Source organism: Oculina patagonica, chromosome 2 (genome assembly GCF_052425735.1).
Source record: "Oculina patagonica isolate OP01 chromosome 2, crgOcupat, whole genome shotgun sequence".
Classification (NCBI taxonomy): Eukaryota; Metazoa; Cnidaria; class Anthozoa; order Scleractinia; family Oculinidae; genus Oculina; species Oculina patagonica.
In genome coordinates, this window is record NC_135759.1 from 33,925,366 (window position 1) to 34,068,161 (window position 142,796).

Here is a 142,796-nt window from a genome sequence, read left to right on the forward strand (position 1 = left end):
TTGTAGTTTGCTTCTTAAGTCAATCAAAATTGTGCAAGCATAAAACATACTTTCACAGCATTTCAGTGGTATGAAGTTCCAAACCATAATTTTAGAGTCAATTTCTTCAAAATAGATTGGCCCTGCAACTATTAATTTTAGTGTCAGAAGTGGGGTGAAAATTCACTTTCCAAAACAAATGCTATGTGCACAATGTTGTAAAAAATAATCACACACATCTGATTTTAATGATGTTTTTATTGTATATAATTTAATGCAGTGCATATTAGAATAAAATTTATCAGTTTAAACCCATGATCATCCATTCAAACTGCTTACAAGATACTAATAATAACAAACCATTATGGACAGGCTAAGAAAGACCAAAATTAATAAACTCTAGATAGAGTCTGCTGTTCCTCCCTATCATATACCGGTAATCGTGGACATTTTGCTTGGTCTCAGAGACCCAAACATTAAAAAAATCTATGGTATACCGGGTACCTGTACACATCTAATACAGAAAAGTATTGCAGATTGTCCTTTTGGCATCCATAATAATAATAAACTTAAAATTTATGTACATAATTACAAAAATAAAACTTAAGTTCCTAAATTTACAGGCTGATTGCTTTTTGTGCAATTTTGTTCAAAACAGGTTCTTTTTTTGAGATAGATCGACCTTCATAAGTTATGGTACATGTTTCAGCAAAACTGAAGGTAGTGACCCCCCCCCCCCCTCTTGAAAGTTGGGATCCTCCTAACAAAGGGAGGGCAAAGGCTGCTAAATCTGAAACTTACAAGAATTGTCACTTTCAGAACTTTACGGTAACATTATAACAGCTGCCACTCCACTATTTCATCTATTGATCTGAATCCTCACTGCTACTGTAATCTCCTAACATTCCCAGTGAGCCAAGTGCACTTGTTCCAGCTTTGCTGTCGTGATCCACTGTACCAGGCTGAGTGTCTTTTTGTGAATCTTTTAAAGTGTCTTTCTGCACAGCTATGACAGTTTCAGTTTTAGCAACTGCTTTTCCAGCAGCTTTTTGTCCATTAGTTTTGTCCTTGTTCACTTTTACTAATGACGCCAGTTGAGATTTATTCTTCAGCTTTCCAATACTGACATTATCAGATGTCTTTTGTTTCTTTTGAGCTGGTTGGGGTGTGTCAGAAGTATCCTTAAAGAAAATTACAAAATTACAGATTTGACTGACAACTTGCTTCCATCTCATGTTTATTAGTGGTGTATTCACTCAGAGTGATACAAGATCTAACAGTACTAGTGTTCTTGACATTATGGGTTTTTCTTTCTAAATCTCTTACTAGGGCTTAGCCTGTGAGTGTGGGCAAATTTTGCCTTTTGTTTCATGCCACTGAAGAATATGAATGGCAACGGAATTTTGAAACAACAGCTAGAAATTCAATCAGCATTCTCAGGCTAACTACAGTGCAGGGCTAAGATTCATTTAAAAATAATAAGGAACTAAAAGTGTGTGTTCCATCAGGATAATACGGTTCAGGATCAATGATCTAAGATCATTAATTTTGGATCTTGGTTCATCAAAAGAACACGTACCAATGAATCCTTGTCCAAAGTGGATTCATCGGTTCCTTTAATGTACCATGATCCGAGGGATCTTAGATCATTGATCCTGATATGAATCCTCCTATGAATGAAAGTAATTTAAGGAAATAACCACCTTATGTTCTGATGTACATGTATAAGATAAGATAAGAACTAATAGTAATCTCCCCATAGGGCTTTCAGAAACAGTTATTTACTATTTACAATAAAAAATAAATCTACTAACACTAATATTTACAAATAAAATGAAAACTAAATAAAATAATGATAAAAGTTTAAAAGAAGATGATCCCTAAGCTGATTTAAAAGAGTACAGAGAGTTAGCGTTTTGATTTCATATCAAGGCTGCCATAGGTTTACGGCTCTGTATATAAATGTCCTTTGGCCTGCTGCGGTCCGAACAGTGGAATTTGTAGCTCTGGTGTGGCGGGTCGCCTGAACAGACCTTTTACAAAACTTGTTGCTTAAATAAATATCCCCAAACCAATCCTTTAACTCCTTTACTGAACTTTGAAATACCAATAAAATATGACTTGTGCCACACATCCATACAGGAAAAAGTTGTTACCTCTGCCAAGATGTCTGTGGCTTTTCTTCTTGTTGGTTTTCTTCCTTCTGGCAGTTCACTTTTTTCTTTTGATTTGTTTTCTTCTTCAATTTCATCTTCATCACTGTCATCACTTAATCTTTTCTGTATCTTCTGGGCCCCAAATATAGACCTAGAATTTATTTATTAAAATGTAATCTTAACATTAACAACAGAAAAAAATACTCATTTAAAGAAACTGATATGAAGTCACATGACTGTACCGTCTGTTCCAATTCTTTGGATCAAAGCAGTCATAAGACTCTGTCATGTAGAATATATAAACTGACCAAGTATTGCATCTCCTCATGGATGTCAGGGCATGAAAAAATTTAAATTCCAGCTTGCCCTTTAGATAAGTGGCTCATGCTTGTCTTAGTTTATATTGTGCAGATGACTTGCCTGGGCTCTTGTTCATCAGGCCAGTGAGGAAGAAAAATACCCGGGGGGGGGGGGGGCACTCTCCTATATGGCTATCCAGGGACATGCCGCTGGATAGGGTATGGTTTTTGACCCCTCCGGAATTTTAAGCTCCTTTGTCCTAAACAGGGCCCGAACCTGTCCTAGACAGGGTATGACTGCAAGACTGTTGTCAAGTATTAACATTGTTTTCACTTTTGCTTCAATAAAAAGCATTCCCAGTATTTTATTTGGTGGGATCGGTGTTCGCATTGTAATGCCTCGAGCATCGAATACAGGACGCAACACAACAAAGCATAAATGACGGTCAATGTTGTCCTTTGTCCTAAATAGGGTCTAAAAATAGGGCGTGTTGTCCTACACAGGGTAGGTATTTTAAGTTTTTATTGTCCTAAACAGGATCAGGGTTTCAAACCCCCCAGCGGCACCATTATACCTACACGTAGGTCAAGTACCCCCCCCCCCCCCAGGGAAAAATACTTGTCCGGCAGGAAAATCTTTCTCTCCCGGACAATACGATGGCACTTTTTTAGAGCCCTGAGAACCTTTTTATAGAAAAGCACTGTAAGAGTAACTTATCTTGTCCAAGAACTGACATCACATGACCCCAAAAAGAAGGGTCAATTATACTCAGATGACATTCTGGTGGATTGAGCCAATATTAAGCATCGCTCTGTGTGCATATTCTTGAAAATCTGGCGGTCTATGGTCAAGAAACTTATGGCAGCCACTGTCTTAAGGAGAAAATAAAAGAAATCTGCGGTCTGGGAAGAAAAAAATATGGCGGTCTGCGGACTGAACAACACCTATAATAGACCCTCAGATAGGTTCAAATCCAGATCTTTTGACCTAGAGTCTAATGCACTAAGCACTTACTGTACTAGCTGCTCATCCTCCTCCTCTTCTTTAGCTCTCATTTCTTCTGTTGCCTTTGCATTTAACTCCAGTAAGGTGTCATAATCAACTAAATAAAACAACAACAAAAATAACTTAAATTTCTTAAAACGTGAAAACAAAACTTTAAAGCCTTAACTTGTGGCAGATAGCACAAACCTTGGTCTTGATAATTCTAACTCTTTTGCTCAACCTCATCTGATTAACAATTAAACTATGAGCCTGAGTTTTTTATGATCAAAATAATGAGGTGCAGCCAAGTTGACTGTCCCTCTAGAAAACAAGGATGAGTAGTCTAATTGTTTAAGAAGAAACTCTAAAGGATTGTAGTCCGAAAACTACAAATTATATTATTTTATGTAGTTAAAAGCTCAAAAAATCAAGAAAAACTAATCCTTTGAAGAGTAGTACACACGTGATCGTGTTTTATTGGCGAATAGAAAACAGTGGAAGAGCCAATCAGATTCGCGGATTTTCAGTAGAACACGGCTGAGTTTCCACTAATGATTTTAAATTATCAATTTTGTATTAGTCTTGGTCATTACGTGTACATACCATAAAGTACTTACCATTAGCTTGCCTAGTGTTCAAATCTCTCAACTCTCCTAATTTTTCTAAAATGTCCATCTCCTGTTTGGATTCTTTTGTCCTCCTCTCAAGAGCCTAAAAGAAATGCATGAAATATAATGTAGGTCTCTGACATTAATAGAAATTGTCAAACAATAGAAATTCTTAAAACTAGTTGGTGGCTTTCCTTCACCCTCCAGCTGACATTTCTGAGGAACCTGGAGTAAGATTAGTCTAAAACTGATGAAAATCAAGATCTGATTACGCAAGTTACCATCTCATGATTTGAACTCAGAATATGACTTATTTGCCACAAAAAGGAGAACACACATTGACACTGATAAAAAACAACAACAAAAACTTACAGAAACTAAACAGGAACAAGAACTCAGGCCCAGGTTTGAATCCAAAATGTACAGTAGATGACTGACTGTTCACTGTTTGTCAGCCAACACATTTTAGCCATCAACCAACAGTCGGCTGACAGACAACTGACAGTCATTGATGTGTCGGTGTATACGGTAAAACTTACCTTTATATATGTTTTTTTCTCAGTTATTGCTAAAAAACTGCACCCAAGATGTGTAATTAATTTTGGAAAACTGTCGGTGGCATGTCAGCAGGCTGTCGGTAACCTGTTGTGACTCTGTTGGTTGAAAGTTTACCGACAGGCAATGGAGGGGAGCTGTTAGAACCGACCATTGAAAGGTCATGTGGGTCATTTACTTCAAGTATAATTAAATAATAAGGAATCACAGGCTAATTTTAGCAGCATGTATCATACTTTCATGGGATTGTTTTCCTCTTCCTCTGCCTCTTCCTTTTGTTTTCTGTCCTCCTCATCTTCCATGAGTTTCTGTGCCTGAAAGTTCCGTGTTGCTCCATTCTCACAAACATAATCTGTGTTCTCAGGATCTGTCTACAATTGAGTTAGAAAAAAAATTTCACCTTCCAACTTAAAATCATAACATTTCACCCTTATGATGTCAATACTAAAGTTATTACAGAAAAGCGAGTTTAATATCAGCCAGGATTTAAAGAAACTTAAAGATGTGATGTTTTGGACATGCTGTCAGACACAATTGACTGGAGAAGTTAGTTATGCAAGAAATAGTCAAGGGAAGAGAAGGAAAAGACAGCTATCAACAGCTTGAACAAAGGATCTTAAGCCCCATTTACACGGCAGAAAATTTGTGGCACGGCTCGAATAAAACGACTTTTCCTCGCCCATGCCGAACCAACATTTTACCCGTGCTCGGACCTAGTCGCGAGGTAGTCCGAGCACGGATAAAATTGGTACGCGTTCCTGAAAATCTAACCCGGCTCGAATAAAATGTGTAGTGTAAACGATTAGCTGTGCTGAACCAACTCTTTTCTAATGAAATTTTGTTTAATAAATTTGCAAAAAATTCCACTCGATCGACATGGCAGAGTGTTAGACATGTATTTAAAAAAAAAAAACAGTTGCCAAGAAATTCTCATTAACATTTATTGAAGAACTAGCGTGACTTTCAGCAGTGTTCTTTGGTCTCTTTCCCCTGAGTTTGTGATCGTTAGTGTCCAGAGTTGAAAGCTGAAATTCTGCCTTGGAAGAACATGATGTAAGGAGTTGATTTAAATATGCGAGGAGAATAAAATAATAGTACAAACCATCACTGCTGCCATTTGAACAATAATCACATACCTTCACCCTTTTCTAGTCTTCTGGGAACAAGGCGAAAAGATGCCGACTCGTATGTGACGTTTAAATGAAATAGTGGCATGCGCACTAAGGCAGAATCGCGTACGCTGGCCAAGGTTTTGAGCCTTTTACCCGTACCAAAACAATATTTAACGCAGTTTAGCACGGTAGAAAAAAGTACGTGTAAACAGGGTATCGGTGCTATTTTTTTTGGTACGGGTACCAATTTTATCCGAGTTGTGTCAAACTTTTTCTGCCGTGTAAATGGGGCTTTAGAGGGTGGAAGAAGCTGGAATGATCTAACGTCTGCAACAACTTCAAACATAAGCGGTGGACTAAAAGGGATGACTGATTTTAATGGGTGATTCCAGAAAACATCCATATCCTACCCATGCACTCAATTGTTCTCGATCGTAATATCTTCCAAGTGTACACACATAAATCACGCAATATTCTTATTTTAATGTTCTGTACCAATTTGGGCCAATGTAAAGTTAATGTAGGTTGTATCTGTTGAAAAAGGGTAAGGAGAAAAATCTTTTTTACATTTTCTTCCATGAATTTCCTGAGTCATAATGTCTCCCTCTGTTACAGAAATCGAGTCATTTGTGGAATGAGCGAATTTGATTTAAAAGAAGGCAAATTAGGCGTATTTGCAAACCCTTCTGGGAATTTTGAAGGGGTTGAAAAAAACCCAGAAAATCCAAACGACAGGGGGGGTTACGATTTTGGAATGCTGAGGGCATGGGGGCATAATGCATTTTGGAATTTCTGAAGGCAAGGAGGGTTAATATGGTGATGCCACCTGTGGTAGGTTATGGATATTTTCTGGAATCACCTAATAGTCCAGGCTGAAACTGAACGAAACTTTATTTATCCTCGGTATTATGAGCCGTGTTAGGGCTCTAGCAAGTATATGCTAATGAAACTGAGCATTTCACAGTATACAACACAAGCGCAAAGATAGACCACAACATCAGGAACTCCGTGCCCTACTCTTTCGATAAGTGTGTGGGTTCTTAACGTCCCCTGTTGATTATAACACTGAAGATGCAGGAGACGGGGCCTACAGTTTATCGTCCACGAGAAGACAGAATATCTAACCATGCAGATGTCATTGCAAAGGCAGCATTTCCCTCATTATTTTAAGAGCCTGAGTGTTGGTCCGGCGGGACTTCAACCCGAGACCTCCCGCACGGCAGTCCGGCGCTCTACCAACTGAGCTAACCGGTCGGCGGTCAAATATGCTCAAATATTGAAATTCAAACAGGACAACAAGGCTTCCTGCCTAACCCATGTAGTTGGTTTTTTTCTTTGTATCAAGTCTCTTGTGTGGATAAACAGACAAAGAAATATTAAAATATTTGTATTCTTAGCCAGAAAACCTCAGAGTCTATTTAGAAATTTTATGTATCAAATGTGGGCTACTGTGGCAGCGTTATTAGTGTCAGTGATACATGCCATCTAACCACATGTTGAGAATAGAAGGATCACTAAACAGATAAAAAGAAATGTCTCATGCTGAATCAGCTTTTTTAACTTTATTGCAACAAGCAAATGGCTTAGGTCTACCACTAAAGTTTATAGAAAGCAAACGTTTGACACAGTGCTTGCCTTTGGCCATGGCAGATAGATTGTTACCTTGAATGTTATCTCTGATATACATCTTGGGCATCTGATGTAGAACCGGAATCTCAAAAGTCCCAGGTAAGTTTCTCCCTGTACTGTTTCCTGTAACAAAGAAATGTCTACAGTTTACCTACAGTGACCAATACCGTATTTACTCGAATAAGCGCCGCAGGGACAAAAAGGTAATAATCGCCGCCCCGAAAAGCGCCGCAGTCCCAATGCAGCGCGACGAGGAATTTCTCACTAAAAACAGCACAGGCACTCTTAAACAAACTTGGGCATATTTTCCACAAAAGCGATGTTTTGCAGTTCAAGTGATTATTTTACCATTCGCCCATTAGTTTTCTATCCAACATCACACGAGTGAAATGTTGGGCCGCAAATGCCAGGACAGCAGTGCCACCGCAGAGACGACTGACGATCAAGACGTACTGTAAAAATATACTCTTTGTGGCGTCAAATAAAAGCACCGCCCCGAGCGCCGCCGAGGCGCCAAAGCGCCGCGGCGCTATTCGAGTAAATATGGTACATGCTTTTGCTGCACCTTTTAATGGCATGCAAACCCTGAAATTAAAAACCTTTAAGTTAGCAATTATTTTTTTTGCTGCTGTCAATAATAATTGGTGACAGTCAATGAACCTTAAAAAAAAGAAACAAGATAAATAAAATCTACCAATCACAAGCCACTGATGTGACCTTTGAATTCATAAAATACCTGAACTTCTGTTCCCTGAGAGGTCGCCAAGATAACAGGCCATTTCCGAGTTACCTTTTGCCTCAATTTCAAAACAAGTCTAGGTGCGAGACCATTCAAATGAAAATGAGTTTGATTTGCATGAAAATGGACCTGTAGGTGAAACTCATTTCGCACGCAGACTCGTTCTGAAACTGAAGCAAAGAGTAACTTGGAAATGGCAGCCTATTGATGGGCAAAGAAAATGCAATCGTTGATGGAGCCGAGTTTGCATGCTACTGAGCAGTGCAGCAATAGATACTTCAACAAAATCACAACAGTTCTTTTTACTGAGGAGCACTTTTAAATAAATTGTGAAAAAAAAAACGCCATTTAATTATTATGGAATTTTGTTATTACCTATTTCATTATTTTTCTCTGCCTGGAATTGGTTTTCCAGATAGCACTGTAAGTAATAATCTTGTTACATGTACATGTATGATGACACGTGAGACTTTAAAAAAAAAAAACTTTTTAAATTGATCATTATACTACCTCGTTTAAAAAACCCCTGAGTGAAGTGTTTTGTCACTCACCTTTCTGGCATTAAATTTCTTCCCCTTGTAAATGTACTCTCCACAGGTTGTACACCTAAACAAATACAATATTCCAAATTTTTATGCAAATACAATTATATGTAATTTCATAACAACTTAGCCTCCAGCGCAAATGTTCTTTGGGCTCGTTAGGCAAGGAAAGATTGTGTGGTGAGCCCACTGAACGTCTGTATAGAAGGATAATAAGAGCTCTGATAGTAGTTTTATACTGTACTCAACTAGCACAGGGTAAAGACAATTTAAAACCCTCAAGAAAAGAAAAATGCATGTCACCAATTTTATTTTATTATTAGATGCCTTTATTTTTTAAAATGAACCACCGTAGCCTTCATTTCTCAAATGAATCACTGTTTATACCAAAGAAGCAATAATTGATACAGTGATCACTACTGTCAGCTAGAAACTGATTGAGACCAGTACATGATCCAAATAAAATTCTTGCATAATTATAGTTAATACTCTTGGCCTGTATTCTCACTTGTCTGTCAAGTAGAAATGCTTCTGATTGGTCAACTTTCAGACACCTACCTCATGTTAAAAGGAGCCATAAGTCGAACCACATATTGACGATCCCTGGAGAGTCCAAGCTTAGGGATTTTAGACGCATCAAAATCTGGTGGGTAGTATTTCTGTAGGATAAAAAGGGAAGAGCTATCAACTATCCTTCTGTTATATCACCACAAATAAAAATTAGTTATCAGTTACAGTTGAATCCTGATAACTCGAACCCTCAATAACTCGAACCTCCCGCTAACTCAAACCTTTTTTTAATTCCCCATAAGGTTGTTTTCTTACCAATTTTACCCTCGATAACTCGAACTCCGGATAATTCGAACCTTTTTTGATTTCCCTTGAAGATTTGAGCTATCGGGATTCAACTGTGTGTTTATAATTCTAATAGAATTATTATATTTAGCATATTTGATAAATCACGAGAAAAAATTAACCAATCTAAGTTGATACAGTCACTGTTAGGGTAGATCTGTTCTATTTTGTGGTACTCAATGAAAACAAATGTGCAAACGCTTTGTACCATACGGGTCATAGGGAGTTACACGTTTCAACCCTTATGGGATTCTGGCGTTTATAGTACCGCTCAGAAATAAGCGTCCATCGTATACGCACCATACGCACATACGCAGATGCATATACGCACATACGCAGACGCATATACGCACATACGCATACGCGCGATGAAGGCGGCCATACGCAGTTCGATTCATTGCTCTTGGATTGTGTGTAGTGGAGAAAACAAATGAAATATCTGCAAATATAAAACAGCGTTGGTCGATGGTATATGGTGCGCCGTGAACATATCATGTTTGTCGGCGATGCGTGGTGAGACTTTTGTGAATTGATGTTGTTGAACCACACGGCAAAAGCGAAAAAATACATCTCCGGTCATTTGCGTATGGGCGACACGGAAAAGTATAGGTAGAACGATCTAGAGTTATGTCGGAACATATTTTGTACTTTTCAGAACATCGCACGCGCGGGAGATTGTGAATATGTGAAGCGACACGGCAGAAGCGAAAAAAATCTCCGGTTTTGGATATGGGCGACAAGGGAAAGTAAGTAGAAACATAGAGTATGTCAACTCCAGGGACGTCAGAGATAGCTCATCAATTTTTTTTCATAACACTAAAGAAGACTGTGGCCAGGCCACGTCACCACAGACGACCCACTAATGAGGGATGACTACATAAGAAATTTTTTATACTTATGACAATTTTATTTAAATTTTCCCTCCACCATGAGGGGATCCGGACGTTACACTCCAGTGCAGGAACAGCCAGCCATTGCTTCTTTTTGTAGCCACATCATCTTTAAAAAGCTTTGTTTTAACTTTTAAAGTATGTTCTGAGAAAAATCATTCACCACTTTTTTTTTTTAAAGTTTTGGTGGAGGAGACTATCCTGCCCACCGGTCTACTCTGATAAGAGTTGAGCATAAAAGTTTGTTCAAAAGTTTTTTTTCCTCTGGGTTTTTATTTTACATATTATGTATATATGGAATGTTAATTTGTTATTGCTGAATGTCTTCATACTACAAGTCAGCATTTTGATTTTGTACCATAGAAAAATAAAAAAAAAAAAAATTCTTAAATAACAAAGTAGAAAAAGAATCTTTAAAAAGGGAAAAATAAAGACTGCCGAATATGCAGTACACAAGTACCAGAGGAGGATTGTTCCGAAATACCATAAGTACATTAGTTTTTTTACTTCAGACATTTCAGGCAAGGTTACTTTTAACAACCCTTTTTTTTCTCAGTATTAGTACTCCGTATTTCTCCTAATAGTGTATTTCCCTTTTGTTCCCTCTTATAGAAACAACAAAGGGCATTATACCTGAATGTCAGGTTATTCATTTTGGCAATGTGGTTTACGTCCGTGATATATGCACCACCCTAATTTTTACTTGATCAACTCATAATGATCTATATCAAAGTACTTTAGATTCATACCAGGATTCTGCAAGTATTGATTAGTGTACGTACCCCCAGGGGTGAGAATCATCAATGGTTTTTTCATAATACATCACGGGCGGAAACGAACGGTGAGATTGTGAAGAAGCAGAGAAGGAAAAAATGTTCTATTACATTGTAGTGCAAACGGTGTAAATATAAAGCTTATAGCTGTATATAATATTAATGGTATTCACTTTATCTTCAAATCTGACAGAAGAAAGCTGATGAAGAACAAACATGAGATATTATGTTTTGTTTATCAACTCAAAGTAAAGCACAAAAGACAATTGGATGGAGTTTTTTCAAAGGAAACACAGTACAATAAAAGCAAATAGGGGATGTAAAATGAGACGAGGACTACAATTAAGCTTAATCGAGCTGATAAAATTTTAAGTGACACATTTTTTGGAAGTATAACCCCCATGTTAGTGATCTCCTTCTAATCTATCATCTATATTTTAGTCTATGTTTGTAGTATAAGAAAGAAAGGACAAGAAATCCAAATCGTACTTACATTTAGCACCTTTCGTTCCGACATCTTGGTTTTTGCACAAGAGAAGTGGCTACTAAGCCGTCCCACAATGCAGTGCGGCAGGAACTCTGATCGCAAAAATTCGAGAACATGTTTAGAGGAGTAGGTTGGAGAATAATTTATGAGCTCTGTTGTTTTGACAGCTGGGAAATCAGCTAGTTATGTAGAGGGGATCAGGATTGTTGTCCGCATGCTGAGCTACCGAGACCTACTGCTCAAGATATTGTGATCAGTTGAAATTCGAGTTTATAACGAGAGTCGAAGTTGGCGCGCCACTAATAATTCCGATGATTTCTGCTGATTTGTAATCGAAAATCTCCTTTGTGGCTATTTTGAATATCGTCTGGTCATCTTGTGTTCTCTGCATAAAGCTGGCCCTCAAGTCTTCCACTCTACTGCATGCAAATACTGGAAAGATGTAAATGTTCAGTTTGCTGGACGTCTGGCGATGATGAATTTGTTATTCTGACCTGGGGTTCAACGAGTCATTGAAGTTCCTTCGAGAGCGGTGGTCTAAAAAAGTAATTTATACTTTGCCAAGGACAGTAGAATCGTCACGTTTGCTGTTTGTACGGTTTGTCAGCGTGGAAGATTCGTTTCGGACTTTGGACGACGACAAAATGAGCGGTAGGTATCATTGTAGCTATCAATGTGTGTGGGTCGCTCATTTTACAGCTGGATGCTTTGCAATATTCTAGCGAGCGTGGCAGGCCTACAACACGGACTAATTATTGAAAATTTGACAACATAGTTAAAGCTTCTAATCAACGGGGCGTAAGAGCAGTACTTTAAATAGTGGTAACATAATATTTTATTGAAATTTTTAAATGTTTTGCGCTATTAAACGACTTTCTGACTTCGTGCTCGTCCATTTCACGTGATGCGTGATGAATGCTTAAAGGATTTGCTTAAATTGTTGATTATTTCGACATTCGCACTTCCTTGCGGTTTTTGCATCAAATTTCCTAAAACCACGCGATGATTTTCGTTCTTACGGAAGTAAAAAATTAACGTCGGCTCTTTTGTTAGGTTCCAAAATGTGTGCTTCTGTATATTAAAAGACCCTGCATCGACGCAAACAAATGGGGGGAGAATTTTAATTCACAGGCTGACTTGCATGTAGTCATTAATAAATGTACGTTATATATGGTGATCACGTTTAAACTGCTGTTTAAATAAAAATTTTAGCTCCAGCTAAGGTAAGTAGAAGAAAGTAATTCAAATGAAGGTCGCTAGTTTGGCAAATTGGATAATTCGTGCTTTGGTAGCGTCTTGAAATGCGAAAAGATTCGATAGATATTTTCTATCAAACGCTATCTGCTTTGTCTGGTTCGATGCGCTATAAACCACTGAACCGTGTCATCGGGATGATGAACGCTTTTTACTGAAAAAAATTTTAAGCGGATTTAGTTGTCGTCTGCGCTATTTCCTTGTAGCTCTGCCTTCATAATTGTGCCAAACGGCCTTCCAAACCGATCGAATTCCTGTTTGTTCTAGAATAAACTCATCGCGCTTTCCACCGATTATCTTGGAGACATGAACGATATTATTTCTACAGAAACTTAGGTGAAAACAGTTACTTGCGGAAGTTATGTATTTATTATTATTTCTCACTTTATCTGTGATTCGCAATCTGCCTTTTTGTTTTCGACATTTCCTCCTTGAGGCCTAGCTCATATTTCGTCAGTGATGCAGTTTCCAGTTTTTGCTGAGTTTGTTATTTGTTCCCTGTCTTAGGTTTGGGGCATTCATGATGCGGTAATGTTTTCATAATGGCCGAGTATAATATTTACGGAGTTTTTGAGGATGGAGACATCATCAAGTATGGCTACATGATGATTAAAAGACCGCCAACTTCTACAAAAGTTAGGATAAAGGTAATATAAATTGCAGTAGATATATGGTTATCCTTTGTCTTTTTCATTAGACAGGCAAAAAAAAAATATTCTCATTTATTTTCACATTCAATATTAAATGCTTATAATCATTATAGTGCTTCACTCTACCAAGTTGTGTTACAGCACTGTGACATTATATCATAGAGTTATATGTTATTGTTATTGTTAAAACGCTAGTCTATTTCAACTGCTCAGAAGATAATTCTTTCTTCTACGATATAATTTTGTGTTTCGAACTAAGATTCTCATTCCAGGCATCGTAGACAGCTAGTCTGAGATCGACAAAACGAATGTCTTACTGATCGTTAATTACATCCTCCATGAGGGAGGCATTTGAGATTCAAACATAACCAAAAAATAGCACCCTTCAGTTCATGTGAAACCTTAAATATCTCTCTTGCAAAAGATGAAATGAGCAAGAGAGAAGCTCTCTGTGAGCAGTTGGCTTCTCCCGCACTGAATGCAAGGCTGTCTTGTCTGTAGCATAGCGATCGGCATAGGAGAAACCAGCTTCTTGTAGGCTAGATAGGTATGTAAGAGATGTCTCTTTTACCAGACTATGGGTCAAGTGGATAAAAAAAAAAAAATAGTAGACTGATGTCTGGCTACTGTTAACAAACAATTTAGTCCAGCCTCATAACTTGCACGCAGAGTGCCATGAACTATACTGTTATGGGCTGTTTTATTCAAACAAAACAACTCCGTAATATTAATGAAGAATATTGCAGCAGTGTTATGCTATAAAACATATTTTGCATCTTGGGGCGATATATGATTGTTATTGTTTTTAAAAAATGTAATTCCAAAAATTTATCAAGTTACTCCTGTAAAGCATTGCAGGAGAAGATATTTAGGTTTACCTTTGAATGACGATATTTTTTTTTGTAGTTTTGTCAACTCAAAATGGACATTTCAGGAAAAAAATGAAGCAAAAAAATAAAATAATATAAAATAAAATTGGAGGACATTTATTTAGCCAGGTTGTCATGAATGCCACTTTTTGGAGAATTTTTTTGGTTTTTGAATTGCTGGCTTGAATCAGCCCTACAGAAAGATTTGCATTAAATGTCTGTAGCCTTGTAGCCTAACACCCCACCAATAGGTGTGAAGAAGATGAGTGAGTGAGGAATATCTGGCAAAACTTAAAGATGCTTTCTTAATACCAAAAAGTTGTGCCACCTAAGTTTTTAAACAGGATCTTTAGTTATTCATCTCACTCTAAACCATCAGTAACATCAAAGTGTGAACATGTGGGATGTAATTGAGAAAATACAGTAATTCCAACAGCTGTAAAAACCTTTTTATGTGAAGTGAATAATAGCAGAATTTAGCTTTTGCAATTGGTTTAATTATGTATTCAGTTTCCAAAACTTTTACAGTCGAAGCTCCCATAAGCAGACACCTTCAGGACGCGAAAAAGTTATGGGTGGTTTTTTGGAAAAACTGTGTCTAAGGTTTTGTGTATTGCCAAAGGTTGAAGACAGAAGGCTGTTCTCAAGACCAAGGGCGTTACCTGGGCTGAGAAATTTTATTTTCTGAGTACATCCAGCTTGAGCACACTTCTTCATTTCTTCAACTATAACCATATTTGAACAAAGAAAACATTGGCATACAGGCAATTTATTGCCAGTGGAGGGCAGTGAACCATTTTCCCAAAAAATTCTGAAAGTTGCCCAAATTTTTTCGAACAGTCGAAAAGAAATGAGGGTCATACGATGCACTAACATAGGCCTACATATGAAGTAAAAGTATTCTTACTTACAATTATCATATGAGCTCATGAAACACACTAAAAGAAATAGCTGTCTCTGCCATTTTAGTGGCCGAAGATATCAATGATACGATCCATGTCAACCATGTCATTGTTGACTAGAGAGTTGGCATGCATATGCCCTTTCAGTGTTAATAAGTGCAAAGTTACTGACACGTTGTGCCCCATCAGTTGCTGCGGAAGTTTGTTTTCAATCTGCGCAATGCACTGAATGATCCTTCCACAGAACACAATGTAGCAGGTATCAGTGCAAGGATATGTATCACATTAAAAAACTCTGGAAACATCAAATAATTACCGAAGATCATTCTCATGCATTGTCTCCAGCATTTCTGAAACAGTCATGTAGCCTAATCTGTGCACACGACGAAAACTTTGCATACATTTTTGCTCGGCTTCCAGAATCTCGCCGTCGATTTTGTAAAATTTAGCAACGTGGGAGAAGCCTTCTTTATCAGGTGTTTCACTGTGACAGATATTTGCAGTTCAGTGCCAAACAATGAAAAAATAACAAAAATATGTATATCAACATATGATCCCCTTCACAATTAAACAGAAATTCATCATGTGCTAGGCAACTACTGTCTGATTTCTGGTTAAATTAGAAAATATTTATTTCTTTGAAAAAAAACAAACTTGAGTTGCCTAAAAAGGGGGGGGGGGGCTGTAGCCCCCTGCAGCCCCCCTGCCCTATACACCTGTGAAAGAAAATAACATTATCTTTGGGCCCGGGGGTGTACTGAGGATTTCAAGTGATGGGGATGATCAAATGGGGACAAAAATCAAGACCCAAAAAAGTCTCTAGGGCTTCCAACATCGCCCCAAAAAAAGGCACTTCCACGAATCTTCATATGGTTTTTAACACCCCAAAACATCCCTTAGATCAGAAAATACTTGCCAAATTGCCAAATCCCGGAATCGAAAATTTCAAACCCCCAAAAATCCTTCAATCATCCTCATCACTTGAAATCCCAAGTAATACCCCCATCCCCCCCCCCCCCATCCCCCATGGCTCTTTTGGCACAGGTCTATATTCAACCTCAACTACTGATTTGAACACCTCTAAGTAAGTTATATGTTGAAAAAATTTTAAGACATGATGTATGCTTATTTTTTTCCCACAGGCATGGCAATCTAAATTTTTTGTTTTGCGTGACAAGACACAGAATTTAACTCAAAGACTGGAGTACTATAAGGATGAAACTGCATTTGCATTTCAAAAGCCAGTGGAATATTCCTTCCACCTAGATAGCATTGTCTACATTGGTGAAACTCAGAGCTCAAAAGCTCACTGCTACCCGATAATGGTTGTGTGCAACAAGCAGGGAGCCATCACTGTGGGCTGCGATACTGAAAAAGCCATGAAAGACTGGTTAGCAGCAATAAACAGAGTTGCCGTCAAAGTAGGAGGGACTAGCACCCCTGACATATGGGCACATATCAGTAGTGATAATAGTCCTGGGTCAACTCCTGAGCTATTTAGGCGCGTCACCTCTGACTTGCCAAATGCACGGTCTAGGTCATGTCATAACTTGGGGGATATGTCGCCAAACAAACCCAGAACAGCAACATCACCAGGTTTGTATGATTTTATTTTTATTTTTTTTAAAAAACTAACATTCATGTTACAGGGCTTGAAATAACTAACCGGCAGAGGCTGATCACATTATCTGGTCAAACGTATCTTTGCTCAGACACAACCCATATTTTTGTAGCGGTAGATACGCTGATTTGGGGTCATGACTTGATGAAATCATGGAAATTTGCAACTAACCACTACTCTGGTTACCGGTAGTTTTATATTCTTTCGCTCCTGGAGGGAAAAGGTTTCCCTAAAAGCACAAATGATCGGACAAGAAGTCTGGAGATCCAAGCTTTTTTTTGTTCATTAGGCATTTTTGTTTTTGGGGCCCTTTTTCAAATTTTGGTGGTTTTCTTTTTTAAATTTTTTCCCTTTTTTAAATATTCCCCCAAAATTTTTTCCTCTCTCCCACCCCACCCTCTTTATCTACTCCCTAATTTTTTTTTTTTCGGGAAAAAAAAAAAAAAAAAAATACCAACATTTTTAGATCACACTTCTCAGGGAATGAATAACAACAATCATAAAAATAGTCTCTTCCAAAAAATTGTGCCTAGTTGCTGACCCAAGTGCACAAACACAAAATAATAATAATAATAATAATAATAAAATAATAATAATAATATTTAAAATTTGTATGGCACAAATTAACATATAAATATGATCAAATGCGCCTCACAAAAAAAATTATTATTTTTAATACTACCAGTAAGAATATATTGAGTGATTTTAAAACTAGCTATAATTTTACCATAATGTACATATGACTAAAAAATAGATGAAAAAGCTTTAAAAATATAATTAATAGATAATAGAAATGATCCTATTCATACACTTTCCTAAATAAAAATGTCTTCAGTTTTGATTTAAAATGCATAAAATTGTCCTCATGTCTTGTTTCTCTTGGCAAATGGCTAAAATCTATACCCAATTTCTGAACAAAGGCTTAAAAACCGCACCCTTTGGTGCTGCAGGCACCTATGTATCTTATGTAAGGAAGTATCCCCCCCCCCCCCCACCAGTAATTGATAAATTTGGTAAATGTAGAAGACATGTATGTAAAATCTCCGGGGGGGGGGGGGTACTACCATATAAGGGCTATACGGGTATGTGCCGCTCAACAGGGTATGCTTTTTGCCTATCTGACTCTGGAACAGGGTATAAAAATCACCCTTTTAACTCTGGAACAGGGTCAATTTTTTTTCCCAGAATCCTGATTAAACACGATTGAGTTTAGCTATGAAACTCCGCTCCTTTTATCGCTTTATCTCTAAGCCACAGACGAAGTCAAGTGAGCGCATCCTGATATACGCTTGTGTTTTTATATCTATCTAGATATATTTCCATTGTGGATATTGTCTGGAACAGGGTACCAATTTTGCAATGTTTGTCTGGAACAGGGTCGCAAATTCAGTTTTTTTTTCTCTGAAACAGGTCCAGAGTCTCAGAGACTCAGGGGCACACCACCATAGTAAATTTTAGGGAATACCCCCTCCCCCCGGGGTACAAACACTCTGGCATATGTGTTGCCTGAACAATTCCTGCCAAAAGCCTTTGAGTGGGCAACATGATTGCAAAATTTATGACGTCATAGGGTATCTGCACTGTTGGCCGTGAGTGTTCACTGATGACCGGCGTTTTTCTCTAAGCCTTTGTTGTGCTATATAACAAATCACTTAATTAATGACTGGTCTCATGGGAAACATTTTGAGATTCTCAGGAAACAAATTTAACTGTTTCCATCAGGACCAGTCAATATTGTTGTAGTCAATCCAGTCACAAAAATGTGACTTCATTTTTAGCGGCACATCGCTGTTTTCTAGGAAGTACGAAGTACCCCCTCCCCCAGGAAATGCTTTTCCAGACTTTTGTCCAGGGAAACATACAAAGTTTACCTATCGTGTAAAATTGTTTGATTGACAGGTTATTTTGTCACCACAAGGCTGACTCCGCATTCAGAGAAGAACAATATCAGGGGTGACTACATCTTGTGTGTTACTGAGGAGGAGGTGTCCCTTCAGTCTGCTGTGGACAGGAGCCAGACCGTGGTCACATGGTCTGTGGGTCATTTGCGGGGATTCAAAAGTGAGCCCGCAGTCAGTGCAGGAGTGAAAGACATGCAGCTTCTCACACTCAAAGTTGGCAGGTGAAAAGTTAATTTGTAACTAAAAGAATAGTCCAGTGTTTAATTACTCCGAAACACTATTGCTTGAAACACTCTTCTTTAGAAAAATATTAAACTAATCGCCAAAAGATAAGCTTGGGGATCGAAGGTGCCTTTGCTATTTTAAGCAAAGGAGGCAGGTATCCATGGCAACTCTAAGAGCAGCAACCACTAGGCACTGTCACACTGGTGACTTACCAACCCAAACACTAAACCAAGACCAAAAAGGGGGAGGGAGGAGTGGGAGTCAGCAGAAAAAACAGATGAGAAACATGATTGGAGCAAATTAAAAAAACCCACACACAGCTGCACAACCTGCAAGACCCCTTATCAACCTCAATGCAGGTGGCTTCCTGCGTTGATGCTGGAAGAGGATGCTTCACCCGCCAACCCTTACCCTTTCATGAACAATTTTCGACAGAAAAGGTTACCCTTTTGTATATCTTACATAACAAAATGGTACCCCGTACACATACCTAAAGAAAGGATACTGCATCTCTTTTCTTAATTTTGCACTTGAATAACTCCTACTCGGGACAGGGCCACGGAGTGAGATACTTTAAAAGGCCCTTTGAAAAACCTAAATGACTGTTTCCCCCACCCTTTTATATACCTACAGCAGAGCTGCAAATGACAGTCGGTCATCAGACATTGGCCGACCAAAATTTGCTAATGTCCGAGGAAATCCCAAGTGTGGTCGGACATAATTTGCGGACAATTTTTCTTATCGTAAATCATTTTACGGCAACGATGAATAAAAATCTGACCGACCACAATTTTGTTTTGTCCGTCCAAGATGGTTTCTTAGTAGGACATACCGGTATGTCCTTTTAAGTGAAATTTTTTTTTTGCAGCCCTGTACAGCCAAAAAAAGATACCCCTTCCGTGCGGAGCCTCCCCGTAAACTCCAGTGTAGAAGTACTTCCCCCCAGGGGTTCTGGATGAAGAAGGGTTCGAGCACCAGCTAGGGTTGTGTAACAACAAGAAATAGTGTCACAGCCGATTTGGACACCTGGGAATTTGGATTCTCCGGTCCACTTCCACTATCCGATATGGACCAGAGGATTAAAATTCGCTAGGGTACCAACGACCTGTAACATGGGGGCAACCCAAAAAAGTTCTGAGTGTGACTTCCTGAACAAGCATTGGACTAGCATCGTGATGTGATAAAGAAAACTTAGACATTAACCACCCTCTTTTTTATCTCTATACAGACGCAGTGCCACTGGAGAAGGGATATTCCAGTTCTTCACCAAACATGGCGACACTATCGCCGATGAAATCCGACGGCATTCGCAGCACGCCTTCAAGTCAGCGGCGGAGAAGCGCGACGCCTTCCGTAGGAAATCTACGAATAGCAGCGAGACGATGTCTCCGCCTGGCGCTCATCCGACCCGAAAGCTTCCGAGGACTATGACGGCACCACCAGAAAGGATCGCTAGTGCGCTGCAAAAAGGCAATTCGATGGACAACGCTAGGAGCGTTTCACGCCAACGCGCAAAGACTAATCCTTTACCTTTCCTTGCCCAAAGTATACAGGAGAACGGTTCTGCCACACAAGACGTTAGAGCTGTTATTATTGACAGCGAAAAGGATGCTTCCGTGTCCAGTGATGAATCGAGACCCCGATCCCTTACAGAAACTTCAATTGAAAAGGGCGGGGATGATGACGTGTTTTTGACGCGGCAACCGTATACCGAGATCGACGGAAGTGACGACATCACAGAGGAATCAGAAGTAGACGCGTACATCGATCTGCTCTCCGACGAGACCGCAGAGCCTATTCACATTTCTGACCCAGTTCCCTCCCGTAAAATTTCCAGCGATTCTTTTACAAGCACGTGCTCATTTGGCAGCGAAGAGGGGGGCATGCGCTCTAATAGCTCTCTTCCCAGGAACTTTCCAGGCGCGCAGTTGATTCCCGAAGAAAATGAGATGGACTCTGAAGGTTACATAAAATGCGAAGCGCTGCAAACAGGCCCAGCGGAAAATAGCCTCGATGGAAACGGAAATGTTGTAGATTATTTTGCGTCCGAAAAAGGGGCCGAAAATCAGGTGTGCCAAATCTCCGGCAGCCAAAGTGTATCGAGCTGCTCTGTGGACACAACTACAGCGAAGAACGGTAGCCTGGACATTTCGCATGCCGGCGCGAGGATTAATCGAAAGATGCGCGAGAGCCTATTTTCTCAAATTAAGGAGCCTAACTGTGGTAATTTCCCGCCCAAACCCAAGTTGGAAAAGGAACAAGCGCTTAAGTCGGAAAATGTTTTCCCGCCAAAACCTAGCACGGAAGACGACGCGCCGCGGAACGAAGTAGATTCGCGGCAGAATTTGTTAGATAAGCTCAGAGCTGGAGATCCCGAAGCCTCCAAAACAATGTTTGAGAAAATTATCGCTCAGATGGAAAAACCGCAACAGCATGATGTGAACGAACTCTTTCCAGCCGTGCGACCTAAACGTAACAGTATTGGAGGAGTTACTCCGGATACTTTTCGAGAGGTCCAGCAAAGGGCAACGACCTTATCTGGTGGTAAAGGAAGTCATTTTACTATCAAGAAACACTCAGTGATCGAAAAGAGCAAATCTACTTGTGAAGGTTTCGGCCCCCGCGCACTTAGCCCAGGTCCACCGCCTTTGCCGGTTCGTCCTGATCCTGCTGATGTAACTCGAAGGCGATCATCGTCCTCGTCTATTGGTGATCTCTCTGAAGAGATTCTGAGGCGACCTGAATTGGCGGCGGCTCATCGGTCAACTTTCTTCGCTAAGGGCATGCGCAGCATAGATCCACATACGCTACTGTTCCCACATAAGACCAACATCGACACAAGTCACTTGACAGGAGAGGCTGCGATACAGGCTCGGCTTTTAGAGAAGACGGAAATTAGGGACGAACAGGCTCAGTGCAGCACCAATCAAAGGCGAAATAGCGCAGTAGATGAAGTCGGATCGTGTCCGATAACCGACGGAGGAACTGCCGACGAGTCAGCGTTTGACGCAAGCGAGAAAGGCTCTTGTAAAACGACCGAGAGTGTGGAAGACGATGGACAGAACGAAGTAGCCAGGCGTAAAGATTCAAAGGCTAGTAAGTTTGTGAAGAAAGTATGGAAGCTAGCACCCAAACCGAGGCGAGGGAGCAACGAGTCACGAGAGGTTTGCGAAGAGTTTTCGGAAAAGCCTCGGAGAGACTCGCTTTCTCCCGGTGATGCTATGGATATTCAAGGAAGATTCTCAGGAAGCGAACCAAGTACTCCAGAAACGTCTCCTCAGATGAGCAGAAAAGCTTCCAAATCGTCACCAAAATCATCGCGTAAGACATCCAGAGAAGAAAAATTGAAAAAGGACAAAGAATCACCCGAAATCACGCAAAAGTTGTCCTCCGCTTCTAAAATGCTGCGTAAGGTGACCAAAGGTAGTGATGCAAAAAAGGATGAATCTGCAATAAAGAAGACTTCCAAAGAGGAAAAGAAAGATGCCTTTACATCTGATAACACAGCAAAACATTTACCTTCATCAAACAAGGAAAAACACAAGAAGTGGGTGCCACATGAAAAGACACAAAAGGACTTAAAGGATAAAAAATCGAAATCAAACCACGAAAGAGACGAGTTGTTTGACGCATCTTGCCAAATCGATGGCCAATCGGAGCTTGCCTCCGACATGATTGACAGCCAATGCGCACTACCCAACGAGGACAACATCCCGGCGCCAGCCCTACCCCCACGGAAGAAATTTGACCCACCTCCACTGCCACCCAGACAAGCGAAATCGCCAACTTCGTTCACCTCGAGTGCGCCGCCGAGTCATCCTAGTACACCTCACCACAGCGGGCGAACATCTCAGCCTGCTGCACCATCCACCAGGGAGGGTAGGCGACATAGTGGACAAAAAGGTGTCAGCAGTGTACTGAAGGAAGAGTTTTTGCCTCCCCCACCCGTCCCCCCACGGAGAGAAAATAACCAGTCTCCTCCTGATTCTAAGAAAATGACGTCAGAGCGTTCTTCTGCGCGTGCGCCTGTTATCCAGCTAACGTGTTCTTCACCGGAAAATAAACAAGATTCTGTTGAAAAGCAGAATTCAGGTGAGTTGGAATTTTAGCTGGCATTTAACCTTCAAACTCCCAAATTTCGAGTTTCATAACCTCTAATCTTTGATATCAATGCATTGTAAAACAGACAGGTGATGAGAAGATAGCAACACATCAACCTGAGGCTGTTGACTTGATGTCTACAAAATGTATCAGAATAACCAAACAATAATCAGCTAATTTAATCATGATTTTGCCTTTGAAAACTGAAATTCTCTAAGCCTTAATGTCAAAGTAAAACTCTTTTAACTAGTCTATATATTTCTTATAAAAAATATGGGAGAATTTTATTTTATATCGATGCCGTTTTTTCTGTCTGATCAGTTCATTAATTCTCTTCACCAGCCTGTTGGATTCATATCATCCTGAAGGCTGCATAATGCTACCATTGTATCCTTGAACGGTACTACAGTGGAACCTTTCTAATACGGACACCAATGGGACAGGGAAGAGTGAATTTTCTCTTCTTTCGACCAAGTGAACTGCCCGTATTATAGAGGTGCTCGTAAGGAGAGGTTCGGCTGTAGAGTCCCATTATGTCCCTCTGAGCTGTTTCTTATCTCCTAAAGTTGCGATATTTCCTTCCAATTACAGACTCGGAGGAAGATATGACAGATGTGACTGCTGATCAGGTAATAACGTTTAAGTATTTTCCACTCTTCTTTTAAAATTGATTCGTGGTAGTTCCCAATGGAAGCTAAATTGCAGCTGAATCTGCGAGTGACTTAATGCTTACAAGCAGTGGTGGATCTAGGGGAGGGGCCTAGGGGTCCCGGGCCACCTCCTTATTTTTGGTAGAATACATTTTTTTAATGACTCCTCCCGCTGTTTTTGGGTGTACACACACAAAAAAGCCCCCCCCCCCCCCCCCCGCCTTAGTTGAAGGCCTGGATCTGCCACTGGCAAGCTCTACAGGTGTTCTGCGAAGCACCCGTAGTGGTGGTGGTGGTGAGCTGGAAGCTGCATTGGTTTTAACTAGTACAAAAATGCGCTATTTGACCATCTCAGCAACATCATTTGTGCCGATATTTTTTTTTTGGCACGGTCAACGTAGAAAGGAGTTTCTTTTGTAAATGTTGACTACAGGTTCCGTGAGGTTGTAATCGGACCAACTGGCGATAGGCAGTTCTGTAGACAATTTCACACAGTTGTGTAATTCATATATTAAAGCGTATGAAATTGTTGTCAATCGGTACCACATTACTCACTTTAAATTCAACTCTTTCCAGGCCACTGAGCAAAATCCTCCCGCCCTGTCAGACACCCCTCAGTCACCAGACTCACTGTCGCATCCAGTTCCCCGTCGGCCACCCAAGGGAGAGCGACGGACGCAAGCCAAAGAATTCTTCCGCAGTCACGCAAGTCAGCGTGTTCCCAGTCCCTCCTCTGATTCAGAATACGGCAACATCGATGAGATCAGATTGGGGATGAGCGCAAGCGAGCACGAGGCAACTTCATGCAAAGAGCGTTCGCCAGACGTGACTAACTCATCAAGACAAGAGGATATCGAGTCCAATTACATCAATAAGACTTCATCAGGTCCGTTGAGCTTGGAAGCGAGCCGCGTCATAAAATCACAGAGAGAAGCAATGCGTCTGAAGATCAACTTGATGAAAGAGTCGTCAGTCGACGAAGATTTTCCGTTGGAGAGCGATGATGGCGGCATCACGAGTGTTAAAAGTGAAGACATTGAAGAACAAAGCACACCGAAAAGACCTAGTACGCCGCTGAGTATTCAAAGAAGCCCATTAACGATATCTAGTGTGAGTATTACATAGGTTTGACTACGCTACTCTGTGACTTACAAGCTACGTCTTAAATTCAAATAAACCTCAGTTTTGATTAAGAACTGTAGAAAAGCAATAATTAAATTATAATTAGCCAAAGGGGAGAGCGCATGGGCGAAATTGAAACGGATTGCATTAAAAAGGGCTTAAACTGGACGGCAGAAATTAAATTTGGGTTTAACTGGGTATTTCATTATGTAATTTTTCAACCTTTGATTAAAGAAGATAGAAAAACATATAGAGCCATTTGATTTTCGGTCTGTTGGGACTTGCCGTTTTTGAGGTGCGAAAACCAAAAACCTAACCTTGGACTAGTTGTGTAGTTTTACATCCGGGTTATAATAAGCAAACAACGTGAATTTATTAAGTAGGTAGGGTAGTTTGACATAAGTTCGCTTTGATTGGTCAGTGCGTGCCACAATCAGAACCTCATCCATGAAAATCTAACTTTTTAACTGTGCACCATATAATAAATATTCACAGAATTTAATTAAGATTTGATTAGAGCGGTTTTCACTTGAGTGTCAAAAGTAATTCGCGTTTGCATTGGTTTTGCATAAATCTCGGGCCACTTTCTCAGCCAATCTGAAGTAAAACCAAAACAAATCGTGACTCGCTTGGGCGCGTTTTCCCGCGCTTCGTGCCGGCAACGTGTATTTGCTTCGAGTTTTGATTGGTTTACTGGATTGCCTGTCTTTTGTGATTAGCCAGAGTGATTACTTTGGTTTTGGTTTTACGGCACTCAATTGAAAACTGCTCTATCTGACTAGAAGGAGAAAAGGATAGAGGGGTAAACTGTATTGCTTAAATCGCAACTTTAGCCAAAGGATTTAGCGAACTGTGTATGATATTCGCTCTTGCCTTGGCCTTACTGGTTCCAATTGATTTTCTCTTGACTTGAAATATAAAAATTTCCAACCTCTGTCCACTTTAATATTGAGTACGCACATAATCAGTTAAAAACGTCTGACTAAAATCCACATTCTCCTGAGCGAACTGTGGGAGAAGTGGTTAAAACAGGAAATAGAATTGATTTGAATTGATATAATTCCAAAGATATGTGAAGGGCGGGTAGGGGAGAATTGTGGTTGCATTATATCAACCCAAATTTAAAGGTCGGTCGCTTTTAATTAATTTTAAAATACGACCACCGTGTTCAGTCGGGGGAACAAGCGCTGCTTTTGGCACGAAGAGTTTCCGATTCCTAATAGCCAATCAAAAACTAGCACGATCGCTCACGAACACTCCGAGAATTGTGGCGCCAGCATGATGCAATGAATATACGTCGTGTTGCTTAGCAACAGTGGTGACGAAATACGCGGGCCCAGCTTTCCAGAGACGCATACGGGATATTGCTAACAAACAGTACTTAGTCCCTCGACTGATAATAAGTCAATTAAATTTTTGTTAACCACGTCGCGCGGTTACAAAATGTTGTATCATAAAATTGTTTTCTCAGTGCAAGAATTTAATGTATCATAGGAATATTTAGCATTTATTTACAGTTTCTTATATGGAAAATAGTCCAGAAAAGAATTTTAAGTAGATATTTAAAGTGGTCTTATGCACCTTAAAGTTAATTGAACTATGTAAGGAATATATATTGAATAATTAAATTAAAATCTTAGCTCACCATATTTGAATTTAAATGCAAAGGTTGGAGGTATTTTAATAGCAAATGTGAAGGTTCTTGATATTTATTAGCGTAGTTTTAGCTTTGTCGCCATGTGCGCTATTGATCAATTGGATAACATTGTATTCAAATGAAATAAAAATATGAGAATTTTACACAGTGTATAGTTATTATAACAAAGTATAGTAATTCGATCCTGCAAACTTGTAAACATGTCGCTGGTATGGTCTCGCTCTGTTTCCCCCCCACCCCCCCCCCCCCCTTTTCCCGGGGACGGGAGACAGATGCACAGGCTCCTTGCTTGCTCTAGGCGATCGGTTAAGAAAGGTCGAACCCAATTTTTCCCGGGCGAGCGATTGGAAATTTGCACTTATTGATTGAACAAGGAAGGACATTCTGGGGTATGAAACTGGCGATCTCGGTAATTTTACTGAGGGTACTAAACGGTTGCTTTAAGTAACGTGACATGCGCTGTAGTATCAGGGGGTTGCAATATTTCTTTAAAAAGAAACAGGATCGGTACACTGTTTTAAGCGACGAATAACAGTACTGCTTCAACTCGTATTAATATGGACAAGACAGAGAACGTTATAACTTATTTTAAATTGGTTAAAAAATTAATTTTAATGATGCTCTCTCACTACACAGCTTTGTACTATTATTATCTTTACCATTAGCAGCACAAGGGGGAATAAATACAAAATTACCAACAATATAATTCATTTCAATTCACGGATATGGATATCAAAACCACCGTGCACTATTGCACAATCTCTAACGATTACTGACAATTTGTTCCGGAGTGGGCCGTCCGAAATAAATAAATCCTTAAAAATGTCTTTAAAATAAAACAAGGTTTAAAATTTTAAACAACACACTTGAGGCCAGTTGTCGTTGACTTCTACCATTACAACACGGATGGAACAGAAAATAAAAATCGATTTATATATCACGTAAAATTTTGTCCACTCATTATATTGCCAACTTTGCAGCAGTACTTAGGTCGTCACGCAACTCTTTGATTTAGCCGTTCGTTGTGTGACAACCCAAGTAACGCTGAGAAGGATCGAGTCTGACACGATAGACACTTCCTCGCAATGTACAATGACAAATAAAACGTAATCAACATACAACAAAAGTGGTATAGACATTAAAATCAAACATTCTAGAACAGAAACCCTACTTTGTTACACAGATATAACGGTTATATTGTCAGGAATTTCATCGACAGCCACAATATTACAGAGCAATTTGTTGACAGTTCGTTCTCTGCCCAAGTGCTATTATTTTTTAACATTTTACTTCAATTTAATACAGGCCATTTTTATAAGCCGGAAAAGGCGATTTAAATGAATGTGCTACTTTTTGCTACAATGAACAAGAAATCGAGTGTTTTATCCATGAAATACAGAAGTACCTTTTCTTAGAATGGATAAACAATTCATTTCATAGTTATCCACTGTGAGAAAACCTGGAAAACCGAGTTGCTCTGCTTATGTCATGACCAACATTTGCTGCTAACAGTAACTACCTAAACTTAAGTTTTATTAACTATAACAAACGGGGCTATCCTGCAGCACCCGATGGGGCAAGGACGCTGATCTTGAATTGACTACCAGCGGAGATTTGTCTGTATCCGGTTTAAAACTACACTTAAAACAAGCCAGGTCTCACCCAGAGAGAATACTTTCTAAATAAATTTTAAAATGTTAAAAAGTAATTAAGCTACAGTGTACCCACATAGCATCGATAACCCAGACAAACGTTTAAAGCTAGGAGAGAGGCAACAGCAAGCTCAACTCTACACGAGGTCAGGTCGTTCGAACCACGACCACAGTAGAGAGGCGTTTTGTGCCCATGTTTCATTCCTACATTAGTATCACTATCCTTCCTCAGGGCTAACGGCGCTATTATAGGCGATTCTTGTATTTACTTCTTAAATTACGAGCCTCACTTCTTAGCTACATGAGGCAGCTTGGTAGCATTACTGACTTACACTGTCATATTCAATTACATATTGATGAGGTTCATTTCGATCTTTTGGCACTCGTATGTGACGAAACGCCTTAAACAGCACGATGTAGTCCCACTGAGGAAGCTGATAAGACTAAAATTAGATACAGCACAGGGTAGCACTTTTCAGATTCATCCCATTTATGACTGAATTATTTACAGAATACCGATTGATCCAAAAGACGATTCGATTCCCACTAACAGACTACGCTACTGAGCAGACTTTGCTGACTGTTCATTCTGTTCGCAAAGGTTCTGAGAACGCTTCATTTACAAATAAATGAAAAGTTATTTTTAAGTTGGCTACCTTAACACTACGGGACCGTCGATCGCACAAGCTCTAGTTATATTGATTTATCATTGAAAAATATGTGGTTATACACCAGGACTATACAACTCTCCAAGGCAAACCAATACGCGATAATATCATATTGTTAAAATATTAGGATAATTATTATCATGATTTCTAATTCAACTGCAGCTATTAATTTTAAAACAATCGTTCTCCCCTCCCCTCCCCCTCTCCCAAGCACCGCATTTGTACGCAAAACATAAGGAGAAAAGAGGATAGCAGAAAGGAGGAGAATCTATAAAATTATAGCACAAATTCATCAATAATTGTAATTTCAGGGAAACCTATTAGACAAAAGTTTTAGTCACAGCTAAACTTGCAGTGTGACAAATGTAAAATTCTGAAGAGAAGATCAAAGATCGAAAGGAGCTATGTCGCGATATGCAAGATATTAAAATAAACGAAATCTTAAAATAATAATTTACAAACGTACAAAAAGTCCAAAGAAGTAATATGGAACCTAAAAGAAACAAAGACTGAAAAAGATTGAGACGAGTCACGAAATACGAACGACTGAGTCTCCATAGCTGCCGTTTTGGGGGATGTCACGCAACGTGGAGTGTTGTGTGACACGTTTAGTGACATGCCCCAAAACGGCTATGAAAGACCAAATTTTTCAAGATGTGCATGCGCCATCCGAGACGTAGCTCCGTCCTTTAACGTTGGCAAGGACCTAATGTACATCAGAAAATAACGCGACTTATATGCAATCAAATTTACGATGCGAATTTTCCAAGAACTAAAAGTGACGAGAACTACCATTTAACTAAGAATACTGAAGTAGACCAGAAAGGACTGCGATAAAGAACTCTGTCATCTTGCCCATTGTACATTGAGAAATGAAGATTTGTTTCCTTTTAAACTGGACAGCACACGCGAGGCGAAACTTTGGACGTCTAGAAATCCTTGTCCCAGCCTGTCATGTCATCAGGAGGTATTTCGTCATCGGGTGGGTAGTCGTCGAAGTTCGATGCGTCCGTCGGAGACTTGATCTGAATGGAAATTAAAAAAAAAAAACACGATTACTTTTTTTACTCTTTTTACCTTTTTTTATTTTATTATTTGGTGGCTTCCGTTATGTGCACGCCATGAAAAAGTCCTTTCATTGCCAGCCTGACGCCATATTTTTCAGCTGTAATTCCTTACTAATATCTCTACTTTTTTTTTCGTATCATGATTTAAGTTAACATTCTCCCAAGGAAAAAACAACAACAACAAAGATTATGGAAAACAATGACGAAAACTTTAAAGAAGGCAAATAACATTACAAACCTTTGGAATGATTGGCGCTTGAAGTTTCCGCTGCCTCAAACCTTCCCAGTTGAAACCATCAAACCACCTAAATAAAAATTGAAAATGTCTTAGACATGAAGGCACAGGACGAACATAGCCTTTTTTGTTGTTTCTTCTCGAAACGGTTTTGCGAACAAGCAACGGAAAGAAAAGACCAGGGCATTAATGGTCAAACGACAAGTTTAATTTTGAGAAATTATAAAGTAGAACAAATGCCAAATCGTCTTTTTAACAATGGGTAAGATCTTAAATCGTATAACAAAAAATCAAGTGTAAGGCCTATATATTTGCTACTGGGAATCAGACGTTTGCCCCAAGAACATTCGGCGTTTTCGTTTTTTTATTCAGGATCGACAGCAACACCCCAAAAAAACCAAAACCTTAAAAAAAAAAAATAAAAAAAAGGGGGAAAAAAAAAGGGGGGGGGGGGGGGAAGAGAGCTAACAAACGTTAACATTACAGTCTTCGGACCATTTTTACGACTCACACTTACTTGTGTTTCTTGATGTCTTTAAGACCACCTTTCTGGTAGCCGAGTCTTTCAATTTGGTTGTCACTGAGAAAACAAATAGAAAGGTGTATTGTGTGAGTTAATAAAGTTCTCTGATAAACTGTCACAAGCTGGCAGTTACCAATGATTTTGAGCAAGATGACTCACCTACGCAAGAAGTATTAATACTGTCCTTGACAGGGGCTACTAATCCATCACCGGCTGCCTCCTCTCCCCCCCCCCCCCCCATTAAAAAATTTCCCCAGTAAGCCTCCCGAGAGTAGTTCTATGTCTTCTGCTTCTATTAATTTAGTACCCAAAGCTTTGTGCTTCTTTGTGTTCTAAATGAAGTGAAAAAGTGTTAAGTTAAAGTTTCCAAGCCCAGCGTTCTCGCCATTTTCCAGCCACCAGTTTCAGTTTACACAATATTTTCAGCAATTAAGCATGACCAAATGTAATTTTGTACGTTCAATATTATTATTCACAACATTTTTCAAACTTCACTACTTTTAGCCTGTGCCAAAACAGCAAATCAGAAGACAGTTGGTATTAAATTTAGCGTTGTCCCTACATTTAGCGGCGATATCGCCCCTGTACTTACCGACAGAGCCTCTTGATGAGAGCATGTGCATTTTTAAGGACTTTGCGAGGAAATTCAATCATATCAATTCCCTTGAGAATTATGTTGTATGTCTTCATTGGGTCTGACCCAGTGAAGGGAGGACTGTGAAGGAAAAGAATAACGTGTTAGCCAAGTATATTTGTATGTAAGAAATAGAACACGCGCGTGCTTGAGTATACAATTGACAGTGGAAGAGTAACGCGCGGGTTTAGCATAACTAGACAAGCTTTGACCGGGGCCCCGCAAGGGAGGCGTAAGAGAGGTGGAAACCTTTCCTTGACGCAGAGTTCAGGTCCATAGGCAAGAGAGGGAAGCACAGAACAGGAGCCTGTGGAGGGAGACTGTTAATGGCCTATGCTACCGTAAAAAAAAAAAAAAAAAAAAAAAAACAGGCCATATTAAGAGAAAATCTCTAAAACCGAGACCTGAAGGAAGCAAGTCGTGAAAAACAAACTACGCTTTACAACAATAAAGACCAAGTGAGCGAAATGGCAAGCCGAGTCACCTACCTGCCTGTGAGCAGTTCAAACATAAGAATTCCTAGAGACCAATAATCCGCTGATAAGTCGTGACCCTGGAGGATAACAAGATGGTTAGCCTCTGCAGAGAGTCAACGTGGCACTGTAACATTCACTCAGTGAAACTCTGACAATAGTTCGTTCATTTTTACCTTGTTGAGAATGATTTCTGGCGCCACATACTCAGGAGTTCCACAAAATGTCCACGTTTTCCGTCCAGAGCCTATTTTCTTTGCAAAGCCAAAGTCGACCTACAAGCAAAAGGCGTAACTCAGCATACATCAAGTTCCCACTTAAAAACAAAATCTAGATTGTGTCGACTCTGTAGAATTAAAAACAACTTTGTACAGCACACGACACTGTGTGAAGGGTTGTCATAGTAAAAGAAGGTTTTTTCTTACCAATTTACAGTAACCTCTGGAATCCAGAAGTAGGTTTTCAGGCTGAAAAGGAAGGAAAAAATGGTTTTATCAGTCCGCTGACTCCCAATTCATTTAGCACGTGACACTCCACGGATAGCATGAGCCCAGCTGCAGAGTCACATTTCGTATTTTGAAAACTCTTCATTATTATCCGAGTCAGATAAAACTTACATTCATTTTGAGGAACGGGAAGCCGCAGGGAGGCGATGCTAAGAAGGAAGGACAAGGAAAAAAACAGTGGGTTGGGATAAAGAGAGAAAAAAGAGAAAGCAAAATGCTGTACTGACCTTCAAATCTCTGTACACGATTCCCTTCTCGTGAAGGTAAGTAAAGGCCTCTATAACACAACCTACATAAAACCGTGTGGTTCCATCGTCAAATGATCCCCTGTAGCAAGAGAAGTTGGACAACTTTAGTATGTAATTTTAACTTTCCATGCCAAAAAATCGGACCTACTCCGTAAAAAGCACCTGTATAACAATAATCAACGTTCACTTACTTGTCTCTGAGAATAGTCCAAAGTTCACCGCCTAGACAAGCTTCCAAAAGCATGTACATATATTTTTTATCTTTATATGTTTTATATAACCTGTAAAAAACAAAAAAGGAAAAAAAGCTTTCATAAGAAAAAAATACATGAGCAAGCTGGTGAACAACTGTTCCCGCCAAAAGCCGGGAGGCCCAGCGCCCGGTGGCACAAAATGGCGCGAATTCTGTTCGAGCCCGCGATTTTTCGTGAAGAAACTGAGGCAAACGTCACATCCGTTATGTTCGTAAGTGATCGTGCAATTTCCTGATTGGTTAACAGGAAACGAATACTGCCGGTAAACACACGAAGGGTTTACGAAAAAAGCGCTGGCTCCCTCCTCTGTCAACGTAGAGCGCGGGAAATGTTATCTGAAGTTTTCAGGTCAAATGGAAGAAGACTCGGCAAAAACTTCAAGATTCAACTCTAAAGAACATCTAGAGGTTTATTTGGAAACTAAACAAGACAAATAATCTTCGAACAGCTTCCACAACAAGAAGAGTAAAGGCCTCATTACACGTCTTCCGAGTGCAGGTAAGCTTCACGAAATCAAAAATAGCTTTAGAAACAAACAAAAACCTGATTCACAAATGAACTTTAGACTAAGCTTAGTGTTTATGTCAAGTTCTGACAAACAATTTCAACCACTCACCTTACAATGAAGGGACAATTTGCTTCCATCATGATTTTCTTTTCGGACATAATGTGGTCCTGTTGTCTTGTTTCAACAATGTGATGCTTCTTTAGCGTTTTCAGAGCAAATGTTCTCTTGTCGTTGGCAAGTTGAACCTAAGAAAGACATAATATTTAAGCATAACATAAATTGTCATTTCTGTGCTTAACTCTGTCAGTCCCATCTTGCAACAACTCTGCACACTAATTTATTAACTTATGTTAGAAATTAGTGATAAAAAATAAATACATTGACATTATTTAACGAGGGCTGCACTTGACAGTTTTGTGACTGTCATGCACCATCAATGGTGCCCCAGGAGGGGGCGGAACCCACGGGACCGGCCCCAGGGAGGGATGACATCAAAATGGTCTGCTGGGAGAAATAAGAGGAGAATGTGAGACATCACTAGGTGCCCAGGGGTGGGGAATCACGGACCAAATCAAATTCCCGGGGGCCCGCCCCCCCTGGGGCAAACCATTGATAGGTGCATGAGAAACATGTAGCCCTGGATTCCCAATCGAATTGGAATTTAGAAGTGTCAGTTTTTATGTAGGGGGAAACCCGAGAACCCGGATAAAAAAACCCTCAGAGCAAGGACAAGAACCAATAACAAACTTGGCCCACATGACACCGGGTCAGGGAACCCTAGGCACATTGGTGGGAGGGTGCCCGCACTGCACCTCCCGCCCCCCACACAAAGTTGATGATAACCGCGGGGGGCAGTTGACCACATCACTCTGCACTATCCCAAAGCCGGGAAGTGAGTGATGTGATGGAAGCAGATGTGCCTAACACCTGTATTCGTTTGTAAATCTGTAGAGAGACTGTGCCAAAAATTTTAGATTTTTGACTACCAATTTTTTATCTCTTGAAAAAGTACCACATGGCTGGTAAAGGATATATTGCAAAATAAACATCATGGAATGTTGGGGAGAAAACAAATATTCATTTTCTTGTTAACATTCATTAACTCTGTTACCATAAGTTATGAAAACAAGGAAAATTCTTTTATTACTTAAATGGGAACAGAAAATTTAAGCAAAGTTCAAACATAACAAGTGGTGAACAGTTTAAACTGCAGAAATAGAATATACCCCTGAGGGATAAGGCTATAAAATGCAAATGAGAACAGACAGAAACAGTACAAGGTTAACTTTTTTTTTAGTTAATAGTTGACAACAACCCACCACCCCACAACCCGCCAACTATCAAAGGCAACAGAAACTGTGATCAAAGATAGACAAACTGGGGAGTTTGTCTATCTTGATATGAAATCAACACAGTACACTGAGTAAGGCAAACATTGAGAAGGTTTCGGATCTTAATAAAAAATAGGTACAGGCCTTTGAAATTTAGCCGGAGAATTCTACGTAGTAGCGGGAGAATTCTCCAATCTCCGATGCCTAATGAACACCCTGCAAGGGGTACTGGATTGCTATGCCAATCCCTTACAATATATTGGGTTATTGCATCACATATTACGTTATAAAATCTTTTGATCAACTCAGTTCAAGAACTCACCAGTTCAACACGTCCAAAGCCTCCCACACCTAATGTCTTCACAATTGAAAAATCCTTCAGGCTCACTTTGGCAAATTCATCTTGCTCTTCTTTTGTGCGACTGGAAAGAAGTATCTTAGTAAGTCAATCACTCAGAAAAACAATATATATACTTTCCTTTATGACATTAATCTGTTATTTTTACTAAAACTTTATATTTTTAAGACCCATCATCACTAGTGCTTACTGGCACACCAGTAGTTGAATTTAGAGTGTTGTTGAACCTTGTTAAATAAATTGAACACTAAAGGGATAGACCTGAGAATCTACATTATTTTGACCACCTGCATACATAACAGACACATGTAAATTCAGAAGGCTCTTGTGACCACTTAAGTCTATTTAATGCTGGACATGTCACACAACCCTAACTATTTTATTTCAAATGCATGGAGAATATTTAAGTATATTGAACAGGCCACTCTATAGATGGAAACCCAATATTCCATACAGTTTCACGCAAATTATACTATAATCAGCCTAAACCAAAAAAAACACTCCAGTTATTAATGAGGAACACACTTTAAATTTTGTCTTATAACCAAGTTGTGGTTTTGTACAAAATTTTGGAAGTGTCCATTTACAGAGGAAGGATGACAGTTGATAAAACTGTAATACCACAAAACAACTCTAAATCTCCACAGTACAGTTCTGAAAGCATTACAAACCCAGCTACATAAACCACATCTGTGTGTGTGAGTCCAATAAAAAGAGATGCTTATTTATGCCTCATCCCAATGATGATAAGCAGAACAAAACATAATAAAAAACATATATGCAATCTTGCCCTGACATAATGTGCAATTGGCAATAGCCCGGTAAATAATATGGACCTTCAGGTCAGAGTACAAATATGAGGACAGGTGCAACTTTGGAATTTCAATCCGGTTACATTCTCAGACCCCTCACTCCTCCCTGTTGCTGACCAGTTGAAAAGGAGACTACCGTATTGGTATGAGATTGGTGTGGCATAATAAAATGAATGATAATTAAAAGCTTGAGCACTAGGGAGGAAAAGTCATACTCATACTCTTATTTGAAGGTCTCTTATGTCTTCGTTTTGCACACAAAGGTAATCTAAACGCCACTCCACCCCCCATAAACTAACTATATAAAGCTAAACTGATTCACATAGTGAGCTAAAAGTGAATGCTTGTGAAATGATGCAGAAAAACACTCAAGTATTTTTAATTTAGCTTTAAAGATATCAGGTCAATATGGTATTTCCACCTCTAGAATCTTAAACCAAAATTCCTGGATTTACCATTTTGGAGACTAACATTCATTTAGTGTAACACAACAGCCTCGCCCTGTTAATGTAAGACACTTTTAAGTCCATTTTTATAACTAATGAAGCTCTGTATATCATGTTTTCTGTATTAATTGTCCTCTTGACTTGTTTAGCTTAAAATGTATGTACCCATTTTCACACTTTATCAAAAGACCCTTTGCTTTAGATCATACAGTTACAGGCATGCATTGATGATGCTAGGTGTTATACAATCAATCATAATGTTTACAAAGGCACATGAATTATTTTAAGGTTTAATTGAGTTATAACATGCATAAAATTATTAAATGACTCAGACATTTTTATGTCAGCTTACCCTTTAGTCCCAAGTACAAAGTTATGATTTGGGAATATTTTAAGAATTTAATTATTTAAACTTATTATCATGATTTTTTTGGTGGTACATCAAGAAACATGCCCTAATGTTTATGATTTTCTTTGGTTGGTTGTTTTACAATATACTTATTGCTGTTCAAAAAAATCAGATGTTGATTACCCTTGGGAATAAAGGGTTAGGCTTTTAGGTATTTAATTCATGAGGTTTCATGTTATTATTGTCAGGTATGAAATCACCATGTAAAAAAATAATATGAGAAAAGCAAGATAATGTTGAAGTGAACATCAGTGTCCAAACCATGTATCAGTGCTTCGAATGTGTTATTATTAGAATGTGCAATTTTGATTGTGCAAGAACAGCAAGTTAATGCTTGTACCAACCTTTCCATTTCTTGGATCTGTCTACTTGGTTAAGGGGTTAAGAGGAAGAAATAAATGTAAGTCCTCTGCTAAAAATAAACACTTTAAGAAGATAAAAACCAAAAAAATGAGTTAAGCTATTTCAAATTAGTTTTCTTATTAAAATTACTATAAATGAAATTTTCCTTTATGGCCTAGGAGTTAGTTCAAAATTCTTATTTATAATTAAGTGAATTAACAAAAAAGTGAACTTCATTAAGTACATTTGCAGCCTTTTATTTATAATCATGATCAGTTCCTTCTATTAGGGTGGGCATTTTCTTTATAGTTAGTTTATAACATTTAAATCTGTCTTTGGTGACACTCTTGCAAAGTTGTCACAGTTATACATTACAAGGACATGCAAGAGCTCTTTTTTCTGATTAACAGCTTTAAGCTGATTGAAATAAATTTAAAAGTTTAATTTGAATACGTACAGCATTCATTTAATCAAGAAAAACCAAAAATTTAACTTGTACAACGCTCCATTTAATCTGGATTTATGAAACAATTTTTATTTGTTTGATTCACCAGACATTGTTCTACATTATACATTGCAAGAAAAGTTTGCCTGGAAAGTTCTATTTTTGGTGATTTTATTCAATTGTTAAGATCTGCAGGGTTTGGGACTGGCACTAGCGATACAGATGACAATTTGGAATCTTGCAATTAATGATACTGCAATTAAGGCTCTCTCTCTCTCTCTCTGTTTAAGATTCTTCCCTATACATGTTTGGCATTTCATTTAGCATATGCTCACTTGGTTTTACCTCCTTTAAAAATTTGTGATCACAACGTGTACATTCTATAACGTAACTTTTACACCTGTTTTTTGCAGTACAAATAATTATTAGTCAACAGTTCAGAGGTGATTGTTGGCCAGTCATTGCTGACCCTCTGCCTCCTCTGCACTGACTATCTTATCATTTCACGAAGAGTCTGCATTTGTGACAAAGAATAAATTAAAAAAAATTACATTACCTTGCAATATGAGGTTCAATTCCTCTCTCCTTGTCACTGTATTTGTCTGTCTTCATGTCTTCTAAACTACCAATAAATGCTTCAAAAGCTCTAAACAAGGAAAAAACAGATAATGGTTAATGCTCTAGCAAACACTGCTGATAAAATGAAGACTAACAGGCTGTGGGAAAACGTTGAGAAACTCAACCAAAAATGTTACTTTTAGATCTGAAAATTTCTTTGGTACAGACAAAACAAGAAAAATGTCAACCACTACAGTTTTTATATTAATTAATACTTTTCAATTACTGTGTGTTGATTGAGGAAACAAATCTGATTTAAACCCCTATGTAACAAACTGAGCTAATTTTACAGGGTGTCAGAAAAGGAATTTCTGGGGGAGAAGGGGTGGGACAGTGGTGAGAGTGCTCCCCTCCCACCAATGTGCCCCAGGTTTTATTCCTTGGCCTGGTGTCATGTGGGTTAAGTTTGTTTTTTTCTCGAGGTCCTTCATACACTTGCATACACTTTCTAACAAGCTCTTAAGAGCTCTTCTGTGTTACGTGGGTAAACAAATTACTTTTTTTTTCTATCATGGTACCTACTTTGCTAACATTGAAAGTACCAAAAATCTACCAGTTACACAAGTTTGGTGAGAGCCATATGGCTGGGGTATACAGTGTATGTGCAACAACTACACTGAAACAACAACTTGGTATAACTGAGCATAAAGTTAACAAGCAAAGAAACATTGTCAATCACTTAAAAACATGAACAAAGGAATACTTACTCTCTATCTAACACTAAACAGTGGACACCACCTTTGGCTGCTATGCAATTAGCTGTTCGCAGGTCCTCTCTGTTAAAAATAAATCAATAAAAAAATTATATAAACTTCCAAAATTTAATATAAGCCTCAGTGTGCAAATAAGTTAGTGTCTGCTAAGGCTAGTGGATTTCAGGGTTGGGCTAGTGGACTTAATCCTGCTTGACAGGCAAGTTGTTAGTAATCGGCAGAACGGAGGAATGTGGAACGGCAGAACGAGAATCGGCGTAACAAGATTTCTTTTTTTAATTGCTTTATTGTGCTTATGAGAATTTTTTAGGGCTAGTGAAAATGACTTTCAGGCTAGTACATTCAGGCTACAGCTTGCCCAAAAGGCAAACTGGAATATTTCAATTTCTTTAAACCCTGGCCCCTAAAACAAATAAATGACATGAATGAACAAAAGAATGAATGAATTATGGTAATTACAAGTATTCACTGTTGCATTAATATCACAATGAATGTTTTAAAAGCTCCATAAGACAACTGTTGTGTTATGGCGCTTAAATTACAAACATTTATCAAATCTCATTGCAATTTATATATTTTGGTGTCCTTTACAAGCAGTATTACAAAATTCTAGTCACAAGTGTTCACTAATATGTATCCAAAACAGCTGAAACTTCTCAGTTCACGGCAAAGTTTCGTCTACCACAGCTGTACTCCTTATGATGTAATAACAATAAACCATAGTTCACACACAATATAAGACTTTTTTCCAAGAACTTTTATAAAGGATGAAATTCAATTTTCAAGGCTTGTGGGAAAATGATTTCACCTAAAATAAACATTAAATCTATACCATTAAACAAGAATATGATGACATGTACATTTCTGCTTGTTATTCAATTGATTTAATTGATATTGCAATATAAGTTAATTATTTATTATTATTATTATGTACTGCTACTTGTTGGTAATATAATCCAATATAGTTGCAAAACATCAGTTCTGCCATTGCATAATCCACATAAGTGTCATTGGTCAATGTTCTTGATTTTACATCAAATTAAGGTATCCAACATTGCACAACCAGTTAATTACACACACTATTACAACACACATTTTTGGCAATTATCAAGGCTATATAAATTCCTGAATTCCTGATGAGACATTTTAATGGACAAAATTTAAGTTCCAAGGGTGGAAAATCCTTATAAGAGAATGAAGGCTACTATTATTGTGTAGTTACAGTAATGGGAAATAAGAATACTTTTTAAAGCTACTAGCAGCAAAAAAAGGAAAGACATACCCCTTGAGAGCTTTTTCACCAAAGAAGTCTCCTTTGCCAAGAGTGCGTACAAACACAGGTTCAGCAGTAACTGAAGGTCGCTGGGTGACATTTACCTACATGAAAAGCATTTTACTTTACAAAAGTTACCATTACCAACCAAAAGTAACTAAGGGATGTGGGCAGGGGAAACTCAACTACAGTATGTTTATAAGGAAGGGTAACTTATTAAGTATTTTATCAAGTCTACAAATTTTTCTGGAAACCCTGTCAATATAACAATCTAGTTAACCCTTCCAAATCTTTAAATGAATTCCTCTTCAATCTGTGCTTGTGCAAACAGGCTTCTCTTCTGAGCTTGTACAAATTGGCAGGTGATGGAAATAAAGGACCCATTCTCTTCGTAGAGTCTCGCTAAAATCCGCAATGTGAAACCATAGAATAATGGATTTTTGATTTGAATGTTTTGTTTTCCTTTTATTTTGGCTTTATTTTGTCCAAAATTCAGTCTTTCTTCTTCATCCAGTGCAACTCTTATCCATTACGTGCACACACATCAACTTGTATCCATCCTGTTTTAAACTGGTCAAACTGGAATACTACAATTGGATATGCTTTCATATTTTGTGTGTTACCATTACCCAAAACTATCAAATGATATCATGGTCAAATAAGTTTAATATTATTTAGAAAATATATAGGAAGGGGAAAAGATGCATTATTATAAAAATACTTACAGCTCCCTTCTTGATGATAAAAAATGTGTCTCCTCTAGCACCTTGCCGAATGATATACTCTCCCTCGTCATAGAATGCCTGTAGTCAAAATACAATAAAACTCAGTTGAAGACATGAAACGCATACATGCAACTTACAGACTTTTAAAAACTTTTCTATCGTACACAGCTCCAAGTCAAAACGGCAGAATTATGTTGTGGTTTAAATATAATTGCCTTTGTTTCAGTTTATGATACAAGGAGACAATGAAAAATTTAATTCAAACTGGTCTGAAACATTTTTAGCCAAAGATACACAATGATTACCTGACTTTACAATAAATGTAGAACTAACCACTGATGATCCTTGGGACATATAATGCAGTTTTCATGACGCTTGTTTTGTATTTTCCTTTTCAGTTCAATTTTCTTGCTTCAAGCCCAATATGGCAATAAACAGGTAATGGTTCATAGTTCCCTTTCCACTACACTATTCTTTGTTTTCATGTGTCAATTCATCAAATCACAAACCCCAGGAGCTTTAATATTTCTTTGGCTATTAGACATCCTATATATACATCTTGTTGAAGGTTTTCAGTTCAATAGCATCTTTCGTCTTTAAAGAAGAGCATTTTAAATTTCAGAGTTTTCATGCAACACATCAAAATGGGCCGCGAGACAGCTGTCACGTATACTACAAAAACAGACAGCCTGTGATTATTAGCAATCTGAACTGTTTAGCCATTGCACTTGAAGAGTTTATATGAATATTTACTAGTTCAGGAGGGTAAACTGATTGCTTTTTAATACCGAAGTGAATTCAGATTTTTTTTTCATTGATTTCCATTGCCATATTGGTGCCCCTCCACAGGGCACCCACATGGCACTTCCATATTGAGCTCTATAAAATTGCTTGGAACATTTTGAATATGGAAAACCACACAGACCTGAGACTTGAACAAGAAGATTATCTATTAACCTTCTAAAACATTGCAAATTCTTGACTTGTTTTAGCCAGTGGTTTTGTTTTACTTTCTTGTGGCATGACAGTGAAAACCAGCTATTGTTTTACCTCTTCAGTGACGTCAGCAACTTTGGACAGCGCATCCTCACGGAAGCTAGCCAGCAATGGGACACTAAAAGGTACAAAGCCCCCAACAATGTCATAAAAGAATACACTAAGACTTTTTTTCTTAAATAAAGAACTTATGATAAAATAGATTCAAATATTTATGTTAAACTAAAATTTTATTAACAGCAATGTCACTTTTCCTCACCTTTTCAAGAAGTCAATAGTTTCTTTCTGTCTCATAATTCCTGTCTTCATCATAATTGTCTGGAATGTTTGTCTGTCAATTGCCCAGATCTTGACATCAGTCTCAGCTGACAAATACATAAAAATAGACTCCTTGGAATCATAATCACAATGCAAGTCCAACTTCTCTATATTTGTTATTATTAGTAAGGCAGTGCCTCCATTACTCTTTACTGTGTAGTATACAAGATGAAGTTGTCTATTCCCAAGTTCAACCCTGGGATGACAACAGCCAATGATTGAGACTTGTACAGACAATATCAACAATCACTTCTGAAACACTTGTTACCAAGTCTCTACCAAATGTAACACTTTAAAACAGACAACATGTATTTTACCTTTGACACTGGCTGTTCTAGGGCATTTGTATAAAATGGCAAGCTCCCCAAAGACTCTGCCTGGCCCCATTTGTCCAAGCACAGTGCCTTCCTTCATCACCTTGACTTTACCCTCTGAAACACAAAGTAACATTGACATGTCATGGAAGGGTTAAACAATTCCTTTTAATGAAATGAACAGTTACATTACGGAACTTGCCCAAAATAGTTAACATAAATTGTGTGGCCTTATTCTCATCCAAATTAGCACATGCATCTCCTCTTGACAAGTATTTTCACCTAGGAATCTAAACCACTAGGCATATTTCCATAAAAACAAAATAAAGTAGTTCAGTAGTACATTTGTGTGTAGTAAGATCAAACATAATCATAAGGGCTTTAATGTTTCTAGATGTTCCCACAATGACATAAGCAACACAAAGCAGGGCTGCAAATAACAGTCGGACTTCGGACATTGGCCGACCAAAATTTGACTCAAGTCTGACAAAGTCCCAAGTGTGGTCGGACATAATGTCCAGACAATTTTTTTGATCATAAATCATTTTACAGCAACAATGAATGGAAGTCTGTCCGGCCACAATTTTGTTTTGTCCGACCACGATGGTGTCTTAGTAGGACATATGTCCTTTCAAGTGAAAAAAAATTATTTGCAGCCCTGTAATGGCATCATGTTCTACTTATGATTACGATTACAGCTATTATGTCACTAGCAGGTACTATGCTTCCTTAGCATGCATTACGTACGTTAAGGGTTTGGTTTGAAAGGAGTTTTCTTTTTTGGATTCTAAATTGTGTACAACAATTCTTGTAGAGAAACAAAGGGCCGACGGCCGGGCGCCCGGCCGGGCCCCCGCGGCCAAGGAGATGGACGGGCCGGGGGCAAGGGCGAGACGCCCGACAGGACCGCGGACGGGAGGGGGGGGAGCCCTGAAAATTATTGTGAAAAGCACTAAATTATAACATACCTTCCAACACATAAAGGTCTGATCCTGACTCTCCCTCCTTGATGAGGTATTCATCTTTCCTGCATTTTTTCTCATACATGCACTCAACAACTTCACGAATTTGAGAGGACTCCAACTTCTTGAGGAAATCATTGTCCAAAATTGCATCTTTGATAAGTTCTTTAGATCTAAAAACAGAGCATAACAGAACTTGTCTCATTACAAAGCACAATCTACAGGCTGTTTAGCAGATGAACATTCTTGTGGAATTTCTAAATTTTTTAAATGGTGATTTTTGAATAACATTATATTGCTGAACTGATTGAGGCATCCTTAAAGGAATTTTTGATACCCATTTTTTCAAAATGAATCATGGCCATAAAAAAGCCTACCCTATGTGCCAAAGAGTTTTAAATTTTTGTGACGTACATGCAGTATATGAGCAGCAAAACCGTCATCATGGCAAACACGTAAATTACCTTCTGGTCACAACGGTTAATAACCTTACTTCTATGAGTTCAAATTTTGAACACGGTTGCTGATTGATTTTCATATATAGTGCTGGACTCTCTGATCAAAAATGATTAGCACAATTTTTTTTTTTTGTTTGATCTTTTTCATTCTTCCCCGGGTATTAAAAAAATTTTTTTTTTTTTTTTTTGAAAAAAAAAAAAAAAAAAAAAATTTGGTGAGAGGGGGGGTTTGTGGGGGGGGTGTGTGGGAAAAAATTTTTTTTTTTTTTCTCTGTGTTATATAAAAAAAATATGTGTAAAAACTTCTTTTTTTTTATAAAGAGAGAATTTTTCTCCCTTCGGGGGGGGGGCTTTTTTTTTTTTTTTTTTTTTTTTTTTTTTTTTATTAAATTTTTTTTTTTTTTTTTTTCTTTTAACACATCTCCTTCCTTCCTTTTTTGCTCCTTAACCCTTTAATCCCTAAGAGTGCAAATGCCACATGTCACAACTTGGTCAATATTTTGTCAAATTAATCCGAATTTTGGGCTACGAACTTGCCTTGGAGAGATCTGCATTTTGAAAACTCAATTTAAAATTGTATTTCTCCCCCATTTGTGATTTGATTAGCCACCCCTATGACTTTTGATTTTTTTTACCTGATACATTATTGTGGTATATAACATAACTGAAACTAATCACTACATTATATTAAGAGCTTCACAATTAGCTATGAGTTGAAAAATAATTTAAAATTTGCTCCTGTATGTTTCAGTCAAAAGACCAACAACTTTCAGCAAGTTCTGAATATTTTTCAGAAGTACAGTAAACAGTAAACTCCTGTAATTAAGCAAATTCATTTTTGTGACAACATGGCTTGTATACTTCCTTCTAAAGCTTTCATGAATCAATTTTTATCACAAAAATAGCATCAACCCCAGAAAGCTAAGAGTATTAGGATTCCAAAGCTATCATCTTGCTGATAAGGTACACTTTAACCAGCTCATTATTCACAGGGTCATAATTAAGGACAGTTAAACAAAAGTACTGTTTAGACCACTTCAATCTTGTTTGGCTTGTTAAAGATAACACCACATCCACACCCCAACATTTCTTGTGGTATCTTTCATCAAAATATTTTTATCAGATAGTGAACACAGTTGTTGTACTAACTTAACATTCAAATTTCACAAAAATAGAACAGTGCTAGAAAATGACTGTGCTAATTTCATGACAGAGTTAAAACTAATTTAAAGCTTGTTTTTGTTGAAAAGAATTCCTTCAATAGACTTTTAGTGGAATAAAAATGAGAAATCTTTAGTTTAAAATAACATTTTTTAACCTAGATTTATATCATTTCCTCTATATTTACAAAGTAATTGAATCACTTCACCGAAAAATGCCTTAAAGATTAATTCATTGGCAATTTCATATCCAGGAGGTTCATGTAAAATCTGGCAGCAGTGAGCACAGCACTTTTTGATCTCAAATATATATCTGCAATATTTAGTTATTGAGCTATTTCAGCTGTTGCTATAGGAAAGAGTAACCTTTGTACCTAATTTATCAAGCTTAGGGCCTAATATCGCACTTTAATATTTTTATTTAATATTTCATGTTTTACATCTTATTTTGTGCTTTGATTTCTTTACTTCTGTTTTTCACGCTTGTCGCTATATGTGCAATGTTCTTTGCATGTGGTTTATATATTACCTTACTAGTTAAAAAATAAAATGTTTTAAAATAAAAGAACCTATTGGTGTAGTGTCTTTTCGACAAAATTGACTTCACAGTTGTGCCTTATTTTCAATAAAAAGTTAATTTGTGTTCACCAAAAATATGTCATTTATACAACAGGTGCAACATACAAGCTGCTAGAAAAACTTTTCAAGCCAAACAATAATTTCTTTACAGATGAGCGGATTACATGGTTAAGATTATTCAGTCCATTCAAGTATATAGCCCTTGCCCTGTTATAAATTGCTTTCAATGCCAAAAAATAATTCCAGCACCAAATTACTCCAAAACAAAGAGCTTTTCATAGTAGATAATATTGCAACTATACCACAAAAATTCATTTCTTAGTATTATAATAACACTAAGCTACATAGATGAGAAAGCGCTGTTTATATGATGCAAATTTAAAATTAAAATCGCAACACTCGTAAATGACTGATTAGAATTTCAGAAACGAACACCTAGAGACGGGATGATACAAACATTTATTTGTCCTTTTCTCCAGGACACGGATATAAATGCCCTGATACAAAAAGAAAATGTCATTAAAACAGTGAACTTCATTAAGTCATGTTCGGATTGTGTTAGCCACTAGCAATTTAGAAATCCGAGAAACAACATCGACGACTTCAAAATGTTTACACAACAACAGGGAAACTAAAGCTAATTTGGATTTGGTATTTTCTGTAAAGTCTTGCATGTTCTCTACAGTAAATGTTTCCCCAGAGTTGAACTCTAAGTTTTACAATTAAGATTCCATTTTATTTTTCTTTCCCAGGCTAAATTCCACGGGGAGTCTTTAAAGACACATTTCTATATTCAAAACTCAGTTAGCTTATATTTAACATATTTCAACCATTATATGTAAATATCCCTCTGTAAGCAAACCCCTACTAAGAGAGTCGATTTTCACAATAGATTCGCCAACTGAGCTCATACAACAATTTCCTTTCAACGGTCACGTCTTGTTAGATCGTTCAGAAAACAGAAATAAACAGAATCAAGCGCTTCGAATCGGTTCAACGCACAAAGCAAACACAAGTATTTTACCAAGCTTTTTAGTCGACTCGTTTGATACAGACCGATCAAGCTGCTAGTCAAACCCCGGAAATATTCAGTTAAAAGGTTGTTTCTTTGGGCCACCTTCGTTTATTAGTAGGGACGTTCTTCGGTGTGCTAAAAATGTAAAATCGATATCATAATAAACTACAGCTTGAATTGAACAACCTGCATTCGACACAACAGAACAACGACCAAATAGCGCAGTTTTACAGAAATAAAATTAAAGTGGTAATTATCGGCACTTTTGTCCACGACCAAAACACAGTAAACTTCAAAGCGACGGAAAAGTACTAAGGACGATCGCGTTCTACGGCTCGTGGTCGCTCTAAGAGCAAAGCGGATAGCTGTGACCGTGTCAATATCAGAGAATACTCGCTACTCGAAAAGTCATGAAGCACAATTAAGATAAATAAGTATCCTTTTCAACGCGTGTTTTAACATGTTAGAATTTAAGTAAACGTAAGCTCACAACACAAAAAACCGCCCTAAAACGTTCTATCGCAAGGCACAGTGTTACAAAAGACTTCTCAATGTTGCAAATTGCCAAATATCAAAACTCAACCAAGCGTGATTCGATGCGACATTGTGTATCTTTGGCTCTCGCCGAATGTGGTTTGTTGTCGATTTGAAGTGTACAATAAAAACAACAAAGAAAAGATCACATGAAAACGATCCAAGTTTTCACCGAAAGAATCGCTAGCGGGGTAGAAATAAATTGAAATTGCACAAAATCGACATTGTGAGCGTGAAATCGACGGAAAGGAGAAATAGACGATCACTTTGGCCAAATGTGTCAGATTTCAGGCAGCAAAGAACATACCGGTACCGCCATGCACACACAATCGGTCTATAATCAGCGACGGCCAACCGAGACCTAACCTAGAGCAAAGCTAAAACGACAACGAACGAACGGACGAAAGATCATATCAGTGGTACATTCGATTACCCCTTCTGTGAGGCGTAATTTTCTTCATATTAGTGTTAAGTTTCGGCCATATATTACAAGTTCGATTTCTGCAGTTATTTTTGCGTTGGCGTCCTCGATGGTTTTGCGATGACCGCAAATATTGACAACACGGAGCGGAACAAGAAGTCGCAATCATCTATTGTCGCATGTATTTCGCGATAAAAACGCTTGCACTAACTTTACGATGACTCCCAAAGATCACAAAGCAATACGCGCGCGTGTAGTGATCAATACCGCTTATATAGACATGCAATGCAAGATTGCTATGCCACCACTGGGCGCCGAGCTCTCATCTACTTTAGGATAGCAGCAATGTAACAGAATAAAACAACCCTTGCCTGGAACTTTTGTTGTGTCTCTGAAGAGGCTTGGAGGCATCGGTAGCGGTTTTGTAACTCTGCGGCTCAGCAGAAATTCCTTGGCGTTGTCTAGCCCGAGTTGCTACGGCCGGTTGCAATACCGAGCGGTATTTATCTAACTCGCTCTCGAGTCGACGGATTATCTCGTTTCTCCTTTTCAATTCCTGCTCCAGGGACAAGATCCGGCTATCTTTCATTTTCATCTCGGTGTTCTTTTCCTGCAGAGCATGCTGCAGCTCTCTGAGACTGCCCATTTTGACTGTGGTTGCAGCACTACCCCGCCGCCGAAAACACAAACACCCTGCCTTCTTTTTACTAGCGGCTCGGCCGCAATGCATCACTCGCCGCGCGCTCGAGCTCCAAAGGAACACTGGGATTACAGGCGCTGCTGACCTTTCCGCAAAAATGCTCCAAGCTGAAATGATGAGAACCGCTGGGTTTGTTGGAGTCAAAAAGTTGAGCACAAATCAGCGAGGAATATGTTAGCGCCACGCTGCCTCCTTATAAATGCATAAATAATGTTCTGTAAACCATTCGTAAAAGCTTTATCACGGACGTGGTTATAAGTAATTTGTATGTTAATTAATAATTGACAGTGGGCGGATGTGGTGCCTCATCGCCGAGCAAAAATCGTGCGAGACGGTTGTTCAGGACAGAAAGCTGACAATCAGACAAAGCTAATTGAAATGTAAAAGCACTTCTGGGCCAATCAAACAAAGATAAAAATGACTGGTCATATAAGTTTCTGTCTGCAGCTATTGCTTGTTTACAGTAGACAATATGAGTGTTTTGGGGCGGAGGGATCACTTCACTCCATTTGCCATCCACTCCAGCTAGCCGGAATGTGAAAAACGTGACCATTGGATGCAATTTTCAGTAGTCTCATTTACACCTTCCTAGCAAAATCTCTTCTAATCCTTATAAATACAGGGCGTTCTGGATGCCTGAACTGTGCAGGAAGTACAAAAGATGCTGTCCAACTCCCACGACAATTCCATTTGTATGGTTACACAGCTGCTCCTCACGTCTTGCTTTTAGCGTCAGAGGTGCACTAAATACAAGAGCTACAAGCCAGACGTGCACTATCTTGAAATTATTGTAGTACCGGTGAGCTGAACCTCCTATCAAAATATTGTTATTAAAAGCAAGGAATGTTACCTGCACTTTAAAAGAGCTGTAGGCAAATTAAAGCATTTACTGTATATGCCACCACCGACAAGGAGAAAACAATTGGTTCTTTTGTTTTCATAATCTTTTTCTTCGTGCACACAATTAGGTGACTATTATTTCGCCCTTAGTTTCAGTGTGTTTGCATAATTTCCTTTAGGGCACTACCAGTTGAAAGCAACCGGATCTAAATCGTGAAAACTATCAATCTCCACATACATCACGTAAAAAAGGTTATCAGGCTGCGACTCTGCGAGTAAAAACAATAATTGAATTGCCCTTCCTTTTGTCTCTAATAACATGCTCATTGGAGTGTTTTCAAAATAAAATACTTAAAGCATTAACACTGTTTACATTTCCTGTCAGGGCACATTTATTTTATTGGTTCAATTTGCATATTGTGATTGAAAAGGCCAAATTTGACAGTGCTGAGCTTTGCAGCGATGCATTTATGCCTGACACCACAGGTGGCAGGTATAACTGAAAAAATATTATCATTGATCAATTTTTACATTACTTTTCGCCAAAATCCCCTCATTTTCTATTGCCAGAAATTCGTTCTTTAGGTCTGAAATTTGAACAACAGATTTACCAAAACAATAAAAACAATGGCTAGTTTTATTGTTTGTGGCGATGCTAGTTAGTCCAAATCCTGAACTTCGCTGCATTTTACCAAAAACAAAATCAATGATAAAGGAAACAAAGATTTGAAAGAGTCGAACACTTTTCCTCGATCGTTCTATGCGTTGCCTTTCTATTAAATATTCATAATTTCATCTTGGCTAGATTCTATAAGAAGCTCAGAAATTAATTGAATTAGTCATTTGTTGCCCCAGTAGACTAAACGACTGTGGTAGTGACAGTGCAGCCGGTAATTCAAACAAAGTCACATTTACTATCAGCACATTTAGACTTAATGAAATAGAAAACTAAGTCAATACAGAATCCTTGAGGCAAAATTTTTTGTTCAAATGTTTTCTCTCCGGCTAACGTTATTGGAGTTTCCCGCTGATCCGGCGCTTGCAGTCGACAAGTGCTTTAATGCCACATTAAACAGCTGAAAAACTAAAACAAGTCATAGAAATATTAAACCTGATGCAAAGAGCGAAATTGAGAAAACATATGAAACCTACCGCCATTCGGCTAAGATTTCACAAATCTGCTCGGCAAAAGCAAATTACTGGAAAAATAGCTAAATTAATTTAACCATTCAGTAGGAACTCAGTGTTGCCTTTACCAAGTGAAATCAGCAGATTGTAACAATATCCTAAAAAGTTCTTATCATTTTTCGGATAGTTAGTAGCTTTTCTAAGGCTGAGGAATGCTCATATCGGTCGGTAGTGCAGGGGCGTTAACTTAAGCCCAGGAGGTCCTGGCCATTAAAGAATGCAATACCCAAAGAGCCATACATTGTTCAAAGGCTTGGACACCCTGGGTGTCCCTTCTTTAGACGAAGCACTGCAAACAGTTATCCTTACTTGTTACCATAGATGTGCTTCAACGGTTTATTCTTGAATTCAGTTTGGAATGACATCACAACAATATCTAGCGTTACAGTTAAATATATTCATTTATTTCTTGTCAGAGGTCTGCTTTACAGCCTTTCCGTCATTTTATAGCCATTTATTAATTTATACTGCGCTGTTATCAATATAAATTTTCAACGGCGCATTACAACAATCAACGAGTAAAAAGAAAATTTTACAGAAATTTCACTTATACTATTAAAATAAATCTAAATATAACAAAAAGTGCCTAGATATAATAAAACCATAATGGAAATTATTTTACCACTCTTGGAAATTAAATAAAAGGTTCTGTCAAAGAAGAAAAATCAAAGAAAATCAAATGAAAATCTGTTTGTCGAAACTGTCGAACAGTCTGAACAACTTGGAAGCCACATACCAGTGAAATTCCTGTTCCAGCTGATGAAGAATTAAATTGTACAAATATCATTCACAAAACAGGAAGCAGAAGCGAGAAGGACGGCAATTTTTGTTGCCACATTATTTTGTCTCGAGGTTACACGAAATTAGCAACAATGTTCAAATTTGCACAAATAGCCTTGACCTTGAGTCCAGTTCAATAAACTGAATTGAACAAATTCTTTTCTTAATCATTAAAGCCAGAGTGAAACTTTGATTGGTTTAAGCTGAAAAGGCAGGTGTACATGGTTCGACTCGTTTTAAAACTTCCTTTTCGCATTGATCATGTTAAATTGATCACATTGGGTTTTTGGGCTTCCCAAAGGGCTTTTCCATTTCCGTGGATTGAATCAGAGCAGAAGTACAGACAGCAAAAAGAATAATATCTATCAAAGGGGTGTAACGTGAACACAATTGTTTTCGCCCCAATTGCAAGGTTGCATAATGAAACATTTTTTAATCCCAGACTGAAACATTTGATCATAAAGCCAGCTCTCCCAGATCAGAGCTAAGGATGAAATATGCGTGAACAGGAAGAAAGCTTTTCCATGCATGTTGATTTGGAAGCTAAAAAAGTGAAGTTCCACCTAAACATTTAATACAGCCAAGGAATCTAATCCGCATAAATTATAGTAATAAACAAGGTGGTGGTCTGTCTGTAGGTCTATGTAGGTATGTCGCTGTAATAAGATGCTTGATAGTCTAAATATGCTTTCAAACATTATGATCTCTGCAAGAGATAAAGAGTGCTCCGCTACATCAAGGTTTGTGTTTGAAGCGGAGAACTTTATCATAACAATTCATCATTCTAAGCCGATTACCCGTAAATATTCGTCATCCCTTGTCTATTTTCAATAGTTTTAGCATTTTCTTGGGACATGTTCATCATTTCTCTAAGTTTCTGAACCATTATCATGATTTAATATTATTGATTTGAAACCAATAAGCTGAGGCTGTACAAAGGGGAAGGAGTACTGTCATGTGCCAGTAAAACGCGGATGTAACACACTAACAATCATTGCACTGCAGTTATTTCTGGTTCCGGAAACCACAATTTAGCTACACCTGTTTTATTACGCACAGATATTTCGTGATTATTGTCATACCCTGTAAAAGTTGTTCGCGTGACTTCTACACTGTTCACACTTCCTGGAACGTGTCTCATGCATGAATACTTCTAACTTAAAAATTATGACACATTGTAACAAACCGAAATCAACTTCGGCGACTAAGCCATTAAAGCGCTATGGAAGATTAGCTGAATAGCGCTATATAAATTAAAATTATTATTTAAAAGCGCGCTGCTCAATAATTCTTCAGCTGTTAAAAGACGTTTTAGAGAATCACAGTTTTGGCGGTAAACCTGTGGTCCCCAAAACAAGAACACTCCCTACTGAGAGTCGTCCACTTCACACCCACACACAGCACTCAAGATGGCATTGTATGTGGGGTTAGTCACTTCAACTGTTCTCAAGTGTGCTTGAGTGAGTCACGAACAGCAACCGGAAGTGGAACGTTTTCGTCTATGGCGTTGATTATCGACGTTTTGTTCATAAATTCAAGTTGTTAGTGCTAAAATGAAGGCTTTCTAATTTATTTTTGGCGATTTAAGCTCTCGATTAACTTCCTGAATACGTGCGGTTGACGGACGAAACACCCGCCCACGACTGAGAGAATTAAAAATGCTTTAAGCTGTTGAAGCGTGCTGGGACTTTAGAGTCTTTAAAAATAACACCTAAAGTACCGAAATGGTTAGGCTCAATAGTTCTTGGTTGAGGCAAAAGTCAGTTAAAAATAGTAGTAACATATTTTTATTTTATTGTAATTTAACGTCTTTTCCAGAAGGCACCTTTTCGTTTTTTGCGGTTCACAGAAACATGACCGTCACAACTACATTATTTGTCACGGTCGCATCGCTTTGCTTCACCGACGAGCCACTGATGTAAAACTCGCAATTTATTTTCGTAAAATTCAAGCCGTTTCTGTAAACAGAGTTCCTGAAGAATTTACCCTTCTTAACACAAGGAGACAAAATGGACCAAACATGAGGGGAAAATTCTTCATTCACGAGTTGAGGGTACCGATAATTTAGCAACTATGATAAATTTTCTTGGAATTATTATTGGTTTTTTCAAGTATGTGATTATTTATTAGTAACATATTCCTGCCACCTCTGAGATCTGCCACCAGAGAAAAACACTGAAATAAATGGAGTTTTAAAACTGAGTTTGTTATCCTTTCACGCTGTTGCGTCATGAGGCTACACTGTCTTGATCGCCAACGCTTTCCTGGCTATTTGAATTTTTCCTGTTATTAACAATGTTGCTTTCGTCGGGTATATTCTAAGCTTTCGTATTTTTGATCAGTTACCTCATAGCATAAGATCATAGCAATCTTAAAGTGACCAGAAGGGATTCCTGCACGCTGTTCTCCCGCCCGATAACCGCTCAGGTTCCTTCAATAATATGCCATCTCTATCGGGAAATTATGCCAATACAATAAATAAATAAATACTATTTTTTAAAAAAAACAAAAGGATCGAAAATCAAGTGTCTAGAAACCCCATTAAGTAAGGTTGAGTCTGCGTTCGAGCCTAGTGGCCCATCAGGCAGGCACTTATCTCTGCTTTCCTTAGCATGAAGCGGCTATAAGTATTTCTACTCCCGCCTAGATGGGATGCTAGTCCATATGACAGGGAAAAACCCCATAAAGTCCGACCACTGATTCTCTGTGATTCTACAAAAAGCGAAAACGCGTAGTATGTTTCCCCGAAATTCGTCTTAGTGCACTCGGAAAGTATCAAAGAGTAAGATATGGAGGTTACTTGCAAGGCCTCTAACTCACCTTTCACTTTTTGTGTAGTGTTTAAGAAAGTGTTGAAAGTTGACGTTCAGATTCTTTGCGGCGGGCTCAGCTGATACTCCCTGCGCACGCGCGCGAGGTAAAGATGGCGGAGGCATGACTGACATGAGTTTTTCAACTTTGCTTTCTAGTCTCTCAATCTCGCTCTCGTGTTCTCGTATCGTCACGACTTTAGACATGGCGTCCATGCGTAATGTTCTGATTTCCTTATGTAAAATTTCTACTTCTTGCCTTTCCATGTCCTCTCGTTCATTTATCAAGTTCTCGTACTCCTTGATGACATCGTCTTTTCTTCTTAGTTCGTTCCGCAAGAACTCGATTTCCTTTTTTTGTATTTCCAGCTGCTTGTTGCGTTCCCGCAGAGCACTTTCTAACAGTTTGAAGGAGCTTTTCAGCCATTCCAGATTCAAGGCTGCCGCTCGTCCTGTTGTTTGATTTTGTATTCAACAAAACATAAAACAAAACGTAAATAAAACAAGAATAGGATAGCATTTTCAAATAAAATAACAACAAATGCAGAAAAAAATTTACTAGATAGACAGATAGCTAGTCCTAAGGAGCTTTAGAACTCGCGAACTCTGTTGCTAAGCTGAAGTGAATTAACTTGAATCGAAATTCTAAATTCTCTCAATTTATTCATTACTCAAATTAATTGTGTTATCAAGGTAAAACGTGTTAACAGATCAGTGATTTCAAGTCGTTTTCGTACCGAGTTAACTTTAAAATAAAATGTTATAGTGGTATCTACCCTACTAACGACCCTTTCCTAACACCCCTCTGTAACAGACCTGGTGGAACCCGACCTGGTGGGTTATTTTGCCCTCCCTGGTGGAAATTTGACCTCCCTGGTACCTGGTGATTATCTGAAAAATCCCTGGTCGATTTTTTTTCTCCCCGGTGAAGAATTTTGTTTACCTGGTCAGTAAAAATCAACCAAAATCTTTCTGCTGGCTTAAATAAACAAAAAAAACGACGCGCAGCAAAAAGATAATTTAATAATTGACTAAAACTCGATGTAAATATAGCAAAAAGTAATTGTTAACTTTTACTATTGTTATCGTCACTTGTTCTGCTGTCATGCACGTCACTGAGGAGACAAAACAGATATGTTTCCTTTACTGTATGTATTACGAGCTTGTGATTGATTCAGAGCTGAGCGATATCGATTTGAACAGCGCGCGCGGCCCAATAAATGTGTGGAAGTATTTTTGACCCGGCTTTTTACAGCGTTTTATCGAATAACTACGCAGAGGATAATCAGCTTGACCCACATAATTCTTGGTGAGTATTAAGCGGCTTTTTCCCTTCGATTAAGCAGCCTCGAGCAGTTTGAGAGGCGCTTGATGTATAAAATATCATGTTTAACTTTGCAGCCCGCCAGCACAATGTGATGTGAAATATACGCCAGTTATTCAAGTACATTCAAGATCATTCAAGTGGCGTATTACGGTAAATTTTAATTAATTTGCCTCAAATTGTAAGTACTGTCTAAATAGAACTTTGTGTAGCTTTCACCTACATGAAACTATTGATGCCTACTGCTGGAGCCCGGGGCTGGGGGACAGCAGTCATTAATTAACACATATTTTTCGTTGCTCGCTAAATCCAAAAAAGAGATAATTTATTCGACATGTAAAAAATATAAGCAAACGGTTCTCTTATTCAGATTTTTTTATGCTTTGACCTTCTAAAAATGGATCAACGAATAAGGGCCGGCATATTGAACATTTTTCAACTTTAAAAGTAAACGGATGACACAGTTTAAATTTTGGTGCGCCCGTGCTAGGCAGCCTCTGGATCTGTCTTTAGCCTGCGAGCAGGCTCACCTTGGGGCACGCGCGAATATATCTTGGTGCACTCGCGAGTGGAGAGGCGCTGATTCTGTCTCTTGATGCTAGGCTCTTTTGATAATAAATATTTATGCCATTTACCTTCTGGAAAAGTAATTTAACTTGTATTCAGATTGAGTCGAGAAAATAATTATAATCCCACGAAAAAATCTCCCAATTTCTATCGAATATCTGGCTGAATTAACGCTTACCTAGACTTTCTCAAAGTCTTTCGACGCGCAGTTTAGGAATTTTTAGTCGTTAATGTATGTTTTGGCAGGTGTAATTCGTCGAGTGTAAGGTTGATTGCCTGGTGAAGCGCGTCCAGTTTCCCTTCCAAAAATAAGACGCTTTGATTTTAACTGAAAAAGTCTAGAAATAATCGTGTTTTTTTAAGTTTACTTTTAGGTGCCTATTTGCATATGAAACTCCCCTTAAAACGCACGAAATGTGATTCCAGCCTGTCTATTTTTTTCAAAATTTCCCGGGGAGGCATGTCTCCTGGAACCCGAGTAGCTAGCCTGTGAATAGGCTCTCGAGAAGGATTACGCGAGCGAAGTGAGCGGAAGAGCTCCCGAGTAGCTTACATCTTCGGCGTTCACACGATTGCATCTTTCAGATCCGTCGTTTCGTCGTTTGCATCTTTCAGAACCGTCGTTTCAAATCCTGCCTGCAGTCCTGCTAAGAACTGGAAAAGTAACATGCATCAAAAGGAAGTGTAATCATTTTCAGGCGATGATGTCAGTCCATCACCTTATATCATAAGGTTATTGGCGGAATTTGTTCTTCTGTTCGTCATCGCTTCTGCGTGCATTGCGTGCCTTGTTTGATACCCTGATAGACAAAAACGTGCATGCGAGAATTTCAGAGGATTTTAGAAATATAACCCCGGCGACTGCTTCAAGCCCAAGGGTAGACTTTTTAAAAGTCGTTCGCTTCTCGTTTCTCGTTTCCGCGCTCTGTGTGCTCTTCTCTCTTTGCGCTTGCTGAGCTCGACTTGTAGGCAAGTACTGTGCAAGTCTAGTCCAAGGGTGAACTAACCATGTCAATAGTAGGGCGACTCGTTGGCTCATTGCGACAATTATTTGCTAAATTTGACCCATTGCGAATCTAGTAGCGGTAATTCACTGTTCGATACAAAGAACTCACGGGGATCTCAAAACGGCCCGTTTGCCGTTTCTCCTTCGCCACTTTTCTCCGTGTAAGAGCAGGATACAAAGAGTATGTTAATTCAGTTGTTTGCGTACAATGCGAAAAAAAAAAAACGACGGTGTCATCTACAGCCCTTAGACGACATCGGTGCGGAAAATTGTGCACGATAACCCCGCTAAGTTTATTGCATACTGGCTCACAGAGTTTGCATCAACAATTGGTTAGATTTAATATATCATCACCCTCCCTGGTGAAAAAAAGTAATCAACCTGGTGGATTTTTGACTGCCCTGGTCGATTTTGTGTTGAAAACCTGGTGAAAAATCAGGTGTCACCAGGTCTGTTACAGAGGGGTGTTTCCTAGAAAAGCGATGAAAGATTGTTGATTTTGAAATGGGTGTTTTCCTATTTAAAGTTAACAAATTTAACCAAAACTAATATGGTACAAAATAAAATGGCCGGTCAGAGCTGATATATTTCAGTCCTAATGTCAATTTTCAGTACCAGTACTTTACAAGATTTAAGACGGAATCCACTAGGAAGTCGAGTAATATTTATTAAAGTTGGACAAAAATCAATTTCCAGAATAATTTAAATCCTATTGCGTTATTTCCTACCCTTAATAAAAGGTAAAGATGTAAGTAATTATCCGTGATAACACCAACAACAATTCAGTTATCAGAGTCTGAGAAAATGAATTTCAAAGTTTACAAGGTATGGGCAAAATCTCACGTGAAGCCATTTTGTGAAGTCGTCTTAAGCGATTCAGTGGAATTCAGCGGAACTTCAAAATGTGTTTTCGATGTGTGGTGTTGTTAGAAAAGATTTCTTTTGATAAGATATTTGAAGCAGTAACAAAAAAGTTTGCAATAAGGTAGAAATAATTCTGGTACAACAATTTCTTATCAGAGTCTGAGAAAATGATATTTAAAGTTCACAAGCTATGGGCAAAAGCTTACATCTTTTAAGCAATTCAGTGGAATTCAGCGGAACTTCAAAATGTGTTTTCGATGTGTGGTGTTGTTAGAAAAGATTTCTTTTGATAAGATATTTGAAGCAGTAACACAAAAGCTTGCAATCAGGTGTAAATAGTTTTGGTACATAATTTTGTCCAATAACTACTCGAAGTCCTGGCGGATTTCCTCTTAATACTATAATAATGCCGTAGTGGGATATGTAGAAAGTGTTTTTATTCCTAAAAAATCGCCACACTGCGGGTTGTACTGGCTAAAAAATTCTCATTTTCTGGACAAACTTCTCTTTCAGTCACCTGCAGAGTGAGCCGGAATTCTTTTTTTTTTTTCTGGACCTGTGAAAGCCCGGCGATGTTAGAAAATCGCTCACCGTCATCAGTTACTATCTTAATCCGACAAAACATCAGTAAACTTGGTAAAGTGACTCATGTTAGCCATGATCATCACAACGGTAATTTGATTAAATTACAAAGCCAAATGACTAAGCCTGCCGCGTGTGATTTTTTTTGGTCATAAAGGAAAGTGACAAAGGAGCATAACTTATCGTTCGCCGGGTCTGACGATGAGAACTTTATAAGATGACTTTGGAATGTTTCCACATCCTGATCATCATAAATTATTAAGATTACATAAATTAACGCCCTATTCTCCCAGAGGAGACATAAGGAAGCAGATGATGATGACATAAATTAACGAAGACAGTGAAATTCTGTGATGTGAAACATAGAGTGACATGATAGAGGAATAATTTAAAGGAAGCATTTCCTTTTTTAAAAACACGTCATATATACAGGCGTTTGTATGGCTGCTGCAAAAGTTGTCACAGTCAAAAACAACGTTTTAGTTGTTGAAACTTTTGAAAGCATTGTTTAACACAATTTTCTATCGTGTGACACAAAATATTTGCGGTTCTAATTTTTGCGATTTTTGCGGTTTTTTAACGATCTGAAAAAATAATTCCCGCGAAAATAGTGTTCCCGCAAAAAATTCCACAAGATATTAAAAAAACAATAGCAAACAATTTACGTGTTTTCAAACCGTACGCTCCGTTGTTATAAATATATATTTCGACTATACGTGTCAGAGCGCAAACAATTATGTGACTTTGTGTTATAAACATGCTATAATACACTTGACAAAAGTTCCAAAATATCTTCCTGTATGAAAAATCAGTCTCTTTAAATCACAAAAGATTAGCTGCCGCCAAACACAATAAATCGCTAATCCGCAAATTTCAGCTTCCGTGAAAATGTTGTAGCAGACAATGTGGACCTTATTTTCTCTGAAACTCGGCAACGGAACTTAATATTATTCATGATTATGTTGTTTTTATTTAAGGCAAAATATCAACAATGACTAAGCATGTATCATCATATATTATCACTGAAATATAACAGCCGGTGACACGTGCCACGAAAACATGTTTTAATTGTCAAGAAACGTTCCGTGATTCGTCAAGATAAGTTAAGGTTTAAATGTGTTTCCTGACGCTAGCTTCGTATGGATTGATTGGCTGACGAAAGTTAGAAAGTTTGCTGACTAAGCATTTCACGTTTGCATCGGAAGCTTCATCATGATGAATACAACAAGATTTTGCACAAAGTAGTGTAGTTTAGATGCAAATGACTGTATCACTACTCTACATCACTATATACTGACACAATATCACCACAATATCTCAATATCAATATCTACACCAATATCCTTGATAAATTCAGTCTTGTCTACTTACGTTCACCTTCCCTGTCTCTTTCTTGCTTAGGATTGCTCATTGGTGGTGTCTTGGGCCGAGGTGCGTTGTTGTTTGTGTCGCTCCTGAAGAAAGGAGAGTTATTTCTGGAATTTCTAGCGACCAGCTTGAACGCTGGCGAGCCCATATGTTCCTGCATCTATCTGGTGGTCTGCAAGAACAATTGAATCAACACGTCAGTCAATCAGTAAATTAGTGAGCCAGTAAAAGTCATTTTGCAGTTTTAAATTCAACGGATAGCGCCTCGGATTTTTTTTATTTTGGTTAATCAAATACAGAAAACCCTGCATCTAGGGTGAGGGTGCAAGGAAGGCGCACCCCCATCTTGAGATGACCTGCGGCTTCATATTTGCTTTTAAAATTTGTTTGCGTCACCAGTCAGGTGCACCCCTCCTAAAAAAAATCATGAATCCGCCGATGGATCATAACAGTTTTCCCCCCTGAATGAGATTCCAGTCCCTTGCAAGTTACCCATCAGCATTTTTTAGTTTATCCAAACTCAAGGGAAAAGCCCTGGGAACGAGGATCCAAACTGACAATTTGCTTGTACTCAGTAGTCACAGACTGTAATAATAGTAAAGCGTTTTGTTTAAACACATAATGTCGCAAAGTCTCCTTCTACACACCGTAAAGTAGACCTATTGATTGGTTGTAAGCACATGCAGTAAGCTTTCCACAAATGATCAGTCAAATTTTTTTGCTTTGTGCTTCGGCGTAGTTTTTAATTTCGGTTTCGACTGTATAGCTATAAGTAGATGCAAATGTACAAGTCAGTCAAACGTCAAAACTAAGTGATAAATCCTCTATAATCCTTTTAATTTCAGACGTGAAAAGCTTTGTTCATTGTGGAGACCAATATCATTACGCCGGTTTTGAATCAAATTCTATCCAAGGCCAAAAAGCAAGAACTTGAGGGTGAATTGAAAGAGTTCGCAGCGAAAGTAGAAGACATGGATCTTGCCAAACGAAATGCCATTGAACACCTTAATGGCACAGCTGATCACCTTGATAAAGTTTGGCGGGATTGTAGAATTTCATCCGTCACGGGAAACAGTGCAGGGATCCTTGGAGGTGTGATGACCATTGGAGGGGGGATCGCCACTGTTTTGACAGCCGGTGCTGCTGTGCGCCCTTATTAATAGCGGGAGTTACTCTTGGGGCTGCTGGTGCTGGTAAAAGTCTAGGCACAGTGGCTGTGGAGGCTGCCATTCATTCGACTCAACTCCAAGAAGCAGAGAAAGTTTTGCAAGGTGCTCATGAATTCAAAATGAAAGTAAAGGAGCAAATTCAGGGATGGAAAGAAATGAAAAATACACTACGTTTGTGTTTTCTCGCTAAGCTTGCTGTCACATTGTTTGGGCAGAATCACATCGTTGTTTTGCTAATAAAAAGCGTTTTTGAAAGCTTAAATATAAGCGCAGATATTATTTTCATAATTTGTGCTGAAGCTGCAATAAAAACCGCTTCTGAGGTAGCTACGAAGGCTGGCGCGGGGGCAAGCAACCATAATTGCTGTTGAGACTTCAACTGCTGTGCTAGTTAAAACCGCGTCTAAAGCGCTGGCCGGTGCCACGGAAGGAGGAACTGCTGGCGTAAAAGCAGGGGCAGGCACCATTGGAAAGGCTGGAGCATCAGCGGGTGCAAAGGCTGCTGGGGGAGCGATCATTGGAGTAAGTGCTGTGTTTCTGGTATGGGATGCTGTGGATCTGGGCTTCAACATCAGAGATTTGGTCGAAGACAAAGGATCGGCGAAGCAGCGAGTTGTTTGAGAGAAAAAGGAAAGGAACTCGAATCATCGCTTAACGAAACAATCACCAGCGAGATAAAGAATAAAACAGTCTGACAATCACTGAACTTAGTTTGTGGACAATCATACTGAGAAGAGGTGTAACTGGTAGCTAAAAAATTGGTCAAAATTTTAACTGACGTGCGCGAGGTAGATTATGAAGGCTTTCAGGCGTTTGTAAATCACGATTAAAAGAAATTGCTTCCATTGAAATATGAAATAAAATGTTACTTGTGCAAGAGACTTGTTTTTTTTTTTAGAAACTGTTGAAAACAAACAGATTTTTTTAAAAAAACCAGATGAGCATAAGTGCCATATCCGTTTTTTTTTTCTGCGTGGGATTATTAGGGCACCGTTAAGGCTCACATTAAATTGAATGTGTTGAATTTTAGCAAGGCAGAAACCTTCTCCGTTAAAAACCTTCGTATAGAAATATATAAACAATCTATCACGCCCCTCTTGTGCCACATCGAGACGAACTTGCATCACGAATCACTCCGAAGTAGAAGGTAAAGGTAATTTATTTTACGTCAAAAGCACGGGGAGTGGTTGCCCAGTCTCCCGGGCCAGGGGCCCATAATAAAAGTGTTGAACTGCAAACAGTGTACGCTAATGCCTTTTACTCTGACATGCTATACCTGTGTACATCCGTCCACTTCCTCAGAAATGGTAGGTGGATGTAGAACACAGGCTAGTGAGGAAAAGCTTGCCGCAACAAGGGACGTCTTTTTTGCAGAAGAAAAGTTACGCGATACGTAATGATGACCATTGTAACCAGGTGATGCTTAGTTATTCCCTTCAAGGACAATTTTTGCGCGTTTAATTTTCGCAAACCCTTGATGCTAACGATATTAACGAAAATAAAGATACTATTCGAACACATTGTTATATTGCGCAGCTGCTCCCTTCGGAAATAACCCAATATCACAAAGACGATATGCGATCACGGAGGGCTTTTTAACCCTGACGATGACAAAACTAGAGAACGTTCTTTTTCATTTCTTAATTTTTAAAAGCCATGTTCCAAAAGGACATTTTTAGCCATCAAAATGTAAACGTCTTGACAGTGGTGAAGTTTTTCTACAGCAAATATGCCTTGCGGCAACCGAGTTCACGAGTCTAAATTTCGCCTTTTTGCGAAAAAAATTGAAATGCTATGTTTATTTACTCCCGGTTTTATTCCATAGCTTAGAAGAGAAACCAAATTTTAAGAGAAAACAAAACATATTTTAGTTTGCAGACGTTTGGTTCTTCCATTTCTAATTTATTTGTGGCACTCAAAAATTTAAAAATTCCTCTGTGGAACATTCGTTGTGCAGGCTATACTGTAACATTTGCGACAAGTTTGGTGCACGGAATCAAAAACAATGTTCCAGTTACAAAGTAATATGACTTACCGCTTCAGTTGTGAAGTTTTCTCGTTTAGTTTGATCATTTGAAGTCATTCTTATTCGATAAGGCTAAAGCTTTGTTTCGGAAGCAACTAGCCTGGACTCTGCAAATTTTGAATTTGATCAACGGCCTAGCTATCGTCTCATTAAAGTGGTGCTAATTATGCACCGTGGTAGAATATGAAACTGGAGCTGAAAATTGGAAAAAGGAACTGTCAAATTGCTGGTTAACTACACATACTTGCTGGCGCCAGTAGTGCTGCTAAACGGCTAATGTGTTAGTTTATGCCTGAAGGAAAGGTTACGTTTTCGCTTTTTAAGAAATTTAAAACCGATCATTAATGTTATGCAAGAAAAGTATCCTCAATGTTCACGATTTTAAACAACACAAAAACTCCAGCACGGGTACAACCAAGCAGATTGGTCACTTGTTACCTAGCAAACAGTTTCTGAGTTCACGATGTTCGTGGCCGCTTAAAAGCATAAATGAGAAAAACAATTATTGTCAAATAAAGAGAGTGACATTTCCATTTCTGTAATATCTCGTAGTTGCAAAGTCGTTTCCAAATGGCGCTCCGGAAACAATCGGAAAACTATATAGCTACTACTAGTCAGTTGAAAACCGTAGTATTTAACCAGCAAAAAATTGTTATTTGAAGTATCAAACTGGCGATCACTAAGATGGTTACACTACGCACATATGTAACATAACATAACATAACAGAGGTAAAATTAAAAAAAAAGGCTAGACTGAATTTGTAAAACAAGAGCTGGACTGGACTGAATTCGTAAAATGAGGACTGCACTGGCCTGGACTGGACTTATAAAACGGTGGCCTATTTTCTTCCGCGCAACTTCAGTTGGTGACAAAGCAAATTCCAGCAAATTCTTAGTTGACCGGCAAAAGATGGTAATTTTGGAAACGAGCAATGTGCTCCACTGTGTCCTAGCGCAGTAAGTTTGTGCCAGTATGTGGAACAATCCAGTAAGTGACAGGATGAGAGGCTTTTATCCGGGACCTTCGGATATACAAGGCACCTGCTCAAAATAATCTAATTTACATCAATTTAATTATTTTTATTTATTTAGTTCTCCTTCTTGACCGCCCTACATTTTTTAATCCTAGTTCTGGGAATTTCTTCTTCCATCAGAATAATAGTTGCAGTTAATAATTTCGTTTTAAAAATAAGCATATTAGGCCCGATATACAGCGGTTCTTACTTGACCCGGACTTGAGTATCGAAAGTAATTCTCAATTGCTTTGGTCTTGCATTACTACGCTTTAATATACTCCACCTTCCCAACCAAGGCCATCCCAATAAAATGTTTCGTTTCCCATCGCCCGTCTCTTGTGTTGGTGGGTCGGTCGGTCGGGCAAAAAAAAAAAAAAGAAAAAAGAATAAACGCTTGAAGGAAGAAACCCTGGTTACAAAGTCAACGCGAAAACGTGGCCTTTTCGTTCGTTATTCCTTAGTTAAAGACAAGGACATCACATCATACCAATTGTTAATAAAATTAAACGAGATCGTGTGCTGGTAAATTAAAGTACTTGCTCGATACTTGCTTCTTTGACTAGTGCATCTGGATTTTTTTTTTTACTTTTCGAAAAAAAATGGGTCGGTCGGGCGATGGGAAACGAAACATTTTATTGGAATGGCCCAATCAGAAGTACATCCAAAACCAATCGCTACTCGCTTGCGCACGTTTTCTCGCGCTTCACGCCGGCTACATGTATTTGCTCCGAGTTTTGATTGGATCACTGGATTGTCTGTGTCCTTTTTGATTGACCAGAGTGATTACTTTGGTTTTGGTTTTACAACACTCAATTGAAAACTGCTCTAAAAGTATCACGAGTGATTGTGGACTTGACACTTAAATAAAGTTATTATTACATAAATCAAATCTAGAAGGTTGCAGCCATGGAATAGATGACAGAAATGCGTCATCGCTTGCAGACGCCCCGTAAATATGGAGTGCCAAGTACGTGCGTTCAGATGATCATATGCCTTGCCATGCATCATAAGATACTTGTAATTCTTACTTATGTCTTTTAGTATTTATTATTTAGTCGTTATTCTCGATGAAAGGGGCAATTGGAGAAAAATGGCCAACTTTTGACCTTCTATATATAGCCAACAAAATATCTTCGAGAAGGCTGCGAAACGGTGGCGTCGATCAAATTTTTGACCCCATTTGTCGAAAAACGTTTCTCCATGCACTCTCTGACGCTATCGCAAATTGAACTTCGAGTGCCTACGTGCACAAACAAACACATAACTATTTACGTTATAAAGTTTTGCACGGCCTTTCTACAGTGTGGTTTCAGTGTACTTTATACAATGTTGTATTGTAAGTAGCGAATCGCTATATTTGTTTTGGACTACATCTTTGATACTTAATGGAACGCCTGTGTAATTGTGCGTTCCTTTCGTATCAAATCATTTTGGGTATTTTCATTGTAGTTGTAGATTCTCATTATTAGTGTGGAGAAGCTGATAGAACGCAATAGCTAACTGACCCAAGTTATGGAAAAAAATGGAAGATACGGTATTTTACACGTGCATGAATGTAGAAGATGTCGTTCTACAAAGTTCTTTCACTATTTTGATTATGCAGGTCATTATCGTTGTCCGCCCTCCGGGAACTCATTGAAAAAAATGATGGTTTGGTGTAGTACACCTTCTTTATCTATTTGGCAATTACTGTCACCAGAGCCAAACGGTACACTTTAATGTGTGCGACAGCGTCAGAGGCTAATGAAAGCTAATACAGTATGTTTACAAAAACCTTGATGAGATTTTGATATTTTAAACTGATGGAAGGATGCTGGATGGACGTTACGTAACTTGTAATTACGTTACAGCAGGGCCGGAACCAGCAAGTGGCGAGACAAGGCACTTGCCTCGTCTTGATTTTAACCCAAATGATTTTACTGAAGAAATATCTCAAGAAAAATGCTAAAAGTAGCGTCTCAGAGCTCATAGATTTCAAAATTTTCTTTCCAGACCGCACTAAGGCCTTGTGCCTTCGACAGTCGCAAATTACCCTATGCCTCGTCTTTTTCAAAAGTCTGGCTACGGCTCTGCTTACAGTAGACATCTGAAAAGGAATCTAAAACAAACAAAGGCAAAACTTTGAAAGTACAGCAGCCGTGCTGGAAGAAAGAGGTTACATTGACCTATGGACAAATTCGAGGAGCTTTTCTTTGCTAACGCATTTACACATTACGTTTCTAATAAATAAAAATCAAAAGCAAGTGCATTTTTAACAGTTGGTAAAGATACGGGTTTGCACTGGCCAGAGTTCAGTTGCCTCAATGTATGTGATTTTAGACGAACATTTGGACTCGCTGCTGTTTTATTTCTGAATCTGATTCTCCTAGTTTCTCTCTTTTAATCTGTTTTTTTTTTTAATTTTTTTGTTCAACAAAAAGGCAGAACTAAAAAGCAAAATTTGGGCAAAATTTAAAAGAATTTTAGAAAAATGTGTCACCGATTTGCAACGAAAAATTTACAAGGCAATTTACAATTTAAAGGCCCTTCTACTCCTCTTTTCGTGCAGTTTGGTTTCAAAGAACAATGAAAATAGTTTTTTGATGATATACTCGTATTTAATCGAATAAGCGCCGCGGCGCTTATTTAATTTTTCGCGCTCTCAAGTGCGGCGCTTATTCCAGGGCGGCGCTTATTTGAGGGCGGCGCTTATTTAAAATTTGCCCGCCGGAAAGAATCTTATATTTTACAGTAATTGAAAATAGCATCTTTTGGTTGTCAGTATTCGTCTCTTGCTGAAAAGAGAAGTGGCGTTAAGTGCCTTGGCAAAGTTCACGGCCTTCACAGGCATTTATAGAACTACGTACTGTAAGAATTGTGGATAGAAAAACTAATGAGTTAGCGGTAAAACAATCACTTTGGCTGGAAAGACATGTTCAAAAGTATGTTTCAGAGTTGCTTTGTAGGACTAGTAGTGTTTTTTTAAGGTAAACGGAATTCATCAAATGTAAGAGCCGCATCGGGACTGCGGCGCTTATTCGGGGGCGGCGCTTACTTTACTTAAGGATTTATGTCCCAAATGCGGCGCTTATTCGAGGGCGGCGCTTATTCGGGGGCGGCGCTTATTCTGAGTAAATACTTGGTAGGTTAAAATATCCCAATTTAATACTATAAATAAGTCTGATAATATATTATTGCTTTTAAATTGGTAACACGAAATGTTTTCTTTTGTAAGAAATTCGGCTACTTATTTTCTCCAAGCCTTTGCAGAAAAGAAAACAATGAATCGATTAGATGAAAAATTTACTCAGTTATTTATGTAATCTTTTTTATTGTTGCTATAATGCTAAAGAGAGCGGAGTCCAAAAGAAAGCATAGGCCTATCAATACAGCGACCGACATCTATGTCTGCATCTATGAGTTAACAGGTGATGCCACATGGCAGCACATAAAAATAAATGTATAAAATATGCACTTAATTCATTAATTAATAAAAAAAAATAATTAAAATCCATACGACGTAAATTTCATAAAAAATGATCAAATGCGCTTTAATACATGGATAAAAAGAGAAAAAGTGAAAATGATGGTAATGACTTATTTCTGTCAGTTTTATCGAATGTTATAATTAGCTTCTCTCTGACGCTGAGCTTCTGACATGTAAGGATTACTGGATAAACAGATTTAAACTGTTTTACTGTTTATCGTACTCATTATGTAACCTCAAAACACTTGCATTCCAAAACTGAAGGGTGGATAATCCCATTTGCATTAGAACGCGTAACGGATTAGTGACTCAGCTCATTCCTGCAAAGGTGAAGGCCACGGCCATGTATCTTGATAGCCAATATGGAATGTTTTATACTAATTATACTTCAGTCGTAGCGCTTTGTTTACAGTTGTGGTTTTGAATTTTAGTAATAACCTTGAGATAATCCCCTTAAGAATGAGAGCCTGGTGGGAGAACATCCGATTCAAGACATGTACAATCCAACAATCTCGTTCACTTTCGAAAACGCCTCATTTTCGAAAACGCCTCATTTTCAGTGCGCTTTTAGCATGTTTCAGGATCAGTTTATGTACGAAAAATTACGTCTCCGTATGACCCAGGATCTATTCGTCCTAAAGAGGTGCTAAAAAGCGCTTACTGACTCGTATCCTATTGAGCCATGTTTTTAGTAAAACTTGATCATTGTTGACGATTTTAACAACTCTGTTACAACAGCCCATTGCTACCGGTCGCACTTGTTATTATTAAGCAATTAATTTTTCGTCACCGTGGAGGTATGTGCAAATGCCTCGAGAGCAACAACGCGCAGATGCCGGCGACACCGATACAGAACGAACCTTCTTGTATCGATGACTGAACCGTGTACCACAAAAGCCGTCCAATAATTATAGCCTGTTGTACAATAACACTTACCTCAAAACTCACTGATATAAATCTTGCCATACAGGCCAATGTGGACCGTCTCGACTGTTGGCGTTTTACAAGAAAGCCGTCAAAGAATTAGTCTTTAGGGCCCGGAAGGAACATGACGTAAAAAGAAAAAGCTTACGCTCTCATCCTCTCAGCCCAAATACCCCGAGTTTAGAGACTTATGATCCAGTTATTGATCTGCTTATCTTATCGCAAATCTAGCTGAAATTGAAATGACTCTAAACACGCTATAGCGCTAGTACATGAAACAGTGAATAGACGTACTAATGACAGACACGACGGCGTATGGCAGCCCTAAGGGTGACCTGATCCGACCCCATGATTTCTAATTTTACTCAACAGTGGTTCCCTATTAAACTCAAACAAATCGTTGTATTTTCCTTCCAGATTATTTCGTAAAGCTTAGCAGAAGAAAATTGGTTGTAGTGAGGTAAAAAGGTTTGAAAAAATTCTCTTAAAATAATTGGCTTTGGGGAAATTCTTCCAAGGAAACGGATGAGACAATAAACCGCCCTAAAAGCAGCCGTTACTTTCGCCGTGAAAATACACATCACAGACCTTGTAGTGAAATGCACGCAGCATACGAAAAGAATTATATCGCAATATGTAACTGTCCATCTTGGCCTCATTTAATTCTCATTAAAATCAAGTCCATGTGGTGCATTATCAAATGGCAATTCTATTCAGGTCACGAATTCCTTTGCACGATAAGCTTAGTCGGATGAGCGCCAAGATTAAAACACTATTCCCAGAGTCGTAGTAACTCATTAGACCTGCTGAGCGTCATTCAGCTGACCATTTCTAAGCCTGTGCATCTCTTATCGCTACAGTGCCAAGAATGTCACACTCTTTGATTACGGGGCAAGTTAGCATTCTGAAATCATAACACGGTTTAGCTAAAACAGCTCTTAGTGAAGTTTCACAGGCACTCTTTTCAAGATTTATACTCCTTTGAAAAACACAAGGCAGGCAGTAGTATGAAAAGGCATGTGGTCACTGGTGACTGGTGCTAAACACTCGAATGGAGACTAAAGGCAGAAGTAAACCGACGACAATTTTTTGTAGGCAGGGGGTAGCGAGGGACGAGCAAATATCGCTCAGGCGGAGGGGTGGGGTTTATAAGAAAGAGAGGGGGGGGGGGTGGTGAGTTTTATTTGAAAAATGCCGTAGTTATACTTAGTCTAGTGACAAGCGTTAATAATCAATATAATTTCCAACCATTCACAGATGGAAACTGCCATTTCCGTAGATAAGAAATTGACAGGAGAGAGGGACTTAAAAGAAAAAGACAGGAAAGTCTTTTATGATCCCCTCAAACATTTTGAGGGTTTTCTGCTGCTTGTTTACCTTTATGGTATTTCTGTTGACACTAGTTTCAGTCACTGTTGATGTCATGCAATTAAAACCCTCTAAAAATAAACAATAATTTGTCCTTAGAGTATTGCTACATTGACTCCTTTTATACTCGAGATGCATAATCCGTCCAGGGGAATTATGCGTCTGTTGACTTACGGGCCAACTATAAAGACGAGATGAACCGTCAGACGCACCAATACCCATGCAAGTTCGTCTCTCAGTGCCACGTTCAAGACGCAGTATACACGTAGATCTGGAAAGCTCGTTAGTTCACGCACGTTATGAAATCACGCATGCTTCCGTCTTTTAACACGGAAACGCAAAACCAGCGGTGTCTACAGTTAAAAAAAAGCCATTAAAAGTAGACCAGCAGCGAAGAAAAATCGTTAACTCTAAGATGTTCCTTAAATTTTATAGCACCATATTCTAAAAACTAAGTAAGCGAAATATACAGCGACTAGTAAAGAGAATTTAAACATTTTTAAACCATCAGAAGTCATCCTCTCTGGTCGTGTTGACGTCCGCTTTTGTCAGTGTTGGCTAGCCAACACGCTCAGAATTAATTTAATACGCAATCTTAGCAGAATTGAATATTTTAAGTTATGATTCAAAAGCGATATATTCGAAAACGCAAGTTCTATGCTAGCTAAAGCAAACATATCTGCATAAGGTTTCCAGCATCTCCCCTTTTTCCTCCGAGAAGATTCAGTGAGCTCGAGATTGAACGACTGTTGTAGCAGTTTAAACAAAACAATCAGTGTCTGACCGTGCTGGCCGCTGAGGAAACTAAACGTTGCCAAGGATAGTTTACCGTATCAGCTGGAACGCTACTGCTCGTTATATTAACGGAAATACATGTTAATGAAAAGGTTCCTATGTAAATATCCGAGTGCGGCTGGATATTAAATTCACACCAACTTTGGAGTCAAAAATTCATAATATAGCGAACATTTTTCGAGCTTGGATTCGCTGAGAGGGGTCAGAAAGGAAAGTTTGCTACAAATTCCATGTTTTTTTGTATTTTTTAGCAGAAGTTAACAGAGTTCCTGTTTACTTTCCTACAGTTCTCACCAACCAACAATTGTAAATGATTGTTTAAGATACAGTGGAACCCCGATATAACGATCTTTGATATAACGATATTCCCGATATAACGATGAATATGTTATGTCCCGGCAATAGTGAAATGTATGGGACGGAACCCCGATATAACGATTCCTCGATATAACGATATAATTTCACTGCCCCCTTGGCATATCGTTATACAGTGGTGTACCTACATCGAGGGTTGCTGTTAAATTTGTCTCTTACTCTTACTATAATTTCCGTGCTTGTTTTACACTAGAATAGCCAATGTTATACAGTGGAACCCCGATATAACGATATGCCAAGGGGGCAGTAAAATTATATCGTTATATCGAGGAATCGTTATATCGGGGTTCCGTCCCATACATTTCACTATTGCCGGGACATAACATATTCATCGTTATATCGGGAATATCGTTATATCGAAGATCGTTATATCGGGGTTCCACTGTAATTTGAATTTTGCCTTTAAATGTAAGCCTCTGTGATGACCTGTATTGACTATTTCAATTGTACCGCACAAGAAAGCCGGCGTTTGTTGAATCCGACTTTGTACAGTACAAGTAAACTTCTGTTTTGCAGGGAAAGAAAAAGAAAGGATTTAAAAACCGGCTACACTTCTTCGGAGAGTTTGGAAGCATAATGGGACAAGTGATAAGATGGAAATATGCGCCTTTTCTCTTCCTTTCCCCGGCTTAGTCATTCTGGTCCTCAGAGCCCCTTCTTCATCTTTATAAGAGTTCTCGTAGGGCATGCTCAAGTGCGTATCCGTAGTGAGCAGAAATAGATGAATAATCTGCATTGTTATTATGGTTTGTTATTTAAAATTCCAGAATCTCTCTTTTTGTTTTTCTTTCTTTCAAGATGTAATGAGCTACTTTTGATGATAAATTTACCCTAACACTGAATGTTTTTTTGTAACTTTACCAATAAAGCCATGAAGTTCATGGTGAAGTTGACATAAGTCATACCCAGTTCTTTGTTAAAAATAACTATGACCAAAACAAACATGGCCTCTGTATGCACGCAAGTCAACTGTACAATCAGTACTATGCTAGCAGACTGCTCCACAAACTGGTTTCAAGGAAACTTGATTTGTTGATTACTGTGATATATAAAACGTAAAGAGTCTCTACTGATAAATTCACTGGTAATACGGTATCACTGCGGTATTATGATAAGCTAAAATTACAATACAAATTATTATTCGCAATAACGTTCATGACACCAAAAGTTATAAAAACAGTAGCAATAATGGAAAATTTGAAGTCACTTTTCATGCTGCAGTTTTTGTTGATAAACGATTTTGGAAGTGACTATATGTACTAGAACACGTTACCTGTGAATATGATGTCCATTTTATCACTGATTATCTTTTCCGTGCAGCATGATAAATTTACGAGTTGAAGAAGGAACATAAAATTATTCTTCTGCTATGATCAATTTAAATTAGCTACTTGTCACAAGCTAAAGTCACGTCGGCCTCAGGGCCGCAAATTACCATATTTCACGCCCCTTTTCGCGCTCTCCAAAGATTACAAAAGCATCGTTAATACTGAAAAAACATTCAGGGCAAATCAAAGGATAGCGTTGTTTCGCCTATTTTACTCAACGTTTTCACCACAAAGAAAAATAAATCGGGCTCGTTATGCAAGTGGTATCCCAGGAGACAAGCCATTTCAAGACGATACAAATAGGTTTTTTGTTTCGCGGCAATTATCGAAAGGAAAATAACGAACGGGGCACTTACTGCTTATAAATAATCTGAAATCGGCACTCTGTTTGATCCAATTTTCTGTTTTCATCATCAAAACAAAACAAAACACGGCACTTTAGTGTTGTGATTGACAGACCAAACAATCCCGTGCCCGCGCAGTGACCCCGTTTGGATTATTTGGTCTTGGTAATTTAATTGAAACGGACAAGAAGATACTAGAAAACCTTAGCTTCTTGAAAACGTTATATTTTGTCCTTTCTTGAACGGATATTAAGCAAGCTGGCATCTTTAAACAGCTGGCGTATAACGCAAAACACCACATTTTAATATTTTATTCTCTGGATCAGGATCAACCGCTTGTTTTTAGTTTTCGTTTTCATTAGCCTTGGGCATTTTTTAATAACACAACATTTGAGTAGCACTGTATGTAAGTTTTATGGCTTACTCCTCGGCGGGGGGTGTATCAAGACAGTAGGTCAAGCGTAAAATTATAGGAAAAATTGCCGAATAAAATTCAACTAATAAAAATAGCATTCTATATTTATACCTTACCACAAGAATCGCGTTCTCTTATCAATGCTTTAACAAATTCAGGAGAGAGAAAAAAGATTTTCCTGGGTTCACTAATATTTAATACGTATTACAGATCTTAGCTCCAAAAATTTGAGAAAGAACAAAAAATAATGTGTCATAAAAGTTCAGCCTCAGTCCGACCTTGTTCCGTCGCGATCTCCCATTGTTTGGCGCGAATTTTCCAGCTGTGTTTTGGCGGGCTTACGTGTCCAATGGGAACGAGACAAAAGCACTTGAGGGTTTTCATATGGTTGACACTAACTAATGGATTTAAATGTCGTCTGAAAGCTACGGAATGTAAAACTTGGAAATATATCATCAAAAGCACTACAAAGAGCGCTTGGCACTGTTTAAACAAACTCTGAAACAATGTAAACGCTTGTAATTTATTTTCGCGACATCGATCAGTAAATTATGCTGGTGTTTGTAGTTTAAACCCGGGTTTAATAATCATTGCAGTCTTGCTCGAGGAAATTGAAATCTATCTAAAACGCAGTCATTTCTCAAGTTGATAAGCTTATCCAAGCTGTTTAGCTCGGTTTTACTTTATCCCACAAAGCATTAATAAGTTGATTAGTGAATCAAAATACCCCTGTCAACGGCCGGTTTAAAACCCGAATATAAAGCAGCGATTATTCTACTTTTACGGTGTAATGTAGTGATTGTATCGTACGTGTCTCCACTAAACAGAATGTCACTTTTAAAAGAACATCAGTATCATGTAGAATCAGCTGCCGTTTAAAGAGACTTGATATTCAGCTTGTTTTGAAAGCAATGAAAGCTCAAGCGGCTAAGATTTCGGTGTAAACAAGCAAAACATCGACCATCAAACGCGATAAGCTTTTCGTTAATTGCACAACTGACGCAGCTGACTTCGAATGATAAATCGGAATTTTAGTTTTTTTGAAAACACGCAGACATCACGGCGGCAAGCATTGTACAGTACAATGGATTCTAAGCCACGAGTCATTTGCTGCTCGTTCGAAAGAAACCGTAATATCATTACGGTTTGTTTGAAAATACAGAACCATTAGTTCAATATACCGCCAAGCTTCGAAAGGAATGCAAGAACGCTGAGCCTAAATACGGCTGTGAACAGTGACTCACCTGGTTGTCAATCGTAATACGGCGAGTTGGTTTACTCAACTCCTATTGTGACTTCTCCCGTGTCGATGAGACGGCTGTTGCGCGGCGCACTGGAGGCACTGAAGTAGTTGGCGGGCCTACAAGTCAAAGTGTTTTATTTACGTTTGATCAAATTAAGCCTCATGAATATAAAATCACATGAAAGATAACACTTCAAGCAAGCAGCGACGGGACGCAATTAATAAAATCTCGCTCTGATAGTAGAATGATTATTAATTATGATATATCTCTAGAATATGATGAGCTCGAATGCATACGCGACAGGGGTACAGTACCTTGGCTTTCTATAAACCATCCTAAGGAGGTCTTGGCTCCATGTTCTGTCATAGGAGCTTTCTTCGTTCTAATGTTTCAGTATCCAACCCTCAAAGCTATTTTCGATCCTGGTATGTTGATGGAAACCGAAAATAGCCAAGCGTGCCAAGCGAAAAGTATTTCTTAGTGACACACGACTTGGAAATGACACGTTCCTTGTGCTGTTTGACAAGTGACAAAAGTTCCCCGCTTCACTGCTCAGGTGTTTGTATAATAATATATTTAATTTCTCTTAAAACAGAAAGGGTTTCATTATGTCATTGTTAGTGGGAGCTGACCTGCCGTCAGAGCGAGATTGAAAGAGAGATGAATGGTAACTAAACCTTGACTGTTTAGTCTTGTTACCGAGTATGCATAGACTGTTAGACCGCCGGCGTTAGCGATCAATTGTTATCTTTATGAGATATCTTTATAATGTGCAAGATCCCGCTACGCGCTTTGAATATTCAACATTTTTATGAACTCTAAGAAGCCCTAATTGTTTTGAAGGTGCTGGTCTTTTTGTCTACGTATTAAAGTCAGGTGTTTGGATGTAATTTTTCCTTCTCGAATCGTCTTTGGGGGTCGGTGGCGTAGAATTTCATTTTCCACTTCTGTAAAACCGATTCTATCAGTATTACACAGAAGATATACGCGTTAACCACGGAATGTGAAACAAAGCCGTTCGTGAATCCTTTGATTGCCCCTTTTGTTGAAATAATCGTTATTCCGTGATTGACATTACATGCACACAAAACTTGTGTCCAGTTTCGCTCCGTCCATCTTTCCGTGACCTTGTCCGCGCTATTGTTGACACGCGTTGAAGTTTTCGGTCAAGAGCTCATCAGCACGAGAGAACCTCTTCTCTGCACTTTTAAAGCGTAAAATCACACCTACCACATCATGGTGCCTACGTCACGAGATAAGTTGATCTGAGGTTTCAGCTCGAGCTTATCTTGAAATAACAATCTTCTGTGTAAAGCTACAATAGCTGTATAGGTGTTTTGCACCTGCTCTTAGAATGAAGCCTTCGAATAAGAAATGAGCTCTAGGTTTTAACGGGGGTGAAAAGTAATATCCTTAGAATTTCTTCTTCTATCTGCTTAGCTTACGGAAGTCAAACTATTCGGGTAACAACACGTTAATGGCAACTGTTCGTTTAGTAATAAATTCGAGTTCTGCCTGTGCAAGTGAGGCAGTACCACTAACCGCCGCCTGGTTAGCTCAGTTGGTGAGCGCCGGACTGTTTGCGGGAGGTCGTGGGTTCGAACCCCAGACCGGACCAACACTCAGGGCAAATAACTGAGGAGAATGTGCTGCCTTTGTTATAATTACATCTGCAAATGGTTGACATTCTAGCCCGGAAAGGACGATAACCGTAGGTCCCGTCTCCTGTATCTTCAGTCTTATAACAGGGGACGTTAAAGAACCCACACACTATCGCAAAGAGTAGGGCACGAAGTTCCCGGTGTGTGTCTGGCTTTACAGATGTGTACAGCGCTGAAAATTGAAAAATGCGCTATATAAATTGATTATCATTGATTATCATTATTAAACTAAACACCATATCCCTTGATGGCATTTTGGTCCATTTGGTAGAAAAATACCTGGAAGGTAGCAGGACATCTTTGTTACGCAATTTTAGTACATCTGTGTGTTGGCTGTACAAAGCTCATGCCGCCATATGGGGAGCCCTTTTCATCATCAAAAAACCTTTTTTACACACGATAGGGTTTAAAGCACAATGCTTGTGGGGTCGTTTCAAATTGTATAAAAACTAGATTCTGACTATGTCAGTGTAGCAAGTGCACACAGATAGAAAATGATGTCTATCCTGCTTTCATGTGAATGCAGTGTAATAGTTTAGAAACGATTTCAAAATGAATTGGAAATAAACTTACAAAGAAGGAGAATAACAACAACAATAGCAAAAAAGTATCACCAACAACGACAACAAAACCAACAACTGCTACGAAAGCATCATCAATGCAGAAGTTAATCCTTTCAAAATATGCTATAGCTTAGGAGAGTGGCTGGTGTTTTTGCTATCTGCTAACTGAAAACAAAGTAGCTGATTGCTTTGCTGGACATAAGAAATGTTTAACCAATCACAGGCACCCTCATAACTGCGCGTGCAGACGGTAGTCTAATACAGGTGCCAAGACAACGGAAAAGCGAACAAATGGTAGAGGGAAGACAGGTTAAAAAAGGACGGGCGCGAGTTTTTCCTTTTTTCTCAAATGCTCGTCCTTTTTTTCTTTTTCACCCGCCTCTACAATCTGGGATCCTGGAATACGCTTCGCACACGGTACCTTTCGGTAGCGTAACCTGTAGCCTGTGAACGCGGACGTGAAACAACTGTTCCTGCTTTCCCGGTAGGCAACGCAGCCTGTAGATTAGGAAGTTTTTTTAATGACTCGCACTCTCCTCGCACTCCACCGAAAACCTTGCGAAACAATCTGTGGGCTACAGTGGCGCCGTTAAACCAAAGTTGGTGTAAGCCGTCTGATTTCGCACGTTAGGATGGTATCTAAAACATTACTGGGTTCATACCATAACCTGGGTAAATCCCATGCAAGCTCTTGATTCAATTAAGTGCCCTTGAAAAAAGTCAATGTGTCGACTGTCAGCAAGATTTTCTCTTTCTGTCAGTAATCTGCGCTCTTTATGAGACAGCGCCCGTTGTGCCGTCAACTCGAAGTGATATCGTCTGTAGTTTACTCTCCTTATGGAACAAAAGAAGGACACAGTACACAAAACGTCATCGTTTTAACATCAATTTTTATTTGTAAACTGCAAATTGGCGTGTCACTAAACTTCTTCTTAAGCCTTAACAAATACGGTACTTGTACAGCCTCTTCGTGTCAGTTATAATTTTCATTTCTCTTTAGCTGAAATAAATAATGCCAATCTATGGTCCAAAGAAATAGACGTTATTACCAATACATTTATAAAAAAAGAATAAAAATTTAATACCTGTGCTGCTTAACGTTCATCCTTTAGCCCTTAATTTCCCACAAAAGGCGAAATTAAAATAATTTATCCTTCCAGTATCAATATTCTATCAAACGCAAAAGTGATGAAAACAACGAAAATCATTAACTAGGAGATGTGGCCTCAAATTTAAGTCAGTCATTACAAAAGGTCAGTATTTCTAGGCTTGCATCAAAGTTTAAGCATAAATGCAGTGTATTCTGCAGCAAATAAGCAAATTATATAATTACAGTTTGTTACAGTTGTCATCAAAAGACATAAGGAATTATCTTGTAAGGTACCATCTGACAGTACTTGTCCCAGAACGCACCATACTTCTGCCTGCATCTGATATCATCACGAAACGAACGGTGGATCAGAAGACACAGGATGAAAACAAAGTAGAAATACGGCAGCACGTGACCAAATCCACACGCCAGGCAATAGGACAGCGCGTTCAGCAGATCTCCAACGTAATTGAAATGGCGGGAAAGTCCCCACCAACCGGAAGCCAGAAGGTAGGAGTGCTTTTTCTCCGCGTCAGTAGTAGCGTAAGGCGCCAAAATGTACCGAGCCGGCTTCCCCCAGATCGTACACTTTCCATTCGTCTTCATTGCAACCCGGAAGTAATCTTTCTGGTGGTTGACAGAACGGAAGATCAAGTAGCCGGACAGGCCAATGAAGAGAATAGCTGCAAATCCCCACCAGGGCAAGCTTATTGGATTGTAGGCCAGGTAGACACTTTGAAGAGTGTACATGAAGGGAAGCCAGACTGTGTCGCCCCAGGCCAGGTAGAAGCCAAAGTGGTCGTGAGCTATGTCAATTGTGCGCAGATACCAAGATTCGTTGAGGAAGAAGTCTACAACATACGTCCCGTGCAATAGGTTGAGGAGAATCATCGAGTTGCTGACGTAGCCAAAGTCTTTATACTGCTTGGCAGCGAACGACAGGTTAATCAAAGTCCAGGCCACTATTCCAGGTCGTCCGTTGAAGAACAGTTTGAAATCAAAAGGGCCAATCCTGGGGTTGTGTTCCACACCCATGAAGAAGTCGTAGAACCCCGATCCACTGAAGCATCGATCCTCACGATGACTCGGAAAATAGTGCGCTTTGACGTACGAGAAGAAAGCCAGGCTGAAACCAAACACGTTGGTGATGACCATAAGGCCTCCCCAGTTGTCGCTAATGATTGTGGCGTCAATGAAGCCCTTCATAACCAGGATGAAGAACAGAACATGTGTTACAACCCAAGCACTTATTCCATTGCACTTGTAAGTCAGCACATTCCCAGCAGGTGTGGCCGTTCCTCGTCTGATGCGGCCAGGAAGCGCCAAGAACAAGACCACCTGCAGGACCATCCAGATGCTGTACAACTTGATGGCGCCTGCGTTGACCTCCGGGAAGTTTTGCATCATGAAATCGACGATAGTCCCATCGGATATCTTACTGAGCACTTGCCTTCCCGCATCTCCAAGGGAACACTGATACGAGTGACAGGAGAGCCAAAAATACGCAACGCACACCGGTGGCCATAGCAACATGAAGGATCCTAAAATAGCGACGCTGACACCTGGTAGGCCTGGGGACAAATTGATGATGTCATTTTTATTTCTGACGGTCTCGGTGGACTGGATACCATTAGCATGGACGTCATCTGCTTTTTTCCGATTAACAAGCGACTGGGCAGTGCCCACGTGACCATTTTGTGCTGCCGGCTCCTCGATGTGATGGGGACCAATACCGTTCACAGCTGAGTGGCCCTCGTCTGTGATGACTTCAGAGGGTGACCTCATGGTAGAGTTTTAGTCGAAAGATCACGTGTGTCTACGAAGACAACTAAAAATAAAACAAAACGTTTTCAGTTTTATGTCAGTTATACGTCAAAAATATATATTTTTGTGTTCAGCAGTTTCAGTTTCTTTGCCTTCTTTCAGTAGCAATTTGTTTTCTGTACTTGTGTGATTTGTACAGAACATGACATTCAGTTCTGACGGAGGCACGTCCAAAAGTGTGTGGTTTTATTAATTTTTTTTTATTCCACATCATGGAGAGTTTCTCGAATTCTGTCAATTCTCGCCATGATATTTCTAATCAACTTCGTGGATAGCTGTTTTCATCTGATTTTCACACAACTTAGACTGATACGAGTGAAGTCCGGTCCTTATCCTAGAAAGAAGTGTTCATAATCGTTGGGTGGCGTGTTTTGTAATCTGGCACAACATCAGCGTTTGTAACAATTAATCCAATGGATCTCACTTTTTTTTTTTTCCGGCAGCATCCTGGGCGACAATCCTAGATACCTATGTAACTCGTTTAATCAAGCAATATGTATATTTTTAAGCGAAGTTTCAGTGTAAGCTAGTCGACTTTTTCTAACCGGAAAGAAATGATGGTTAATATCCCATCTATTGTTTGTGGATTACATTGGCAGCGGATTAGTTTTTTGGCAAGGCCGCCCTTAATCCCTCTCAACGGCTAGCCCCATCACCGCCAATAATTTTCTTATAACGCCGACACTATTAAACTGTCCGAAAACTCTAGAACAAATATTTAGACATCATCATACGGCGCATTCATGTCTCGAGTGTTCGTCTTTTGGTTATTTTTTTGGGCTCTGTCTGCTTCGATATCGTAAAGAATGAAACGTCTCTCGAGATTGGAAATAGCTTTAAGTGTGGTGAATCTGCAATTGAAATTATTGCTGAAAAAAAAAATGGAAACACCAGCTTTTGTACTTGAATAGGCGTCAATAATCCCATTCATTGATGAGGATTTCTTCGCCACTCAGTGCACTCTGAGGATAATTCGTTTTCTTCGGTGCAATACAAACATATCCCTATTAAATGGAAACTGAAATGGTCAAGCTACAAGACAGACCGCTATGGAGATTTTCCCATTGACCGGGAAACGTCGTAAAAAGCAGACTTTTCCTTGACAGTTAATAGTTGCCTTGCCAATATTTTGTCTAGTATCCTGAGCAGGTGACCCAACTGAAGCAGATTAAACAATAGCTACAAAGGAAACTACAGCTTAATGCACTTCGTCCTGCAATTCCTTTGAGTTAGGGGAAAACATGCAAAATTCACGCATTGTGAGCGAGCACTGTAATAAAACCCGAACTTTTAACATGTGTTATCGTATGATCAATTGTCTGTTTTCCCTGGCTGCAACAGACACGGCTCCAAGGTCAAGAATGAAAAGGCCGATCTATTTTATATTTACCCGCGGTGTTTTCCGAATTATTTATTCAACAAGAATTATTGCCCCTCGCTTACCTTTATAAAGTTGTCAATCAGCTTTCTGAATTTATCCACAATCTACGAAGTTCACTGCACGGCTGTTTTAGTGCGTAGAATGCAGGTCTTTTTTGTTCTTCGACGGAGTCTGCCACGTCTTCCCTCGAACGAAGTCCTCAGCGAAAACGTGACCCTACCGGATGTAATTAATCTAATGTGAGGGAGATATAGATATAAATAAAGAGCCCTTTAATAGGGTGGGTTCAATATCATCCCGCTGTTCTCGACCCCCTTGGCGGAAGACCCCCAGAAAATTTTTGTCCGGGCTCTAAATACCGGAGTGGCCTTGACCCTTCTTTTGTTTATCCCGGCTGTGTTCTTTTTCTTTTCTGTTCTGGCCCGAATATACAACATTTTACGAAACCCTCCTAAATACCGAAATATATCACCAACGAGCAGGATTTTATCGAGAGATCGCAGCTTGATTTTAGTTATCTTGTTTTTCGTCTTCTTCCTAACTCCAAAATTTCTCAAACCGTGTTCTAGCAATAAAAGGTTGCAAATGCCAAACTCCCTTCCAAACGAAGCCTCTTTGTTTATCCATCACGGAACAAAGCTTTCTTTCTCTTTATACAACTTTATAGCCGGAAACCAGAAATGAGAAACCGTATGGAAGTGGTCCGCTAAGGAAGTTTTAATTAACATCTCAAACGGAAGCCACACACAACGAGGCCAACAAAAAGTGCTTGTACTTGTTTCGGTGGCATCTAGAACTGGTGACTTCAGCGATTACTCTAAGCTACGAAATCGTTGGTATGGTTGGAAGAACTGAGAAGACCGAATGAGGAAAAAAAACCTATGCATAGAACAAACTGTGTCTAACGGCTAGCCGTTTAGAATTTGTACTCCGTTTCAGAAAACTTATTTCAAACATCTCGAATAACGGCAAGAAAATTTGTAAAAATAAAGTAAATTCATCAGAAAAGGCCTTTGGTTTGTACAGACATTAGAGGGAAAAGTAATCTTTGTTTTTTCTTACCTGTCTGTAAGACATGGAAATACGCAGGGTTCTTCTTCATTCATTCGCTCATTTTGTTACTGGGCTCTATGACGTCACTGAAGTGTGCATTCAACACTGCATAGATGGTGCGTGCGCGCGCGCTCACTTATTCCAGGGAATTCCAGGAATAAGAAATTTCTATCTCATTTGGACGGATGAAAAAAGTTGTCTAATGAAATTCGAACTGAAACTCGATGGCTTTTTTGACGTAGAACACAGCGAAATTCAGGAAATCAGTAATTGGGATACGAAATGTCGTTCAGTCTAGGCACTTGGCAAAGCAGATTCATTTTAGTTAAAAAAAAAAAACAAAACAACAACAAACAAACAAAGAAAGCATGTGTTTCAGATGTAGCAAGAAAAAGATAAAAGATAAGCGCACTTTTCACGCTTTTCCTAAGTTTGGTTCTAAGATTTTAGGATCTCATCTTTTTATTTAATGAATTTGTCACTTGGCACGTTTGGACTGACAAACTAACGTGGTGTTGGTGTTCACGCACTGAGAGTTCGCTTTTGTTGGAACTGGGAGGCGAAACACTCTACCTATTCACGTCCCCAGCATTTCTGAATCACGTGGCGAAGAGATAAAATTGATAAAAGTAAGCAAAAATCACTTAAACTGGTCGCTTTGTTGTCTTTCTGTGGTAGATGAAGCACACCTGTCATGGCCGGCGAACAATAAAATAATCTCAATAGAAATTTGCATATGCCAGCAAGTAATTTTCGAAGCGAGCCTCCTTCTAATAAGATTTAAACGATTATAAAAAATCTTTGTGAATAAAAATATCGAGTCACATCTCTATGGGCCTTGAATCCTGTCCGGATCCAGAAAAATATAGTGACAATCTTTGATTGAGTAAACGAACAGGACAAATAAACACTTTAAATTGAAAAATCGAGACCAGTTCAATTCGACGACGATTTTCAAATTTTTAAATGAAATTATTTTTCCATATTGATGATCTCGCTAGGTCAAGCTTCGGGTGACTTAAGGCGTTACTTCTCACAATATGTTGACTCCGACGTTGGTCTTTGCCTTGCTTAACTGTCGACTGCCATGTTTGTGAATAAAACGTCAGCCTCTAGCATTTTCTTGTGGTTTTAATTTTAAAAACTCCGTCCTTTGTACCCTTTGAGCTGCGAGGTTTAAAAAGCTAGTCGACCTTGATTAGATTGGCCGTGTAAGATTTATCAGTTTCAAAGAAAACTGAGGGAGCCAGTGTATGATCGCGGCGCTAGAAAATAACAAAATCATTTCCAACACTCGATGCAAATAAGACAATTTCGCTTAACATATGCAATAACGATTGATTTGAAGTGAAGAGGCTGAATATGGCTATGGAAATTAAAGGTAACTGCTAACATAAATCATTTCATCATGTAGAATCTTGGTAAGCGAACGAACTGGACTAGCGTTTGTTTTGGTAGCCGAATTCAATGTTACAAATAATTAATTTCGATTCAAGGATCTTATAATCTCAACTTGTTTTGAAGATGCTCATGGCTCAATATTTCAGTGATATTTGAATGAAATTCGCCGCAAGCAGAAATTGATCGAGCCTGGTTCACATTTTCCCTCAAGACAAGAAAGATTAAATAAAATTTACCTTTTACAAAAAAGAGTGGCAGCCAGGCGCTTCTGACGTTCAACGAAGGCTCCGCCACAATAGACACATTGAACTGTGCGTCACACGCAAAAACTGGTTAAAAAATTATTGCTTTATCTAGTTATCATAAATATATGCGACAAAGACTAAGAATCTTTCACAGTAAAAACTGGCTAGTGTGTATTGTCCAATAGCAGACGCCTCTGGTTTAAATTTCCATTCTGAAATTGAAGGAGGCGGTTTACAAAAAAGAATGGTTTATAACAAAAGAGATAAAAAATAATAATTATAAATAATAATAATAAATTGGAATTTTTATTGTAAAACAAATTTACAGAAAAAAAGGCTGCGTCTTGTTTAGGATATGTCCATTCGTCAGCTGTTTCGTTATTGCGAGATATTGTTTATCACTCAAACTTAACCAAAAATGGGCAAAAATATTGCCAATTTTTTCCCTCCGAAAACCGTGTTTTCTTTCTGTTTCGATAACAAAATCTCAGTTTTATTCCATTCGTGCCACCTGCCTTATTTAGTGTTCTTTTGTTACAGTTTAAACAAATCAATGTTTAGATAGCTATCAGATGAGAATACCGTACTATGTTTCCATTTTTTCACCAGCAACCTATTCAGCAGCCATATATTTTTCTTTTCTTTTTTCTTAGTATTTGATAGCATGGAGCGACTAAATGACTTCGCTTATTCATTATTCAGCTCCGCTTCGTGGGGAACAAAAAGCGCGCGAACTCGAGTAGAAATATCTCACGATATTTGTACACCACAAGACCGATTTAGCAGATTCCATACTGAGGAAAACACTGCAGCCTGCTAATACAACACAAGGCAGACAGGCGGCTGTATTCGCAGGCTAAACAAACGGCTGAGAAAATTGGTTAAGGTCATTCCTCAGTATTACATTGCGCATCCCGTATTGCGCATAATTTTACGAGATAAATCGTCGTTTTCTTGTAATCGAGTACCGGGACCTATCATTTATCCTCTTTTTATGAGTCTAGCAATCACCTTTTTTCTATAAAATGAATATAAACAAATTTCTATTGTAGAAAAATAAATAATCGACGGAAATGTGAACTTAGCCAATACTAGTGATAATATAATTGTGACCTCGGGATGACTTCTTGCTAGGAACAAGTTGAATCAGTACTAGTGGCGATTGAAACAATATTAAATTGTTCCTTGAAGTCGATGTGGTACATCTATAGTAATTCTCGTTCCTCTTAACAGCTAAAGTTATATTTCGCGTTTTTCTTTCTCCTCATTTTTTTTCTGCTCTCAAGAATGTTAAGTGAACGGTTCAAATAATGTTTCCAAAAGCTGATATTGTAAGGAATCATGGGGTATATTCAAGGTCTTCCTGTTCCGAAACGAATACCAGGACCCCTCTTTTTTATTTCAAAAACCCCCGAAAACAGGCAAAGTTTGAATGAAAATCTATTGTCTGTTCTATTTCACGTGCTGAGCGAAGGAACTTTTGCACAAACATAAGACCACTGACTGTGAATGTTGTTTTCTTTCCGGAAAGGGCGGACTCTACATATTAAGTGTTTGCCCTTGACTGAACTTCATGACGTATGAATAAAAATCGGCGCGCTCAGTTAACTTTTCAACAGAGCTCTCACGAAAATAACATCTGGAATATCTTAACCACCCCTGCTCCTTTTTTGGTGTATTTTAACCTCATTCGAGCTTTTATTTTTACATACTGGTAAGTTTCCTATCAAGAGGAATATTCTCAATGCTTACATATTACATTGCCGGTCACGAACAAAGCCGGTACGCTCGGCTAAAATCTATCAAACAGGGTAAATAAAAAATAATAAAACAAAATTACTGGGTGCAATGGCACAATAACTCAAATTATGTTTTAACTTGCCATGCATACAGCCTTGGGGAAAAAACTGTAATCTAATCCACCGGAATCCATCGCTTCTTACTACAGGTAGCCCAAGCTCGATGAGTGTCCGTAGTGTGTTGCGCATCGACTTACGCAACAGTCGAAACATAAGGATTTGTATGGGGAGAAACGGTTGTATTCTAAAACCGGAGACTATTAACGAGTTAGAAGTAAAAAATAACTTACTTCACTTCAGTCGCTTGTTTCTTTGTTTCCAGTGAGGTTTCTGGGTCGATGTATGGCTATTTAGGTGGTTTTCAGTTCCACTGCATTGCGTTCTATATATCCCTTTCCCTCAGCGGGAACAATTTGACAGACAATTGAAGCGTGGCAAGCTATTTTTTATTTCAAGCTCGCGTATTTTCAGGTTTTAGAATACAACCGTTCTTCCCATATTTCTTTACATAAACCTCTGTTCAACAAATGGAAGAAGTTTTATTTTACTTACCTGTATCTCGGCTTTAGCTGATATTTTCTCGGCGTTTGAACAACATCACGACGTATAGTCGCTTTCCCTACAAATCACGAGAAATAAAAGTATTTAGTCACCCGCGTGGCTGTCTGGAATATCAATCGTCTCCTCGTCCCTCGACCCAAGCCCCGAGTGAGCGAGACGCGCGGGTCAGTGTTGGAGGTAGATCTTTCCGTGACTTTGACTATGTTGTTTTTCATAAGATATTAATCCGTTAGTCTTCTTCGTCAAGCATACAAAGCACTCTTTTCAAATGGTATAGAAATCAGTAACAATGGATCCTCGAACACATTTTCATTACAGTCAGATTGATTTGGAGATCAAGCGTTTTCAATTTTGAGGACCAGCCCTTCAGAGCTGTTTTTCTAAATTGTCCCGAATGCTAGCTGACATTATTTTCGCTCTGTTCTACAGGATAAAACAGACAGGATGCAAAAAAGGCGAAATCTAAAGAGTTTTGAAGTGAGAATTAATATACAATAAAATTGCTTAATTTAAACACATGGAAACTGATCAGTACATGAATGACTGATGATAAAATCCCCTTTATTTGTGACTACTTTTATTGCCGTCATGTCGTTGTACTGGTCAAACTAGTCAAACCAGTTGACGAATGTTTGCCCAGAGAGCTGTTAGATGTCTAGATCAATGTGTTTCCCAATAACTCGCTCACGAAACACTACACAGAACTGAATTTGTCCAGTTGTTTTTTGTTTGTTTCTTTCTGTCTTTTTCTAGTCTTTTGAAGTGATTCTTTTATATTTTTGTTTGTATTTGATCTTAGTATTGATCTTGCTAATCTTCGAGGACCCTTCCGTAAATCACTTTCACGGTGACGTAAGCATCCTCAATAAAGACGATTGTTATTAGTACCTGATTGTGATATAATCACTATTAATATTGCTTATGCGAACTAACGAGGATTTTGTCACGATGTGATTCGTACCTTTTAACAAATCGATGTTGATTCAGTTTGTGATTGGCTTCTTACCTCTTCTGTACAATATTTTAGTATCGAGGTGGGCGAAGTCAGGTCAACAGCGCAAGTACTTCTCGATATTCGGTAGCTAACATCAAACGACAATTAAAAAGCATATCCGATAGTTTGTTGTCTAGTTCTAAAACACACAAAGATATCACGGCAAGATGTTCGGAATATTTGAATGAATGAATCATGATGGTTTACACATTATTTAACAAAGCTTTACAGTCGAACATCTCCTTACGGACACCTCTTTAATATAGACACCTTCCCCAGGGGACACCTCCCTATTAAGGACACAGTTTACCTGGTCCGAAAGAGACGAAATTCATATAAACTCTACCTCTGTAAAGACATGTAATACGGAAACCTCCACAATGCGGACAATCTTCCCTGTCCCTTTGATGTCCGCATTAAAGAGATTCAGCTCGATTATATTTGTATAAAGATGGGTGCTTTAGAGCGATTTTCACTTGAGTGTCGAAAGTAAATTGCGTTTGCTTTGGTTTTGCATTGCTACGCTTAGTGATTGTCTTAAAAATCTCGCGCCACTTTCTCAGCCAATCAGAACTAAAACCAAAACCAATCGTGACTCGCTCGGGCACGTTTTCCCGCTTCGTGGGTTTTTTTTTATAGGAGACCCAAGCGTGAATGTAGGGACTGGTACTGAAAATTGAAACTAATCAAAAGTATATGTATTCTACTGAATAAACTTTATTAAACATTGCCTGGTGTTATTTTTCGTCATTCCGAGTTTCCGCGAGATTTGAGCGATTTTAGGTTTTTTAACCCTACAGCGTTATAATAAGTGACAAGGCCACTTATTTGGCTCCCACCCCTCCCCCGCCTTATAAGCTCTTCCCAGAAAGGCCATGTTGCACAAGGTAATTTTCCTTGCAACTTGCATCGCAACGATGACGACCGTAAAATTTCGCAAGTTCAAGAGGAGGTGCCACAATTGTTATTCTTTTGCGCAACTCGCTAGAAATTATAAATGTCAGTCATCTCAAAACTTCCCGGAAGTGAAGGACGAGCGCTGATTGGTTCCCTTTTAACACAATTGTGTGGCAAGTTTTCGTGGCAAGTTGCGACTGACATGTCACACGCTGTGAAACTTGTCTCGCTACGTTGCGAAAAGTAGGATAGTTCTGTCTTTATTACAACTTGCAACGCAACATTCTGCCGGCATTGTACGTGGCAAAAATGAGATGTTACAGAGGCCCTTTTAGGGGTGTAAGGATAAGGGATAACTCACAAAGGAGAGGAGGGATAAATGTTTGAGTACTGATTATAGGAATAAAACATTACAACTCAATTTTAGGGATAATTAAAATCAAATAATAGGGATAAAAGCTTTGGTAACTTTGAGGATAAGGAATAACTTCCCTCAAAAATATTAGGATAAGGTATAACGTACGCCCCCCCCCCCCCAACAGGTCCTCATTGAATGATAAATTTGTCTTGCCACATGGAAAGAAAACGTTTGTTGATGAGCTGAAAGGAAAATTGCAACATATATATACACATTGCGGGCCTATTTTTCACTTGCAAATATTGCCTAACCAAGGTTAGAGAGTATGTTTAGACCTGGAGGCTCCAGAACTTTATTTTCTAATATTCGACAGCAATTGAAGTATTACTTCATCGCAACAACAGTGCACCAAATTTCAACTTTAAATTTCGTCACACAGATTTTAAGCGGGAAGAGAGTTAGTGCAGTTGTGAGATGTCAGATGTGGGTGAAATATCAAACGCTCACAGAAAAGAGTATTGCCAACGTCTCTAAATTTTCGCGTTATTTTAAAATGTCTCAGGTGTTGGGATACCCTTTGCTTTCTTCATCACCTTCTTGAAATTTCTATACTTTTAGCTTCTTTTCTTAGAGTTATAGTTAAGAGTTAATATTCTTATACTAACACTGTACCTATTCATTCGTGTGACTTTTGTCAAATGTCACGCAATCGCTAGGAGATCTGAAAGGGGATCAGTAAAAGGGGAGAGGGGAAGTTAATGCTAGCCCTAAAGGGGAGGGGCGAAATTCATTGGCCCTTCCGTTTTCAGCTAGAATTCAGGGGTCAGTTACATCATAAAGTGCACACACTGTTACTGATGTCACATGGGTTTGACCGGAACTAGTCCTGGGGCAGGGATTTTCACTGTAAAATAACAATTTAAAGATAGACTGACTTACAAAAGCCCTTTGGAAGTCAAGTTCTTTTAAATGTAGGAAACGTGAACTATAAGAAATTTATGAAAGTTGAACGAGTCGCCCGCAACCTTGAATTCGCTTTCAATTTTGTTGTTTTATTTAAGTCTTATTGATGCATAAAAAAACTTGCAGGTCGAATCTGTTTAGCCTTTCTTTTACTGCTCCTCGATGGGACGATGAAACTGTGTTAGTTTGCAAAGACATTTTAAACTTTATTTCCACAAAATGTCTCGGTGAAACGCATCTCTGAATGTTATAAAATTATAGATTCGCCCGCTTTTAAAAGCGTAAATGAATATTGATTGCTTTTCTTACCGTGTAAAATCTTCCTTACATAGTTCGTTTCAGTCTTTATCTTCTCCAACATCGCCTGGAATAGTAAATAATTCAAGTCCTTCTTTACAGTCAATTTAAAAGCGAAAAAGCGGCGACCATTCTGTTGACAACCGCACGCTGTTTCGCTACTCACCTTCTACAACAGAATAGATAGTGAGTAGCGTAGCCAATCAGAGAACAGCATTCGTGAAAGAACGCTAGTAGATTTATACTAATACCATTTCGTATAAATCTACTAGCGTTCTATCACGAATGCTGTTCTCTGATTGGCTACGCTACTCACTATCTATTCTGTTGTAGAAGGTGAGTAGCGAAACAGCGTGCGGCTGTCGACAGAATGGTCACCGCTTTTTCGCTTTTAAATTGACCGTAAAGAAGGACTTGGATTATTTACTATTCCAGGCGATGTTGAAGATAAAGACTGTACCGTATTCGACTGTATTCGCTCTCGATTTCTATGTGTGATAGTTGATTCGGGCTTTGCCCTCATATCACACGTTAGCATAACCACACTGACCTACTATTGGTAATCGCGCAATCTGATTGGCTACACAGGTGCCTACTATTGATCCGTAGAAGGCTCTCGGAGCGCGCGCTTAGTCTTCGCTGAATTTTATCAATCAAAACATTCAATAAATCAACTCTAGCTATATTTTGTGTTTAATAGGTTGGTCAGTGGGTTATGCTAACACAATTAGACGGCTCGCTCTCGGTTTCTACCGGCTTTTGATAGTTGGCTCGGGGCTTCGCCCCTCGCCAACTATCAGCCGGTAGAAACCTCGAGCTTGCCGTCTAATTGTTAAATAGAAATCTCGAGCTCATAATCTAATTGTTAAATAGAACATAAATATTACAATAAAAAAGAAAAACAGTGACGAAACTTCATGTTCCTGCATGGAGCATTAAACATGTAAAAAAAAAAAATGAACTGGCACACCCTAACACATAAATACTGATATTGCTTGCACTTTTTCAATTGTAGGATGTACAATACAACAATTAATTAACTAATGAAAAAAACAGTGAATGAACTCAAAATTAAATTACAAAGATCATAACATTGCATCTTTTCGACCATTTTTATAAACTGGCTACACTGCCATTTTTTGTTTCTACATGTTTCTTGCAGGGGCAAGTGTAACAAGTTTCACAGGTGAAAAGCTACCATTTTATGTTTGAATGATAAAAATAGAAATCCAAAATCTGGCTTAATTTGCTTTCATGTCATATTTTGCCAAAACAAAACTGATCTACTTGAATAAGTTTATGGCCTCAGCCACTTAGTGATTTTTAACTGATCATGAATTATATTATAATTATCATAGGACATATCTATATTGAAATAATTATTTGACATGTTAAAATAGATTCTTTGAACTTTTTAACAAACATTTAAATCAAGGGCAGCCATTTTTGAACATGTAACATTAACAAAGTCATGTTGTGTATACACTGTCATGTGGTGGGGAATTGAATGTCGTATCCAAAATAGCATTCATTTAGTGAATTATTAATTTTCCAGTTTTAATCATTTACTATTTTATTGAAAAATTTTATTATTAAACTGCAGTAATAGAAAACCATGGTGAATAACTAAGGTAGTTGCATTAGCTAACTGAACTAAGCAAACTTTACGGTAACCCCTTAATTGTCAATCAATTCACATTTATTATTAAACTTTTATTCGCTATACAGCACCGTGATATAAAAAAAAGCAACCACAATGCACTGCATTTGTGGAATGTCCAGCACTCAGCCAATAGAGACCACACATTAGGACAAAAACACGCTCAGGTTTATGCAACTCCATTCGAAACACTTAGCATATACTTTTTCTATATATACCGGTAGTTTACTGTCAGTGTTCATGGCTTTTCTCCAGCAGCAAGTCGGCGGTTGATGTCTTCAATAACAGGCGGCAAATCATTGATGGTATCAATGACATAATGAGCTCCGGCATTAGCAAGAATGTCGTAAGACCGCTTCAGCTTCCTTTCGTAGTCTTCTTCACTAAGAGCAGCTATCTCTTCTTCATTCAAGGCTACATAATTTCCCTGTATAATTGAAAAATAAAAGTTATGGTGATATGAATGTACAAAGTAACTTCCAACATTGATAAATCTATTCATTTCATCAAGCTGGGTCCAAAAATTGTCCACATAAATGGCTTTAACATTTCACAATAGGGACACAGGAATGAGAGTAAGTAGTGATTTAACAACTCAAAAATAAACAAGTGACTTTTGCTCCAGTGCATGTAACATTTATTTTGATTGGAACAAAAATATGATAATTGAGAAAATGTAAAGTTTTTGGCTTGTAACACTGGCATTAAGATACAGTCTCCTAACCATACCATGTAAACTAAAGAATAGATATACAACATCACAATGATGATCATGACGAAAAATTGGCAGGCAGTAGGCTCTAAATATTTTAAACCAGAATATCTAATTTAGGGCACATTTGAAGAGAAGATTGGAAAAATTGGCACAAAAATTAAATCATTAATTTGTTGCACAACATTGTATAAAGAAAAGTAACTTACAGTTCTCGCAAGCCCTACACTCCAGCAGCCAGCTGACGTCCCTTCCTTCACACCATCAGCTGTGTCGTCAACCTTCACAATGGCCTCAATAGGATTGACATCCAATTTAATAGCATTCATCCAAACCATGTAGGGGTATGGACGGGCTTGTGGTACTTCATCGGCAGCAACATACACATCAGGGGTATAGCCTTGCTCGGTAGCTGCCTTTTTCAGTACATCGACCATGGGTGTGGTGAATCCAGTGGTTGAACCGATCTTCAGACCCATGTTGTGACGCAGGAAATTTACAGTTTCAACAGCACCAGTGATCATTTGAGAGTAGTCCAAAAGACATTCTATTTGAAGTGGAACAAAGTTGACAAACATCCTGTCCACGTCTTCCTCATTGGGGAAGCGGCCAAACTTTTCAAACCATCTTCTTCTCACAGATTCCATGTGTGTGATCTTGCGGATGTGCACCTTCTTGTGGGCTCCCATGGGCTCTCTTGCCTCTTCCATGGTGATGGGGACTCCCTCAGTTTTGAAAACGTCCAAGAACACAACAGCTGGCGAGTACACGCCACAGTCCAAAACAGTACCAGACCAGTCCAAGACAACTCCTTTGATCTTCCCTTGGTAGTGACGGACCATTCTGTATTCTGAACGAGGGTTCTTCAACACAGAACCTGTAATCGAAATCAAAGTATATTTATCACAACAACAATAACTGGAGGGGGTGTGTCACTGGACTGTGGAGAAAACCTTTCCTATATATATGCCAGTCCAGGAAATGCTCTTATCATTTTTCCAAACTGTTATTATTCTTTTCTTTCTTTTTCATGTGTGCAGAGTCCATTAAAAAAATGTTAATTAAATACTTAAACCTGTAGGGGGAAAGGGGTACTCGCTGAAAATTTAGGAGAGGGTGCATGCAGCACACTTTCTGAAATCTTAACCTAATTGCAGACCAAAATATGGCCATTTTCCCTTTCCTATTCCAGACTTGACATCAAAATTGACACCCTACTCCAAACCAGATTGCAATCAGGAACTGCTTCAGTTTGGGTAAAATCTTGACGTGGGCTTCAAATTGCTAATCTTTTTAATTTTCACATCTCAAGGCAAGAATAAAACAATAAAAAATATTTCTTTACAAAAATATACCTAATGCTTACCACAGTGCACAAAACATACCAACCATAGCCTATTTCAGACAAAATGGTAAATCTCTCTATCCCAAAATGGCTTAATTTGGGGAAAGCTACCAACAACCTTAGCGACAGCCCTTGATGAGGCCCTGCCAGGCAGGGTTGCTTGTGTGAATTTCAAAATGTCTGGCGTCACTAACTTCTGTCCTTGCAGGCCTTTTTGCCACTTGCGGAATTTGGTGAGAAAGGGTTATTGTTAGCCCAATTTCATATTTTGTGCTGTCGCTACTTTTATAAATAATTACAAGACTTGTTGCTTTTTTTTGGGCCATGTCACCTGTCAGAGTTAAGCCTGGGAGAGTCCCTTTCAAAATTGAAACTCCATATAATTTGCACTTCACTTCTTACAGCTTGGAAATACTCAATGGCATGACAAAGGTCTAATGTTAAACAATGCTTTGTGATTTTTTAAAAATCATAAATTAATGCTCTCTGTCTTATGCTCAACAAAAATCACCTGCTGGTATAAAATCTATAATTTGTCTGCAGACAGAGAATCAGCTGGCAAAACTGAGAAAACACTGCATGTTCTTGTCAAAAAAATGTTCCTCTTTGAAAAAAAAAAAAACCCTTTTTGTTAATTGACGCGCGAACAAAAACGGAGAGGCCGATACTGAAATTAGCCAATCGGGTTGCTTTCTTGATAGTCCAATATTTTTTTGGGTAAATGCACTGAGACCATTGAGCAAACAAATAACAAAATTGGAAACGAGTTTTAGGATGCAAGTCGACTCGGCTGACAGTTGAATGAAGTAGCACTTGGCGTTGATCGGTTAACTCTTTCATTATTAGCCCCAATTGTCTTTCAGAGCCAAGGACCTGCGCGGGTATTCGGCTAGTAAATTTGCTTCGATAACAACACAGTTGTCGTGGAATTATGTTTTAGTTAGGCAAAACACGCAGTCCGGCGAGGATAAGAAAATAAAAGCTTTTTCTTTCGTTTGTCAATTACCACCCACGTTTATTAATAATTTTTCCCAGCTCGTATCCGGTCAACGATACACGTAACACGCGGAGAAAAACACAACACGATACCGGTAAAACTGGTTCTGAAGGATACGAAGTTCACTTTTTCTTCGAATACTAATCAACCTTGACTGTTGGCAGCGTCATAATGATAGAGAAAACAACTAGAAAAGCTAAAAAACTGCTTCCATGGAAAGTTCTTTCACATGTTTGTACAAAAGACCACAGTTAAAAAGCGCACGAGAAAAAAAAACCCCGTAAAGACCATCATTTTTCGTGTTGAAATTTTGAAGGCCGTTATCCATACAAAGCTATCTTACGACACGAGGATGTTCTCGGATGCGAACATAAAACGAGCAACTGAGTTAACGAAAGCAGATATATATAATGCTCAAAATTGTGAAAGAAAAACTTTTTCTTACCGTTTACAAGCTTCAAATCGTCACCAGAGCTCGGACTTGCCGAAGGTGCTTGTGCTTTCGCTTGGTGAGCATTTCGTGTCAAAATACTCGTCGAACTCACTACAGGACGAAGGCAACGAGCCGAGGTCGAGCAAACCTTTCGCATGGTAGACAGCATTTTCTCGGTCTGTAAGGAATGGAGAAGAGCTTTTTCGTCTGAGCAAGACCGGCAAAAGTTCTCAATCCGCCACTAAACTGCGCGCGAATGAAAAATTTCCCCTTCCGGTAATTTATATCTGTATCATGTGACAGGACGTCAACAAAGGATTGTTTACGACGGTGCATTGTCATGTGACTCTAGCGTGCGTAGCGTGATGTTGTCACGGTGTTGACAAAATAACGCCCGATATTTGACAATGGGCGGGAGCCATTGGGGGGAATAGCAATTAGCTTATTGTTTTGGCGGTACGTTTATTCCGCCGATCCTTTTATCATACAAAACATAAAAGAAAAACGAAAAATAAATGCGCTGATTTGCATCTCGAGAGGAGTTTGCAAAAACATAGAGAACAATATGGCTGAGTACGTTGTGTTGTTTATAAATATTCACATTAATCTTTTGTTTTCCTTAATTTAACCACAGACGTGCCGTACCGCTTCGTGGACACACGCGTTCTGCGCGTTCGATAAAATCGATAAACAGCGAGATAAAATGTACACTGAAATGGTTTATTCTTGTCAAAACTTGGTTGAAAAAATTGTCAGAAGGCCAAGGTAAGGTTTCTGAAAACATTTCCGGCGACCGTGCACGTGAACGAATACCACACACAAGGCTGAGTGTTTGTTTCTTTGTCCGTTGTCACAAGTTTCAGATCATGTGACGTTACTCTTGAGAATAATTTCTCAAATTTAATCACATTCCACGTGTTCGTGAATTTATAATGTTTTCATAGCTTGTAAAATGCATGGTTGATCGAGCAGATGAGGTTGTGTTCTATAATTTGGCCCATTATTTCTGAATAGACAAAACTACCTTCATTAGGATCAAAGAGCGTTACACCGTTCTGAGTAGACAATAGGCACAAGGCGTATGAAGAAGCTGAATAAATCTTTAAATGTTCCAGGCAGTGAAATAACTACAGGTGAGAGAGAATTCCTGATTTATTCAGTACGATGCCCGGGACGATGCCTTTCTCTCGAGCTTGCTTCGCCAAGAAATATACCGTATGCATTTCAGAGCACAAACTTACAGAAGATCTTGCGTGACGTGTAACGCAACACGATCCCCGCGCAACACGATGCAAAATAAGCAAGCACATAGTCGGATTTCCGATGCCATGCTAAAGTTTTTAAATACAATCCTTGATCATCCTGTTTGCTGGAATTCGAAAGCCACGCGTTTTACCATGTGATGCGGTCGTGTGATCAGCATGTGCATTTTCTTGGCTGAGTGCCGAGCAAGGGCTCCATGATCCAGGTGTATGGCAAGCCCATGGTAAGTTCGGGTTTCCTGCCGGCGAACATTGAAAATCGTGTTTCTAAATTTCACATCGGTTATACTCAGATACTGGGTTGTAAACTGGATAAGTCAGTTTAACTTCCAAGATTTTTTGCCCTTCAGTAAAGACATCTTTATTCATCCAAACCATTGTTAGTCCGGGAACTAACTGAAGGCAAAATGACTCTTGCGGTGTGGCCATGTGGTCCATGTGCGCGATCATCTGTTGGAGAAACCACCGCAATTCCTGTGCTCATCTCGTGATTCTCTCATCCGGTAGTATTGCGGTATTATTGCCAGGTTTCAGGTTAAGCATTTATGCAACTGATAAAGTGCTTTAATTTTGTTTCATGATGTTCAAAGTAAACAAACCACTCCTTGGACCAATTCGGGCGTCCCACCTTCCTTCGAGCCTTCATTTCTTTCGGTCAGCACCCGGGACAAGGGAATTGAGGAGATCTGGGCATAACCAACAAGAACTCGAGGCAAAAAAGTCATTCTGTTTGGATTTTATTAGGTCATCTTTTCAAAGTTTTCCACATCTCTTTCGTACCACTATAAAGCTAGTCCCAACTTCGGCCACAGCCATAGTCCGCAGTAATTTACGCAGGCTTTTGTAATCAGTGGGTGAAAACCCCGCCCCAAGCTTGCTTTCCTTTGTGGTCTCGGTCACATGTTGGCGGCGAAATTTGATTGACTTCAAAGCACTTAATCAAAATACCGAAGTAGGCCCTTGGACGGAAAAAAAATAAGGTTTTGTGGTATCACTCGGTGGTTTTCACGCATGGTGTAGAGTAACCTGCGATCAGCCGTTTTAGAAAAAAAGATCGCCTGATCGCAGGTCAGGTGTAGGGTTATTTATCCGTTTTATACAATAACAGAAGATGATGCACAAGGCGGGAAGGAACCCTTATGGACCTTATCAATAGCTATTGACTTCAAAAAACGTCTTGGGATGTTGGACGAACAATCGAAAAGCGTGTAAATTATTAGCCTTTGCATCGTGAGTTATATTACAATCTCTTCTCTTATTCTTCAAATATTCCGCTTAGCTTTATTGAAATGATAAATTATAGAAATACGTGGTCCTAATGAAATGGATAAAATTTAGTTGAGCCAAGCGGAATGGGCGCAATAGTTTCGGTGAGAGCACCCCGAGGAAATAATCTGTCAGCCAAAGGAAATTTGTGCAAGCCGCGTTTACAACACGCATATTTTCCCATAGAGCAGTTTTCAATGGAGTGTCGTAACACCAAAAGCAAAGAAATTAGCTGTAATTACTCTGGCCAATCACGAAGGACACAGACAATCCAGTTAACCAATCAAAACTAGAAGGAAATACACGAAGCCGTCACGAAGCGCGGGAAAACGTGCGCGAGCGAGGAACGATTGGTTTTGGTCTTAGTTCTGATTGGTTGAGAATCACTAATCACTAAGCGTACAGGAGCCCTTACTATACTTGCGACACACAAGTGAAATAATAATAATGGATTGATGTGTGGAGAGAAAGAACTCAGAAAAGAAATCTGAGTTCACAGATGGGACTCGAACCCACGACCTTCCGTACACTAGTCGCACACAAGTGAAAGCCCCTCTAACATGTATTTCCTTGCGCGTTTCCTGCAACTGTTGCTTGAAATTTACTTTGTTATCATGTCATTTTTTGTTGGTACAGAATATTCGACACTATATAAATCTTAAAAAAAAGCTACTGTGCTGTTGATTTTGCTTCAACATTTTTATTTATAAATATATGGGTCCTTATTCCTGTCCCTGTACATCCCTTATTGTCATTAAATCTTGGAAATATTTACATCAAAGCATACGAGGCTCTAATCTCTATATAATTCGTGTCGTTAATCTCTGAAAAAAAAAACGAAATCTCTTATAAGAACTATGGTCCTGTACATGACGATTTCATTTAGTATAAAGATTGTTAATACAGTGTTCTTCAAGTCAAACTCCAAGTAAGAAAGCTTGTTTTGAGGGCGATCGTCGTTCCGAGCCATCGTCGTAAGACATGGCTGCTGGGTTATTCAAGGTGGCGTTGAACGTTCCTCTTAGTGCAGTATGCATCTGTAATGGGCTCAGCTGAGGAACACAAGCAAACGGAATTAGTTTGGGCGCCAAACTGTGTCATTAAGACGTATCTTGTCACTATGTGTAATGATTTATGAAAGAAATATGAGTGACTGAAAGATGATCAAAAGAGGCCAAGCCAAGCTTTGGTTTTCTTGAGCTTGTAGATTTGGCTCGTTTGTTAGCCGCCGATCGCTGTCTCTTGTCGGGGTCTTTACACAACACCACATGCCTTTGCGTAGAACAGGATACATTTAGGTTTTGAAATTGAGGTTTTGGCTCTTGGTGTATAGATATACCGTGTCCTTGGCAATCTTGCGCAGAAACAAAAACTAATCAAGCCACCCCCAGATAACGATTTACTGACAAATGAAGTACATGAACGAACGAACGACTGACGAACGAATAAATGAGTCATATATAGGAAATGCGGATAAAGAGTGAAAGGGGAGAAATAATCGTCGTAGCTGTATTCGCAAAGTAGAAAATTGAAAAGAAACTTGTCTCTCATGTCGGTGTAGTTTAGTGCCAGGATCATTACCTCGTAACTTCCAGGTCCTGGATTTTCGTCCTTGATCGCTTTAAATCTCTGTTGTCTGGTCGTCATTAGGCCTCCTCGGCCTGATCCGTCCTTAACTTCATACTGTCCTGGTCCTAGAAGAAGAAATTACAGTAAATAATTATTCAGCTGGGGTATGGTTATAAACGTCAAAAGAGGGTCCTGAAGGGGTAAAATGGGAACTGGGATTTGCCTATGTTTTCAGTGGGAAAATGGGATTTAGGTCACTGGGACTGGGTTTTAGAAACAAAAAATGGGAATGGGAAGCGTGTCAGTACATGACTAAACCTGCATATTTTACGCTTTTCTTAAAGTCCAGCATAGAATAGTTAAAACGCTGAAAACTCTGAAACGAAACCACCACACTGCACGAGTGTCCATCAAGTGTCGATCAATTTTCGTGTAAGTGATTACGTTACTCAGCGGAACAGCTATGACTGAGCATGGGCACAAATGGAATACTATTCAAAAGGAGTGATAGTAAGTTGTTATCTGTCAGGGTAGTGGTAAGTAAGGGATAAAAACTTGACAGCTTTAATTAAAGCTACTAAAAATTTCTATTATTCTCTAAAAGACAAACGAACAAATAAAAAGTGATGTTTTCAACAGCATTGGTGATAATAACTAGCAGAACACGATTTTGGATAGTCCAATCCCTGAACTATCCCTTCTGCGACCCAGGTGCGAGAAGGGACAGTCTAGGATAACTTGCATGTGCATGCTTAAAACAAACCAATGGAAAACGAGAGAGACGTGTGGCGTTTCTTACATGTAACGTGTGCGCTAGGGTAAAAATAGCTCGCTAAAATGAAAAATTCAACTACGCAACAAATTAGCGCGACATCTGCAAGAAAAATTGTCGTAACCTTTGTCTAAAGCCGTAATAAATAGGTACTAAATCCACAAGTACTAAATCTTTGAATTTATCATCTGTGCGTGCGTTCCAAATTAAAGGTGCTGTCGTTTATGGTTTGGTTTCCCCCCCTTTTTGGGGGGGGGGGGCGTGGCCTTTGGTGCTGACAGATTTCTGAGGATGCGCGTGCTCAGGGATGTAGCTAAGAAAACACTTAGCCGGCTCATCAACAAGCCCAGCTGGCTTTTCTGGCCTTGACAGCTCTAAAAGGTTACCTTAACCTTTGTTTTCATGTAAAATTTCAGCCGGATTCAAGTTCTCTTTCAGCCGGTGAAATTAGCCGGCAGCCGGCCCTTAGCTACAACCCTGCGTGCTGGTCATTATTTCTGGACTCGCTCTACGCCCGCGCCTGGGTTCACCGAAGGGAGAGTTCAGGGAGTAGACTGCATTTAGGACAATCAAAACAACAAATATATTATGCTTAAGCCCGGATTTTCCATTCTCTATTTTCCAATTGCCCATAATACACTTTGTTTGCCCCCCAAATTTTGCATAAACTATTGTTTTCAAATTCTCTTGCGAGGACTGCATATTTCCAAAACAATAGTTTATGCAAAATTTGGGGGGCAAACAAAGTGCATTATGGGCAATTGGAAAATAGAGAATACACTGGGAATTTCACTGCTAGGAATGGGATTTAGATAAAAAATAGGCTGGGAAATGGGATTTGGGCAAAATTTGGGCTGGGAAATGGGATTTGGTACCCCCCCTTCAGGACCCTCTCAAAAAGGGAAGACTTTTTGTACTTTATCCTTACATCGTGCATCAACGCAGTTTATAAATGGGTTCCTCTTCCTCTAGGAAGTGGAAGCATTTTAAATGAAAACTGGTTCGAAAAAGAGACAACACTACAGACCAAGGAATTGTTACAATGAAAATAAAAGTGCGCAATTTCGTGAAATATCAACAAGTTTTGAAACTTTAAAATTTGCCCAGATAAAAACTGCCTTTTACTGCCTCCATCAAAAAAGAAAGCAAGAAAAGGTTAGTTTTCATTAAAGCCACCGTGTTATAACGAGGGCTGAAAAAAAGACAACAATGACAAACCTGGGTCGCCTTCTTCTGACAGAACTTGACGTTGTCCATGGAATCTGTTCGAGGATGACATAAAGGCGCCCTTTTTCTTGGCGTTCTTATTTGTTCGCTGGGTGTAGCCATAAAGAACCCGACCTGTTAGAAGAGATGCAAGTTTATTGCCTGTCCAGTTTGTACAGAGTTCAAAAAGTTAGCGTAAATTTAAATAAGCGTCTAACTTTTGTCAAATTCTAAAGAAATGCGGGGTCAACCAAGACAAAAGTGTTAAAAGTAACTCCAACGAAGTCAGATGACGTCGTGTTGCTTAGTAACGGTTATGCTTCGTCGGGATTATCAAGCAATGTTTTCCAATTGCGCAGAATGAAGGCCAGCCGAGCTTTTTGGGAAGGAGGAAACATGATCATTTATTTCAAGGTAACAAGGGAACAATGGATTTTCAGGGAACAGTGGATATCTCTACTATTAACGGGAACTTGGCGAGAAAAATTTTTATGAAACAGTTGGATTTATTAATTGGAGAAAAAGGGAAAAAGAACCACATGTACAAATGTACCACCCCCCCCCCCCCCTCCTCGATCCCGGAGGCCCTCCTCTTTCAGAAGGACAATAACATCAGTGTCAGAACAAAAACACAAACACAAACAACAACCTCAACTTTTGAGAACAAGTACCTTGTGTGGAGTCGTAAGAATGGCCGACTTCATAAGAGCCAGGGGGAGGGTTATCCTGGTGAACAAAAAAAAAACATATTGGATCCTGAAGTCAACAAACAATTTTCGTAAAATTTTTGCAGTGTTAGTAGCTACTAGTTTCAGTAATTTAAGTTTAGTTGTGGTCAGTAGAAAGTTCTAACACGCGAAAACAGTAAAACAAAATATATTCGTATACAGGGTATCGGGTTAAAACGTTAAATACGATCAATATGCAACACTTACAAGCACTACCCCTTGAGGGGTGTGAAGCCTCCCAGTAGCTGACACAAAAGTGGAGGACGGTTGGTCTTCTTTACTTTTTGGTTTTTCTTTCGTCAAGTAGTGGGCAGGACCTTTAAGACAGCAAAAGACAAAACAACAAATTAGGAAACGACTTTAGAAATAGTCATGCGTTTGATTTGGTTCTGCGTTTGCTAAACTCGCGTAGCGTTTTTTTAATCAACTTTTCACTAATCTCATGCAAAAGAAAACGAATCTACACCTCGAAGGAGTTCAATCAGAAACCTGCACTGGCCCCAGTAGATGATATATACGAGCACAATAAATTTGCATAAACCTTTCTTTGAAGAAGCAATGGTGCTAGTAAAAGCTGCAATCGCTTTACGTGAAAAGTGACGTGTAAGCGGGGCATGTGGCTATTCAAACACAACCGTCCCAACTGGAGTATAAGACAGCCACTGAATACAGCGAACTGCTGCAAAGCAATCGCACGAACACACTTTCCCTAAAGTAAAGGAAATACAACATTCTCAGTGCTCATACCTGGCATTTGTTCCTCCTGCCTTCTCATCATTGGTGCTATTCTTTGTGATGTTGAACCAAATGCACCTTTCCGTGTGCTCTCGACACTACAAAAGAAGCAAGCAAATAAAACTTAATTTCTTGTGCTCAAAACCCCTTAAGGCAGCAGAGGGTAGAACTCAAACCTATGATTCCAAATAGAACTAACACAAGCCTTCCAAAAGTTCCCAGATCAGCTTTTCGCCATGGATATGTTGGGAACAATTTTATCCTTGCAATAATTTGTATTTTTCTTTGTCCGGTCTATGGTAATATATGATAATGAATGTAAAACCAAAAAAATACCAATTTTTCCCAAGGGTAAAATAGAACCACAACAGATTCACCTACATAGCCAGGGGTCAATTCAATATAACATTTATAAGTGCAATTTACAAGTGAAGATTTTGTTTTCAACCCCTAAAACAACAGCTACACTTTTAAATTACACGTGTACATGTTTTAATGAACTGACCCCAGCATAGCATATAGGAACCTTGTGCTCCACATAAAATTGCATTTTACGTTACTTTTGTGCCAGTAATACTAACTTTGATTCTTTGGACTATTTCCACTTTCTTTAAACCTATGAGAGATTCGAGTTGAAAAGGGGGGGGGGGGGGGGGCCTTAAAAAGGTTTTATACAGGGAGGCTCCGCCCCGAGCTCTAACCCCTTACCCTTTTATATACTGTTTTGCCAGAAATTGTACCCCTTTCATATACCTGAAGGACATGGTATAAACATAGAACACGACATTTTCTTGTCATTTTCAAGTAGCAATTAATAAAATAAAATAAAACAGCCATAAATTGCATCTGTTTGAAATAACTTAATTAAAGGCCCTAAATGACAGATTTCCATACCCTTTCGCATACCTAAACTTGTGAAATCCCTACCCTTTTATATACCTGAAGCCTGAAAAAGGTACCCCTTTTGGGCGGAGCCTCCCCGTATAGGCCATTATAGGGAGTACCGCACCCCCACCCCGGCCTGCACCTTACTTTATACAGATCTGTTTACTCAAGCTATTAGTTTTAGAACACCCACCCAGCTGGAAAAGAATGCCCCACATTTCTCTCCAGTTTTGACCTTACTTACGACAGTAATTGGTAAAAGCACTATTATATTGGTCCCTTAGTATTGCCATATTTACATCTTATCTCAAGAACTGGACCAGAAGGATTCTAAGTTTTATACTTACTGAGCCTTTCTGATCAAGTTTGAAGTCATGTCTGGAATGGAATAAGCTCCTGGGCCTGGTAACATAGATTGAGAAACAATAAAAGAAAAGCGAACTTAAAAGTTATACTGTGTTACACTGTGTCATGTACATTGCTGCCTTATTGAAACAGCAGCTCATTTTGTAGATATACACTGTAAAATAGTAGAAATAAGTCTTTTTAACTTTGACTGAGAGAGTATCTTGCTTTTTTGGTGTGCCACATAACACAGTGTTGGTGTGATAGATAAACAGTTTATGAAAAGTATTTTTCATATTAAGCAGCCTACTAAGGCTGAATCGATAAGACAATTAGGAAACAGTGTAACGATACACTGAATTATTGATATATCATGATTCTAAATGTTCTATAAATAGTAATATAACGATCGATTGCAAGTTGCTTTAGCTCTTTTGCATCAAAATAGTTAATAAACCATACCAGGGGTTCTTTTCACATGATGTTCTCCTTGAAACCGCACAGACGTTTGACCAAAAGGACTTCGTTTCAGCCCTGTAGTCCTAAAAATTAAAAGAAAAAAAAACACTTTTACACGAAAGTGAACTGTTGACTTGACTCCTTATACAGCCAGTTACCAGTATCTTTAGCGGCAGTTGCATTACATGTATTTAATGTGCAGCTCTACTGTACCAAACTAACTGAAAAAAAACAACATCTGACTGCAGGGCTGCAAATAATATTTTTTCACTTGAAAGGACATATGTCCTACTAAGACCCCGTCTTGGTCGGACAAATTTTTATTCATCGTTGCCGTAAAATGATTTTCGATCAAAAAATTGTCTGGACAATTGGGATTGAATCAGACATGAGCAAATTTTAGTCGGCCGATGTCCGATGACAGACTGTTATTTGCAGCCTTGGACTGGTATCCAGGTAAAATATGTCACACTTGCTGTTTCTATGACTACACTGGGCTGTTACCTTTTAAGAACTTCTAAGGAGTTTCGAGGATCATTGTATGTGCCAGGAGCAGGGGCATCCTTCTTGCTGTCCCCAAACCGCTGAAAAAAAGCAGATATATAATCAAGTGAAATTAAAACTGTTTTTATCCCAGAGAAGCAAACTGAGAGATTTAAAAATGTGTTGTTCCAGAAAATAACCATTCCCCTTCCATGGAAGGTTTTCTGGTTTGAATCATTCTACCACTCTGGAAACTTCGGTTAAGCCCCATCCTTTAAAAAATTTGGCTTTTGAGACCCACCCCCTTGGAATTTCCAATGACCTTCCATGGGGTAGGTATGGATATTTTCTGGAACTGTACAATGCTTATTGATTTTCAAAGAGGAACTCTGATAATTTTGGAAACAGATGAACTGTTACACAATCTAGAAACGACATCACCTATAATTAACATTGATGACTTTAATTCTCTCACATTAGGTTGCATGCAGTCACATGCACAGTTATAGCTAATGAACCTGTATGAAATGTTTTTAACATCAGTCCGCAGTCAATAAGCCTACTGTATACACTCACATAATTTTTAATAATACTGATAGTGCGTGTCTTACCCTAGACTGAGTACCAAATGGAGGGTGAATGATTGGCTCATCTTGATTGACAGGTTGAGGTTTGGCTGAAAACTGGCTTTTAATTTCATACTTTCCAGGTCCTGGTACAGCCTGCAAACGAAGAAGAATAACAATGACTTTTAAGTGGACTTCATGAACAAAAACAACAAAGTGATCTCAACAAATTATTGTCAAACTGGCCTGTACCTCTAATTAAATACACAATGTAATGTGGGTAAGCTTCATAAATGCAACTATTGGGTTTGTTCAGCTAAGCTTACAGTTCACTTTTACTATTAAGCTTCTAAATTTTGAACTGGCATGTACATGTTCATATGTTATTGTTCAATTTTATTCTTGGTTCCAATTTTATTTTCCTTTGTTTTACACTCATTTTTATACATTACCAAACACAAAAACAAAGGAAAATATAATTTGAACCCATCCTCGGAGACCCAGGGGCCCAGGGGGGTACTCCGGCTTGTAAATGACGGGGGTGATTGAATGGAGGAAAAACTCAGGACCCAAAAAAATCCCAAAGTCTTCCGAAATTACCCAAAAAAATCCCTGGACCAAAAATAACCCCCCAAAAAATCCCTTGTCAAATTACCCCTGAATTGCCAGGAGGGGCAATAACATAACACAAAGAACGCTCGTTTTGTTTATTCATCATACCATAAAAACGCCAAGGCATCCAAAAAAATCCCCTATCTAAATAGAGTCACCCCAAAAAAATACTTGCCAAATTTTCCAACCCAAAAAAATCCTAGAATCGAAAATTTCAAACCCAAAAAAATCCTTCGATCATCCCCGTCATTAACAAGCCGGAGTTCCCCCCTGGGCCCAGGGGCAGTTGGTGGGGGTGAGGGAAATGGGAAACTGCACACCAAAACACACCAAATGGACTGCAGACCTGCAGACCATCGATTGGGCAGAATTATACAAAGGAAATACAAAGAACTTTTCTGCCCAATCAGGAGGCAGTATTCAGAGAGCTGTTTGAAACTGGCCTGGTAAGACTCTTTCCCCAGGGTCACCTTTCAATCGCTCCAACTTTTCTATGCTGAATTTTTTTCTCTCCACGTTTTGCGTTTTCCTCAACCCCACTAACTGCCCCTGAGTCTCGAGGATGATTTGAACCAAGAATAAAATATTTTCAATCACAACATATATACATCTGAATTTAACTAAAAAGAACTTTCCTAGTGGCTATTAGTCAGTCAGTGGCTATCAGTCAGTTATGATGTTTGACAAAAAAAGGAAAACTAATAATAAGATTCTAGCAAGAAGTAATTTATCCAGTCACTAAACTTGTAGCAGCTTCCCAGTCTTACCTTCTTCTCTTCTTGTACCACTATAACCTCATGATAACGGGGTAGCTGGAGGAAAGAAACAATAATATTACAACACGTAACTAGAATTTATTTATTACACACTGATATTTTGGAAAGAAAGAAAATTTTAATTGTTTTAAACTTAAGGGATAAAAAGGATAAGTCAATCACAACATACAGGAGGGCTGGTGGAGTTTCTTGGTTATTTCGTGAATGAAAACAAAATATCTTACCTTTGATTCAAAGGGTTGTTTCCGGTTTTCCTCAATGACCTACAGTAGTAAGTTTAAAAATAAATTTAAGCCATAATTTAAAAAAATCAATACTAATATAATTACTAAATTTATGTAGCCAACAGATGGCTACATTGATAATTGTTTAGAATCATTTGGGTGGTTGTATAGTAGTGGTCACGGAAACAAGCTACAATGAGGCCCTGCCAGGGGGAATCTCGTGTCGCATGTCTAAATTTAAAAATATCTTGTGTCGCTGTTTTATCTCACTTCCTGTTGCTGTCGGTAGCTGAATTGAAGGGATAAATGTTGGAATTGTTTTCCAAAAGGGTTGTCATTTGTTGCGATTTTATTTTATGTGCTGTTGCTACTTTTTGTGCCGTGTCGCTTGTCGAATTTACCCTGGTAGGGCCTCTATAATGTCAAATTTTATTTAAGCTTAATACCAAATCAATTGGTGCTCTGACGCCAGGCTCCTTGAATGGATCATATTGACCAGGACCTGGTCCACCACTCCCTAAAGAAAACGAAAGAGGCATTAATACCTGCATATAAGGCAAAAAACAGGGATTTCTCAAAGCATTTCAGGGGTATTGATAGATTCTATCCATAGGGAATGTCATGATTCTGGGAAAATATAATTTCTTAGCTGACTCTCAAAATCTTGGCGTCTTAAAACAGAGAATTGGTGGATCAGAGATTAAAAAAGACTCATTGTAAAACCTTCAGTCGTATTTATTAGCCTAGATGGATAGGGCTGGAATAATTTAGCAACGTGACTCTACAGTTAAACCCCTGACAAATAGCAAAAAAGAGCATTAATTAGAAAATAGTAGTTAAAGTGATGAAAATCTGTAGTATACCAGTGTCGTTACAGGTGGCAAATGGTAAATTCATGACTTTCGAAGCCTTGCATAAGAGATTAAGGCTTTGCAAAAAAAAAACTGAGCCAGCAAAACCTCACAAAATCAGCTTAATTTCTAGCCAGTACTGTGAGATGAGTATTTTTTCCCCATGGAGGGGGAGGGGCGGTACTCCCTATAATGGCCTATACGGGGAGGCTTCGCCCGAAAGGGGTACCTTTTACAGGCTTCAGGTATACAAAAGAGTAGGGTTTTCACGAGTTCAGGTATATGAAAGGGTATGGAAATCTGTCATTTAGATATTTAAAAGGGCCTTTAATTAAAATATTTTAAACAGGGCAATTTATGGCTGTATTATTTTAATTTATTAAGCGCTACATGAAAATGACAAGAAAACGTCCTGTTTTAAGTCCACGCCATGTCATTTACGTATATGAAAAGGGTAACTTTTTTCAGTTAAAGGTATACGAAAGGGGTAGAATTTCTGTCAAAATGGTAATAATATAAAAGGGTAAGACCTCGGAGCGAAGCCTCCCTGTATAAAACCTTTTTGAGTACCCCCCCCCCCCAGAATTTTTTCAGGGACCATTTGGCACTGCCCTTTCAAGTACATCTGTATTTATTTTTCCTGACAAAATTTTTTCTCAAATCACATAATTATCCCAAAATTGTGAATGGTTGAGATTGACTGCTATGAGACTACACCTACCTTTAAACTGCATTCTCTTTGATGTTCTGTTCCCAAAGTGAACTCCTTTATACCTCTGAACATTGACAGTATCCCTCTGGACACAAAAGGGAAGAATTAACTTTAAGCAAAAAACTGGGAATTTTAATTTGCTAAATGCAAATTTAACAAAAATTTTTACACATTAAAATGTCTTACAAGTGGTAGGTGCGGTGGCCAAATGGTTAGCAAGCTGGACTCTGGATCGAGCGGTCTGGGTTTTCAAGCCCTGACCAGGGTCATTGTGTTGTGTTCTTGGGCAAGACACTTTCGTAGTGCCTCTCTCCACATAGGTGTTTAAATGGGTACAGGCAAACTAATGCTGGGGGGGGGGGGACCCTGCAATGGACTAACATCCTATCCACGGGAGAGTAGAAATACTCCTAGTCGCTTCAAGCTACGGAAACCGGGATAAGCTCTGGCCTGTATAGGCCACTAGGCTTAATGCAGACTCTACCAAAATGTTTACAAGATGTACATGTATCTAGATCAGTTGAATACAATGTATATACATATATATCTGTTCAGACTTCATTATTATTACAATATATCACCCTCACATGATTAACGTCGTAATAGGCAGGCCCCATGGTACTGTCACGGTTGGGTATATCCTGTGGTCGGAGAGTTCCATCTGGTCCTTCTTCGTATCCATATGCTTTACCAGGTGAGGGAATGGAAGGTGGGTCAGCCTTCCTCTGAAATGTGATACGACTTGTCTTGTATATCTACAAAGACACAAATATGATATCAGGCCATTCAACGTTTCCCTAATGGATATTACTTCTCTGTCATTTTACCCCGATTCTACTGTACTTATAAAATAAGCAAAATTAAAATTTTCATTTCCAGCTCATTTCCTAGAGGGCCTGTCCGATATAGATGAAATAGCGACATATATAATTTTGACATAAAACAGGAAAACGTTTTCTCAGAGAGGACACATAAAGTTATCTTCTAATCTTTATTGCGGTTTTCAGTGAAATGTGAACTCTGAAATTCAAAATCCAACTAATGATTTTTTTTGCTGCCATCAATCATAATTATGCCGACAGCCAACGCAACATGAAAAACAGAAACAAACAAAATGGATTGAAATCTACCAATCACAACTGACAGACGAGACCTTGTGACCCAGTTGAAGTGAACTTCTTTTTCCCGAGAGGTCCGCTAAGATGATTGACGGCAGCAAAAAGCGCAAACCGTTGGTTGATGATTGAATTTCAGAATTCGCATTTAACTGAAAACCGCAATTACATTATTCACATTGACAGAGCGAATTTTTAATTTTATTACTTGATGAAAGTTGGTCAGGCGGTTGTTTGATATCTGTTTATTTTTCCCAAAATATTTTCCCCTTAATTCTCACTTACTGATCCATCTTTCATCCCCTCCTCCACTTGTACATCTGGCGGCAGTGCTTTCTGAGCATTCCTCTCTTTCAACCAGTCACTACGTTTTTGCAAGTTGTAAGCCCCTGGTCCGGGGGTACGAGATTCTTTACTAGCAAACCTGGATGCCTATAATAATAAATTTATTGAGAAAATATATTAAGTATGGTAAATGTAATATTTCCCCCTTCTTTTAGTATCCAAGCAAATTATTTACAAGGTTGCACAATTGGCCAAAGGCCTCTTTACTTTGTATTACAGCACTTACTGCAAAGTCGTTACACTAGCTAGTGACGCAGATCACAGGTGTTACACAACAACTCAATATAAAGTCCACAGTCTGTAGGAACCCACAGACTTCATTTAATATGTTGTCAGTAAATAAATACCCACAAATCATCTATAATAATATTACATTGTAATAGGTAGCTAGGCTATTTTAGAAAATAAACAATTATTTAACTTATTTACATTGTAAGAGAAAGCTGTGTCCAGTCTGTACATGAACATAAAGGCATATTGCCTTTCAGGAATAAATACCAGACTATCATCACATGTTAAGATTAGTAGTCACATGTATGATTAGTAAGCCATCTAGTTAGGTTCAAGGCTCTCTAGAAGACCATTATTATAATTTCTGTTACTGTTTGTTTTTAGAATAAAGGTGGGGATGATAATGACGATGGTGATTTTTTAAATTTGTTGCTTATTTATTTTAGGATGTTTATTGTAATCAAGGGATTAATTTATCAACGGAAATCTTCATCACTTTGGAATTCACTTATTAAAGGACCCTATAGTCAGCTTCTGCCATTTTCCAAGCCATCGAAACTATGAAAACTGCATGGCAAAGCGAAAGCCTTTTGCACTGTTGTAAGTCGTGTTACTAGAAGTAGCAGTTTCATAGTGATCTCTTTCATTTAGACATGCTCCGCACAAGATATAATACTGAAACTACCTTATGTAAACAAAAACAAAGGCATGGCTGACTAGGGTCCTTTAACATAATCCATAGAAAACTCAGGGGAAAAATCAATCAGTATACTCACTCTATTGGCCAATGTGTGTCCTCCTTTTACTCGCTCGCCCATTATACCAGGATCATACTGGCCAGGCCCTGGAGCTGCCATGACACTGTCACCAACATCAAGAAATGTCTCACGTGTTGTCATGGATGAAAATGGCGCATACCCATCTACAGGACATAAAACATTAGAAATTGACCTAAGAAAAATATACTAACTGGCAAATAGAATGGTTTCTACATGGCTTTTATTAATTTTAAGGGACTGGCGCTATATAGGAAAACAACTGTCTAAATGCTCGCCATTTTGCCATTTTGCGCCTGCATTTAGACAGTTGTTTTCCCTATATAGCACGAGTCCCTTAAAAGTAACAAAAGCCTTCTACATTGCACATTATATAGACTAATGTCACATAATCTAAAATAATAATTCTCAATTTCCAATCTTATTACACTAGCCATTGTGGCTTGTTAATGATGTATCAACTGGTTTTGACCAGTTTGCTTGCATACCTGTATAATATTGCATCAACAGTTAATAATTAACTGTTGATAATAATTATTGATCATGTTGTTTATTTTGAGATAATAAAGCAATTTAGTAAAGAGAACGTTTTGCAATAAGCCAAGGCAAATGTTCTTTCTTCACTCTTAAAGTGATAAAATCAGCCATGTTTAATGCAGAACGATTCGCTAAATAACCTTAACAAGTTGATACGTCATAATGAGATCTTCCTTCCATAACTTTCAGGAAGTTAAATTTTGATTTGAGTCCAAATAATTATTAGTGATCTATCAAGCATTTTATTACACAGGGTCTCAAAGGGGTTTAGGGCTCCAGGGCTCTGGGCTAAAAAATGCAGGGCTCAAGGGCTCCAAGACAAAAATTTCAGGGCTCCAGGGCTCCATATCATCTGCATTCGTGCTCCGGGCTCCACTATGGTCTACAATCTTTAGATATAAAAATTATTTTGCAGCGCTAAATCAAGTCCGCAAATAAAACGTCCGCAATTCCGACCAGTTTTTTAAACCCAAGAAGACGGTTATCATGTCTCCAACTATTTAAAAGTGGATTGAATATTTAACTTGAATATCACTAAGGTCAATAATAACAAAGTTTAACAAAATGCAGTCATAAAACAAGAAAAAATGCAATTTGGGATTGCAAATGATCAAATTTCAAAATCGCTGGGCTTTGGGCTCCGTGAAAATTTCTTTGGGCTCCGTGCTCCACAGCCCAAAAAAGATCAGGGCTCCAGTCAGTAAAATGATCGGGCTCCGGGCTCCAAAGCAGAAATTTCAGGGCTCCCGGGCTCCAGGAACCCCCCTTTTGACACCCTGATTACAGTAGTCTCTGTAAATCTAATCAAATTTTGCGTATAGAATTTTTCATTCTTTATTGAGTGCCGTCTTACATTTAAGGGTTATACAACGCTAGATACACGAGAACTCTTCAAGCGAAAGATAACTTGTGATTAACATAGCTGATTGTTGAGAAAATGTACTTTCAATTTCACCTAAAACATACCGTATTTTGTGTGTATATATTCCGGCGCTTCGTATGAGCCAGGCCCAACACTGTGTCCTGTACTGTCAGCCGGTTTTGTTAGCGTTCTTGGAGCTCGATCATACATTTTCAAGAGCCAAAATTCTCGCGCTCTGTACTAAACCTTGTTCTCTACCTCCTTCGGTCGCTTCGCACAAACATGGCGGGTTGTTGTTGTTATGGAAACACCTCTCCTTTTCTGTTTCGTAGACTGGAACCTAATTAGACAATAGACGACCCTTCGGGGCTAGGGTGGGGGAAGTTGGTGGTTAAAAACTCTACTACAAAAATTGATAAACCGTTTTAAACAAAAACAGCAAAATCAAATCCTACGTCTTACGAACATCATGATTGGTGATTTATGAAATTTTGTATGATAATATTTGTTGCCAAACTTGCACGACTTGCGCGCTTTGATGCGCAGCGCGGGAAAGTAAGTCAGGCGAGGTTACGGAGCGATTGATTGGAAGTTCTTCAGCAAGCATGTTTCGCCGACAGTCTTTACTGCAGGTAGCAGAGGCATTTTTACCTTTCCTCGGATTATCTGTTTTGTCTTGCCCGGTGAAATGATCTAATTTGGTAATTCTGACTTTTCTTTGCCAGCTCAAAAGGATCGCTACAAGATGTGAGGCAGAGCTACCTCGGAGAAGCGGGAAATGTAAGTTGACAATTTTGGGGCACTGCAGAAAGAAACATTCTGCACCCCTACCCTATACCTCCAGTTAATTATCAGAACATTGCAAAATTCAGGTGCCTTTTCCGTATAAAACCCAAGAAAACAGTTTATGGGATCCGTTGGAGGCTAGACTGCAGAATTCGTTGGAAAAATATCAAGATATTTCATTGATTGGCTCAGCTCAAGGCCTAAAATAATTTTAGTTCGGTTTTATGACCAATCTCGTCCCCACCGTCTCCTTTTGTTTTGGTCAGCACCAGGGTCCCGGACTCTGATGAGCACTCTGTGAATGCTCAAAAGCTCGAACCTGCCCAGAGTCTGCATCCTTGGTGCTCTCCATTCTCCCTTAAAGGGTAATAACCTCTCGGGGGAGGGGGATGCAGGTAGGGAGAGGCCTGCCCCTCCTCCCCTTATGACTTCTACAGGCTCCCTTTTAAAAGCAAGCAATGACCCATCTTCTCTTCCGATAGGCCCTTTTGAGCACCTAGCTCCTTTAAATCAGCCACTTATCTACTTTTGGGGCATAATTTAAGAATAATTTGGTGTATAATTTTGAAAATACTGTGGAAACTTCACTTTTCTTTGAAAAGTAGGACTTAAACATCAGCTTTATTAAAGGTAATTTTTTTTTACATCATATAATGGACTGGCATACAGGTAGCAGCCAGTCAGTCAAGAATTGGGATTTTTGAAATTCCTGTTGTTTTGCTGTGCCCTATCTTTTCAGAACACTAGTTATTTTACTGTACAACAGAACTGCAGAACTGCTAACCTGTACAAACTGGAAAACTGAAGAGTTATTCAAAAAAAACAGAGGATTTGTTTTGAAACCTAAAAGGTTGGACATTAATATAGCAATAAATCAAAGAAACTGAGCAACTTAATTGTGCTGGTTAGCATACCCTACTTAGGGGTGCTGGTAAAAAACTGGAATTCTCTGAGTTGAAGTTTAGACCAGCCTCCAACGAGGCCTTCCAAGGGGTTCTGGCGACAGGCGACATTGCTCCAAAATAGCTAAAAATGTTGCAACAACCTTGTTCCAGAGCACCGACAGCCAACAGAACCTTGCACTGAAAGGGTATATATATTTACGACAGTGACAACGTTTCCCTCACTAAATAGGTGACTGGTGCGACAAAGGCAACAAAGCGAAATTACACACCCCCTCGGAAGGCCCTTCCAGCAGTGTTGAAATTACTTTAGACTCGATAATATAAGACTGTTGATTTTCTATCTATAGGTCTTAACAGTGTGCAGTTGATTGGTTATTCTGGAGGTGATCCTCTGAAGGGTAGCACCGACTACCAGCCAACCAAGTTCAGCTTAGCGACAACACAATATTACCAGTCAAGAGAAGGTAAAGTAAAAGGAACAAAGTGCACTATTTTATAAACTCTATCTTTGATTGTTCTTTAGACAGACTCCACTGAAAGTTCAAGCAGTAAGTGCAAAAATAAATTATGTATAAAAATGTACTCACAGGGACGGCGGAGCCAAGGGGGGGGGGCTGGGGGGGCTTTAGCCCCCCCACTTTTTTCCGAAAAAATAAAGACTTAGAGAAGAGTCTCTTAAGCCCCCCCACTTAAAGTCACTAGTCAGCCCCCTCACCTGGAAAACTGCTCCTCCGTCCCTGACTCATAGCACAGTTACATTTTGTATACTATTTGGAACATCTCGTTGTAATTCATTTCTCTAATTAACCACGCTATTAAATTCAAATTTGTTAGTTATGATTTGTGTGGTGTGTAAGCTACATGTACAATATAGCTAAGGAATTGTCAATATTTTTTGGATTATAATAAAATTTTCACACACCACAAACTCTGATAAGTGAGGTAATCCATACACAATTCATGATTTATTGCATTTTCCCTTGTACATTTTCACATCTTTCTAAATTAAGTGCAAAAGATCAGATGTCAAAAACTCATTCATTGACTGAGGTAGCTCTTTTTGGTACCACAGGGACCTTATTACACAAAGGTGTTGGTATAAATTGAAAATTACTAGTAGTGCCCTGGCCTTGCTAAAATGTACGTACTGTATTAGTCTGGAAATTTGTTAAACAAAGGTCTGGTAAAAGAGGCCTAAAACTTAAACAAGTTTGACAGTTTACTAAGAAGAAAATTTCTTATGACGCATCGATACTGGTTTATTCAAGAACTGAAAGGAATGAATTTATGCCATTCTTTTGTTGTTCAAAGGTCATTTTGTTGATCTGTGAGTGCACCCTCATAATTGTAGCATAGCTTACACAATACAGAAACATCACATGACACTGCATTTTTAGGGGTTGTTTAGTCACATTTATAATTTTCACTTAGTTGTTTATCATCATCTGTGCAGAGAGTAATTTACTTTTCCTGATTTAATTTTTAGAACAAAAATTGGAAAGCAAGACCCAGTGGCACAATGTAGCAGTTTTCAAACCTTGGTTACAAGATACCGTGAACTCCTATGTCAGGAAAGGGTAATGCTGTTCACTGAGGTGTTTTTGATGAATAACTCGCTGATTACCATGTTAACATTATAGAACTGTTATCAGTAAAGTGTCGTAAATCCAAAACCAAAGTAATTACTCTGACCAATCACAAGGGCAACTTACAATGTAGTTAACCAATCAAAACTCGAAGTAATTACATGTAGCTGTCACTAAGTGCACAAAAACTGTGTGAGTAAACTCACAATAGTTGGTTTTGGCTTTGCTTCTAATTGGCTGAGAAAATGGTGGGATACTTTTGAGCCAATCAATAAGCGTAGTAATGCAAAACCAAAATAAAAGCAACTTATTTTGGACACTCAAGTGAAAACCGCTCTAACATAGAACTAAATGGGGAACTGAAACCTAGGGTTGCAAGTGACCTACAGAGTTAAAAGTTAGAGCCATCATGCTACTGTCAAAAATAAGCACCCCCCCCCCCAAAAAAAAAAAAATAATAATAATAATAATAATGATAATAAACTGCACCATTAGCAAAGTTCTTTATAATTACCCCAAGAGAACAATAGATAAAAAACACAAACAATACCAGGAATGAACGTTTATTTGTTTGTCTCATGATAGAATCGCTTTGAGATGTTGATCGCGACATTTGGACTGCAATACTGCTAGTCTTCATCGCCTGATGAAGATTAGCAATATTGCAGTCGAAACATCTATGAACAATATTCACATCTTTGATAACAAATAATGCCCCTTGCTCTAGAAACAAAAGAGGCGCAGACTAACAAAAAAAAAATGAAAGTAACAAACTGACTTTGGAGCTTGATAACCGGCCTATTGTTTTTGCTTTTTCCATAGAACTCGACTGTTTATTCAAGGGCATATAGACTACAGCAACTATGTTGACCAGGAAGGCATTAAAAGGTTTAACACAAGTATCATTCCTGGTAAGGATCTTAGAACTGAACTTTTGCAATTTATTCCCACAGCGTTTTTTTTTTAAGGTTACCGTAACATCTTGTGCTCTTGTTGATATTTAGCCAAAGTTCGTAATGAGAGTGTAGAGCATAAAAATTGATGTAATTTCTAATGCCAACAGGGGGGGGGGGGGGTCCAAGCCAAAAAAAAAAACCACTTATGTGTAGGGGTGGTGGCAGGGGGAATGGATGTCTTTTTTGGAACTGCACAATAGGTATAATACATTCTGTTACTTTTTTGCAGACAATATTATTATTCTATCTCAACCTGTATCAATGGAGGAAGAAACTGGCTATTAGCTTAGTACTGATAAATATTAAATGATTGTATATTATTGTAAGTTGTTCTAGTAAGCTGTACCTTAGTTAACAAGAATCTGAGGATAATGTTACAAGACACTTTTTTGTACTGATAGTCGTTTTCCAGAGCTCAGATTTAGGTGCATAAGGTGTACAAATTCTTAGCTTGTTCAACCCTCCAAGTTTATTTTTTTCCTTAGTGGCCATTTGGCCACTGACTGCTCAAGTTTGGTCGCCACTGAAAAATTTTAGTTGCTAAATTAAGCTCACGATTCAATCCTTCTTCTCAATTTTGGTCGCCAGTCTGGCGACTTCGGTTCCAATTTAGTTGCCAGCTCCAAAATTTTGGTCGCCATGGCGACTAAAATGGTCTTAACTTGGAGGGTTGTTGTTTAAATTCCTTTCATTTTTCTTAGTTTTAAAATAATTATTGGTAAGCATGCAAAAAGATATGAGAATCTTTGAATCACTATATGTGCTAGTTTAAAAAAGTGTTGTAAGGGATAACTGTATACTGTTGTTTAGATACATTGGATGAAAAAAAGCTTTTAATGTTGTGTACTTTATTAATTCAAAAGTGATGAAAAATTTGTGACAGCTCTTTCACTGTCAAAAGCGTATGAACATTGAAAAATGATTTAGTTCATTGAGCTTTCATGTGCTATTGAAGCATATAGGTAGCAAAGCTTTGTTGGTTCAATTATACCTTGAGACACCATTGATACAGTCAAACCAATACAGCTGAATTAACTGTTCATTCAGATTGTAGAGAGGTGCCCATTGTTAAGAGGATTCAATCGATTCAATCGATTTAGCCGTTGTTCGGGGAATAAGGGACAAACACCGGCAGAATTCGTGCCTATGTATGGTTGGGAAAAAACCTCCTGGCTGCTATAGAGAGGTTGCTGTTAGGTTTGGCTGTCGTTAGCTTTCGTTATGTTACTTAGGTTCAACTGTATTCAACAATACAAAAAAACAGTAAATTTTTAGTGCATTTACTTTTGCCGTACCTGTCTTTTCTTGAACTAAGGTTCATAACTGAAGCAGTTGGAAACACTGCACGGATTTTTGAAGTACACTTCATCGTTGTGGAATTTAATTTTTCGGCTTTGTATGGAGTTCTGTGAGGCTTTCCGACTTTGGGGTGCTTTTTTGAACAAAACGTCAAACAACACACTCGCCAACAAGTTGTTGTGTTGTGCTTCTTTGGAGTGACTGGGGAACGTTTTGCATCATTACTCAGTTTAAAAGTGGGTCAGACCAACCCACTTCTTTAGCAGTTCTTCGGTCTTCTCCCTGGCGGCCGATCAACGTGGCTACCCTTTCATATCCGCCCTCATTCTGTTCCACGTACGTTATTTACAAAAACGGGGGCGTGACCAAGTGGTCCTCGCCCGAGCCCCTCTTGTTAGAAGCTCCTCCGCCAAAATAACCTGCGCACGAAATCCCGCCAGCCACGTAGGCTTAAATGGTCCGGACGAATCAGGCGCGTAGCTGAGGTTTTTTGGAAGGGTGTTCGTATTGACAGGAATATTTATTTGGGGGTTATTAAATACGAGCGCCGAAGGCGCGAGCCTCTAGGGGGGTCTGGGGGCATGTCCCCCCAGAATCATTTGAAATCTAGAGGCCCGGAAATGCTATTTTCAGCATTGTGCACGTCAATATTTCAAACTCGATGGAGTTCAAAATAACAGGTATTTTTAGTCATAACAACAATATTTCCGGCATTTTGTTTACTTGATACATTCATACATACATACCGGCTTAGTACACTAAACGTTTAACAAAAGCTTGACGTGTGCTGCAAAGGCATCTTAGGGCCTGTTTACATGATTCCGGAATGAAACTCGTTCCGGAATGAAGTTCGTTCTGCATTTACATGACAGAGTCGACCGGTTCAACCAAACGCATTTTCACGTGCGTGGTTTTCGCGCGAGATCAAAACTAGGTGGCGCATGATTCGCGCAAACATGTTTTTGTGCCCATTAATGGCCGTATCTGCAATTTTAACGGGTAATTTGACCATAGAGCTGCTGCTTTGGGCTAAACAGTAAATGCTTTTACGTTTTTCGCTCTGAATTCAAACTGTGGAGTCCGTATGCGGTTTCGCGAGTTGCAGTTTCATCTCGGAACGAAATTGGTTCTGTGTTTACATGATACCAGAATGAAATGTCATTCCAGAACGAAACTTTAATTCCGGAATGAAAACCGGAATGAACTCATTCCGGAATGACTTGACTTTCGTCTCGGTATCATGTAAACAGATACAGAGAAATGTCTGGGGATGGAATGAACTCGTTCCGGAATGAAAGTCATTCCGGAATCATGTAAACAGGCCCTTAGGGTTAATGCTTAAGCCCTACCGCATAGCCTCCCACGCAGTCCTTCTTAGGGGCGATCAACACGATCGCCCCTAAGAACGACTGCGTGGGAGGCTATCCACCCCCCGGCTCTACCGTCAATGTACTAAAAGCAGAGTCAAAGCGTCAATATGCACTAAATATGCACGTATCACCTGGGTCCCCCAAATTGTATTCCCCTCCTTTTGTCTATTGATACTCCATTTATCACATCCCGAACGCCTGTTTAGGAAATGTTTTTCAACGACGGGATTAATATTTATTTTGACTACATATAATACTAGGTCACTAGGATATATTGAGGTCACTTATTTACTAATTCACTACAAGACTATTCGTAAAGCAAACTTGGGGCGTGTTTAAAACACGAAATGGCGAAATGACGAAATGGCGAAACGGCGAAATGGCGAAATGACAAAAATTAGCAAAATGATAAGATAAACACACGTAAATAATATAGTTTGGTTTCCCTTGGAACTTCAAGGCAGTTCTGTTTACATTCTAGAGTGAATTATTTCAAGGGAACATTTCAATCTTCTTGCCCAGTAATATAATAAATACTTCTCACTTGACAACGCCAAATTGAACGTATTGCTGAAAGGTCGCAGCAAACCAGGATATTTTTTTCATTTAGTACTTGCCAAGTTGCCTATCAGTATCTGCACTGCACTACAGAGCTTAAATTGTACCGAAGGACTGATATAGACATCGAACGTTACTCCGTTTCTGTACAAAGAACGTTTGCCACTGATATCGTGTATAAACTTTATCGCGAAGTAGGTTCGGTTTTGTTAATCCATTTCTTGTGAATATTGGAGCTCAAAGCATTACTTCTTAGCCGAGACTCGGTGGCAAATACGAGATAAACAAATCATTTTCTTCCTATGCTAAACGAAACGCCGACACCTCGATCAAGAATGTCCTAGGCATATCAAACAGCGCCCTGTTAACAGGGAGAGACTGGAATCCAAATTACCCATAGTTATATTGACGGAATTTGTGATTGCAGTTTCTTTTATTTTTCGGGACTTATCTACAAGGATAAATTTGGCAACATATGAAAATTCCAGTAGAACGGTAATATCGTATAACTTTGGCTTTTATCTTCAGTATCATTTCGTCATTTCGCCATTTCGCCATTTCGTGTCAGGCGGTGTTGGACACGACTCGCAAAGCATGCCGGAAGAAATTTTCAATTGCACTTATTATCGTCTGATCGCCGATCTGTAAACATCTCCTCGCGGTGCGAAGATATTCCAATGCTGAAAAATATATCGTAGGAAATCCATATCAAATCTTTCGCGAGCCTAGTAGCACCTATAGATGATCATAGATGCGTATGGCTGGATTCATAAAGGCGACATTTTACGGCGGAACAACTCATATTTTGGATTCGAAACATCGCGGTTCGTCGACTATGAGAAATATTATTTGATTCTAGCACGTTTGTGATCGAAGTAAACGGGCTTAAATTGAACTTATCTTTGGCGCTTTGTTTTTCAGAAATGTCGAGTTATGTATGAAGTACGTCGATGTACTACTGGCCAACGCAGTTCGCCCTATCATGGTTTTTGATGGATTTTCGCTTGGTTGTTTTACTTGAAGGGCCCAACGGCCGTTTTGATATAATATGCCGAGTATCGGCGAAACAAAATGATGATATTCGTCTTCTTGAATAGATAGGTGGAACACATGCATATTTCTCGTTCTTCGAGCGAGCTGCGCGGAGGATAAGTGGAACACATATATATTTATCGTTCTTAAAGCGTGCTGCGCGAAGGATAAGTGGAGTACATACACTGATTTTTCATTGTTAAAGCACGTTGCGCTAAGGATAAGTGGAATACGTGTATATTTTTCGTTCTTAAAGCGGGTGCGCGAAGTATAAGTGGAATACATGCAAATGTCTCGTTCTTACTAAAGCGTGTTGCGCGAAGGATAAGTGGAATACATGTGTATTTCTCGTTCATAAAGCATGTTGAGCGAAGGATAATTATTCGGGGACTGCGGGAGCATTATAGTTCAACTGCTTGTGGCTGGGGAATCGCTCCGACATGCCGAATATCGGCCAATCAAAAGGATGATATAAACACTACAATAACAAAAATGGCAAGTGAACATTAAAATATAAATACACATCAACGGAGAGTACCAAATTAAGCCCTTGTCCTGTAAGAACATCGACATAAATCACACTATCAACTCCCGCAAAATGCCGCGAAATGGAAGAGAACTAAGTGACATGTCAAGGAAAAAACCCCAACTTCAAGTCCAAATTTGACCGTTAAAACGGCGGGGCCCGCCCGGGCCCACCGTACTTTTCCTGAAGTTCAACTATCGAACTTAAGTTCTATGCAAAAATAATCTACAGTACTGATCCTTGTTTGTCAAGAAATGAGCAAATGTTCATCGACGTCGAACGCTTGCGCCAAACAACCCTTTACCATATGGCATGATTTCAATCGACTAGTTTTGAGAGAAAAATCGCTTCCCTTAATTCAGAACTTGACAGATGACTGGCTTAGGTATTATTCTTCCAGCTCCAATAAAATAATCCGTAACAACCGTTAAAGTTTCGCCGGAATCGCACGAAGAAGATGAGACCTTCTCAAAATCCCGCGACAAAATTGTCCGCCATTGCTTCCACCAAGGTGACAAATGATTGGTCGAAAAATGTCACGTGAACCGTGTCCAACACCGCCTGATTTCGTGTTTTAAACACGCCCGCAAACTTGACAATTGCATCATCCTCGGGTGGAGGCCTTGAAATAGATTGACAATTTCGTCCAGATCGACAGGCATATCATACTTGATATGCATGAGAGCCAGTGAGGAGAGCCCATTCTCCTAACAATTTAATACTTTCCCGATACTTTTAGCGTTTTCTTGTAGGGTAATTTAAAAGCTGCAACACTCAAAGTTTGTTTTCCATTCCCCCACTATTTGCTAAAAGCTGAAAATCAACAGTTTGTGTTTTCAGTCCTCTATTATTGACCTCCAAAGGGGGGTTCGTTCGAACCCCTCGAACCCCCCCCCCTCCTACACGCCTGCGAACAACGCCCGAGTCTAGAGCAGATATACATGTAGCCCAACGGTTCCTTCAAGTTATGAGTTAGACTTGCCACAAGTAGACCTCACGAAGACGAAGGACTTTATTGAAAGTCTAGTTATGAGTCTACTATCTGTCAAGACGGAAATACACTTTGTCACTGTTATTGATCATTTTCATTGTGTTCTCGTACAACGCATATTTAATTAACGTGCTTATATGGGAATTTAATAGATGTTCAATATTCTTCGTAAAATAAGAGTCGTCAACAATTTTATTTCTGTAAGCTTAAAGATACATGGCCAAAAAATTACTGAACAAAAGTACCGTTTTTAGTTTTTTTTTCCATACTCTGATATGTCTGCTCATTATCCCGCGAACTTCTTTCTTATCTTAGAGAAAAATATGTCAAGAAAATGTTTCGATGAAGGAAACGTTTTACGGGGGTCGGACAAGAGAATATACAAATATTGAAAATTTTGAGAGTCAGTGAGAGAAGAAGCGAGATCAATTACTGACCAACAACTTCCGTCAAGTGAACTTAAAATGTGGTCCGGATGCACAAAATTTGTATCTCAAATAACTATTCAGGACCTATTCAGTCTGATTATATAAAAGCACGCCTCTCTTATTCATTTTAAAACGGACTACCATGATCAGAAATCTTTCTACCCAAGTCTTCTCAATGTTGCCAGGGTTTGTTATTATACTTTTAATGAGCTATTTTGTATTTTATGCATTTTTGGCATATACTCCATGCTATGCTCCATATAGTCACCCAGCTATCCTGTAATACTCTATGAATATCCCTGTAAACCCCTGTATATTTGTATAAACCTTTGTATACCCCTGTATACTTCTGTAAACCCCTGTATTTGTATAAACCTTTGTATACCCCTGTATACTCCTGTAAACCCCTGTATACCCCTGAATACTTATGTAAATCTCTGTATACTTGTGTAAACCTCTGTATACCCTTGTATACTTATGTAAACCTCTGTATACCCCTGTATACTTATGTAAGCCTCTGGATACCCCTGTATACTTATGTAAACCTCTGTATACCCCTGTATACTTGTGTAAACCTCTGGATACCCCTGTATACTTATGTAAACCTCTGTATACCCTTGTATACTTATGTAAACTCCTGTATACTTATGTAAACCTCTGTATACCCTTGCACACTTATGTAAACCTCTGTATACCCTTGTATGCTCCTGTATACCCCTGTATACTCGTGTAAACCTCTGTATACCCCTGTATACCCCTGTATACTTATGTAAACCTCTGGATACCCCTGTATACTTATGTAAACCTCTGTATACCCTTGTATACTTATGTAAACTCCTGTATACTTATGTAAACCTCTGTATACCCTTGCACACTTATGTAAACCTCTGTATACCCCTGTATACCTATGTAAACCTCTGTATACCCCTGTATACTTATGTAAACCTCTGTATACCCCTGTATACTTATGTAAACCTCTGTATACCCCTGTATACTTGTGTAAACCTCTGGATACCCCTGTATACTTATGTAAACCCCTGTATACCCCTGTATACTTATGTAAACCCCTGTAAACCTCTGTATACTTATGTAAAACTCTGTATACCCCTGTATACTTATGTAAACCCCTGTAAACCTCTGTATACTTATGTAAACCTCTGTATACCCCTGTATACTTGTGTAAACCTCTGGATACCCCTGTATACTTATGTAAACCTCTGTATACCCCTGTACACTCCTGTAAACCTCTTTATACCCCTGTACACTCCTGTAAACCCCTGTATACCCCTGTATACTTATGTAAACTCCTGTATACTTCTGTAAACCTCCCCTGTATACTCCTGTAAACCTGTATACCCCTGTATAATTATGTAAACTCCTGTCTACTTGTGTAAACCTCTGTATACCCTTGCACACTTATGTAAACCTCTGTATACCCCTGTATACTTGTGTAAACCTCTGGATACCCCTGTATACTTATGTAAACCTCTGTATACCCCTGTATACTTATGTAAACCTCTGTATACCCCTGTATACTTATGTAAACCTCTGTATACCCCTGTATACTTATGTAAACCTCTGTATACTTGTGTAAACCTCTGTATACCCCTGTATACTTATGTAAACCTCTGTATACCCCTGTATACTTGTGTAAACCTCTGTATACCCTTGTATACTTATGTAAACCTCTGTATACCCCTGTATACTTGTGTAAGCCTCTGGATACCCCTGTATACTTATGTAAACCTCTGTATACCCCTGTATACTTATGTAAACCTCTGTATACCCTTGTATACTTATGTAAACTCCTGTATACTTATGTCAACCTCTGTATACCCCTGTATACTTGTGTAAACCTCTGGATACCCCTGTATATACTTATGTAAACCTCTGTATACCCCTGTATACTTATGTAAACCTCTGTAAACCTCTGTATACTTATGTAAACCTCTGTATACCCCTGTATACTTATGTAAACCCCTGTAAACCTCTGTATACTTATGTAAACCTCTGTATACCCCTGTATACTTATGTAAACCTCTGGATACCCCTGTATACTTATGTAAACCTCTGTATACCCCTGTATACTTATGTAAACCTCTGTATACCCCTGTATACTTGTGTGAACCTCTGTATACCCCTGTATACTTGTGTAAACCTCTGGATACCCCTGTATACTTATGTAAACCTCTGTATACCCCTGTATACTTATGTAAACCTCTGTATACCCCTGTATACTTATGTAAACCTCTGTATACCCCTGTATACTTATGTAAACCTCTGTATACTTGTGTAAACCTCTGTATACCCTTGTACACTTATGTAAACCTCTGTATACCCCTGTATACTTATGTAAACCTCTGTATACTCCTGTACACTTATGTAAACCTCTGTATACCCTTGTATACTTATGTAAACCTCTGTATACCCCTGTATACTTATGTAAACCTCTGTATACTTGTGTAAACCTCTGTATACCCTTGTACACTTATGTAAACCTCTGTATACCCCTGTATACTTATGTAAACCTCTTTATATCCTTGTATACTTATGTAAACCTCTGTATACCCTTGTATACTTATGTAAACCTCTGTATACCCCTGTATACTTATGTAAACCCCTGTATACCCCTGTATACTTATGTAAACCTCTGTATACCCTTGTATACTTATGTAAACCTCTGTATACCCTTGTATACTTATGTAAACCTCTGTATACCCTTGTATACTTATGTAAACCTCGGTATACCCTTGTATGCTCCTGTATACCCCTGTATACCCCTGTATACTTATGTAAACCTCTGTATACTCTTGTATACTTATGTAAACCTCTGTATACCCCTGTATACTCCTGTAAACCCCTGTATACCCCTGTATACTTATGTAAACCTCGGTATATCCTTGTATGCTCCTGTATACCCCTGTATACTCCTGTATACCCCTGTATACTTATGTAAACCTCTGTATACCCTTGTATACTTATGTAAACCTCTGTATACCCCTGTATACTCCTGTAGACCTCTGTATACCCTTGTATACTTATGTAAACCTCTGTATACCCCTGTATACTCCTGTAAACCTCTGTATACCCTTGTATACTTATGTAAACCTCGGTATACCCTTTTATACCATGCCATAGAAAATACAGCCAATCAGAATACAGGAAAGCCGTTGTATATTCGACGGTATTCAACCCAACCTTCCCATCGTGCGCTGCGATTGTATTCTCGACGAAATTTAGTACGCGTATTTTCTATGGCATGGTATAAAATAGTTACACAACACTTTCTCGTGGTATACTATGGAATATCCCACTTGTCACTTGTATTTTCTTGGTATACACACTCGCCTAAAGGCTCGTGTGTATACCGAGAAAATACAAGTGATCGTGGGATATTCCATAGTATACCACTCGAAAGCGTTGCATAACTAGTATGTATGCTCCTGTATACCCCTGTATACTCCTGTATACCCCTGTATACTTATGTAAACCTCTGTATACCCCTGTATACTCCTGTAGACCTCTGTATACCCTTGTATACTTATGTAAACCTCTGTATACCCCTGTATACTCCTGTAAACCCCTGTATACCCCTGTATACTTATGTAAACCTCGGTATACCCTTGTATGCTCCTGTATACCCCTGTATACTCCTGTATACCACTGTATACTTATGTAAACCTCTGTATACCCTTGTATACTTATGTAAACCTCTGTATACCCCTGTATACTCCTGTAGACCTCTGTATACCCTTGTATACTTATGTAAACCTCTGTATACCCCTGTATACTCCTGTAAACCTCTGTATACCCTTGTATACTTATGTAAACCTCGGTATACCCTTTTATACCATGCCATAGAAAATACAACCAATCAGAATACAGGAAAGCCGTTGTATATTCGACGGTATTCAACCCAACCTTCCCATCGTCGTGCGATTGTATCGACGAAATTTAGTAGCGTATTTTCTATGGCATGGTATAAAATAGTTACACAACACTTTCTCGTGTATACTATGGAATATCCCACTTGTCACTTGTATTTTCTTGGTATACACACTCGCCTAAAGGCTCGTGTGTATACCGAGAAAATACAAGTGACTCGTGGGATATTCCATAGTATACCACTCGAAAGCGTTGCATAACTAGTATGTATGCTCCTGTATACCCCTGTATACTCCTGTATACCCCTGTATACTTATGTAAACCTCTGTATACCCTTGTATACTTATGTAAACCTCTGTATACCCCTGTATACTTATGTAAACCTCTGTATACCCTTGTATACTCCTGTAAACCCCTGTATACCCCTGTATACTTATGTAAACCTCTATATACCCTTGTATACTTATGTAAACCTCTGTATACCCCTGTATACTTATGTAAACCTCTGTATACCCCTGTATACTTATGTAAACCTCTGTATACCCTTGTATACTCCTGTAAACCCCTGTATACCCCTGCATACTTATGTAAACCTCTGTATACCCTTGTATACTTATGTAAACCTCTGTATACTCCTGTAAACCCCTGTATACCCCTGTATACTTATGTAAACCTCTGTATACCTCTGTATACTTGTGTAAACCTCTGTATACTTATGTAAACCTCTGTATACCCTTGCATACTCCTGTAAACCCCTGTATACCCCTGTATACTTATGTAAGCCCCTGTATACCCCTGAATACTTATGTAAACCCCTGTATACTTATGTAAACCTCTGTATACTTATGTAAACCTCTGTATACCCTTGTATACTTCTGTAAACCTCTGTATACCCCTGTATACTTGTGTAAACCTCTGTATACCCCTGTATACTTATGTAAACCTCTGTATACCCTTGTATACTTATGTAAACTCGTGTATACAGGGGTATACAGAGGTTTACAGGAGTATACAGGGGTTTACAGGAGTATATAGGGGTATACAGGAGTATACAGGGGTTTACAAGAGTATACATGGGTAATCAGGGGTATACAGAGGTTTACAGAAGTAAACAAGGGTAATCAGGAGTATACAAAGGTTTACAGGAGTATACAGGGGTTTACAGGAGTATACAGGGGTATACAGAGGTTTACAGGATTATACAGGGGTATACAGAGGTTTACAGGATTATACAGGGGTATACAGGGGTTTACAGGAGTATACACGGGTATACAGAGGTTTACAGGAGTATACAGGGGTTAACAGGAGTAAACAAGGGTTTACAGGAGTATACAGGGGTAATCAGGAGTATACAAAGGCTTACAGGAGTAGACAGGGGTATACAGAGGTTTACAAGAGTATACAGGGGTATACAGGAGTATACAGAGGTCTATAGGAGTACGCAGAGGTAATCAGGGGTAATCAGGGGTATACAGAGGTAATCAGGGGTTAACAGAGGTATTATGGGATATCTGGGTGACTATATGGTTCTGGTGACTATATGAATTTGCTTTCATCATAACAGACCATCATTGAATACAATTGTTTTAGTATTTAAAAAAAAACAACTGATTTACTTTGTTTTTAGAATAATTTTGCTAATTATGTTAGCTGGGTTGTCGTACATTTCTTTTATATTTCAAGCCCCGACGGAATTACGTAACGGGATTACATAACATGAGCATTATGTTGTTCTTATTGAACTTTTCACAATGGAGCTAACAGAAATTAAAAGAATGAAGAAATTATTCCTTAGTACTTAATTTGAATTCTAAGGCGAAGGGAACTTGACAGGTTAAGTATATAAATATCATCTGTCAACATTTTACTCAAACGTAAAGATCCAAAACTATTTTTAATAGTTCTGTGAAGGAAAAAAAAAGTCATAAATAAAGCAACGAATGTCCCGCTCACACCATAACGCTTTCCACGCAAGCACTCTTGGTCAAGATCATCGAATCCAAGGAAAGGGCGTTGTCCCCGTGTCCATGTTCTGCTGAGCGACATGGGAATGTTGATCAATGGATTTTTCCACTTGAGTTTTATTTTCTTGTTGCTGAAACTCCAACCAACTATTACGCGTGCAAAAAAAAACTCCTTTCAATGGACGTCTATTTTCTGGAGCTCCTTTTAAATGCATCGAGAATTCAAGCGGTAAGGTTAGGGTTTCTTGCCAATTTATCGTTGATTGCTTTTAGTTTAGCGAAAATTAATGACTGATCCGTTTGTTCAAGCTTATTGTTTGCTTGCAGTTTTTTGCCAAAAATATAAATAACAGCGAACAAAAGAAATTTCTGTCAGTTGAGCGATCAAGCGTGACTTTGAAATACTCACCGTTGTCAAAAAATTACAATATGTAATTTAAAAAATTCGACAGCGGCAGTCAGTTGTCGGCACTTATAGAACGTTCTCGGTAAGGCAGTTTATGAAGCTTACAAAAAAGGCAAGAAAACTAAAAGCTTGTGCAATTCGATGACAACATTTTAAAGAAAAACTCGATCACCCGAAGAACATCACACTCTCGCCGATGCCGTTTTTTAACAGGAGTTGTGAAGGTATTTAAAATGCATATCTAGACTTCCAAGTATTGTGTTTAGAATTGATTTATTTGCGAATCGTGATTTTATTTTAGGATTCTTAAGACCAGTTTCAAATGTGCTTTCCTTGCAAGCAGTTTAATACGTTAGATTACCTTGAGTTTTTAATAGTCAAGTTAATTTTTCTGTTTATATGTAGTTCGCTTTGAGTTCACAACTTTGTGCAAACATTGTTTGCATAAACGTTCAGCTGCTTGGTTTTGGTCTAACCGCTACGAAACTTCGGGGATTTTAAATTAAGGGTTTCCGTTAAGTTTTTTAAACGCTCCAGTGATCGACCACGGGCTGGACGCTTAATACTCATTAAACGGTTCATGGAGGAATCATTCATTATTAACAATTGACAGATTTATACACGCGTTCAACCGACTAGAACCAACTGTCGCCATTTGCTTTCGACGGTTCTACATTTACAGGCGTCGCCTAATCGAATGTCTTGTCAGTTTTGTACTGAAGTATATTCTATAACAGAAGGACTTATTCTATGTATTCGAACTAAATTATGCTCGATCAGTGCGAATGCATGGTTCAGATTAAATCAAGAGTAAGGATTAACAGACGCTTCAGTGGAATGTCATTAGCAGCAGAATGCTGATTAAAACAATTTTATTTGCATTTATCCACGATGAAACAAACAGTCTGATATAGTACTCATTACTGATCAACAAAACTGAGTACAATAAAACAGTACAACAATTTTATCACTGCAAATTTCCATTTTTGCATGTGCTCGATTCTATTTTGCGATAAGATTAGACATTGCGAAAAGATTGGTATTCAAGAAAAGCTAAGATAACGTTTTAACAATGCATCAATATTTGCAACATAACACTTCCTTTGCATTCTGTGTTGTGCTATGCTAATTCATCTGAAAGTAACAAAACGCCTCGCAAATTCATTCACTGCCCTATATAATAGGCACAGTTTTTTTGTTGACTTAATTGATCTTTAACACTCACAGGTAAAATGTGAAAAATAGACAGTCGGCAGTTGGCAGACTGATATTCTAAACACCGCCTCTTTATCAAGACAATATTTTCTCTCTTTTCCAGTAGCACGCTTAAGGAGGCTCGATGTAGTTTTTAGCGGTTTTTGAATATTTCTAGACTCGATTTTGCCAAAATACACCATAATGATCAAATATGACCAAATTTTTTTTTTCTCTCACTTTTCAAAGGTTCCAAGCCTGACTTTTCTAAGATGACACTTGTATCATTTTTTGATATTTCAAGTACAGTACATACTACCTGGCTCAAAATTTTAGGAAAATCTGTAAGAGCGTAGATTCAAATATTTTTGTATTTTCTTATAATTTCTTACAACGGCAGTCGATATTTTTAACAAATTAAAGAAAAAGTCTTTCGCTTTTAGTTAATGGTTTGATGGTGTAAGTATTTATATAGTGAAAGAAACTGTGCTCAAATAATACGAAAATTTAAGGCGCCTATTTTATATTAAAACTTCTGAAAATTTCACTCCTGATTCACTTGAAAACGCTCTTACAGATTTTTCTAAAATTTCGTCAACAGTTAGTCAATCTACTAAACTTTAACATATCAAAAAATAAACACCAAGTGTCAGTCTAGATTTCGAGAAAATCAAGCTTGTTTGAGAACAAAAGAAAACGTCAATCGTTGCTATGGTAACCGTTGTGACTAAGTGACGGGTATAAAATTAAAATTTGGTCACATTATCATTATGGTGTATTTTGGCAAAAATCGAACATTGGCTTCCTAGGTAATTTTAATTTTCAAAACAACCACCCCTAGTCTAAAAAAACTACATCGAGCCTCCTTAAAACCTCTTTTACAACTTCTCCACTTCCCATTCCAAATGTCAAAGTTTTGCTAAATTGAAATTTATTTCCAGTAGTTGTAGTAAAAGTCATCACATCATGATATGATATGACCTGTTATTTAAAGAGGAACCATTGTCTTTTGGCGCTAAAAACACAAAACGTGACTTTTTCTGATCTTGCTATGTTTAACAAAAATAGTCCAGGGAAGGAAGTAATTATTCAGATTGTTCTTTGGAGCCTCACATGTCAGGGCCGTAACCAGACTTTTGGCAGACGAGGGAGGCTAGGAGGCGAGCCCCAGAAGTTTGGAGAACTAGAAACTCTGAAACTCTTTCTTAAACATTTTTTATAAGGTATTTCTTGAAAAAATCAATTTTGTTCAACTGAGGATTGTTTTCCCAACCAAACATCTTTTGTTTTTGACTTGCTAGTTACGGCCATGCATGTAGGACACGGGGTGAGTGTTGCTCCCAGTTCGTCTACTTGGCTGGATGTGCTCCGATTTGCGATCAGTGGATCAGTGGGATTTGCCCCAATCAATCAGCAGTGTCCAAAACTAGGGGTACTTATGAAACACAACGACGATTACAAACGTATTAAACGCTCGTGTTTGCAGACAAATTATCAAATGCTAATCCAGCAAATTGTATTACATTGTTCATAGTAGTGTCGAAATTGAAAATTGAACTAAATCCAAACACGACAAATAACTGAAAGATCATCTACGTTTCTCACGCTCTACAACGAAAATAACGTTAGTTTTCTTTCATTTTGTCTAGTACCTATCTTTCATCCCACTAGTTCAGTGGAAAATGCATGTTCCAGCCAGACTTCAGGGTGTTTTCCCCCTTTTAATCCATCTGATCTCTGAGGAACTGAATTTCAAGAGCGAGCTTTTCTTTCTCCATTACCAACTTCTCCTTTTCCAAAGCCAGCTTTTCCTTCTCTAGCATAAGCTTCTCCTTTTTGAGTTTCTCAATTTCTGCTCGCACGTGCGAGCTGAATGTCTCATCAGCGCCGTAATCGGCACATCTTCTCTTTTTGATCACGTGCGTGATAGGGGACGACAGCAACCGTTTCCCTGTGTGCTGTGGTACCACGAAGCGGTGCCTGCCTCCTCCGCCGCTCGTACCACTGGTAGAGATTACACGCGGTAATTGTCTGACTTCTGACATAGAAGACACCACGGTCATTGGAATAGCAGATCTTGCAGTCTGACCACTGCTAGTTCCTGGAACTTCTGCTTGGGTCTTTTCTTGATCTCCTGCGCTGGGAGTCTGAGAGTTTAGAGCCGTGAGAGAGGATTCCCTGTTGGCATTTTGCTGCGAATCGCCCACACTCTGTTCTGTGTTTACAGCGGGTGAAACTATCGAGGGTTTTACATCGGGTTTTACAACAACATGTACAACTTGTTGCTCGCCATTAGTTTCTCTTTCGCCGTTTTCTTCTCCTCCTTCTTCCGAGAAAGTTTGCTCTGTTTGATCGTCGGCAAAATTATCGTCAAAGTTGATCCCCGCGGCCGCCTCCCCTGGTGACGAGAAGCCGCAATTTGCCACAGTAATCCGCAAAATTTCTATTATTCTCTGACTAACCTGAGAAAGTTTTCGCGGTGCTAGCGTCTGGTCGCCGCTCTCTGAATGTGCTGTGGCTTCCAGGAGTTCCTTCTTTGCTGCACGAACCATGTTTTTCCACTTTCTCTTCAGGTCGTTAGCTGTGCGTAAAACGATGGGATTCCTGCTGTTGTAATCACTGCAAATGCGCTTCCACACTTCGACCTTTTGTTTATTGGTGGACGCATCGTTCAGCTTTGAAGTGAGTACCCCCGAATTTCGCTCAAACTGAGTGATTAAGTATAAACTTTCTCCTTCCGTAAAGTTGGGCTTCCGTTTGTTGGCGACTAGGAGCACATCTAGAGAGTCACCACTGCGACTTTCACCGGCGTAACTCATCGCTTCCAAACGAACCAAGGCAGCGATTGAAGAAAATCGCTCGGATTAAGCCGCCGCTTTGAATAAAATTAAAGCTTCAGCTCCCAGCTAGCTATTAAGCGAAGATCGTGCGGGAATCAACGTCTGAGACACAGTACTTACTCTCGGTGCCTATATCATGGTGACCTTTGCTGATATTGGCGCTAAGTCAAAGGCCTAACTTACCAAGAGACACGCTTCAAACTAATACAGGTCTTAAAATAGAAATGGACGCCGAACAATGTGTTTGCCTGCACGCATTATGTTAATCCGCTGACGTCACGGAGTGATTACGCATAGCTAATAATGACAGCCTCTATATCAAGTTATCATCAAATGCTTTTACTATTAAAAAGACTTCTGTTTTACTTTCTTTTGCAACGGATCTCGTTTCTTGACAAGGACTTTCCCTGGTTAAAAAAAAAAAGAAAAGCAAGCTCCTGGCGTACTTCATAAAATCCGATTTTAAGGCCTGATTTTAAATGTTGCGACAGAGAAATGTGTCATTATGTGTGAAATGTTGGCGAAATTCATAAAATCTTGATAAATACTTGATAGCTATATACTGTAGCAGCAAAACTGAAGGTAAAGCAAAATAAGTGAAAGTTCGTGCTGTTGCTGAAGTCAGTTGTTTATAATCTTTGCTCATGGACTAAACTAATCTCATAATCCAACTGATTTAATTAATCCGGTGGCCGCGTTTTCAGGTTTTCAGGCTGCTCCAGGTGGTCAATTAGTTCCGCTATTATTTTGCCAAGGCGCGAAAGGAGCGTGTCGCAGGGGTGGATTTCTTTGCAACATACGCGTATAGCCGTCGCATTTGCCCTGATGGAATTTTTTATTGTTTTTTTTTTTAGCTCGAAAACAATAAAAAATTACAACGGGCAAATGCGACGGCTATACGCGTATGTTGCAAGTAAATACGCCCTAGTTTTACACTGTATGAATAATCTGTAATTTTGCCAGACTACTCACTGTCATGGAAGACATTTAGACATTTCAATAGATACTTGGAGGGTCACAATATTACAGAAGAAAAATGAAGTAGCCACTTAGATTACTCCGCTGGTTATCTTAAAAACTCGACATGCCTCTTGCATCGTTTAAACCTTAGTCCCTGCGCGATCGTGCTTCTCATCACGCAACTTTTGAATCCTTCAAGATAGTTGAAAAATGGCCAAAAAATAGAAATCAAACCTTGTTTACTTTACCACTTCAATTCCGGGCTCAATCATCCGCTGTGCGAATGAAAAACGAGGTCATGGGCTCCTGGTAAAACTTTGTTTTAACACTTGTTGCGTGTTGAACAGAAACAATAATAAGAGCTTATTTATTTCGTTGCTTGTTTTTAAAGGGACAGTGTCGCGGATTTTACCAGATTTTTGAACAGCCAAATTTTATATTTGTGTCGCAGTAAACCTAAAAATAATACCCCATTTTTATTAAAGATTGCTTTATTAGAGCACGTACTGAAACTGTTAACTAGCGTTTTGGCTGCAGATGGCCCGGGTGGAAATGGATTGCAACTTGAAAAATTGAGGCTAAACTTTTCAAGTTGTTCACGCGCCTGATCTAAAAAAAAAATAGATATTTATAGCTGTAGCTTGATTTTTATCCACAAAATTAGGTTACGTCTTCCTTTAGATGTTTAAAGTTAATGTTTTTTATGGGTAAAGTTGCCCACCACGATCTACCACTAATTTCAGAACAGTTTAGACCAAAAAATCTTGCGAAATCTCCGTGACGTAGCTTCTTTAAGCCTGTTGCGGAATGCCGTAATAGTCCGATAATGACCCTCCCCGGCAGAAAATAAGTCCCTTAGCCACCAAAATCGTATCAATGAATAAGCCCTCCCGCATAAATTAAGTCCATGGGTTCATAGGCTTATTTTAATAAGCTCATGGAGAGCCACAAGGTTTCTTTCGATCATAAAGCCCCATTACTGCGGAGGTGTTTTGCATTTCATATTGTTACCGTGAGTATATCTGTATTTTACAGACTTTGCAGGTATGTGAAAGGGGTACCATTTTCTATCAAAAGTATACAAACGGTTACCTTTTCTGTCGAAGGTGGGTTATGAAAGGGATACGTGTTTATTCGGGTGGCCCCCTCACGCCAACAGGGGTAAAACGTCCACCAAACAAACATCAAAGTAATCCCAGGGCTTACTAGCGTAATTTTATACCGACGCAGTACGTTAATTACGGTGAGTACTAGTGGCTTTTGAACTAAGCTTAAAGGATATGCTGCAGTATGCAGAACGATAAATAACCCGGCGGCAATTCAAGTTTATGATAACATTTTGCAAACTTGTTTACACCAAAACTTTGTTGCGGCCATCTAAGGCGTTCCTATCACCTGGCATTACTGAGGCATTTGCATTTTATCGTATTAGCTTCAGTAGAGCTCCTCTGTGAGTGTAAGAATGTTGACTATAGCGGACTGTTTCATCTGATTTTTCTTCGATCGTTGAACGCAGAAAAAAAAATCACAAGAGAACTGACCATGACGCCAGCGCGAAACGGAGGCGCGAGAGAGAGACTGTGAGCAGTCTATATTAACGAGTACTCAGTACTTATCGTCTTCATCGAAGCTAAGAAAAACCTTTATGTTCCATTTCCAACCGCCCCACTACCCACGCGAACTCGAGCGATTTCTTTCTGAAGAGGATCTCGCGTGTAGCTCTCTCGCGTGCAACTCCCGCTCTCAACAGCTAGCAGGAAAATATCGAGAATATTAGGTTCCTGGCTTCATTGTAGCTAGGAAAGCCTGTTCACATAACAAGCATTTTGAAGATTGCATTTCAACTGCTGACGATCCAGATAATCCGTTCTGTTACTATGGAAGCGAATTAGTCGCGTTTTTAAATAGAAATGTTTGAAAAGCAAAAAGTGGACCTTACTCATTCCAGCATTCAAGGAGCGGAAATACGGTAAAATGTATTGTAACTACGACTTAATGAGTGCTATTAAGTTATTGTTTTTGCCTAATAGTTGTACAAAAAATTAGTCCAAGAAATTGATTTTGTTTTGTTCATTGTTGTTGCTGTGTGGAGTCAAATGTCTCATCATTCGCGGGTAAAACTTCATTTCGCGGGAACAAGTTATCGCATGCGCTATTGTGCGTTGTTCTTCGCAATCACTGTAACTCAATGTTCACTGTAGATGTTAACTGATTTCAAGGTATCTTTCTGCTTGATCGCTATCCTCTGTAGCTGAATGTTTAAGACTTTATATTCATTTCTTTTGGCTTTTAATCCCAAATTACTGCGCTTTGAAATTTATTGAAACAGCTTTGTCACGGTTTATGTCCTTTTGTCTATACTGGAGAAAACAGAAAAGAAACGAACTACAGAGTGACGTTCAAAGTTTGCGTAAGAGGCACATTAATTTACAAATGTAACTGCTGAATAAAAAGTCAAAACGTAACCAAAAGAATGAGCTAAAACTGGTTTGTTTATTGGCGATGCATAGTTCAAGTTATTTTATGATTATGTTTATGCCTTGTCTAAGCCGTTTAACAAACACCTTAAAGCTGCTTTGAGACATATAGTTACGCATAGTCACGCTACCAACAGCATGGGTCCAGCATTAATGAGTCGCTTGTGAAACCATACGAGAAAGTGGATTTCCCAGTTTTTTTTTTGTTTCTTTTGATGTTTGTAATTTCTTTTCATCGCCTTCCTTTTAGCCATTGGTCCCACTTAGAGGAGTTTTCAATTGAGTGTAGTAAAACCAAAACCAAAGTAATTACTCTGGCCAATCACAAAGGACACAGACAATCTAGTGAACCAATCTAAATTCGAAGCAAATACATGTCGCAGGCACGAAGCGCGCGAAAACGTGCGTGTGCGAGTCATGATTGCTTTTGGTTTTACTTCTGATTGGTTAAGAAAGTGGCGCGAGATTTTTAAACCAATCACTAAGCTTAGTAATGGAAAACCAAAGCAAAGGCAAATTACTTTCGACACTCAAGTAAAAACCGCTCTATTACAACTTAGTTATTATAATGACTGATTATGGTCTAGTTTTTTTAATTGATTTCTTTTTGATTTTCAGTGATTTTCATCAATGGTGGTCATTTTGGTCCGTCTCCTGAATCGACAGTTCTGTGTTCCAAAATTTAAAGTATGCCCTTATCAAGCGTCACGCTCACCTCGTGCAACGTGACATTTCTACCACACTTGCGTGACTGACAAGAAAATGCCAAGGATTCCAGATGTGCATCGTGACAGCAACGCCGACTCCATCCTGAGTCTAACTGGAGGACTGATATTCCTATTTGTGACGTCAAGTGTGCTTGTTCTAGGCGCACTTTGTAAATATCTGCGAAATCTTTGTCGCAAAGTTATGAAAGATCGCTGGAAAAGGCGATCAAAGAGGAGGCATTCGAAACGAGGTGAAGAGGCAAAAGGGAGCAGGGCTGTCAAATGCAAACGTTCGGATTCATTTAGATCATACAAATCGAGAAAAGGCATGGTTACGGTGTCGCCGCAATTCTCGATTCCAAGCTCTCGCAGCTGTGTGATACAACAGCCGGCTCCAGATCTCTCGCAAGGGAGGACGGGAAAGACTAATGAGGAGAAACGCCTTTCGTAAGTAATAACTCATGAATGAACGAATAATAGTGATAAGAACAATTATTCCATAAGCCCGCGTTGGATATGAGATGGTAGATAGCTAACTAGGTGCGTAACGCCGAGTTGGCTATGTTGTGGTTCAATTTTGTCCTTGTATCAAATTTCATTTTCCTTTGTTTTTGGGTATGGTAATGTATGATAATTAGTTTAAAACAAAAGGAAATAAAATTTGAACCAAGGATAAAATTGAACCACAACAGCTATAACTATATCCAACAAGTGCAAGTAGTACAATTGTTTTATTAAAATCGCCCTAAGAATTGCAATATTTGAACTCCCAGCTGTTCTCACTGCCATATTTGTGGTCCATGGTATATGAGCTCATATACCTTGGTCTGTAAACCAATCAAAACTCAGGAATTGAAATATACCATGCTAGTTTTTAATAATGATGATGACTCGCCTCGATCAAAAGAAAAAAGGAAAATGCTAAGAAAGAATGAAGGAAAGAAGGTCGAGGGAACAAGAAATGAAGGAAGGAAGGAAGGAAGGAAGAAGGGACAGAGGGAGAGAGGGAAGTGATCTTTCACCAGCCTTATGAGTTAGTTATTGGGTACTAGTTCGCTTCAAGGAAGGCGATTTTCTCTTGATGAATTCTTTTTTTAATGCGATAATAGCATAGCATAGGTAAGGGTTGACGTCATGAGAAGCTAACAAAATCTAAGGAATGTCTAAATTTGTTTGAGGCTATCACCTATAGCATATAGCTTGAATCCCGTAAACGCATGATTCGCTCTATTGAGAACCGAAGCTTGGAAATCATTTCCCCAAAGTGCAGTTTGCGAAGTTGTGATCTTCGGATTTTATCAATTAACAACTTTTTACAAAAGAGAGCATGCTCTTTTGTTTTTGATTGTTTTAATGGAACTGTGTGTTCTCCGTTTAAAAATTACTTTGAACGATTACATCATAACGCCAGCACTAGAAACAACGGGAAAACAGCAAAACTGCCCAAAGTCAAACTTGATTTTGCGCGCCGTAGTTTTTATTTTTTAGGTGCCTCGATTTTTAATTCTTTACCTTTGAATTTAAGAAACATTAATTCTAGACTTTTATTTAGGAAAGCGTTGGACGGTTTTTACTTGTAATATTTTATTGTAGTTTTTTAAGGTTTTTAACTTAGTGCATGATCCGCTTTTTACACAATTTTCATTGTATATTATATATTTAGTAATTTTAGTAATTTTTAATTTTTAATCAGCAGGACCCCGTTGATAACAGTACGCATGTACTGAAGGGCTATCCTGGATAAACATTCGATTATTATTATTATTATTATTATTATTATTATTATTACTATTATTATTATTATTATTATTATTATTATTATTATTATAAAACGATTCGATTTGAAAAAAAACTGTATCCAGAAACAATGAACGGCAAAATGAAAATTCTTAAGTAAGCATGGATTCATTCAGAATAAATAATAAACAAGTGTTATCTTTTTTAGAGTACTTCGCAAACACGTTCCCGTATCAATCGTGCGTGACAATTTTAACGCTCTCCCTCTTTTCAGGTTAACGGCTCTATATTTCAAAGACGAACCAATAGGCGATCTGAATCCTGAGCTGTACCAGAACCATGAAAGAACGGTACGGATAGGCAGGGACAAAGAACTAGGACAACTGAATTTAATCGTGAAATACAAACACAAGACTAAAATCCTATCCGTCACGCTGGTCAGCGGTAAAGACTTTCCTCCGCGTGACTACTCTGGTAGCATTGATACTTGCGTGACCATTTGCGTACTCCCCAACCGTGAACGACGGAAACAGACCGCGATTCATCGGCGGTCTATGAACCCTCCGTACAACGAGAATTTTGTTTTCAATATTCAAGTGGGTGAAGACGCTCATTCGCACAGCTTGTTGCTGACTACATACTTTTACGACAGCCTCTCTCACGGTCACGTGTTAGGAGAGTGTCAAGTGCCACTCATTTATTGTGATTTTTCTGGTGAGACCATTTTCTGGTGTTATCTGGATGATCCTAGTGGCTCGGTGAGTACCACAATCATGTGTCAAGACAACACCCTTTCAGTTGTAGATCAGTTAGTGTTTTTTTCTCTCAAATTTTCAAAGAAGTGCAGATTTGTTATATATGTAAACTTAACTAGCTGGAAAAAGATTCCATTGATGAAATTCGAGGGAACGAGTGGTGCCGAGATGCGAGCAATGACGTTTTCGTTTTTGATACATTTGTTTGTAGGCCATATCTAAAGGGGGACTGTACCCTATATAGAGAGCGTCAATTAACAAGGTTGCAAAGAATTAATTTAAAATTTGCTTTGTTTTTCCTGATGTTTTTCAGTATACCACCCTTGTGGGAGCTTTACAGAGTCTCGCGAATGCTGAATGTGGTGATTTACTGCTATCTCTGTGTTACGTCACTAAGGATCAAACCCTCACTGTAGCTATTATGAAGGGAATTAACCTGGCCCAAGGCCTTCTGTCTTCTGTTGGTTAGTTTTAATCACATTAATTATGGCTGATATTTTTTTTCACCATCTTATTTATTTTTTAAAGTCTGCAGTGAACGCTCTTCGTTACGTCAAAAGCCTTGTCCTCGCTCTTTGCGTCACCCAACTCTCCCCTTTCCTCCGCGACTTATTCAAATGCACGAAATGAGGACAGACTTGTCTTTCAGTCATGTTCGATGTGAAGACATAATTTACGTTTCCTTTGAGACTAACTAACTTTTTAGCAGAATGTAAATATTTATACTAAAAAATCAAGTAAAAATGTAAAATCAGTCACAAAGACTAAAAACTGCGACTCCTTCTTTTTATTAACACAGAAAAGTTATACACAAAAGCAACACTTCTCCACGATAACCAAAAACTTGGCAAAAGGAAAACAGGTTTGCAAGAGATCGGAGATCCTTACACGGTTTTCAACGAAGCTTTGTTGTTCCGTGTACCCGAAGAAAAGCTACACAACTGCACGCTGAAAATCTCCGTCAACCATTACAATGTGATGGGAAAAAGTTCTACTGTCGGGGAGGTCAGCTTCAGCGCGGAGTCGACTGGGCTCGAGGATGCGCACTGGTCTAACATAACTTTAAAACACGATAAACCGGTAACAATGTGGCACACGTTGCGGGGATTCAAGTTCATGGAGACCGGACGAGATGACAGATCACAGCCTCTCTCACCAAATTAAACCCTTTAACCAAAAGTATCGCGTAGAACAATTTTCCTTCTCTCTATTTCATCCTATCGCGAGTCCAGAGTCCTCCTATATTGAATCAATTTCATTTCCAGGAGACGCTACTTTCCTGTATCACTCAAGAATAAAACAGAGGGGCTTGCTGGTCACCAAAGGCTCTGGAAATAAAATTATACTTTATACTACTGTACTCTAAAAATTCATTATATTATTAGTCCAGGAGCAGATCAAAATCAAAGCCTTTCATACAGTATAACTAAAATTAGTTAAAATCAAAGAAGAGGTTTAAGGCAGGCGTGCAAAATAAAGTGAAAACAGATATCTGTTCAAAGTGAACTGGCGTGCTGCATGTACCATTTATGGTCCATTCATTATCTGTTGTATGACCTTGTATTAGGGTAAAATTGTAGAATAGATTAGATTTTTTATCCTTCTGTTTTATGGTATGTGCTTTACCATAGACTGAAAGCAATGAAATAAACCAGCACTTTTACATGGAATATAGTGTCATTGATTCAGTTGCGTTTTAGAAGTAACTCCGCTAGAGAAATAATAATAATAATAATAAAAAAACGGATTCGGCTTTTCCCTTTTCTCATCAAAAGGCACATTATTGTATTTTTCCTAAGAAGAAAGTTCTTTACGTGTGCAGCTTTTTGGAGCTGATCTGTAGCTTTACAGGACATTTCTAGCAGGAGCAGCAGAAACAGACAGACCATGCCCTGAATGATTCCTAGTCCAGTCCCTCGCGCGCCTTTTATAGGGGTTGAAACCGGCCAGGCGCGAGAAGAGAGAGTACAGGGACTGGACTATACTGATTCTGTGATCCATTGTTTTATCATTGTGGATGTTAATCAACCAAGACATAATCTTTTATTAGTTCCTTTTTTTTTTTAAAAAAAAAGATATATTTACATCGTTTGTTTGTGTCACTAAATCTCCGATCCCTGAAAAGAAGGATATTTCAAAATTATTTTCTTGTACAAGGTTACGATGGCGTTCCCTAAAAAGAAGACCATACTGAACTAAACGGCCAGATCGCATTGCATTTATTTTTTGTTCCGTCGGTTTGAAAAGCGTGCAAACAAATATCAAATACTTTCTTTAATATCCACAGTCTGTAGCCCACAAAAAAATACCCGTAGATGCGTGACTTTTTTGCTTCCTGAAAAGCCCGCGAGTCTATCTTCAACTAAATCTTCAACGCCCTGGGAACGAGGTTGCTTCATACCGCGGCGTTACTATCTTGCATGTCACGTCACGTCAGGTCCATCATTTCCTGGAAGGAGGCGTATAGACGTCACGAATTACAATATGGCGGGCGGTAGAGACGTGCGGAGAAGCATCGCGGCTTTTAATAAGATCCGACAAGAATACGACAAGAAAATTGTGAATACAGCAAGCTTAAAGGATCGCCGAAGATGGCCATATTCAGGTAATTAGTAATCGAAGTTTGTTTGCAAGTTTATGGTGAACATTTGACAAAGTTGGACGAAGTTTAACTATTGTATTAAGCTTAGCTTTTCCAACTTCCTCGAAACTTCCAGGTGATTTGACAACATCACAGAGCTTTGTAAACTAATCTTTCTAGTCTGATGACGATATTTAGCTTGGTACTACTGCAGTGTGCAACTAAATCGGGGCAGTACATGGTAATGGAGGAAAATAGTGAATACAAAGTAATTACCTCCTAATGCACCTATCAATGTAAATCCCGCGGGGGGAGTGCGGGCAAAGGCACGGGAGACAACAAGAACGATCCCCTCTGTCGGGCTGACTGCGAGTCGCGTCCCGGGGGTTGGGACATTTGACTTTGACCGGGAAGCGCCTAGATCCAATCTCAGACGCAATACCAGTTATTCCTTCTCGTGGCTGAAATCATATGCGTCAGCAAGGTACTGAGTTTTCACGGAATATCTGCCACGTTTAACGCCAGTCATAAAAGCAAATATTTTACTTTCAAGTACTTGGAGTAGGAACGGAAATCTAAGACGTCCGTGACTTTTTTAAATGAATACGAACGGTGAGAAGTGAGGATGTAAAACTACTTGTTAGTTTTGAATCTGCCCCTGGGTGGGTCCTAGGTACATTGAACAAAAAATTTCCCACCTGGACTTGACTGCAATTTTTACTTTTCTGTCAAATCCCCACCCCTGGCCCGCACTCCCCCCCGCGGGATTAATTGATAGGTGCATAAAATATAGCATTCTAAGATATTTTTCCTTGTTCAAATTTCTACCCCCCGGCCCTGGGTCATGATTAGAAAGGCTACCTTTTGCAACAGGGTTATTTCCTTATTTGCTTACTTTCTGTGTTTTGCAAAATACCTGTTGCCTTATCCTGGCTGCAAACAAAGATGTCCAAAATAAAATAATAGGGGACGATCATAGAGCTTAAAGTTGTGCAAGTCCTGGCAAAAAACATTGTTTAAATTATTAAACAATACCATTCAAAGTGGAACCTACCAGTGGTCATTCTGACAAAAATTAAATTAGGACACTGTATGAGGCAACTTTTTGAAACTTGAACTCTCACTGTTTCTCATGTAGTGATCAACTACCAGTACTTACAAATTTGTAGCCTATTATAAAGAGTAGAGAGGAAATGCGCTTGTTTCTCCTACGAGTGGATTCGCTAACGACCATTCGTAATGTCT

General features: G+C 38.8%; 9 protein-coding genes and 2 pseudogenes across 17 annotated transcripts in view; 5 read left to right on the forward strand and 6 right to left on the reverse strand.

Annotated features, from left to right (window-relative positions):
• Positions 1-219: 219 nt before the first annotated feature.
• On the reverse strand, positions 220-11,758 carry LOC144644327 (splicing factor YJU2-like). The gene is made up of 9 exons (XM_078503790.1): positions 11,616-11,758; positions 9,163-9,263; positions 8,614-8,668; positions 7,357-7,446; positions 4,819-4,953; positions 4,037-4,130; positions 3,450-3,537; positions 2,136-2,286; positions 220-1,160 (listed from the first exon to the last, which is right to left on the reverse strand). Exons 1-9 carry the CDS (start codon positions 11,637-11,639, stop codon positions 843-845), a joined length of 1,056 nt encoding a protein of 351 aa, XP_078359916.1. The 5' UTR covers positions 11,640-11,758; the 3' UTR covers positions 220-842.
• Positions 11,759-12,121: 363 nt separating this feature from the next.
• On the forward strand, positions 12,122-26,704 carry LOC144644315 (uncharacterized). Its single transcript, XM_078503774.1, has 7 exons — positions 12,122-12,260; positions 13,371-13,510; positions 16,427-16,880; positions 18,805-19,027; positions 20,260-23,123; positions 23,724-23,761; positions 24,359-26,704. Exons 2-7 carry the CDS (start codon positions 13,406-13,408, stop codon positions 24,905-24,907), a joined length of 4,233 nt encoding a protein of 1,410 aa, XP_078359900.1. The 5' UTR covers positions 12,122-12,260; positions 13,371-13,405; the 3' UTR covers positions 24,908-26,704.
• Positions 26,705-27,154: 450 nt separating this feature from the next.
• Positions 27,155-74,595, reverse strand: LOC144644316 (cGMP-dependent protein kinase 1-like). Of its 5 annotated transcripts, XM_078503775.1 has the most exons (24): positions 74,372-74,595; positions 74,058-74,173; positions 59,591-59,759; positions 53,887-54,328; positions 43,398-43,564; positions 42,433-42,546; positions 42,057-42,162; positions 41,852-41,915; positions 40,802-40,879; positions 40,086-40,180; positions 38,798-38,866; positions 38,029-38,118; positions 37,030-37,050; positions 34,983-35,082; positions 33,438-33,574; positions 32,759-32,848; positions 32,547-32,646; positions 32,239-32,280; positions 31,990-32,088; positions 31,829-31,893; positions 31,299-31,421; positions 30,701-30,763; positions 30,187-30,253; positions 27,155-29,906 (listed from the first exon to the last, which is right to left on the reverse strand). In XM_078503775.1, exons 3-24 carry the CDS (start codon positions 59,745-59,747, stop codon positions 29,811-29,813), a joined length of 2,385 nt encoding a protein of 794 aa, XP_078359901.1. In that variant the 5' UTR covers positions 59,748-59,759; positions 74,058-74,173; positions 74,372-74,595; the 3' UTR covers positions 27,155-29,810. The 5 variants fall into 5 exon arrangements, with proteins under 5 accessions (XP_078359901.1, XP_078359904.1, XP_078359903.1 ...); XM_078503778.1 differs by lacking the exon at positions 37,030-37,050 and having other exon boundaries at positions 74,372-74,593; XM_078503777.1 differs by lacking the exons at positions 74,058-74,173; positions 74,372-74,595 and adding an exon at positions 72,000-72,085.
• On the forward strand, positions 60,439-61,724 carry LOC144642330 (uncharacterized; annotated as a pseudogene).
• Positions 74,596-77,154: 2,559 nt separating the features above from the next.
• LOC144644304 (7-dehydrocholesterol reductase-like) lies at positions 77,155-85,721 on the reverse strand. Of its 3 annotated transcripts, none has more exons than XM_078503764.1 (3): positions 85,627-85,721; positions 80,639-80,792; positions 77,155-79,199 (listed from the first exon to the last, which is right to left on the reverse strand). In XM_078503764.1, the coding sequence occupies exon 3, from the start codon at positions 79,154-79,156 to the stop codon at positions 77,633-77,635; it is 1,524 nt and encodes a 507-aa protein (XP_078359890.1). In that variant the 5' UTR covers positions 79,157-79,199; positions 80,639-80,792; positions 85,627-85,721; the 3' UTR covers positions 77,155-77,632. The 3 variants fall into 3 exon arrangements, with proteins under 3 accessions (XP_078359890.1, XP_078359888.1, XP_078359889.1); XM_078503762.1 differs by lacking the exon at positions 85,627-85,721 and adding an exon at positions 83,267-83,416; XM_078503763.1 differs by lacking the exon at positions 85,627-85,721 and adding an exon at positions 81,639-81,732.
• A 3,194-nt stretch (positions 85,722-88,915) lies between these two features.
• Positions 88,916-94,590, reverse strand: LOC144644306 (phosphonoacetaldehyde hydrolase-like). Its single transcript, XM_078503765.1, has 3 exons — positions 94,304-94,590; positions 91,726-92,393; positions 88,916-91,231 (listed from the first exon to the last, which is right to left on the reverse strand). Exons 1-3 carry the CDS (start codon positions 94,458-94,460, stop codon positions 91,043-91,045), a joined length of 1,014 nt encoding a protein of 337 aa, XP_078359891.1. The 5' UTR covers positions 94,461-94,590; the 3' UTR covers positions 88,916-91,042.
• A 1,684-nt stretch (positions 94,591-96,274) lies between these two features.
• LOC144644317 (sperm-tail PG-rich repeat-containing protein 2-like) lies at positions 96,275-111,917 on the reverse strand. The gene is made up of 18 exons (XM_078503780.1): positions 111,713-111,917; positions 110,210-110,355; positions 109,143-109,289; positions 108,330-108,497; positions 107,752-107,827; positions 106,626-106,696; positions 106,180-106,218; positions 105,947-105,991; positions 104,613-104,723; positions 104,023-104,102; positions 103,522-103,601; positions 103,062-103,116; positions 101,842-101,927; positions 101,302-101,411; positions 101,038-101,092; positions 100,379-100,501; positions 98,401-98,513; positions 96,275-97,871 (listed from the first exon to the last, which is right to left on the reverse strand). Exons 1-18 carry the CDS (start codon positions 111,816-111,818, stop codon positions 97,737-97,739), a joined length of 1,746 nt encoding a protein of 581 aa, XP_078359906.1. The 5' UTR covers positions 111,819-111,917; the 3' UTR covers positions 96,275-97,736.
• A 282-nt stretch (positions 111,918-112,199) lies between these two features.
• LOC144644345 (single-stranded DNA-binding protein, mitochondrial-like) lies at positions 112,200-116,295 on the forward strand. Its single transcript, XM_078503815.1, has 6 exons — positions 112,200-112,240; positions 112,334-112,388; positions 113,647-113,763; positions 114,786-114,876; positions 115,708-115,796; positions 116,071-116,295. Exons 1-6 carry the CDS (start codon positions 112,214-112,216, stop codon positions 116,124-116,126), a joined length of 435 nt encoding a protein of 144 aa, XP_078359941.1. The 5' UTR covers positions 112,200-112,213; the 3' UTR covers positions 116,127-116,295.
• Positions 116,296-128,354: 12,059 nt separating this feature from the next.
• LOC144644318 (synaptotagmin-1-like) lies at positions 128,355-140,638 on the forward strand. Of its 2 annotated transcripts, none has more exons than XM_078503781.1 (5): positions 128,355-128,524; positions 136,390-136,925; positions 138,490-138,973; positions 139,284-139,434; positions 139,770-140,638. In XM_078503781.1, the coding sequence occupies exons 2-5, from the start codon at positions 136,534-136,536 to the stop codon at positions 140,132-140,134; spliced, it is 1,392 nt and encodes a 463-aa protein (XP_078359907.1). In that variant the 5' UTR covers positions 128,355-128,524; positions 136,390-136,533; the 3' UTR covers positions 140,135-140,638. The 2 variants fall into 2 exon arrangements, with proteins under 2 accessions (XP_078359907.1, XP_078359908.1); XM_078503782.1 differs by lacking the exon at positions 128,355-128,524 and adding an exon at positions 135,193-135,263.
• LOC144644323 (uncharacterized) lies at positions 130,672-132,635 on the reverse strand. The gene has a single exon (XM_078503787.1). It carries the CDS (start codon positions 132,311-132,313, stop codon positions 131,216-131,218), a length of 1,098 nt encoding a protein of 365 aa, XP_078359913.1. The 5' UTR covers positions 132,314-132,635; the 3' UTR covers positions 130,672-131,215.
• A 700-nt stretch (positions 140,639-141,338) lies between the features above and the next one.
• LOC144644307 (proton-coupled folate transporter-like) overlaps positions 141,339-142,796 on the forward strand; it is a 7,434-nt pseudogene continuing 5,976 nt past the window's right edge. The window contains exon 1 of the transcript XR_013569087.1: positions 141,339-141,575. The product of XR_013569087.1 is annotated as a proton-coupled folate transporter-like (transcript). The remainder of the gene's footprint in view (positions 141,576-142,796) is intronic.

What these genes read in the sequence shown, in the direction of transcription:
- LOC144644304 (XM_078503764.1), bottom strand. Translation starts at nt 79,156, where the DNA reads ATGAGGTCACCCTCTGAAGTCATCACAGACGAGGGCCACTCAGCTGTG.
- LOC144644316 (XM_078503775.1), bottom strand. Translation starts at nt 59,747, where the DNA reads ATGCAGGAACATATGGGCTCGCCAGCGTTCAAGCTGGTCGCTAGAAAT. An exon ending in TAGAACAGCCAGTGTCAAAG is followed by an intron (nt 42,163 to 42,432) that starts GTAAAATACATG and finishes TGTATTTGTCAG; the next exon opens with CTGAGACTGATGTCAAGATC. An exon ending in TTGCTGACGTCACTGAAGAG is followed by an intron (nt 40,880 to 41,851) that starts GTAAAACAATAG and finishes TTTTGACTACAG; the next exon opens with GCATTCTATGACGAGGGAGA.
- LOC144644327 (XM_078503790.1), bottom strand. Translation starts at nt 11,639, where the DNA reads ATGTCGGAACGAAAGGTGCTAAAT. An exon ending in ATGGCTCCTTTTAACATGAG is followed by an intron (nt 8,669 to 9,162) that starts GTAGGTGTCTGA and finishes GTATTTGTTTAG; the next exon opens with GTGTACAACCTGTGGAGAGT. An exon ending in CCACAGACATCTTGGCAGAG is followed by an intron (nt 1,161 to 2,135) that starts GTAACAACTTTT and finishes ATTTTCTTTAAG; the next exon opens with GATACTTCTGACACACCCCA.
- LOC144644323 (XM_078503787.1), bottom strand. Translation starts at nt 132,313, where the DNA reads ATGAGTTACGCCGGTGAAAGTCGCAGTGGTGACTCTCTAGATGTGCTC.
- LOC144644315 (XM_078503774.1), top strand. Translation starts at nt 13,406, where the DNA reads ATGGCCGAGTATAATATTTACGGAGTTTTTGAGGATGGAGACATCATC. An exon ending in CAGAACAGCAACATCACCAG is followed by an intron (nt 16,881 to 18,804) that starts GTTTGTATGATT and finishes TTTGATTGACAG; the next exon opens with GTTATTTTGTCACCACAAGG. An exon ending in TGTTGAAAAGCAGAATTCAG is followed by an intron (nt 23,124 to 23,723) that starts GTGAGTTGGAAT and finishes TTCCAATTACAG; the next exon opens with ACTCGGAGGAAGATATGACA.
- LOC144644345 (XM_078503815.1), top strand. Translation starts at nt 112,214, where the DNA reads ATGTTTCGCCGACAGTCTTTACTGCAG. An exon ending in ACCTCGGAGAAGCGGGAAAT is followed by an intron (nt 112,389 to 113,646) that starts GTAAGTTGACAA and finishes TTCTATCTATAG; the next exon opens with GTCTTAACAGTGTGCAGTTG. An exon ending in TAACACAAGTATCATTCCTG is followed by an intron (nt 115,797 to 116,070) that starts GTAAGGATCTTA and finishes ACTTTTTTGCAG; the next exon opens with ACAATATTATTATTCTATCT.
- LOC144644317 (XM_078503780.1), bottom strand. Translation starts at nt 111,818, where the DNA reads ATGTATGATCGAGCTCCAAGAACGCTAACAAAACCGGCTGACAGTACA. An exon ending in AAAGAGAATGCAGTTTAAAG is followed by an intron (nt 106,697 to 107,751) that starts GTAGGTGTAGTC and finishes CGTTTTCTTTAG; the next exon opens with GGAGTGGTGGACCAGGTCCT. An exon ending in CATTTGGTACTCAGTCTAGG is followed by an intron (nt 104,103 to 104,612) that starts GTAAGACACGCA and finishes GCTTTTTTTCAG; the next exon opens with CGGTTTGGGGACAGCAAGAA.
- LOC144644318 (XM_078503781.1), top strand. Translation starts at nt 136,534, where the DNA reads ATGCCAAGGATTCCAGATGTGCATCGTGACAGCAACGCCGACTCCATC. An exon ending in TGGATGATCCTAGTGGCTCG is followed by an intron (nt 138,974 to 139,283) that starts GTGAGTACCACA and finishes GATGTTTTTCAG; the next exon opens with TATACCACCCTTGTGGGAGC. An exon ending in AGGCCTTCTGTCTTCTGTTG is followed by an intron (nt 139,435 to 139,769) that starts GTTAGTTTTAAT and finishes TTATTAACACAG; the next exon opens with AAAAGTTATACACAAAAGCA.
- LOC144644306 (XM_078503765.1), bottom strand. Translation starts at nt 94,460, where the DNA reads ATGCTGTCTACCATGCGAAAGGTTTGCTCGACCTCGGCTCGTTGCCTT. An exon ending in CGATTTGAAGCTTGTAAACG is followed by an intron (nt 92,394 to 94,303) that starts GTAAGAAAAAGT and finishes TTTCGATTACAG; the next exon opens with GTTCTGTGTTGAAGAACCCT. An exon ending in GTGTAGGGCTTGCGAGAACT is followed by an intron (nt 91,232 to 91,725) that starts GTAAGTTACTTT and finishes TCAATTATACAG; the next exon opens with GGAAATTATGTAGCCTTGAA.